The sequence below is a fragment of the Phyllobates terribilis genome, unplaced genomic scaffold (genome assembly GCF_046119375.1).
Source record: "Phyllobates terribilis strain yellow unplaced genomic scaffold, ASM4611937v1 Scaffold_5__5_contigs__length_657084704, whole genome shotgun sequence".
Taxonomy (NCBI): Eukaryota; Metazoa; Chordata; class Amphibia; order Anura; family Dendrobatidae; genus Phyllobates; species Phyllobates terribilis.
Genome location: NW_027362765.1, coordinates 137322200 through 137457996, shown reverse-complemented (window position 1 = coordinate 137457996; position 135797 = coordinate 137322200). Strand labels below are relative to the sequence as shown.

General features: G+C 46.1%; 1 protein-coding gene across 1 annotated transcript; it reads right to left on the bottom strand.

Annotated features, from left to right (window-relative positions):
- Nucleotides 1-25592: 25592 nt before the first annotated feature.
- Nucleotides 25593-114249, bottom strand: APCDD1L (APC down-regulated 1 like). The gene is made up of 4 exons (XM_073683054.1): nucleotides 113859-114249; nucleotides 30190-30364; nucleotides 29063-29594; nucleotides 25593-26489 (listed from the first exon to the last, which is right to left on the bottom strand). The coding sequence occupies exons 1-4, from the start codon at nucleotides 113893-113895 to the stop codon at nucleotides 25728-25730; spliced, it is 1506 nt and encodes a 501-aa protein (XP_073539155.1). The 5' UTR covers nucleotides 113896-114249; the 3' UTR covers nucleotides 25593-25727.
- Nucleotides 114250-135797: the final 21548 nt, after the last annotated feature.

The following is a 135797-nucleotide window of genomic DNA, read 5'->3' as shown; positions in this document are numbered from 1 at the left end:
TTTAAATGGTTTTGAGCTGCAATACCAAACACAACCTATGGGCGGCATTAGTGCGGTGTATTTTTTTGGGTTGGGGAAAACAAAAGCAAACTTTCTTCTAATCTTGGACAATTCCTCTAAATTGTCTGCTAATCCACCCACTCGCCCCTCCAGGGTCTACCTGTGTTACCATTACCTATATGTCTGCCACCTCCTTCCACTTGTGTAAAGCACATTTCCACTTAGGCTGATGAAGTTACAACTCTTGTGTAGTTCCTCCATAGGACGCAATGATCCTTGTTTTGTAGTCTCCGCTACAAGTGGTCTGTGTGTTTTTACACTTTTATCACAAGCCAGTTAGAATTGTCCATGTTCTGAGTTGAAATATTAAAAATTAAGATATTAAACTCTGTTGTCGCCCATGTGTGTTAAAAATAATGCATGAAAATTCTTATAACTGGGCATCCGCTGGAGGGAATAGGTACCAGATTATCAGAAGTTGGGTTACTTTGTTAATCGGATTTACTGTGTTATTGGATGCCGGATTGAAGGAAGTTAATTTCTTTATATAATTGCTGTTAACATTTATATCTCAAGGTGATTTATTTCTTGGCATATTCTATAGTAATGTTCACAGAATGTCATCTGTCCTTAATTATTTATCTGAACCTCAAAAAAGCAATCCTTATCCTAGGATCAGAAAGCCCAAAAGTGGTAGATACTAATCATGTACCCTATAGTGCACATCTTCCTGAGAAATTATAATTATATCACAATAATCCCAGGTTGGCTTTACGGCAGCGCAAGATCCTACCTTGGTTTTTTGACAATAGGCCTCAGGGCTTGAATTCGTCTTAAGGGCTCTTGGCGACGTCTGTGCAAATCGATCTGATATTGGACCACAATGCATGGACTGTCTGCAGCTTTCTCCACTTGAGCGTCTCAACCTCAGAAGTATATAAAACTGGCACACTATGGGTGGAAGAGGCGCAGCCAGTTCGTGCATCAGCATTCCGTACTCTAACCAATTTGCACGGACGTCTGCATGAGCCCTAAAGAGAGATTCCCATTATCTCCATTTATGGTACATCCAGTGGATCCCACCAGAGGGACCTGCATCTATTTCAAGAACTTTAGTGCTTACTGCTTTCATTGAAAAGGTGCTTGGAATTTCTATTCATGTGTATGGGCATACACCTTTCCACTGAAAATGGCCCGATGGGTCCATGTTCTTGAGATTGTGGAGAGATCTGCATCTACTTTGTCAATGGCATATTCACAGGATGTGACATAAATGTACGAAATGAAAATAAGCGCTTTAGCGTATTCTGGTTGCCCTTTATTATGTTGTCGTTCTGAATAGTCTGCATTCTCAATGGGTATTGGCTGTTCTGTCCATAGAGTGCGTTATTACACATCAGTCGTTAGGGTATGATATATGGCTAGCAGGGTGCTCCTGCCCAGAAGGTCAATGGGTTAAAGTCTAAAACTAGTTAATGATAAACTTGAGCTGCCCATCTAACCCCAGCTTTCCTTGGCTGGACCCAATAGCCATATTATATAGAATGATGGAGATAAGTGGTTTTACAACCTGGTGCCACAATCCTACCTGCCTCCAGGAAATTGTTGGAGGATCCTATTGCATCAAAGACCATCTGCTAAATCACATTTTCTGGAGCTCCTATGCTCGAAAAATGGGGCGATCGAGTAGTACTTGTTGGATGAGGAGGAGTTCCTGTCAGCCAGGTTATCCCCAGCATAATCTCAAGTGTTGTCGTGGGTTGTTTTTAGGTCCCCATAATCGATGGGTAACTCGTCCAAGATCATTAGGCTTGAAGCTCTCTCCTGACTCCTCTGAGCGCTCCTGTGTGAACAAAAGGATCAGCAGTTCGAAATCGGACACGTCAGATTATTAACTCCCCAGATAAAAGTGAAGTCAGGAAGACCCTCTTGCACACCCTCTTGCCTTGGAAAAAAATTGTAGCTGAAGCCTATGGTATGTAAGGTATATGGCCAGCTTTAGTCTGTGAAACAGGTTCGTGCTGCCAAAGATCTCGCTCCTCTTCAACATTGCAGCAGAATAGAGAATGGGGTTTTATTGCAATTTGTAAGGTACTGCAGTAAGTTGTTGGTTGCGATATGACCCGATTCACTTGCATTGTGCTGCGATGTAGAAGCAGAGCAGCGAGATCTTTGGCAGCTTGACCTATGTCCCAACTAAAATCACAATGAAGCCCTATCCTTATACTGTCAGATAAAAGCTTGTATGTTTGACAGCTGTTTCTCTCACCTTTATTGGGGGGAGTGGAGTAAGCTGCTGCAGGGTGCATTTTGTCTAGTTTATTCTCCTTTGAAAACTAAAGCTTCATGCCTAAATTTTCTTTCCCCCAACATCTGCTGTTATCAGAGTCAGGACATATCGACTAGTCTGGCCAACATTCATCTGATGTGTATGGCTGGCCAATAGTTTGCTATAAGCCATAGCAGATCTGTTAAAAAAAAAAGAAAAAATTATATTAATTTGATTAGCTGTTTAAAAATGTGAAAAAGACTTCTATATATGTTCCACTATGATACATCCTGTTCCTAAGTCCTGACAGCCAAGTGTGGTCTTCGGTAACTCTTAGGACTCATTCAGCCGTCTTTTTTTTTTTTTTCCAATCTGTGAGTAAAACTGTCCTAGTTCCATCAGTGATTTTGTTCAGGGGTTCAGCAATTTCATCAGACTTACATTGCCAATTTTGATCTGACACTCAGATCAATATCGGATGTGTTTGAGCAATTTTGTGCAGACAACTTGATCCACAAAATAAAAAAAAATTATAGTTTTTTTTTTTTGTCTGTGGCTGTTCACATGTAGGAGTTCTAGCCATGCAAAACACAGAACTCTTATCCGAAAAACGGATGTCTGAACAGGGCCTCATAGTAATCACTCAAAAATGAAAGCTCAATACTGATTGTGTACCTATGACTATGCCAGCAAACAACCGATTAAGTGTTGTGTGGTAAAAAAAAGTGAAACTGGACACTGATCTAAGAGGTTTTTGAAGAGTTTATTTTTTAATATATGACTATTAAAGGGGTTGGCTGGCCTTAGGCTACAAGACTGCAGTCACTGTGTGACTGCAAAATTGTGAATCCTCTCGACGTGCAGTGTGTGCGCTGCCAGGAGCAGCGAGCACTTGACTGCAAATATGATTTGCATACTTGCGGTCAGGTGCTGCTAGAAATGCGTGGCCTCACTTGAGTGCGATCACATTGTGTTTTTTCACTCCTTCCTTGGTCCTGTCGCGGCTTGCATCCAAACGCTCCTGAAAAATGGAATTCTGATGTATGCGCCGATGGGGCAATAGACTATAATGGTGCCGGTAGAGCGAATGTGTGCTCCGTTGTGCATCGTTTTCTGGCGTAGACGCCTACTGGAGGCGGACACTCAGATGTAACAGACTGTGTCTGGGTGTCTGTCTCCAGAATCTTCAGAAAAAAAAAAGGCTCTTCAAAACCACTTCACAAAACTAACCATCCATCCCCAAAGAAGGAGTGTTTATTAGTTATGAGCAAACATGCTCGGGGTAACGTGTTATCAGAGTATCTTGTAGTGCTTGGATAATATGTTCAAGTCCCTGCGTCTGCATGTTTTCATCTGGAGATTGCCTAATCCCCGCATCTGTAGCGACTGTCTAGCAGCCACTAATCATGCAGCCGCGGGGACTCAAGCATATTATCCGAGCACTTTCGCTCATCACTGGTGTTGACCTAAAGTGGTGTCCACTTGAAAAACTTGCAGTTTTTGCGTGCCTTAAAAAACTGTCTCCACATAGCCTAAAGTATTTGATAAAGTATCTCTCATACTATCCTTATTGAAAAAATGGCAAAGTATGGGATTGACAAGGCTACTGTTAGGTGGATTCGTAACTGGCTCAGTGATTGTATTCAAAGAGTATTAATAAATGGTTGCACGTCAATTGGAAGAGTGTTTCAAGTGGAGTACCACAAGGCTCTGTTCTGGCTCCAGTGTTGTTCAACATCTTTATAAATGATCTAGATAAGGGAACTGAAGGTAAACTAATCAAATTTGCAGACGAGGCAAAGCTAGGAGGGATAGGTAACACTAAAGCCACCGTCACACTAAGCGAGATCGCTAGTGAGATCGCTGCTAAGTCACAAGTTTTGTGACGCAACAGCGACCTTCGTAGCGATCTCGTTACGTTTGACACTTAGCAGCGACCAGGCCCCTGCTGTGAGATCGCTGGTCGTGTCCGAATGGTCTGGACATTTCTTTGATCGTTGAAGCCCCGCTGGGTAGCATGCATCGGTGTGTTTGACACCTTACCAACGACCTTGTTAACGACTCAGACACAGAAACACATAGGCGTGCATCGTTATACAGATCGTTACGGGTCGCCGCATCGTTGCTGCGTCGTTGGAAAGATCTGACTGTTTGACATCTCACCAGTGACCACATAGCGACGCAGCAACGATCCCTGACAGGTCGTATCGTTGTCGGGATCGCTGTAGCGTTTCTTAGTGTGACGGGGCCTTAAAGACAGAGAAAGGATTCAGAAGGATCTAGATAAGCTTGAACAATGGGCAGCGACTAATAGCATTATGTTCAACGGGGAGAAATGCAAGATTCTACATCTGGGCAAGAAAAATGATATCTACACAATGGGAGTAATAGAACTAAGCAACAGCACATGTGAAAAAGAATTGGGTATACTTATAGATCACAGACTGCACATGAGTCAACAGTGTTATGCAGCAGCAAACACAGTTCTGGGATGTATTAAGAGAAGCATAGTCTAGATCACGTGAAGTAATTATCCCCCTCTACTCCTCCTTGGTCAGACCTCACCTGGAGTACTGTGTCCAATTCTGGGCACCACATTTTAAAAAAGGCATAGAAAAACTGGAGCAAGTTCAGAGAAGAGCTACCAGGATGGTGAGCGGATTGCAAAGTATGTCCTACGAGGAACGGTTAAAGACTCTGGGAATGTTTAGCTTGCAAAAGCGAACGCTAAGAGGAGACTTAATAGCTGTCTAAAAATATGTGAAGACATGTCAGTGTATAGGGATCATCCTTGTTCTTATTTGCACATGGAAACATGAGAAGCAATAGAATCATAGAATGGTAGAGTTGGAAGGGACCTCCTGGGTCATCTGGTCCAACCCCCTGCTCAAAGCAGGATTCACTAGATCATCTCAGACAGATGTCTGTCCAGCCTCTGTTTGAAGACGTCCATTGAAGGGGAACTCACCACCTCTCGTGGCAGCCTGTTCCACTCATTGATCACCCTCACTGTCAAAAAGTTTTTTCTAATATCTAATCTGTGTCTCCTCCCATTTAGTTTCATCCCATTGCTTCTAGTCTTTCCTTGTGCAAATGAGAATAAAGATGATCCTTCTACAATGTGACAGCCCTTGACATATTTGTAGACAGCTATTAAGTCTCCTCTCAGTCTTCTTTTTTGCAAGCTAAACATTCCCAAATCCTGCAACCGTTCCTCATAGGACATGGTTTGCAGACCAGTCACCATTCTGGTCGCTCTTCTCTGAACTTGCTCCAGTTTGTCTATGTCTTTTTTAAAATGTGGTGCCCAAAACTGTACACAGTATTCCAGATGAGGTCTGACCAAAGAGGAGTAAAGACCGATAATGACTTCACGTGATCTAGACTGTATGCTTCTGTTAATACATCCCAGAATTGTATTTACCTTTTTTGCTGCTGCATCACACTGTTGACTCATGTTCAGTCTATGATCTATTAGTATACCTAAGTCTTTTTCACATGTACTGTTGCTTAGCTCTATTCCTCCCATTCTGTATATGCTTTTTTCATTTTTATTGCCCAGATGTAGTACTTTGCATTTTTCCCTGTTAAAAACCATTCTGTTGGTTGCTGCCCACTGCTCCAGTTTATTTAGGTCTTTTTGAATCCTCTCTCTCTCTTCTCTAGTATTAGCTATCCCTCCTAGCTTTGTGTCATCAGCAAATTTAATCAGCTTACCCTCAATTCCTTCATCTAAATCATTGATAAAGATGTTGAACAATACAGGTCCCAGGACGGAGCCCTGTGGTACCCCACTTGAGACATTCATCCAGCTGGATGTGAAACCATTTACAACCACCCTTTGAGTCCGATCACTAAGCCAGTTATGAATCCACCTAACAGTTGCCTGGTCCATTGCATACTTGGTCATTTTTTCAATAAGGATGGTGTGAGATACTTTGTCAAATGCTTTGCTGAAGTCAAGATATACTATATCTACAGCATTTCCCTGATCCACCCAGTCAGTGATTCTGTCATAGAAGGAAATTAAGTTAGTCTGACATGACTTGTTAGTTACAAACCCATGCTGACTCTGGTTAATCACTTCATTCTTATCCATGTACTTACATACATGTTGTTTAATAATTTGTTCAAAGATCTTTCCTGGTATAGAAGTCAGACTCACCGGCCTATAGTTCCCTGGGTCCACCTTCTTCCCCTTTTTGAAGATAGGAACAACATTTGCTCTTCTCCAGTCTTCTGGGACTTCTCCTGTTCTCCAAGAATTTTCAAAGATTATGGAGAGTGGTTCTAAAATTTCTTCTACGATCTCCTTCAGTACTCTGGGGTGTAATTCATCTGGACCTGGAGACTTGAACTCATTTATGTTAGCTAAATATTCCCTCACAATCTTTCGGTTTACAGATAACTTGGATTCCTCTATTCCTTTAAAAGGACAGTGAAGATCAGTTGATGTTACATTTTCTTTCTGAGAGAAAACAGATGCAAAATAGGAATTAAAAAGTTCGGCCTTCTCAACATCCTCTCTTACCATTTCTCCATTTTCATCCTGTAAAAATCCTATAGCATCTTTGACTTTTCTTTTACTTTTGACATACCCCCAAAATCCTTTTTTATTGCTTTTGACATCTCTTGCAAGCCTTAATTCATTGTCAGCTTTAGCTAACCTGATACGTGCCCTGCAGGATCTGCAGACTGCATTATAATCTTCTTTAAATATGCCTCCCTCTTTCCATTTAATAAACATTTCTTTCTTTCTTTTTAGCATGTGTTTAAGTTCTGTGTTCATCCATCCTGGTTTCCTTAAATGCTTCCCATTCTTCCTACTTTTCGGGATTGTTAACGATTGTGCTTTGAGAATCTCATTTTTAAAAATTTCCCATCCTTCCTGGACATTTTTGTCCTTAAGGACATCCAGCCATTGGATCCCTCCTATTCTCTTTCTGAGTCTCTTAAAATCTGCCTTTCTAAAATCTAACCTTGAAGTTTGAGTCTTCACATGTCTTCCTCCTCTAGTTATCCAAAATTCTATAATAGCATGATCGCTGCCTCCTAGGGTCCCAGCCACCTTTACCTCCTCAACCATTTCCTCCCTGTTTATAAGGATTAGATCCAAAGTAGCAGATCCCCTTGTTTTCTCCCCTACCTTTTGGAAGATAAAGTTGTCAGCAAGAGAGGATAAGAATTTGCTTGACCTGTTAGTTTTACTTGAGAGAGATTCCCAACAAATGTCTGGATAGTTGAAATCTCCCATGACCACTACGTCATATTTTTTGGAGAACTTGGTCATTTGATACATAAAGAGTTCATCCATATCTTCAGCTTGCCCAGGTGGCCTGTAGTAAATGCCTACAATGGTGTCCTTTCCGTTGTTCTCTCCTTGTATTCTTACCCAAACAGTTTCCACAGAACTCCCAGTCTCTGAAGCTTCAATTACTGTGCAGATATACGCTTTTCTAACATACAATGCAACACCTCCTCCTCGTTTATCAAGTCTGTTTCTTGCAAATAAGTTGTATCCTTTTAGCCTTTTATTCCAATCATGTGTATCGTCCCACCAAGTTTCAGTGATTCCAATGACATCATATTCCTTTTCCTGCGTTAGTAGTTCCAATTCTCCTTGTTTGTTGCCCATGCTTTGTGCATTTGTATAAAAACATTTTAGTTTGTGATTGGTTTGTCTTCCTCCCATATTTTTATTATTTAAATTGTTTTGTCTTTGTTCTTCTTTTCCACTTCCAGTAGCAGAGATCTCAATAGTATTTGTCAGCTGTATGGCTTTTTCTGGCCTTTTGCTTCCCTTCCCACATTGTTCTAGTTTAAAGCTCTTCTGATGAGTGTAGCAAGGCGACTTCCAAATACATGTTTTCCAGTCTTCGTAAGGTGCACCCCATCTCTAGCAAGTAGTCCATCGTATAGGTAATTCATTCCGTGATCCAGAAATCCAAATCCTTGTTGACGGCACCATCGACGTAGCCAGTTGTTCACCTGTAGAATCTTATTCCACCTCATTGTTCCATGGCCATCCACTGGGAGGATGGATGAGAAGACCACCTGCGCTCCCAATTCTTTCACTTTCTTGCCTAAGTCTTCAAAGTCACTGCAGATGGTTTCCAGGTCTTTTCTTGCGGTGTCATTTGTCCCCACATGTATTAGCAGGAATGGGTAGTGATCTGTAGGTCTGAAGAGTCTTGATATCCTGTCAGACACATCTTTAATTTTTGCTCCTGGAAGACAGCACATTTCTCTTGAGGTTATGTCTGGTCTGCAGATAGCGGCCTCTGTTCCTCTTAACAGGGAATCCCCCATGACCACCACTCTCCGTTTTTTCTTCACAACATTCTTTCTCCATCCAGGAGGATTCTGAGGGCTTACAAGGTTATTCATTGCTGGCAAAGTCTTATTTTGCTGTATTTCTTCATGGTTCTCCTGCGTGAGAGCCTGGTACTGGTTCCTGAGCAGTATGGGTGCTGACTGCCTCCTGATCCTCCTGCTTCTGTGGGTCACATGCTTCCATTCCTCTGTTTCGTCAGGTGCAGTTCGAATTTCTTCTCTTTCTGAATCATGAAGAGATAATTCTGCTCTGTCTAAGAACTCTTCACCTTCCTTAATGATTTTCAAGGTAGTTAACCTCTCTTCTAGATTTCGCAACTTTTCCTCCAACAGGGACACAAGCTTGCATTTCTGGCATGTGAAGTTTGGCTTTTCCACTGGCAAGTCTGTGAACATGTAGCAGGATATGCAGCTCACCAAATGGCTCCTGGACTCTTCCATGTTCTTATTGTTAATGTTCTGAAAACAGTGAAAAAAGCTTAAAAAAAAAAGCTTCAAAATACCGGCGCGCGGTTTACCGATGTCCTCTTTTCAGCTTCAACAGCCAAAATCCAGTGTTCTTTGAGCTCACGGAGACTCTTCACTTACCCCAAAATGCAGTGGGAATATGCAAATTATCTCCTCAGGACTCCTCCCCTGGTTTGAATGAAACCAAAATGAAACCAAATGAAAGAATGAAACCAAATGAAAGAATGAACCAAAAGAATGAAACCAAAAGGGAGATACAGATTAAATATTAGAAAAAAACTTTTTGACAATGATGGTGATCAATGAGTGGAGCAGGCTGCCAAGAGAGGTGGTGAGTAGTGATGAGCGAGCATGTTCTGTTAACCCTTTCGGCAAGCATGCTCGGGTGCTCGCCGAGTATCTTCAGCGTGCTCAGGTGTTATGTTTTAGTCACTCTGTGCTCATGGATTTGCAACTGTTTGACAGTTTTAATACATGTGAGGAATGCCTAAGAAACAAGCATTCCTCACATTATTAAAGCTGTCAAACAGTCACAAATCATGAGCACGGAGTGACTAAAACATAACACCCAAGCACGCTGAAGATACTCGGAAAACACCCAAGCATGCTTGTAAATCTCGAGTAACAAGCATGCTGGCTCATCACTAGTGGTGAGTTCTCCTTCAATGGAAGTCTTCAAGCAGAGGCTGGACAGACATCTGTCTGAGATGGTTTAGTGAATCCTGCATTCAGCAGGGGGTTGGACAAAATGACCCTAGGGGTCCCTTCCAGCTCTAACATTCTTCAATTCTATGATCACCTCAAGGCAGGGATCTTTGCTGCGTCGCTGTGTGGTCGCTGGTGAGATGTCAAACAGTCAGATCTTCGCAACGATGCAGCAATGATACGGCGACCTGTATAACCATGCAACGCAAATGCATGCCTATGTGTCTCAGTTCTGAGTCTCCAACGAGGTCGTTGGTAAGGTGTCAAACACACCGATACATGCTACCCAGCGGGACCTCAATGATCAAAAAATGGTCCAGCGATCTCACAGCAGGGGCCTGGTCGCTCCTAAGTGTCAAACGTAGCGAGATCGCTACTGAGGTCGCCGTTGCGTCACAGAACGTGTGACTCAGCAGTGATCTCTATAGCGATCTCGCTTAGTGTGACCGGGGCTTTACCGTAAGTCATCAAGGATGCAATTTCCAGCACAGCTGCAAAGAAATGTACAATGTGCAGGTAAGCAGAGCTCACTCACTGTGACACCCTCACTCCGCTCCTTATCAGCAGCTGCACCAGTCTGGCCATCACTGTTGTGATCCCAGAAAAATATTTTCATGAATCATACTAATAACTCTGTTCATATGAAGTTTGTTCATGGAATTTTTTTTTCCCTTCTGTAGCATTTTTAAAGCGCTTTTGAATGTTATTTTTTGTTTCCCATGAAGTGGGTTTTGAGGAGGTCTTAAAACGGATTTTGAAGTATAGTTATTTTCCTGAAGCGGTTTGGGCAGATTTTTTTTTTAATTGCTAGTGACTAGCTTGGAACATCTTTCACAAGGTATTTGCTTCAAAGAAGTGACATCACTTTTTTTCCTAGGTATTTCTCAAGATAAGTAAAAAAAACAAACAAACAAAAAAACACTCAAACTGCTTATATGAACAGCACAAAGGATTGACATTGAAATGTATAGGAAAAGTATTTCAGCCATTTGGAAGCTCTTCTTTAGGATTATTTTGGAGCAGAGATGCTCCCAAAAACTTTGTGTGAACCTAGTCTTAGGCTGTGTGCCCACGTAGCGTTTTTCAAGCGTATATGCTGCGGAATTTCCGCAGCGTAAACGCTTGAAAAACGCATGTATATCCGCACCCCATGGTCCCCAATGGCATTCCGCAATGTCAATGCCCATGCTGCGGATTTTTCCGCAGCGTATATGCTGCGGTCAAAAATCCGCAGCATGTTCATTAATTTTGCTGAAGCGCAGCGGAATCAATGTGCGGATGGTACCCAAGTCTGGATGAGAGGAGACTCTCATCCAGACCTGGGTACCAAAGAACCTGTAAAAAAAAGAATAAAATAAAGTTTATACTTATCTTCTGATGTTTTCCCTCCGTCGCGCTGTTGTCTGAAGGACCTGCCACGTCATTGAGTCATGTGACCCACCACATGACTCAATGACGTCACCGCAGGTCCTGCACACAACAGCGTGAGCCGCTCAAGCCTCCGGACGGGGCAGAGAATGCATCAGAAGGTGAGTATAAACTTTATTTTTTTATTTTTTACCATTCTGAACAAGTTGTCAAGCACTTTTCCAAGTGATGCTTGGAGAAGTGCTTGATAACCCGCATGCGGAAATGCATGCAAAGACGCCTCACAAACGCTTCTACCTGGCGGGAAAACCGCATGTAATATCCGCATGCGATTTTCCCGCCAGGGAGAAGCGTAAAAAATATGCTTCAGGTCCGCAACGTGGGCACATAGCCTTAGGCAACGTGCTCATGTTCAGTATTTGGTGAGTTCTTTACCTTTTGTATTTGTAGCCAAAACCAGGAGTGGAACAGTCTGAGGAAAAGTATAATAGAAACACGTCACCACTTCTGTATTTATCACCCACTCCTGGTTTTGGCTTACAAATACTGATGTAAAAAATTCAGCAATTTTTTTTTACATTTTACTGCTGTAGTAGTGATGCTACTGATCATAAGTTCCCTGTACCTAGTCTCATATCAGCCGCCGTCTTCATCTTTTATCAGCACTGATCCGGTCAGTTGTGACCTGCTGGATCACTCCAGTGTTTGCTGGGCTGAGCTGGAAGTTACTACCCAATTTATGTCTATGAGAGCCGGAAGGAGGCCAGAACAAGGATTTGATACATTAAGAGCTTTTGACCATTACCTCTGACTTGCGGAACTGGGGTGGTGCTGGGAACCGCTGAAGATGGCAGCTGGTAAGAATAAGACTAGGTGCTGGGAACTTATAGCAATGGAGTGGTGCTACTAATCTAACAAACAAAAAGTGCTGGGGTGGTGCTTTAAAGCAGGGTTCCCCAACTCCAGTCCTCAAGGCCCACCAACAGGTCATGTTTTCAGGATTTCCTTAGTATTGCACAGGTGATGGAATTATTGCCTGTGCAGGTGATGCAATTATCACCTGTGTAATACTAAGGAAATCCTGAAAACATGACCTGTTGGTGGGCCTTGAGGACTGGAGTTGGGGAACCCTGCTTTAAAGGGACTGTTTCAGCACAGAATGACTGTTCAAACTAAGTAACGCCGCTCAGTGCTTCATGACGAGACCGATTATTTGAATATACCTTCCCACCTACTTGCTTTTCCTCTATCTCCACCCCCCTCTTCTTTGATTGACAGCTCTGGCTTAATAGAGCAGCGAAGGATGGAGATAGATGGAAACCAAGCAGGTGAGAAGGAGTATGAAAAGGGAACCTATCACCAGAAAAAAACACAACCTGCAGTTATGGGGTTAATCTGCAGGTTAATAGCTTTATTAACCTGCCCAGCAACCGCGCTTAGCCGAAAGCTGTTGGGAAAAAATGTACTTTATTCCCCCTGGCAGGGTTCGGCTTCAACTTATGGAGACGACGCCGGTTCAGTGTACAGAGTGACAGGTGCAACTGTGCCTCCGGCCCTGACTGACACTCGCTCTGCATTGGGGCCGGCTGTCAGTCGGGGCCGGGGGCGCGGTTACATCTGTCGCTCTGTATACTCAGAGCAGTGACTAAACCGGTGGCGCACACTTGATTGGAAGCGAATGCTGTCAGGGGGAATAAAGTACACTTTCTCCCGACAGCATTCGGCAACATGCAGGTGCTGGACAGATTAGTAAAGCTATTAGCCTGCAGACTAATCCCATATCTGTAGGTTAGTGTTCTTTCAGGTGACAGGTTCCCTTTAAAAGATTAGCCCTGCCGTGAAGCACCGAACACCCGTACTGGTTTCAACAGTCACTCTGTGCTGACAGTCCCTTAAAGCTTTCCATAGCCATTAGGCTACAGTCAGCCGGAACCCACTGACATCGACGGATTTGGTCAACGGTCTAATGTGTATGGGGATGCCGGCCAACTGATGGTCGGAGGAGATGTTGATCGGGCATTTCTGATTTTGGACTGGTGATTGCATTTTTCTCCCGAAGATATGCCGCCAGACGACATGTCAGCCGGCACCTTTCTTAATGAGCACACCATAACACTCGGCAATGGAAGAGCTGGCTGAGGAGGCTCTCTGACGTAGCATCATTCAGCCAGCGGCAATCTAATGTATATGGGGTCTTTACATTCGTCTTCTGGGTGATTAGGAAAGGAATCACAGCGGTTTCTGCCTGCAGCTGTGGAGGTTTAGTGTTCCTAAATATTATCCACGCCGGAGTTTCCTGCATAGTGTGCTTCGGTCAGCCTTATCCTGCTGTTGTAACTCCAGGGTAGCAGAAGTAGCAGTCTTAAACAGGACTCTGCCCCTTGGGGGCATATTGTTTCCTCCGCCAAAGAGACAGTATAATGCTGTAAATACAGTTCAGAAAACCACAGAGATCCGGGTGTAACAACCGAAATGGACTCCAGAAATGTAAATCCATCTTGCACAAATTATTCTCCTTCTTTCTGTCTGAACATGCTTTTTTCTCCATTTTATATGAAATATTACCTCTGGTATTGGTATACAGCAGGGGTCCCAAACACACCGCATGCGGCCCCTCCGGCTGCTTCTTGCGGCCCGCAGGCACATAGACCCCATAACGATCGCGGCTCTCTCCAGCAGCCGCCGACATCAGCGCTGTAATGCAGAGTATTGCCATGCAGAGACCGGCTCTCTGCACAGCAATACCAGTGTCAGCCGCAGGACTATCAGAGGCCAGCAGCTGACATTGGCGTCCCAGCGCAGCGGAGTATGACGTCACTGCTATGCGCAGATGTCAGCTGCTTGCCTCTGATAGGCCGGCGGCTGACACTGGTATTGCTGTGCAGAGAGCCGGTCTCTGCGCGGCAATACACTACATTACAGCGCTGATGTCCGTGGCTGCTGGAGAGAGCCGCGATCGTTATGAGGTCTGTGCCTGCGGGCCACAGGTGCAGAAAGGACGCCGAGGGAACGGAGGACAGGTGAGACTTTTTTTTTCTTTTTTTTTTCCCCTCTGTCATGTGAAATACACCACAGGGGACCTGTGCGCAGTATGGGGGGGAGACGGGGACCCTGAGCGCAGTATGGGGGGGAGACGGGGACCCTGATCGCAGTATGGGGGGGGGAGACGGGGACCCTGATCGCAGTATGGGGGGGGGGACGGGGACCCTGATCGCAGTATGGGGGGGGAGACGGGGGCCCTGATCGCAGTATGGGGGGGGAGACGGGGGCCCTGATCGCAGTATGGGGGGGGAGACGGGGACCCTGAGCGCAGTATGGGGGGGGAGACGGGGACCCTGAGCGCAGTATGGGGGGGGGGGAGAGACGGGGACCCTGAGCGCAGTATGGGGGGGGGGGGGACCCTGAGCGCAGTATGGGGGGGGGGGACGGGGACCCTGAGCGCAGTATGGGGGGGGGGGGGAGAGACGGGGACCCTGAGCGCAGTATGGGGGGGGGGGGAGACGGGACCCTGAGCGCAGTATGGGGGGGGGGGAGGCGGGACCCTGAGCGCAGTATGGGGGGGGGGGAGGCGGGACCCTGAGCGCAGTATGGGGGGGGGAGACGGGGACCCTGAGCGCAGTATGGGGGGGGGGGGGAGGCGGGGACCCTGAGCGCAGTATGGGGGGGGGGGAGACGGGGACCCTGAGCGCAGTATGAGGGGGGGGGAGACGGGGACCCTGAGCGCAGTATGAGGGGGGGGGAGACGGGGACCCTGAGCGCAGTATGAGGGGGGGGAGACGGGGACCCTGAGCGCAGTATGCGGGGGGGGGGGACGGGGACCCTGAGCGCAGTATGGGGACGGGGACCCTGAGCGCAATATGGGGGGACGGGGACCCTGAGCGCAGTATGGGGGGGGGCGCGGCCTTGTTCGCAGTATGAGGGGGGGGACACCTGTCTGCAATATGGGGAACCTGGATGGGGGACCATGTCTGCAATATGGGGGACCATGTCTGCAATATGGGGGACCAGGATGGGGGACCATGTCTGCAATATGGGGAACCTGGATGGGGGACCATGTCTGCAATATGGAGGACCATGTCTGCAATATGGGGGACCATGTCTGCAATATGGGGGACTTGGATGGGGGACCATGTCTGCAATATGGGGGACTTGGATGGGGGACCATGTCTGCAATATGGGGGACTTGGATGGTGGACCATGTCTGCAATATGGGGGACCTGGATGGGAGACCATGTCTACAATATGGGGGACCATGTCTGCAATATGGGGTTCATGTCTGCAATATGGGGGACCTGGATGGGAGACCATGTCTGCAATATGGCGGACCTGGATGGGAGACCATGTCTGCAATATGGGGGACCTGGATGGGAGACCATGTCTGCAATATGGGGGACCTGGATGGGAGACCATGTCTGCAATATGGGGGACCTAGATGGGAGACCATGTCTGCAATATGGGGGACCTGGATGGGAGACCATGTCTGCAATATGGGGGACCTAGATGGGAGACCATGTCTGCAATATGGGGGACCTGGATGGGAGACCATGTCTGCAATATGGGGGACCATGTCTACAATATGGGGTTCTTGTCTGCAATATGGGGGACCTGGATGGGAGACCATGTCTGCAATATGGGGGACCTGGATGGGAGACCATGTCTGCAATATGGGGGACCTGGATGGGAGACCATGTCTGCAATATGGGGGACCTGGATGGGAGACCATGTCTGCAATATGGGGGACCTGGATGGGAGACCATGTCTGCAATATGGGGGACCTGGATGGGAGACCATGTCTGCAATATGGGGGACCTGGATGGGAGGCCATGTCTGCAATATGGGGGACCTGGATGGTAGACCATATCTGCAATATGGGGGGCCTGGATGAGAGACCATGTCTGCAATATGGGGGACCTGGAGGGGAGGCCATGTCTGCAATATGGGGGACCTGGAGGGGAGACCATGTCTGCAAGATGAGGACCAGTTCAAAAGGTGTATAGAAAATAAAATGGTATCACTAAAAATGTCACTTTGTCATGCAAATAATGCGGCCCCCCAAATTAAATGTTTTTCCATGTGCGGCCCATATGCCCAGCTGAGTTTGAGACCCCTGATCAAGGGTATATAATATACACAGGGGCAGACATATCATCGGTGCTCACAGGGGCCACTTCCACCGATAAAAGCACAGGGGCCCATGTGTGTATAGACTTCTCAAATGGCACCAGTCCCGTTAATTCACATCCGTGTTTAAACACTGATGTGTGAATGAGGCCTTAGGCAATAATAATAAAAAAATATATATATATATAGGCGCTAGACCACCTTCACACATCAGTGTTTAAACACGTACGTGAAATAACGGCACTGGTGCCATCCGTGTTATTCATCTGTGTCTCCGTTTTTACGATCATTGTAGTCATCAGTGTTTTTCCAGTATGGATAAAGAAATGACAAAGCTTCTCCTATACTTCACAATGTTATCCCCTTAATGACCAGGGCATTTTCCGATTTTGCCTTTTTCATTTTTTTGCTCTCCTTCTTCCCAGAGCCAAACTTATTTTGTTTTTCTGTCAATATGGCCATATGAGGGCTTATTTTTTGCGGGACGAGTTGTACTTTTGAATGGCACCATTGGTTTTACCATATCGTGTACTTTAAAACGGGAAAAAAATTCCAAGTGCGGTGAAATTGCCAAAAAAAGTGCAATTCCACGGTTGTTTTTTAGGGTTATTGTTATCATGTTCACTAAATGCTAAAACTGACCTGCCATTATTATTCTCCAGGTCATTACGAGTTCGTAGACACCAAACATGTATAGGTTCTTTTTTATTTAAGTGGTGGAAAAAAAATCCAAAGTTTGTTAACAAAAAAATGGCGCCATTTTCCGAGACCCGTAGCGTCTCTATTTTTCGAGATCTGGGGCAGAGTGAGGGCTGAGTTTTTACGCACCGAGCTGACATTTTTATTGATACTATTTTGGGGTAGATCCGATGTTTTGATCGCCCGTTATTGCATTTCATTTAAATGTTGCGGTGACCAAAAAAACGTAATTCTGGGGTTTTTAATTTTTTTCTTGTTACGCTGTTTACCGATCGGATTAATTCTTTTTTACATTGATATATCGGTCGGTTCTGAACACGGCGATACCAAATATGTGTATATTTGTTTTTTTTTTATTGTTTTATTTTGAATAGGGTGAAAAGGGGGTGACTTAAACTTTTTTTTTCACCTTTTGCATGATTCAATGTCTTCATTTGAGACTAGAAGCTGCAGTTGTCTGTTCTCCTTTACTACACACAGGCGATCATCAGATCAACTGTGCGTAGCAGAATTGCTCACTGGCTATGAGCGCCGACTGCTGCGTGGCACTCATAGCAATCTGGCAATGACAACCGCAGGGGTCTCCTGCAGACCCCGGGTTGTCATGCTAAACCATCGGCGACCCGCAATCATGTGATGGGGTCGCCGATGGGTGGAGCCAACGATGCGTTTTCGATAAGTGTGAGTTAAATCCGCTGTCAGAGATTGACTGCGGCATTTAACAAGTTAACAGCCGCGGGTGGATCGCGATTCCACCCGCGGCTGTTGCGGGCAAATGTCAGCTGTATAGATCAGCTGACATGTGCCCGGAAAGCTGCAGGCTCAGCACCAGAGCCCGCGCTAAACAGGGGGTTGTGATGTGTGTCGCACTATTACGTCAGACGTCATAAAGGGGTTAAACCCGTACAGCACACTGATGGTACACTAACTCCATCCATGAGCTATACGTGTTTATCACGGACCAATAGACTTGTATTGGCCATTGTCATCCGTGCTGCCAGAAAAAACAGACCTGTCTCCATGTGTTTTGCATGGACACCCGGTTAGGTTATAACGGGTACCGCATTTACTCTTCCGGGGTGATGCCGTGTATACACCAATTGTCTCTGTTGATACATTTTGTAATATCACAAGGTAGTTTTCTGTCCACAGCATGGATGTGCTGTCTATACCTGAGGGACTGTCGGGGCCTATTCCCTCACACATACTACCAGGACAATACTTTTCAAAAACAAGAACAACAATGTAATGAAAGAGAGTAATAATTATACTGAGGATTCATTCCAAGTCTGTGTTTTATGGTCTGGGTACATAATGCATTTTCCGGACTGGCTGCGAGTCTCCTCACCCAAACCCAACAGCTTCATATGTGCCTGAGGATGTGTAGTGTGGGGTCCGTAGATTCGCAGTCGGACTGGAAATCACAGTCCATATAGCCTTAGGGCCGTTCCCACTGCGTTCTTCACCACGTTCACTCGGGGCTTGCGTCCGAACCCCCCGCAAAACAGGATACGTGCATATGCGCCGACAGGGCCATTGACTATAATGGTGCAGATAGGACCATTGACTCTAACGTCACCATTATAGTCAATGTCACTGTCAGCGCATATGACCGAATCCTGCTTTGAATTTATTAAGCCTGTGAATTAATATTTAACAGATGGGAGAAAAGCAGCACGAGCCTATAATACTGTGTGGATGGGGCCACGGTGGGATTTGAACCCACAACCCAGCGCCGCGCCCGTCACTAAGCTCTGAGCCACCAAACCTGTAGGAAAAAATTGTGCTTCGGCCGAGACCACTTCATGTCTTGGAGTCCCTGGCAATGTCCTGCCAGCTACATATGTGGCGGGCAAGCCACATAGGCGGCAGATCGGAGAGTTCTATCTATCCTATCTATTTTCTGATAGATATCTGCCTCGCTGGCATCTTTTGGCTCGCTGGCAGATGCTTTCTTTATTACACTACCATGATCTCTGCACTGCACCCGATTATACAGGTAAAAAAAATATATATCTAAAGAGACCTGCTGGCAGTGACCCCCGCCCCTGCGGGCAAATTCTCCCGCCCCTGCTGAATATTTAGGGCAAATTCATTGAAAAGTCGTTGGTTTTGCCACCAGCTCATTTGCATAAGTCGGTGAGCAAGTGCTCTGCAGCCATGTGATAGACGGGAACATCATCCTGACAGGACAGGTCGCTGCACGAGGGACACGAGGTCACAGATTAAGGAGATGGGGCGTAACTCAGGGCTGTATTTACCCATGGGCACCTTAGAGCGGGTGCCTAGGGCGGCAGACTGCAGGGGGCGACGTCAGCATGATTGAATAAACAAAAATGTATTTTCCCCTGCTTCACCGCTGGACCGAGCGTCAGTATCGCCGATGATATTTGGTGGGGATATCTATCCATCATCTACCACATCCTATACATAATTTAGGGCTGGGGTCCCAAACACGCGGGCCGCATGCGGCCCCTCCGGCTGCTTCTTGCAAATCCCGTAACTATCACAGCTCTCTCTAGCCGCCGACATCAGCGCTGTAATGCAGAGTATTGCCACGCAGAGACCGGCTCTCTGCATAGCAATACCAGTGTCAGCCGCAGTCCTATCAGAGGCCCGCAGCGGAGTATGACGTAACTGCTATGCGCAGATGTCAGCTGCTGGCTTCTGATAGGCCGGCGGCTGACACTGGTATTGCTGTGCAGAGAGCCGGTCTCTGCGCGGCAATACACTGCATTACAGCGCTGATGTCGGTGGCTGCTGGAGAGAGCCGCGATCGTTATGAGGTCTGTACCTGCGGGCCACAGGTGCAGAAAGGACGCCGAGGAAACGGAAGACAAGTGAGAATATTTTTATTTTTTTTCCTCTGTGATGTGAAATACACCACAGGGGACCTGTGCTCAGTATGGGGGGGGCGGGGACCCTGAGCGCAGTATGGGGGGGACGGGGACCCTGAGTGCAGTATGGGGGGGGGGACGGGGGACCCTGAGAGCAGTATGGGGGGGGACGGGGGACCCTGAGTGCAGTATGGGGGGGACGGGGACCCTGAGCGCAGTATGGGGGGGACGGGGACCCTGTGCGTAGTATGGGGGGGGACAGGGTTCTTGTGCGCGGTATTGGGGAACGGGGACCCTGTGCGCAGCATGGGGCGACGCAGCCCTGTGCGCAGTATGGGGGGGCTGCCCTGTGCGCACTATGGAGGGGGCAACCTGGATGGGGGACATGTCTGCAATATGGGGGACCATGTCTGCAATATGGGGGACCTGGATGGGGGGACCATGTCTGCAATATGGGGGACCTGGACGGGGAACCATGTCTGCAATATGGGGGACCATGTCTGCAATATGGGGGACCTGGATGGGGGACCATGTCTGCAATATGGGGGACCTGGATGGGGGACCATGTCTGCAATATGGGGGACCTGGATGGGAGACCATGTCTGCAATATGGGGGACCTGGATGGGAGACCATGTCTGCAATATGGGGGACCTGGATGAGAGACCATGTCTGCAATATGGGGGACCTGGAGGAGAGACCATGCCTGCAATATGGGGGACCTGGAGGGGAGACCATGTCTGCAATATGGGGGACCTGGAGGGGAGACCATGACTGCAATATGGGGGACCTGGAGGGGAGACCATGACTGCAATATGGGGGACCTGGAGGGGAGACAATGTCTGCAATATGGGGGACCTGGCGGGGAGACCATGTCTGCAAGATGAGGACCAGTTCAAAAGATGTATAGAAAATAAAAATGGTATCACTAAAAATGTCACTTTGTCATGCAAATAATGCGGCCCCCCAAATGAAATGTTTTTCCGTGTGCGGCCCATATGCCCAGCTGAGTTTGAGACCCCTGGTATACAGTATATAAAATTATTGATGGCAGTTCCTTCTAAAGGTCTCAAGATGGCACTGTAGCCTTACGATCATTCGTGGACCAAAATGCCTTTTTGCAATCTAGAAAAAGGAATTGAGGTCGAGTTCACCTGTGACCTAATGGCCGGCTTGTAGGTGGGCTGTAGGTGACTGCTACCCTCTGTACAAGAGGCTACAGTCTACCAAAATTGAAACACTAAATAAAATTCCTTTAATCTTTCATTACTTGGGGATAATGCGTTCCAGATTATCAACCATTTTAGATTATTAGACAGTCATAAAAAAAGTATACAAAATTTATTTGACTTTTAATAGACAGGCTGTAATTAAAAAAAGCTCATACAAAATATTCCATATCACATCGTGGAGTGCTGTCATTCTGCTAAATGCTAACATGGAGGATTATTATGGAATGGTGGGCTGGAAACGAGTGTAAACTATTGGAATTTCTAAATTATTGGATTGAAAGAATTTCACACATACATGTGTATTGTATACAGTATTAATATCGGTCATTAACTCGATCTGGTTGCGGCCATAGTCCTCTTATGATGCAAATATAACCTTTTGAGTAGTTCTTAATTGTGCCTCCTTTAGCTAGGTTCACACTCATACGGCGCTCTGCGCTGAGCACTACGTCTGAGTTTTTGAGGGAATCACCTATAACTTGTAGTCTACTTTTGTGCATGTCGGCTAGGATGGAGCCTATGTAGTATGCACAGCTACTCCATCGGCTCCATTCAAGTGTTAGTCTCCGTCAGGTGTCTGTTGGGGGAGCCGTCAAAATACATTGTGGATTCTGATGGACACCCAATACAGTGCTCTGTGTAGAGCACCGTATAAATGTGCACCTAGCCTAAGTTTTGTATTAGGTTATGATGTCTCTTACTGGCAGATTCTGCCTGAAAAATCACAAAAAACGTGAACATAATGCACAGCAATGTAAATACAGCATTGCTGTGCACACGTTCAGTTTTTTGTTACTTATTTTACCCAATTCAGAGTTTGTAAACTTTGAAGCAGTTAAAAGAGGAAACATGTTCACTGTTTTGGTGGCTTGCTAGATATAGTTTATACAACCCCTGGCAAAAATTATGGAATCACCGGGCTCGGAGGATGGTCATTCAGTTGTTTAATGTTGTTAAAAAAAAGCAGATCACAGACATGGCACAAAACTAAAGTCCTTTCAAATGGCAACTTTAGGGCTTTAAGAAACACTAAAAGAAATCAAGATAAAAAATGTGGTACTCAGTAAGGGTAATTTTTTCAGACAAAGCAGAGGGAAAAAATTATGGAATCATGAAAAGCAAACACACAAAAGAACACTCCAATACATCACTAGTATTTTGTTGCACCACCTCTGGCTTTAATAACATCTTGCAGTCTCTGAGGCATGGACTTAATGAGTGACAAACAGTACTCTTCATCAATCTGGCTCCAACTTTCTCTGATTGCTGTTGCCAGATCAGCTTTGCAGGTTGGAGCCTTGTCATGGACCATTTTCTTCAACTTCCACCAAAGATTTTCAATTGGATTGAGATCCGGACTATTTGCAAGCCATGATGTTGACCTTATGTGTCTTCTTTCAAGGAATGTTTTCACAGTTTTTGCTCTATGGCAGGATGCATTATCATCTTGAAAAATGATGTCATCATCCCCAAACATCCTTTCAATTGATGGGATAAGAAAACTGTCCAAAATATCAATGTAAACTTTGGCATTTATTGAAGATGTAATGACAGCCATCTCCCCAATGCCTTTACCTGACATGCAGCCCTATACCATCAATGACTGTGGAAATTTGCATGTTCTCTTCATGCAGTCATCTTTATAAATCTCATTGGAACGGCACCAAACAAAAGTTCCAGCATCATCACCTTGCCCAATGCAGATTCACGATTCATCACTGAATATGACTTTCATCCAGTCATCCACAGTCTACGATTGCTTTTCCTTAGCCCATTGTAACCTTGTTTTTTTCTGTTTAGGTGTTAATGATGGCTTTTGTTTAGCTTTTCTGTATGTAAATCCAATTTCCTCTAGGTGGTTTCTTACAGTTCGGTCACAGACATTGACTCCAGTTTCCTCCCATTCGTTCCTCATTTGTTTTGTTGTGCATTTCCTGTTTTGGAGCCATATTGCTTTAAGTTTCCGGTCTTGATGCTTTGATGTCTTTTTTGGTCTACCAGTATGTTTGCCTTTAACAACCTTCCCATGTTGTTTGTATTTGGTCCAGATTTTAGACACAGCTGACTGTGCACAACCAACATCTTTTGCAACATTGTGTGATGATTTACCTTCTTTTAAGAGTTTGATAATCCTCTCCTTTGTTTCAATTGACATCTCTCATCTTGGAGCCATGATTCATGTCAGTCCACTTAGTACAACAGCTCTCCAAGGTGTGATCACTCCTTTTTAGATGCAGACTAACGAGCAGATCTAATTTGATGCAGGTGTTAGTTTTGGAAATGAAAATTTACAGGGTGATTCCATAATTTTTTCCTCAGAATTGAATGATTCCATAATTTTTCCCTCTGCTTGGTCTGAAAAAAAATTACCCTTACGGAGTACTACATTTTTAATCTTGATTTCTTTTAGTGTTTCTTAAAGCCCTAAAGTTGCCATTTGAAATTACTTTAGTTTTGTGCCATGTCTGTGATCTGCTTTTTGTCAACAACATTAAACACCTGAATGAACATCCTCCGAGCCCGGTGATTCCATAATTTTTGCCAGGGGTTGTATACCAGAAAAAAAAAAGACGCAGGCGGTGGAGTTGCAGGAAAAACAATGTCAAAACAATCAGCGAAGCCACTTCTTGAAAAAGACTGCCATTTCTGAAGAAAACCTTGGTGGCGTCTTAAAGACATCATGCGCATTTACTCTCATAGTTTTTTTTAGGCATTTATTCCTGTATTTAGCTTTTAATTATTTCTAAAGTCTATGACAGATATGAAAAAAAATACGTAGAACTTAAAAATGCACCAAAAGCCTGCTAAAAAAAACACCTACAAAAATCTGCAGTCTTTACCCACAATTGACTCCTATCCGACATCTGGCTGCAGTGTTTTTGTAAAAAAAAATTAATAAAAAATTATATATATATATGTGTATATATATAAAAAATAAAATGTGTTTGGAAAAAGCTGGACTCTACCCAGAAGAGCCATAATATGGTCAGTTGTGTAAACTCATACAGATGAAGACTACAATTACATGATAGTATTGGATTTGTAAGCTTTAACCAGAAGTAAGCAGAGAAAATTCTTAAGGTCACGGTCCCACTATCAGTATTCGGTCAGTATTTTTTCTCAGGAGTGGGAGCCAAAACCAGGTGAGGAACAGAGAAAAGGTATAATAGAAACAAGTCACCAATTCTGTATTTATCACCCACTCCTGGTTTTGGCTCCCACTCCTGAGAATAAATACTGATCGAATACTGACCAAATACTGATAGTGGAGCCGTGGCCTTAAAGGAGTTTTCCAGGATTAATTTACTAGTGTCCACTTGGATGATAAACCAAGCACCGTTGCATTTTTTAAACTGCTGTTTAGGTCATTTATGCCATTCACACTTTCAGTATTTGGTCAGTATTTTACCTCAGTATTTTTAAGCCAAAACCAGGAGTGGATGAAAAATTCTGATTTAGTGCACATGTTTCTATTATAGTTTTCCTCTGCTTGTTCCACTCCTGATTTTGGTTCACAAATACTGAGGTAAAATACTGACCAAATACTGAACGTGTGACTGTGGCCTCACAGGTACCTCCACCACTCTGCCGCTGAAAAGTGTTTATATATTTGTCACGTATATTCACCTTACTTGGTGCCTTCCCTTTGCCCACAACTTCCCCTGTAAGTACTGGTGTTTTGGTCCTTTGGCATCCAAGATGGCTGCCGCAGGGACATAGGGAGCAGTGGTAGGTTTGAACCATGCATTCACAGCACAGGCAAGGCAGGGGAGGCATGGTATACATTCACAACTGCCCTCCCTATGCCACTCTGGCAGCCACCTTGGATTTAGGAGGACTGGAAAGTCAGTCTCAGTATGAACGGTTAGAGGAGGCGTAGGGTGAGTGTACATGACAAATGTATAGGCCCTTTTCAGTGCCAGGGCAGAGGGCCATTTTCATGTCCCCCATAGTGAATTTTCCAGCTTTTGTGCCTTTCATCTGGCTGATGCATTGTATGGAACTGCATTACAGACGCCGTGTACAAGGCGGATGGGACGGTCTAGCCCGTCCGGTTTTAGGACTGTCACTCCATGCTGGGGTTTTTACCACATGGATCAGCACAGTGACTTACATTGGTTCTGCATACAGACAACACGCTGACTGAAATTACAGTCTGATTGTGGCCTAACTGTGAAGGAGTTTCAGATGAGGCGGCCATTTCCCCAGTCAATATAATTGCATCACTTGTGCCCGGTTTATTAATCAGAGTGGTGTATCCCTTATAGGACATTAAATAAGTGATTTGCCGCATGTATTATACCAGCAACATGATCTGTAAGTTCCTTCTCAGGATGTGCAGTGTCCTTAGAGTTAAATAAAAAAAAAATAGAAATTGCAAATGTCCTCCCCTCCCCTTCTCCTCCGCCACCACAGAGAGCGGTCTGTCCCTTCGGTTCAATGTGGACCATTATCCCCCATGAGAACCGAGACATCTGCAGACGTTTCAGAGGGAAACCTTCTCCAGTACCACGCGTTTTGAAGAAGGAGACGTATATCATCTTTTCAGCAAGTGCATTAGCTAGATAGAATACTATGTACAATATCTTTTATCATAATAAACAAAGCAGAACCTCACGACATATTTTTTTTGTTATTTTTTAGTACAAGATTGTCCCGGCTCTGAGAACCGCACCTGAGAAAACAGCTGGCGTGGATCAGTTTGGCCTTAAAATATGTAATATAATAAACATTAAAATCAGCAGAGCCCAAAACTGTGCTTGGGGTAAGGGTGCAATGTTCAGGGTAAAATCCTTAGATTGATGCCTCTTAGAAGACAACGTTGGCTCAGAAGCGCACTGGATCAGCGGGGGCTGATATGAGGTTGGCCGCTTTTTGGGTACTGATGGGCTGGAGCCATCTGTTGGCCTTTCTCCCATATACAGGAGATATTTCCCATGGTTGTCCTTTGCAATCTTAAATAGCTCATATTCTGTGTGCGGGAGCCTGATACCCAGCACGTCACAGCCCCCCGTCATTGTAATGTCTTTTTCTTCCCCTATAGCCCATGATCCCACTAGACCACAGCTTCCAATCCGGGAGGCATTCAGCATCCGTAAGATGGCCTGGCTAAAAGGTGTCACCCATACTTGGTTTACGGTAAACACCAGCTCCGTGCCACCTTTTACGTGCTTGGAGGGCACTCCTTTGGTATAGTGTCCGGCAGCGTGGAGTGAAAACGTATGCTGCTTGCAGAGGGGGTCGGCGTAGTGGTAATAAAATCCTTCCCAGGTATGGTTATCTCCATGGATGGTCAAGTAGCGGGTAAGAAACAGCACAGCAGGGCGAATCTCGCATTGGCTGCTCACCCATTTGCCTCCAAGGTGGGCTGGTGGTTCGATGACATCAGGCAGGATGGGTGGGTGGTGTTCGTCAGCATTGTATACTAGGCCGCAGACATCACATGGGTGGGCATGGTGCTGCAAAGGGAGGAGTTGTGGGGGTTAATAGAAGTGCATTGCAAAAATTAAAGATACCTGTAACGTGCACACGTTGCGTTTTTGTTGCATTTTTTCTCTGCGCAGTTTTGTCACAAAACCTGTAGGATTTCCTGATGCCAGCAAAGTGAATGGGAATCTTAAATTGTCATGCACATGTTGCTTATTGCAGATTTAAATCTGCAGCATGTCAATTCTTTCAGTGTTTTTGCTGCAGATGTCACCTTTCCTAATGAAAACGCATGTAAAAAAAGGCAAAAAAAATGTGGCAAAAGCACGCATATTTTACGCTGCATTTTTTTTCTGCAGAGAGATGCAGAATTTTTTGCACCAAATACTTAACGTGTGCACATACCCTAGTGTTCGCCATTATATTACTGCCATTTTAATTCAAATTTTATTTTTAGATGCAAAATCCATATATAATGACTCATTTTATCTATTTTTTTCTTGTTGTTTGCAAAAATTAAAGGCATTCTTAAAGGAGAATGCAACATTTCTATAATCTCCTAATTTCCAACCTTATACAGATATGAGGACTCGTGAAGGCTTTAGATTATCAGAGAACACTGAATTGTATATTCTCCAATGACTCAAATAATTGATCAAACATTGTGGCCCTTTGTTTGGGACTGAGGTATGACATGTCAGAAGATAAATAGCGGTGAAAGACTCTTTAAGAGAGTCCTTGTGTTGATGACAAATGACTTTCAAAAATATTTTGTGGGCGCTAGGGTTACCCTTTTTACACTGATAAGTGAGACTCATGCAGCTGGCATTGATCATTAGGAGGGTCTCTCGTATCTGTGCTGGAAGCTGAGGGTCATAGGTCAGCTAGGGTCGACATACATTATTTTGGCTTCTGTTGATCTGTAATTGAGGTTCTGGAGTCACTGTTTGTGTGCAGTCCCATGAAAAATGTCTGTACTGGTCCTGTACAACCATCACAATAACTTCTAGGATCTCAGGACAGAGGGGTCATTAAACAACGGTAACTCTTTACAGAACCTAATTTTTTTTTTTCCAGAAATCAATAGTACAAGTATAAGTAAGAAACTTTGTAATAAATCTTATTAAAGAAATCCGCTTCTTTCTCCTCTAGGATTGATCTTTCATTCTCAAAATTCTCAATTCGCAATTAAAATCTGCCTTCAGTGAATACAGACTTTCCTATTACTGAGATAGGAGATGGCAGTTGGTGCTTAGAAAGTTCTATGGAAAACTATAACTCATTTCACTAGAATTTGCAGCAGAATGTTTGTATCTGCCTCTAGCTCCTCCCCTCCATAGAACTTTACAGGCACCAACTGTCATTTGCTCTCTCGGTAATGGGAAAATCTGTATTCACTAAATATAGATTTTTACCCATTAATTGATAGTGAAAAATATAATCCAGGAATGGAAAGAAGCAGATTTCTCTGATAAGATGTATTACAAATTTTCCTATTTTGAAGTGTACTACTAATTCATGAAATAAAAATTAAAACCATGGTTATTCTTTAGGGCACTGGTGTCCAGATGCCATTCCAAAGAAACCACAAACTAAACCGTACTCTCTTCATGTACGTCATGTCCAGACACTCCCTAGTCCATATAGTCTATTAGGTGGACCTGGTCCCATCCAGATGCTCATCATCGCTGTCAAAATGAGCTCCTTTCACTCCTGACAATATTTGATAATGGGGACCTCAATTTGACACATTCAGAAGTTACAGCCTATATAGTATTCCAGAGCTTCATCCCCAATTCTGCACCTCCCATCATTCCATCCAGAATCTGTCTATACTGGAAAGTATGCTCAGGTTCTCTATAGTAATCTAATTTATAAGGAAAATCTGTTAGGGATGTTATTTATGATAACGTGTACACTGTTGTCAATAATAACCAGCAGAACTATGAATACAGCTCTGGAGCATAACTCAAGCTGCATCTAAAAGTGGATGTATAATATAAAAAAGGGGTGTCAGATAGTAGGACTTAAGCACCTACGAGAGGCTGCATAGGCACATTAGGATCATATCAACTTGCCTTTTAATATATCATCAATTGAGATTAAAGAAGTTAGCCACAACTTTTTATTATGCCCCCAATGTATCCCCATGGGGCCCATAAGTGTCTTTGTAATTACCTTCTGTTGCAGGTTATGCCTGTGAGCGGTGCTATCGGGGGCGCGGTGGATGCTGGGTGTGATGTGTGGGGTAACCCCACCCACAACCCAGCAGCCACCGTGGAACGCGGAAGAGAAAGACCCCCGGCTACAGCCTGGACTTGTCGTGACGTTATTGATGTCAGAGCCGGATGCAGCCGGGGATCACGTGATGCCTGTGAGCGGCCAGTGATAGCGCCGCTCACAGGCAGTAACTGCAACAGAAGGCATTTACAAAAGCACTTATAGGCCCAGGGGGGATACATTGGGGAGGGGATAATAAGTAGTGGACAACTCCTTTAATGCAACCTGTCGATTTGAGTCTGGAGCACCATGCTTTTTGGGGAGCATGTAATTTTCTTAGAGTAGATTCAAATGTTGCTGAAATTTTTGGGTAGGTGATACTCACCAGGGCACTCTGCAAGGGCTGCTGGTATCCATTAGGTCTGTAATGGATCCTCTCTGATGTCTCTGTGTGGATGTCTCCCAGGAAGAGCTTCTCCACTAGTCCTCCCCTCTCTTGGGAGATGTACTGTTTCTCAAGCCTCACCAGGCTGAGCTCATGCATGGTAAAGTTGAGTGCAGCTGTGCAGTCTCTGTCGGCCTTGGCACTGAGGAGCTCATATATTCTTCCTGGAGCCAAATTTCTCCCAGTAGATACAAATCCCACACAGGTCCTGTTCATCTGGGCTCTGATATTACTCATGGCCTCCTGCGTGTAGAATACAATCCCAACTTTATGCAAACTATAATCTGCCTCTGTAGCCCCCCTAGTTATCCACGAGGCCTGGCGAAGGCGCATTTTACCCTTGATCACAAGAGAATAAAGGGGTCTTTGGCACTGAGGGTCCGAGTAATAGAACTGGAAGGCTTTGAACAGCCGGTTGGGGTAAAAAGTGTATGATCTTGTAAGGAACTCTGGTCCTGGTCGAACTTCACATCTAATAGAGGAGATAAAAGTGTAATTAATATTATGTTAAACTTCCAGTTCTGTACTGATCAAGACTTGAAGAATGTATTGTGCTCCAGAGCTGCATTCACAATTCTGCACTATCCCCACAGTATCATTACAGGTGGAATAAACTATTGCATAGTTCTTTTAAATTAAATTGATAGACAAGCCGGTTGTCCAAAGGGTGGGGGGGACATCAACTAATAGATGAGGGTTCTTAATGGCTGGTAGACCCTCTACCAATACTGTAATACGATATAAGAAAATGTGATTTTCAAACCAGACAACCCCTAAAGGGTTATTCCCATCTCTGACTATTTCAAGAATGCGGCCTATATGGAATGGAGAGGTGGCAGCGAGAAAACTGTCAAGTGCGCCAGCGTGGAAATTTTTAGAGATCTCATACCATGGAATAGAAAGACCGTGCATGCTTGGCCACCTTTCCACTGACAGGCGTCCTTTTCTCCAGTGCTTGGACCCGCATCTATCACTCATTTATAGCATATGACATACATGTGTGAGAAGGGACAACCTCTAAGAAAATAATTTATAGGGTTTAGTCTAGCCTCATACTGTTCTCTTACCCTGTGGAAATCCAATGACCTTCTATGTTAGGCGGTAAGACAGAAGAAATACGGGCCCCGTCCTGTAGATGGCGCAGTTGGTACTGACATTCAGGCTCCCAGGTTAGTTTTCCAGGACCAGGGAACTGATCAGAAGGAACTGGCACATCCCATAGTTTATCTCCATAGACCAGGGCTGAAAATAACACAAAATAATGCGTGTTGTGTGAGGTATTGGTGAGGAAGGAAATATAATGTACAGCGGTTATTAGATGGTATAAATCGCGTGACTACTTTATATACAGTTTTAGCAGAGCTGAATTTGTTATTTTGGTCTTTGGGTTGAAATATTTGAGCTTCAGGATAAACATTTGTGCTAACATTGTGCAGTCCCATGTAAATAGTATTTGCTGCACTTCCTACACAGAAATAAGAAAAAATCATATGAGAAATGTTAAGTTGTTCAGAATATAAGCACATATTGAAGTGGACCTAACTTGTGGGCCCCCCCACCGATTCCCAGGATAAGGGTCCTGTGTACCCTATATGAATGGGACACCGATGCTCTTCAGCTCCATTTAAAGCCTATTGGACTGATGGAGATCGCAGACTACAGCCAGTTGCAGTCTCAGAGGACCCAACGGTAGGACCCCCACTAATTTAGCAATAGAGTAGACTGTGGATAGGTGATAACTTGTTATAAACAGAATACTATGTTAATCATTGTGTTGTGTGTGTATATGACACTTTCATACATGTTTAAACAAACTATAGTTTTCATCAGGGGTGTAACTATAATAGGTGCAGGGTTTGCAATCGCACCCGGACCTTGAAACCTAGGGGGCGAGGAAGGTCCCTTTGACCCATATTAAAAGACCAATACCATTAAAGACTTGCAATAATTGGGGGCACCATTGGAGTTTTTGCATTGGGCCCATGAGCTTCAAGCAACACTGTCAGGGTAGTCTGAGACGACACCGGGTAGATCACACAATATCCCACCGCTGCCACCAGTTTGTCAGGGAAGTCTGAGACAACACCGGGGAGATCACACAATATCTCACCGCTGCCGTCACTCTGTCAGGATTGAGCAGGGATTCGTGCGCACACACGATCACGATTACTCGCTACGTAGCTATCGGCAAGCAAGCAGAAAGGGTATGGCATATACACCTTCGGGTTCAAACATGTGTATACGCCCCCGTACGGTTACTGCCAGCTTCACGATAGCCCAATTATTATCATTTGCTGCCACCACCGACCCAATTTGAAATATAATACAGGCTGGGTCGGACGCCTGCTTTCTGGTAGCGTATATGGCTTCGGGAGAGGAACGATTACAGGACAAAAGAAACAGGACTATTACATTTTATATGTAATCCAAAAGGGAGGCAGTGTTTATGAAAAATGTACAAAAGGTTTTACAAAGGGGACAATACAATACATATGCAGTGACACAAAATAAACAGGATTAAAGAAGAAACTTACTATTAAGTTCGCAGAGAAGACTCAGTATAGTTGGAGGGAAATGCTCCTATTGGGACCATTCAGCGAACGTGACCCGTGTTACACATCAATATGTACTTCCAGCATGAGTGCTGATCCACCTTTGGCTGGGTCTTTTATGCTGAAGAGGGAGACCAGCCCACATGCCCCTTGTGCTGACATCATGTGGGCTACAGGTTTCATATTTTTATTAAAATCGCTAACTTCTGTGATAATTTATCACTCGTTGATTGCAGAAGCTTGCAAACAACGCCATAATTTCCATTATGAATTTGCCTTTCTTTAGAGACCACAAATGACATAGCTGCGGCCTATTATTTTGTTACTTTCGCATTACCGCTCCCCGGAGGGGCTCACAGCTACGGAAAAATAAGCATATTGCTCCTTAGCTGACCCTGCCACTAAAATTATGGGCCCCATTATTATCGAAGTATGGAACTTCACATATTCCATATTTTGCGCCAGTGCTGGCCCGGCTAAAGATTCCTGTTGAATTCTTTTGAATTCTTGGAATACAACCTTCTGACCTAGATGTAGATTTATCGCAAGCCTGTGTTAATTGGGTTTGGTAGCACTCTTTGTGCTAGCATTTGCTTCCAATGCACTTCTCATGTGTGTGCTAATTTGCATGCAGACAGATGGTGGATTGTCAGCTTTTCTCCTCTGACCAATACTATAGGGGAGGTGGGACGAAGAGGTGTTTCAGGGGGAGAAAGAATATTTTCAATATTTCTATGACCTACACCATTGATTTTCAGATTTATTTTCATAAATCATCAGTACGAGTGAAGGTAAGAACTCTTATAATATGTATTCGTAGAGAAAAAGGCTTCTTTCACGACTTACGAGCCACTTTTTGTCTCCTGCACTGGTCATTCACTCTCAAACTGCTAAAATATTTCTACTAATCTGTCTTCACTGAGCAACCAGGTTACAGTTGCTGCCTATAGAAGTCGATGGCAAGGGGAGGAAAACAGAAACAGTGAAAATTTTGTAGAAGACTAAAAAGTGCAGGATAAAAGTCATATAATGAACAGAAATAGAATTATTCCTCATGTACACACAGGACAGCTTAAAAGTCTCCTGAAAGTGCGGTGCTACACAAATTGGTATGAAGTGCCACATATTTATTACACATTGCAAGACTTTTCCACGCCTGATTCCCACAGTTGAAACACTTTCTTTAAAAAAAAGAAAAAGCCCATTGCACGTTCTTAACACACTATATAAGTAAAAATGTCTGCTTGCAGTGAGAGGATCTCTAATGTTTCTGTATAAGAGAATTATTTGCAAATACTTGAATTTGCAATATTAAAATAATTTTAGACCATCTTTTCTTAACCCCTTTACGACCTATGCTGTACCTATACATCATAGGTCGCCTCCCTCCCTTTGATGCGGGCTCTGGCGCTGAGCCCGAATCTTTTTAGGCACAGTCAACACTGCAGTCTTACCAGTGTTGACGATGTTAGATTGTGCTTGGAGACACCTTATTGACATTTCCAGAAGGAATAAGAAAGGAATGTCACAATGGAAAGTTCTACGAAAAGATTATTCTGAATTGTTATTTTATGTGGAATCTAAGTTTTTACAAAGCAAACCGATAGGTCAGGAGAGCCGATGGGTCTTCTTTAACCCCTTAACCCCCGAGGGTGGTTTGCACGTTAATGACCAGGCCAATTTTTACAATTCTGACCACTGTCACTTTATGAGGAAATTACTCTGGAACGCTTCAACGGATTCCCCTGATTCTGAGAATGTTTTTTCGTAACATATTGTACTTCATGATTTTTGTAAAATTTCTTCGATATCACTTGCGTTTATTTGTGAAAAAAGCGGAAATTTGGCGAAAATGTTGAAAATTTTGCAATTTTCAAAATTTGAATTTTTATGCCCTTAAATCAGAGAGATATGTCACACACAATACCTAATAAATAACATTTCCCACATGTCTACTTTACATCAGCACAATTTTGGAACCAAATTTTTTTTTTGTTATGGAGCTATAAGGGTTAAAAGTTGACCAACGATTTCTCATTTTTCCAACAAAATTTACAAAACCATTTTTTTAGGGACCACATCACATTTGAAGTCACTTTGAGAGGTCTTTATGACAGAAAATACCCAAAAGTGACACCATTCTAAAAACTGCACCCCTCAAGGAGCTCAAAACCACATTCAAGAACTTTATTAACCCTTCAGGTGCTTCACAGGAATTTTTGGAATGTGGAAGAAAAAAATGAACATTTAACTTTTTTCACAAAAATGTTACTTTAGACCCAATTTTTTTTATTTTCACAGGTGTAACAAGAAAAAATGGACCCCAAAATTTGTTGTGCAATTTACCCTGGGCACGCGGATACCCCATATGTGGGGAAAAAACACTGTTTGGGCGCACAGCAGGGCTCGGAAGGGAAGGAGCGCCATTTGACTTTTTGATTGTAAAATTTGCTTGAATAATTAGCGGACGCCATGTTGCGTTTGGAGAGCCCCTGATGTGCCTAAACATTGGAGCTCCCCCACAAGTGATCCCATTTTGGAAACTAGACACCCCAAGGCACCTATCTAGATGCATAGTGAGCACTTGGAACCCCCAGGTGCTTCACAAATTGATTTGTAAAAATGAAAAAGTGAAAAAAAAAACACTTTTTCATTTTTATGAATCAATTTGTGAAGCACCTGGGGGTTCCAAGTGCTCACTATGCATCTAGATAGGTGCCTTGGGGGGTCTAGTTTCCAAAATGGGGTCACTTGTGGGGGAGCTCCAATGTTTGGGCACACAGGGGCTCTCCAAACGCAACATGTAGTCCGCTAACAATTTGAGCCGATTTTCCATTTAATTTGTTAGCGGACACCATGTTGCATTTGGAGAGTCCCTGTGTGCCCAAACATTGGAGCTCCCCCACAAGTGACCCCATTTTGGAAACTATACCCCTCAAGGATTTTATTAAGGTTTATAGTGAACATTTTGAACCCAGAGGTACGACACAGAATTTGATAACATTAGGTCATCATATTGAATAAGTTGTCATTAGTCTTGAGCGCAAGTGCTCGCTACTTGAGTTTGCATCGGGTACTCAGGTATGCACCATGTACTGCGTGTGCTCGAGTGACATGCTCGAGTCCCCGCCCGGATGTTTCACGGTTATTAGACACCCAAAAAAAAACACGCGGGATCACTTGTGCATGGCAGGCAATCCCCGCAAAGTTTTTTGGGCCGTGAAGCATATGAGGCGGAGACTCGAGCATGTCACTCAAATACCCACGATACTCAATGCATACCTGAACACCCGATGCAAACTCAAGTAGCGAGCACTTGCGCTCGGCACTAGTCGCCATATCGTCATCTTTTTTTCTTACTTTTGAAAAAAATCCCAACCCCATCACAACCCTAACCCCAACCCCAGCCCTAACCGTAGCACAACCCTAACCCTAGCACAACCCTAACCTGAGAGTTTATTTTTTACGCCGTTCCTCATGCGGTATAAGTGATTAGACGACCTTATTCTTCGGGTCGGTGCAACTACAGCGATACCAGAATCATATGGGGTTTTTATGACTGACAGCTGTCACACACTAAAAGACGCATTTTTTGTAAAATCTAGTTTTGCATCGCCATATTTTGAGAGCTATAATTTTTCCAGATTTTGGCAGACAGTCATTTGACAGCTTGTTTTTTGCGGGATGAGTTGACGTTGTTATTGGTGCCATTTTCAGGCACGTGACATTTTTTGATCGCTTTCTATTCCGATTTTTGGGAGGCAGAATAAACAAAAACCAACAATTCAGGAATTGTTTTTTTTTTTTTTTATTCTGTTCCGCGTGTGGTAAAATTGATAAGGCAGCTTTATTCTTCGGGTCAGTACGTTTACAGCGGTACCACATTTATATCATTTTTCTATGTTTTGCACTTTTACATAATAAAAACAATTTTATAGAAAAAAATATTTTTTAGCATAGCTTTATTCTGAGAGCTATAACTTTTTTATTTTTTGGCTGATGGGGCAGTATGGTGGCTTCTTTTTTGCGGGACGAGATAACGTTTTCAGCGGTACCATTTTTATTTATATTTCTCTTTTTGATCGCGTGTTATTCCATTTTTTGTTTGGCGGTATGGTGATAAAGCATTGTTTTTTGCTTTGTTTTTTTTTTACCGTGTTCACTGAAGGGGTTAACTAGTGGGACAGTTTTATAGGTCAGGTTGTTCCGGACGCGGCGATACCAAATATGTGTACTTTTATTGTTTTTTTTTTTTTATAATAATATTTATTGATGGGTACATTATATTTTTATTTTTGGTGGATTATTTTTTTGATTTATTTTTTTTATATTTTTACAATTTTTTTTTTTCACTTTCTGATAGTAATAAAGTATAAAAACTTTGTCCCACTATGGGACTTTCACTTTTTTTTCTCTGATCGCCTGCATGGCACAGGAATGCAGCACCATCCCTGTGCCATGCAGGCTGTCAGCGCTGGAGAGGGAGAAGATTGTTTGGAGATGCACTGCGCATGTCCAAAAAATCTTCCTGCTGTCTGGTGACCCAGATGTTGTCATGACGACATCGGGTCGTCATGGCAACATCCTGGAAGCCACGGCAGACAGCGCTGGAAGCCGGAAGAGGAGGTGAGTATCTGCGATCACCTCCCCTTGCCACCGCAATGCTGCGATCGACTTCGATCGCAGCATCGTGGGGGTTAATGTGCTGGGAGCGGTGCGTGACCGCTCCCTGCACATAGTACCGGGTGTCAGCTGTGACAATCAGCTGACACCCGGCGGCGATCGCGCCCGCACAGCCTGTGTGCGCGCGCGATCGCCATGACGTACTAATACGGGTCTGGCTCTTAAGTCCCAGGGCACAGACGCGTATTAGTACGTCTAATGTTGTTAAGGGGTTAAAGGGTATCTATCATCAGGATCTGAGAGTAGCGTAAAGTAGAGACAGATACCCTTATTCCAGTGATGTGTCCCTTACTGGGCAGCTTAGTATAGTTTTCTCAAAATCACTGTTTTATCAGCAGGAGATTAGAGGACCAGTAAACCTGCTGCAGGTAGTCAAGCATATTCATGAGCTCTGTATAAGTGCACACGTCCAACTGATTTACAGCTTTCTGTCTATGCACAGTGTACATAGAAACCTGCCAATCAGGGGTGTGTGTGTGTGTGTGTGTGTGGGGGGGGTTATACAGAACTAAGCATTCAGAGAACTGCTGCATCTGCAAAGGAGAAAACAGGGATTTTATCAAAATAACTGCAAATAGATCAGTAAGTGACACATTGCTGGAATCAGCGTCACTGCCCTGACAGGATGCTCCTCTCAGATTGGGTAACAGAATACTTTTAAGTGCAAACGGTGGCACCTAGCAAAAGTGAGGCTCAGAAAATTGCTTCCTTATCAATTCCATTACAAAGAGTTGGTATTGAAACTGCTCCGTTGTCAATCAGGACTCTTTTGATAATAACCTTACAAGGATTTTTCATGCTGCCCCATCAGGACATTATCAGCTGCATTTTATAACTTTGCTCTAGTTATTATTGTAATAACTTCCATATTAGGTAAATGCTTTTTAAGCATTATTTTTTCTTTATCTTATAGACATTTCCATAAGGAGTGAGAATGAGATCGGTGCAATAATTCAACGTCAGACATCATCTGTAACAAGATCTGTGTTTTTATAACAATGTCCAAAACCATCCATTATTCTTCCTCATGGTCAGAGACAGTGAATCACGAGTCACGACACATCCCTCTGACCGTCCTCACTGCTCTGTATCCTGGGCAGCATATGGCAGCTACAGTTGTCTGGAGGCTGTGAGACAGGATGGCACCCTGTTAAACCACATGGAGACACCCTAATCCTTTCTGAATCTCCAGGAGTACAGCCGGTGCCTTATCACACTACAGCCAGAACATTACAAAGCAACGCAGACCTTTATTCCAACCCCACTCATAGTCTATTTTACAGTATATTCCAAGAGGGTAGTGAAATTGGCCCCAGCCTTCACATTACAATTTTATATAATTATATATAAGTATATTCACAATGTATTGGTTAAAGACTATGCTTCCAGCATACCCGACTTCCTTTAACGCCTTCTTGAGACAGCCAGTTAAAAAAAATATATAACTTGCTTTCACTGCAAGAAAACTGGGCTATGGTGAAGCATTAAACCTCAAAGTATTTTCAAAAGTTGCTGTCTTTTCCCATGATAAACTTTATTCATATTTGACTTGAAAACCCTTATCCGGAGGCTGCACCATAAATGTCTTATAGATGTATATCCCACCTCTGGGATGTCGAGATTGGGGCCCCATCTCATGCTGCTGGAAATGGAGAGGTGGTGTCATGGGTGTGTCAGAAGTGACAGACGGTCGCCCTGCAGTTGGTTGCAGGAGATCTCTACATTTGGCATTACAGACACCTTCTTAGAGGCTGTCTCTCTAAGACCCAGTGGCTACCTTCCTCTGGCTAATTAACACCCTGGCCTGGGTGTATAAATACCTGCTGACTGCTGGATGAAGGTGCCAGAGATACTCACATTACCGTTTGTGAAGGCTCGGAGCAAGTGCATTACTTCATCCTCTCTGGAGCTATGAGGACAGGTGCTCATCTGTCTGAAGTCGACTAAAAGCTAAGCTATCTTCCCTTGTTTGTTCCCCCTTGTTGTCTTTAGTGGTCAGTGGTGATCGACTAGCGCTCATTCCCCTCCCCTTCCCTAGCCAGGGCCCAATGCGAGGAAAAGACAGGAGGTTCACGTGCGGAGATTGGTGAAGAGCCAATACAGGGACGTTAGTGGAGACAGGGTGATAGTAGATCAGCCTAGGATGTCTCCACTTCCCCCTTTCCCTAGAGTCTGGGCTCCCTTTCCCTCTTCTCTTTGTGTTGCACTAAGTCTTTCCTGCACCTTGCATGACAGGTGGCCCTCATGGATGTCTGTCTATTCACTTCTATGGAAGTTCAGAATATTCTTAAACCTCTGAGACATTTATGGCATATCCTGTGAATATAGGAATACCCCTTTAAGAAGACAACGTAGGGACAGAATTTTCTGTGATACTAATTTTTCATCAATATAATTTTCCCCTTTAATAGTAGCAGCAACAATATTTGTATAACAATATGTAAATTTATTACAGGTCCAAAAATTTTACAGACTCAACTAAGTCCCTGCTCAGTTAAATGAAAACAGGAACAAATCTCTTACTTGTTCTCTATTCTGTTCTTGTCTATACTATTATTTCTTTAGCTTAAAACTTGGCTGTAAATGTCCTCTAGTGTTTAATATGATAGAGATCTCCATGCAGGAGACAACTATTTGGCGCTGTTTATGCTGTGTTATGTATTAACAAGATATCACTCACTTTTTTTAATAGTCGTCCAAAGAAAATCAAATGGAGTTCAGGTTTTTATTACTTAACCATGGCTCAACGTTCCCAGAGTTAGACTACGTGCCTTTGTGCCTATCATAAGGATTTGTTTTAAGACTATGTTTTGATCTAGTTTATTCATTTTTATAGTTTCACTATTCAGGCATAGGTTGGGGTAAATGTGGTTCCCATCGCTGTTCCACTGTCTTTGTAAAGCCCTTCAATTCACTAATATATTTCTAAAAGTAGTTTTTGGATTAAAGTAGTAATCTGATTGCTATGGGAAGCAATTACACTTTTTGGTAGGAGGCCCTACATCTTGGGCTAGATGACAACTACAGCCATGCACAGATGCATCCATAGTAAGGCATTGCATCTCACTTTATCAGTGTCTCAATGACTCTACGACACAAATAGGGATAGACGTTAGAGAATTTTGCAGTTGGACTACCAACTATAAGTCAGAGATGTCTTACATTCCACCATTACTTTCTGAAAAAGGAAGGTCTGCTTTTATTCTAGAAATGGCCCCATTCTTGTTCATGTTCTGTGTCCAGTATTGTAGATCATTCTCATTAACTTAAAGTGTAACTGTGATGAAATGCCGGCCGGTGGGTGCAGCTCTCTGGTGCCCCCTTACCTCTCAGGTGAGTCAAGGTACTGCACCTAGAGTAAGTAGTGCCAGGAAGCTGCTACCAGCGGGGGAAAACACGGTGGTGTGTTGTCCCTTACACGTCACCAATCCGTGACGCCACGATACAGGCACAACTCTCTGGCGCCCCCTTGCCTCTCAGGTCAGTCAAGGTACTGCACCTAGAGTGAGTGGTCGCCGGAGAGGCCGTCCTGTAGCCCACTGGGTATTTGAGGCCCTCTGCAGTGAGGGCGGTATATATATTTCCCTGGCTGCGCCAGTAATATATATCCACACCTCCGACCGTCACTGCCAGCCTTCCTCAAATCCCCCAGATGGTATGCTGCCACCAGTTCTCGTTTGATACAAGCCCGGTCCGTTAATAGACTTGTATCAGGTCAGGAACCAACCCAGTAGCGTTTCAGCCAAGCGTTTCCGGACCAATGGATTCGCATATGCTGAGTAAAGGATACAGCCCACGATTAATTTATGATTTAATCGATAAGAATACACTAGATTACAAAGCTATACAATTAACTATACAATGGTATTTGGCCAGAATAAGAGATATAACAATTAGAAATACAAAACACAGGAATAACAACGATAAATCAGTTACCGTTCTTGTGGTGCAAGGGAGGATTTGCGAACCCACAGGTTCAAGCTTAGTTGCAGTCGTCCAAGCCTCAGTAGCACATGGCAAAGGTGCTCCTCCCACTCAGAGACCAGGACCCGACGTTAGGAGTTGTTCACATCATCTCCTGGGTCAAAACTGAGGGGGTTTCTGGCTGTCGGCTATACTAAAGTCCTGTCACGCCCACTCTTGGTGATGTCAGTTTACTAAGCCCCCCCCCCTATCAATGCCAGTTTTGGCTCCATTTGGGAAAAGTACCCATAACTTTCCCTGGGGTGATCTCATCGTATCACCAGAGGTCTCGTCGTGATCCTACTCTTCTGGGGAAGCCATTGACTCTAACCATGCCTCCCCTGGGACCTTGTATATGGTTCTTCTAAATATCTAGCTTTCCAGGGCCCTCATGGATTTATAAGTCCCATGATTGTGTCCACGGGCACCTTCCCCACATAATACATTTTATTCGGGTTCCCTAACTTGTATCGTGTGGTTATGAATTGATAGTGTATCTGTAGCTTTTGGTGGCCATTTTCCACAAAGAAAGCACATGGTTCCTTGGGACACTGGAGAGGTTTGCAGGCTTGCACAAATGGTTTGCGTCTGGTTTCAAGTGACATCAAGGTGTTAATTACCCCCCTGGGGCCTAGCTGACTCTGTCCTGCTTGGACACAACAGAGCTGGCCCATCTATTTACCATATCAAAGAAGTTCCTTGAGACCGATCTCCAGAGGTGGGGGCGAATTGCTCTGTTTACCAGGGGCTGGAGAATTGTGACATGGTAGGAGCTGTGTGAGGGATTTTTAGAAATGACAATAGGGAATATCTTCAGGTATGACGTATCATACCTAAGATGGCGACTAACTTTCATGACAGTAACTGTCTGTCATTTTATAACTCTTTTACATGTCTAGTTTTGAATGGTTGTAGTGAGGGTGCAGAGACCCCAAATGATTGCAGAAAAAGGGGCAGGAATGAGTCTTGTGCCTCTCTGCTTTCAAATTGGGAGTATGTTACACTCTCCTTGGATAACTAAGCACATGGTGTCCGATTCATAGACTTTCTCGTAGCCCATAAACCACTTGTTCCAATGCCAAGGAAATCTAAGGCAAGCAAATCAGAAACAAATGGGTATAGTGCTTAGCCGGGTACTTCTGCCCCTTCATTTTAAAATGACCTTTCACCAAACTTTCATGTTGAACTGGACAGACAATGTAATAGTGACTGCAAAGCGGAATAAAACGTTTTTTTTTTTTTAAATTTGCCTCTCAGTTTCGGAGATATTAACAATCAAAGTATTTGACACCTAAACAGTTTTTTTTTTTTTTTTTTAAAAGCCAAGTGGCCATTACCAGAGAGATTTAACTGGGGGCGTTTACTTCTTCCACCTTCTGAGGCTGACCAATCATAAACAGGCAGCAACACATTGGGGAAAGAAGAACACACCCCACAATAGCTTGGTACAGGCTCAGTGTGAGACATGTATTGAAAAACAGTCTGCTCTCCTCACTGCAGAAGGATGACATGTGGTGGGGCACATCAGAGCATGAGTGTGATTAATAGCAGCTTTTAGGTTTCATCTCTGGCAGTCAGTATGGGGGAGGTTATGATTGGTCAGCATCAGCGAGAGGAAGAAGTACACGCCCCAGTGAAATCTTTCTGGTAATGCGCACTTGAACTTAAACAGTTAATTTATTTTAGGTGTCAAATACTTTGATTGCTAATATCTCTGAAACGGAGAATCGAAATTTAAAAAAAAAACAATCTGTTTTATTTTGCTCTGCAGCCACTATTACATCTTGTATCCAGTTCAACACGAAGCATTTGGTGGAAGGTCTTTTTTAAGGCCCCCTTACACATTAGATTGAAATTGGCCAAACCTGCTGATATTGGTAGGATTGACCAACAGTCTAAAATGCAGGAATGCCTCCCGAGCCTCAACTGATGGATGAGCCAAGCAGTCCTGTGTATGGAACAGTCAGGGGAAATGGTTGTAGGCCAAATGATTATTGATAGAGGACAGCTATCTAATGTATATGGGGGGGCTCTAGACTTTTCAAATAAGTTAACCCCTTTACAACCCAAGGTGGTTTGCACGTTAATGACCAGGCCAATTTTTACAATTCTGACCACTGTCACTTTATGAGGTAATTACTCTGGAACGCTTCAACGGATCCCCCTGATTCTGAGATAGTTTTTTCGTAACATATTGTACTTCATGATTGTGGTAAAATTTCTTCAATATCACTTGCATTTATTTGTGAAAAAAATGGAAATTTGGCAAAAATTTTGCAATTTTCAAAATTTGAATTTTTATGCCCTTAAATCAGAGAGATATGTCACACAAAATAATTAATAAATAACATTTCCCACATGTCTACTTTACATCAGCACAATTTTGGAACCAACATTTTTTTTTATTAGGGAGCTATAAGGGTTAAAAGTTGACCAGCGATTTCTCATTTTTCCAACAAAATTTACAAAACCATTTTTTTAGGGACCACATCATATTTGAAGACACTTTGAGGGGTCTTTATGACAGAAAATACCCAAAAGTGACACCATTCTAAAAACTGAACCCCTCAAGGTGCTCAAAACCACAGTCAAGAACTTTATTAACCCTTCAGGTGCTTCAATGGAAGTTTTGGAATGTGGAAGAAAAAAAATGAACATTTAACTTTTTTCACAAAAATGTTACTTTAGACCCAATTTTTTTTATTTTCGCAGGGGTAACCGGAAAAAATGGACCCCAAAATTTGTTGTGCAATTTCCCCTGGGCACGCAGATACCCCATATGTGGGGAAAAAACACTGTTTTGACGCACGGCAGGGTTCGGAAGGGAAGGAACGCCATTTGACTTTTTGAATGTAAAATTTGCTTGAATAATTAGCGGACGCCATGTTGCATTTGGGGAGCCCCTGATGTGCCTAAATAGTGGAAACCCCCCACAAGTGACACCATTTTGGAAACTAGACCCCTCAGGGAACTTATCTAGATGTGTGGTGAGCACCTTGAACCCCAGGTGCTTCACAGAAGTTTATAACATTGAGCTGTAAAAATAAAATTTTCACATTTTTCCCACAAAAATGTTTTTCAGCCCCAATTTTGCATTTTCATAAGGTTAACAGGAGAAATTGCACCATGCAGTTTGTTGTGCAATTTCTCCTGAGTAAGCAGATACCCCATATGTGGGGGAAAACCACTGTTTGGGCGCACGGCAGGGTTCGGAAGGGAAGGAACGCCATTTGACTTTTTGATTGTAAAATTTGCTTGAATAATTAGCGGACGCCATGTTGCGTTTGGAGAGCCCCTGATGTGCCTAAACAGTGGAAACCCCCCACAAGTGACCTCATTTTGGAAACTACACCCCTCAAGGATTTTATCAAGGGGTATAGTGAACATTTTGAACCCAGAGGAGCGACACAGAATTTGATAACATTAGGTTATCATATTGAATAAGTTGTCATTAGTCTTGAGCGCAAGTGCTCGCTACTTGAGTTTGCATCGGGTACTCAGGTATTCACCATGTATCAAGGGTGCTCGAGTGACATGCTCGAGTCCCCGTCCGCATGTTTCACGGTTATTAGAAACCCCCAAAAAAACATGCAGGGATCGCTCGTGCATGGCTGGAAATCCCCGCGAGTTTTTTTTGGCCGCGAAGCATATGGGGCGGAGACTCGAACATGTCACTTGAGCACCCGCGATATTCAGTGCATACCTGAGCACCCGATGCAAACTCAGGTAGCTTCGATCGCAGCATTGCGGGGATTAATGTGCCGGGAGCGGTGCGGGACCGCTCCCTGCACATAGCACCGTGTTTCAGCTGTGACAATCAGCTGACACCCGGCGACGATCGCGCCCGCACACCTGTGTGCGCGCGCGATCGCAATGACGTATTAATACGGGTCAGGCTCTTAAAGCCCAGGGCACAGACACGTATTAATAAGTCTTGGGCTTTAAAGGGGTTACAATTATAAATGTCAAAGGGAAATAGTCACTTGTTATAAGTAATGGGCATTGCCACTTTAAAAAAAGGAACCACGTGGAGTCGGGTTACAGATAAGGGTTTGGAGTTTCAGCTTTATCTGGAATTGCCCTTCACATGTTCGCTATCACTTTATTTCTGGACTTATCTGAGTCAATTCATGGCTTTGCTGATTATCCTCACATGCAGTTCCCTTGTCTTGGCTGGATAAAAAACAGATTGTGCATGTGTTTTGTTTCTGCGGTAGACGGGAAGGAGTGGGGTCACTTAGAGGGACACGAGATCTTACACTTTACAGTCACTGTCAGTAGTGACCCATGTTTCGGCACGTACCTCATAGGTTTCAGATGTACAGATGTTTCCAATGCTGGCCATTAATAAGCAGGCAGGAAGACAGACATTCAATGAATTTCAGCACAGTGTATGTCAGTCTGACACCTTGTACCCAGATATATTAATCACTGATATTTCACGTTTTAGAAACTGTGACTACAGTTTTATGTACAATACTGTGTAAAAGTTTTAGGCAGGTGTTAAAAAAATTCTGTAAAGTGAGAATACTCTAAAAAATTGAAGTGTTAATAGTTTATTTGTATCCATTAATAAAATGCAAAGTGAATGAACAAAAGAAAAGAAAAATCAAAATCACATCAACATTTGGTGTGACCGCCATTTGCCTTAAAAATCAGCATCAGTTCTTTCACATACACTTGTACACAGTTTTTGAAGGAACTCCTCAGGGAGGTTGTTCTAAACATCTTGGAGAACTAACCACCACCTCTGTATATGTAGACTTGTGTAAATCCTTCTGTCTCTTCATGTAATGCCAGACAGACTTGATGATGTTGAGGTCAGGGCTCTGTAGGGGCCATATCATAGTTTTTAATGACATTGGCTGTATTTTTGGGGTCATTGTCCAGCAGCAGAATAAAAGTGGAGCCAATTAGATGCCTCCCTCATGGTATTGCATGGTGGATACATATCTGTTTGTAATTCTCAACAGTGAGGACCCCATTAATCCTGGTCAAATCTCCAACTCCATTTGCTGAAATGCCGCCCCAGACATGGCAGAACTCTCCACCGTGCTTCACTGCTGCCTGCAGACACTCATTATTATACCTCTCTCCGGCCCTGCAACGACAAACTACCTTCTGTTACAAATATTTTATTTTTTGACACATCAGTCCAGGGGACCTGCTGCCATTTTTCTGTACACCAGTTTCTACAGTATGTTTTTGTGCATAGTTGAGTCTCTTGGCCTTATTTCCATATGGAAGGTATGGCATATGGTAGGTAATACATTCTTCCAGGAAGACCACTACTGGCCAAACTTCTCCGAATAGTACATGGGTGTAACTTGGTCCCACTGGTTGCTGTCAGTTCTGAGATGATGGCACTGCTGGATATTTTCTGATATTGAAGGAAGAAAGTATGATGTGTCTTTCATCTGCTGCACTAAGTTTCCTTGACTAAAAACTGTGTCTGCGTTTCTGAACGTTTTCTTGCTGCATCTTCAAAAGAGCTTGGACAGTTCATTTTGAATCCCCAGTCTGCTTTGAACTCTTTACCTAGAGGAAACTTGCTGATGCAGTATAACTACCTTGTGTCTTGTTGCTGTGCTCAGGCTTGCAATGATGTATGATCTTTGATATGAAACTGTTCTCCACAGCATCACCTTTGTAGCAGAATTTGGCTGTTCGTCACCCAAATTTAAGCCTCCAACACGTCTGTTTCAGTTTCAGTTAATGGCTGGGTTTCAACCTACGCATGACAATTATTATCATCATTCCCTGGTTGGTATAACTGGTTACTCATAGACCTAACTATAATCTTACAAAGTCCCTGACTTTTGTGTTTGTGTACCTAAAAGAGTAGATGCCGTTTTGAAGACAATGTGAGGTCACACCAAATATTGATGTGATTTAGATTAATCTTTTGTTCATTCACTTTGCATTCTGTTAATTGATAAAAATAAACTATTAACACTTCTATTTGTGAAAGTATTCTTACTTTGCATAATTTTTCACACTCCTGTCTAAAACTTTGCACAGTATTATACATGGAAATTAGAAAACAATATTTGCATATCTTGAATTATATTACATTCTATTGCACACTACATCATCCAACACAACTTAACCAGCGAACATTATCATAATACTTACACTGTGTGCAGAATTATTAGGCAAATGAATATTTTGGTCACATGATACTTTTTATACATGTTGTCCTACTCCAAGCTGCATAGGCTTGAGAGCCAACTACCAATTAAGTAAATCTGGTGATGTGCATCTCTGTAATGAGGAGGGGTGTTGTCTAATGACATCAACACCCTATATAAGGTGTGCTTAATTATTAGGCAACTTCCTTTCCTTTGGCAAAATGGGTCAGAAGAGAGATTTGACAGGCTCTGAAAAGTCCAAAATTGTGAGATGTCTTGCAGAGGGATGCAGAAGTCTTGAAATTTCCAAACTTTTGAAGCGTGATCACCGAACAATCAAGCTTTTTATGGCAAATAGCCAACAGGGTCGCAAGAAGCGTGTTGGCCAAAAAAGGCGCAAAATAACTGCCCATGAATTGAGGAAAATCAAGCGTGAAGCTGCCAAGATGCCATTCGCCACCAGTTTTGCCATATTTCAGAACTGCAACGTTACTGGAGTATCAAAAAGCACAAAGTGTGCAATACTCAGGGACATGGCCAAGGTAAGGAAGGCTGAAAAACGACCTCCTTTGAACAAGAAACATAAGATAAAACTTCAAGAATGGTTCAAGAAATATCTTAAGACTGATTTCTCAAAGGTTTTATGGACTGATGAAATGAGAGTGACTCTTGATGGGCCAGATGGATGGGCCAGAGGCTGGATCAGTAAAGGGCAGAGAGCTCCACTCCGACTCAGACGCCAGCAAGGTGGAGGTGGGGTACTGATATGGGCTGGTATCATCAAAGATGAACTTGTGGGACCTTTTCGGGTTGAGGATGGAGTGAAGCTCAACTCCCAGACCTACTGCCAGTTTCTGGAAGGCAAGTTCTTCAAGCAGTAGTACAGTAAGAAGTCAGTATCGTTCAAGAAAAACATGATTTTCATGCAGGACAATGCTCCACCACATGCATCCAACTACTCCACAGCGTGGCTGGCCAGTAAAGGTCTAAAAGAAGAAAAAATAATGATATGGCCCCCTTGTTCACCTGATCTGAACCCCATAGAGAACCTGTGGTCCATCATAAAATGTGAGATCTACAGGGAGGGAAAACAGTACACCTCTCGGAACAGTGTCTGGGAGGCTGTGGTGGCTGCTGCACGCAATGTTGATCGAAAACAGATCAAGCAACGGACAGAATCTATGGATGGAAGGCTGTTGAGTGTCATCATAAAGAAAGGTGGCTATATTGATCACTATTTTTTGGGGTTTTTGTTTTTGCATGTCAGAAATGTTTATTTCTAAATTTTGTGCACTGATGTTGGTTTACCTGGTGAAAATAAACAAGTGAGATGGGATTATATTTGGTTTTTATTAAGTTGCCTAATAATTCTGCACAGTAATAGTTACCTGCACAAACAGATATCCTCCTAAGATAGCCAAATCTAAAAAAAAGGCCACTCCAACTTCCAAAAATATTAAGCTTGGATATTTATGAGTCTTTTGGGTTGATGGAGAACATAGTTGTGGATCAATAATAAAAATAATCCTCTAAAATACAACTTGCCTAATAATTCTGCACACAGTGTAATACTCTACACTGTGTGCAGAATTATTAGGCAAGTGAGTATTTTGACCATATCATCATTTTTATGCAGATTTTCCTACTTCAACCTCTATAAACATGAATGTTTATTAGATGAAGCAGATAGGGTGATATGTATTTGTGTAACGATGCAGGGTGAGGCCTAAGGGTATAACACCCTCTATCCTGTACAGAATTATTAGGCAGCCTGCGTTCCTCAGGCAAAATGGACCAAAAATGAGATTTAACTGACTTTGAAAAGTCAAAAATTGTTAAGCCTTACAGAGGGAGGCAGCACTTCTGAAATTGCTAAGATATTAGGGAGAGATCACAGAACCATCAAAAGTTTTGTTGCAAATATTCAACAGGACGTAAAAAAACGTTTTGAGAAAAAAAAAGACGCACATTAGTTGCCAAAGATTTGAGAAGAATCAAACGTGAAGCGACCAGGAAGCCATTATCCTCCAGTGCAGTCATATTCCAGAACTGCAACCTCCCTGGAGTGTCCACAAGTACAAGGTGTTCAGTGCTCAGACAAGGCCGAGGTAAGGAGGCTGAAACCCGACCACCACTGACCAAGATACAGAAGGTGAAACATCTGTATATATAAAACATTTTTATGCCCAACAAGATTATAATACAATTCTATTTTACTTTATTCATAGAGCAGTACAATATGTTACAACTATTTGACATGTCCATAATTCAAACCTATCATACGGAGAGCTACGACCACCAACATGACTATAATAACTTCTATCATACTCTATAGACAGGGGTGGGATTCAAATTTTTAACAACAGGATCTGTGTTTGTGTGTAGGAAAGCCACACCCATTTTAAAGCCACACCTGTTTTGTAAAGCCACACCCATTTACACACACCTTTTCTTCAAACATATACAAGTAGGGGCGCAGTCAGACAGTTTCGAGACAGTCAGACAGTAAATACCTGTTAGCCGTTATCTCTGTTAGAGTGCGTCGGCTGTAAATCACAGGCGGCTCCTGCACATATACTGTGCACATGCTATAACTGGGATGTACACTTACGGTAGTTTGAATTAAAGGGGTTCTTTGGTTAAAAACAAGTTATCACAGATCCATGGGATCCACAAAATAGGTGATCAGTTCTTGATCGTTTGGGTCTGAACATTGGAAAACGCACCTATCAGAAGAATGGGGAAGTTTTATCCCTGACCGGACACTTTTCCACATTTTAAAATGCAGCGGCAGGTGGGACGTCTGACCGCAGCTCCATTTATTCTCTTTGTTGCTTCCAGAAAAAAACAAGAACAGCCACTGAGGGAATGAATGGATCAGTGGTCAAGTCGCACATGAACTCCAGTCTAATGGGGATAAATGCTCCACATTCTACCAAATCGGTGCAAATCCCAGTATTCAGACCCCCACTAATCAATAATTTATCACTTATCCTGTGGATAGGTGATTACTTGTTTTCCCCGGAAAATCCCTGTAAGCGTATCTTATTCCAAGTTTTAATCACTAATGGAAATAAAGAATCTTCTCCTAACTAATATCAGAGAGAACAAATGACCGCCATACAAGGGAGAAATACCGCCACACCATGATTGGACTACATATTACCACCACATAATGACCGAATAATACCACATACAAGGGAGAAATACCACCACACCGTGACCAGACCAGATATTAACAGCATATAGCGTCCAAATAATTACCCATCATTGCCCCCCCACCTCCTCCATCTTTGCTCTCTACCATCCCCATCATTGCTCTCCTCCACTTTTTCCATCATTGCTCTCCTCACCTTCTCCATCATTGCCATATCTCCCCCCACCCTCTCCATCATTGCCATGGAATATCTCCCGCCACCTCCTCCATCATCATTGCCATGCCATATCTCACCCCCACCTCCTCCATCATCATTGCCATGCCATATCTCCCCCCACCTCCTCCATCACCATTCGTCTCCCCCATCTCCATTGCTCTCCCCACCTCCTCCATCACCATTGCTGTCCCTCATCTCCCCCCCACCTCCTCCATCATCATTGCTCTCCCCACCTCCTCCATGACCATTGCTCTCCCCCATCGCCAGTGCATTAGTTAAAAAAAAACAAAAAACACTTACCTCTCTCTGCTCGTTCCCCTGCAGGCCGCAGCATCCTCGTTGCCACCAACTTTCTCCCTGACACAGGCGTGTGCGGCATGATGACGTCATCAAGCCACGCGCCTGTGTCAGGGAGGATTCCGCGCCGGGCAGGAAGCAGAGGAAGGGCTGGCTCCAGGTTTTTGTGGGCCCTGGGCGAAAAAGTCTCAGTGGGCCCCTTTAACACATACCACGATTCATGATGCACAGATACCGCAGACAAATATATATATAGTACAAAGCCAAAGATTTCACTTCTTACATTACATGAGCGATATCTATTGTAAATTCTGCAATAGCTCAGAAACCGGTGAACCCTCACAGCGCACAGTGTAGACCGGACAATATAGTCCTCCATATAGTATAGTGGCACCACTTAGTCCTCTATACAGTATTATTGGCCCCATGTATTGCTCCATACAGAATAATGGACCCCATATAACGCTCCATACAGAATACAGGCCCCCATAAAATACTCCATACAGAATACTGGTCCCCATAAAATGCTCCATACAGGATACTGGCCCCCCATATAACGCTCCATACAGGATATTGGCCCCCCATATAATGCTCCATACAGAATGCTGGCCCCCATATAACGCTCCATACAGAATACTGGCCCCCTTATAATGCTCCATGCAGGCTGTTCCCCCCCACATAATGCCCCATGCAGGCTGTCCCCCGCCCACATAATGCCCCATGCAGGCTGTCCCCTCCATATAATGCCCCATGCAAGATGTCACTTTCCCCCCATATAATGCCCCATGCAGGATGTCACCCCCCCATATAATGCCCCATGCAGGATGTCACCTCCTCTATATAATGCTCCATGCAGGATGTCACCTCCCCTATATAATTCCCCATGCAAGATGTCACCCCCCATATAATGCCCCATGCAGGATGTCAATTCCCAACCCCCATTTAATGCCCCATGCAGGATGTCACTTCCCCCCCATATAATGTCCCATGCAGGATGTCACTTTCCCCCCCATATAATGCCCCATGCAGGATGTCACTCCCCCCCCATATAATGCTGCATGCAGGATGTCACATTCCCCCCATATAATGCTCAACGCAGGATGTCATCACCCCCCATATAATGCCCCATGCAGGATGTCATAACCCCCCCATTATAATGTCCCATGCAGGATGTCATCACCCCCCTATATAATGCCCCATGCAGGATGTCATCCCTGCCCCCCATATAATGCCCCCTACATTAAAAAAAAAAATCAAATAAATACTCAGTTCACTTCTCCTCTCCTGCTGCCGCTGCTCAGCTCCGGACTCCTCAGCTGCGTCGCCAGCGTCTTCCCGCTCTGCGCTGCCTGTGACTGCTCAGGAGAGGGCGCGGTGGAAAGACATCATCGCGCCCTCTGACCTGAGACGCCACAGTGCAGCAGCCACGGAAGATACCGGAGCTGCTGCGGAAGCACGAGGAGGGGTAAGTATTGTGCCGGGGCCCTAAGCAAGCGGGAGGGTAGTCTCCCCCCCCCCCCCCGCCTGCTCAGGGCCCCAGCACTGGCCCGGGTGCTGGTGCCAGGCCTGGATGTTTGCCTTTTTCAACTATATGTGCGGCCGGATGCACATTAGTTGAAAAAGGCAAACAGCCAGGGAACCAGATCACAGTGCCGCTTCTGGCCGGTTAGTGGAACCAGCAGCAATTTGAACAATCGTTTCTCCCGAACCGGACCGAACCAGCCGAATCCCACCCCTGTCTATAGATATATGGCGCCCCTGCGGGTTCAGTCGCCACAGAGGTACTGCATCTCACCCAGAGGTGTGGTACCCCACTCTCAGGTAAGGAGGCAGTGCTACCCGGGACCCACCCACCTACATACAATACACTCCACTTCAGTAGAGAAAGGCGAGATTGCTCCTAAGGGAGAGCACAGTCCCTGGTCCCTAGCAGGAGGGTGGAACTAGGTAGAGGAGGTGGGTGGAGGAAGTAGATGAGGGGAGCACCAACAGAAGGAGTATAAGAGGGAAGGGAACCATCTAGAAGTAGTCCAGTACAGAGGAGAGAGAGTTTGGAGCAGGAGCTCTGGAGGAGCTCTGCTCAGAGGAGTGGAGAAAGGAGCAGGGCCAGTCTGAGAGGCCCGGGAGGAGAGACTGAAGAGAAGAGAGGAGTGGTGAGGAGGGCTCCAATAGGAACTGAGAGGATCCCTGGGGCACGGTGAGTGCGGATGCCACCCGTGCGCCCGAATCTACACGGACGTGGAGGGATCAGGCCGCAGAGAGGGGGCCGGCCCCTAAACTAGTGGAGAACAACCAGACTCAGCTAGATAACCGGAGGCTGCTGCATTTTCAAGGTGCTGCAGCCAACAACCACAATAAAATCGCCGAAAAGGTGGTTGCATAGGATCCAGGGGACTGCAGGTCACCCGACAAGACCCGAGGCTACTGGCTTGGGACACTGATTATGAGGCGCAGGGCAGGAGGGCGAGAGCCAGCGCAGTGAGACGACCAGGAAAGGTACATAGAACGGGGTGCCGTCCGAGTGCTCCTGAAACACCTGAGAGTTTGCTGGATCACTACCCCGGGGGACACAGGACGATGTGGGAGTTTATAATCCGGAAAGTGTAACCTGAGGAACTTAACAACTGTGAGTAAAACCTGAAGACTGCACCCCACCGTGTCCTTGAATAATTGCTGTGCCATCACCAGCCCTGCACTACACAGCACCAACAACATCTACCTCATAAAATCATCATCTACTGCCCGGGAGCTAAGCTCTGCCTGTGGAGAGCTGAATCAACTCTGCTGCGTCACTATCAGCTCGAGAAGATCTGCACCGCAGCGGCGGCTCCATATAGCCGCATACCACAGGTGGCGTCACGAACATTATCTATAAAAACTTTATTCCCCTTTCCTTTTACTTTTCCCTTTTATAATTTGCCCGCCCAGGGCCACGGACCAGGTCACTGCCACCGTGACATCCCCCAGCGTTGACCGACCCGGCTACCGAGTACTCCATGGCCCAGGGGGCGCGTCAGATACATCACTACACCTCCCTTCACGACCAAATCATGACCATACTGCCATTTTATTATTATGCATACGTAAAACACTAAAACTTTCAACCTGACCACTAAACATGATCATAATACATTTCAACATTCTACATTTCTACATGCCTCAACATGACACCTCCAGGATGCATGTTGCTCACGCTACTGTGAGCAGCCTGTGTGGCCTAAACGTTCTATCATGTCCTGCAGCATCTCCGGACTAGTCTCTCATCGACCACATCTGGGACGTCATTGGTCGGCAATCGCAAAGGAAGCTGCCAGCAGCGAATCTTGATGATTTACCCAAGTTCATTTAGTGTGGCATAAAATTCCTCAGACTTCCATTAATAACCTCATTGATAGCAGCCAAGGCATGTACAGTAAGTGTGGGGATTTCTGACGCTCACACTCAATACATCGAGATGTTTGAAAATTTTGTTTCCTTTTTTTCAACATTTGTATATCAGTAACATGTCTATCCATCATGTGGTTTCCATAACTCCACAACTTTTCCATCTTGGTGCTGCGAATTCAATGTTAAGGAGTGTATTATAATCTATACATAGAACGCTACATCATGACCATAGTATAAACTATTAAAAAAAGTAAAAAAGGTATGGTCATCGGTGATCCAAATTGCTGTGTGTTTCTGGGTATGGTGAACTTCAGGCCGGCTCTTCGGTAAGGAGCTGTAGAAAGATTTGAAGGGTCGAGCGTCCACAGGTATGATGAATTTAAAACTCACATTTTATTTGGAATAAGTTTAAACAGAAAAATATATTAAAAGCCAATAGTAGCATAGGGACACTGGGTCTACGCGTTTCGAGTCCAACAGGGATTAAGAGTCATTGTTGTACTTGAAACGCACAGACCCGATGTCCCTATGCTAATATTGCCTTAATCTATATTTTTCTTTTTAAAGTAATTCCAAATAAAATGTGAGTTTTAAATTAATTCTACTATGGATGCTGGACCTTTCCCACCTTTCTACAACAATTCTATTATACTCTATGTATAGAAGACTACAACTCCCATCAAGCCCTGACCATTGGAGATGATCAGAATACAATTCTATTGTACTCTGTGAATAGAAGGCTACATGCTCCATTGGGAATTAGGACACATATGATACGACTTATGGGGAACACATATAAATCTGCAGACAGAAGAACCTTTATTTCCCCAGCAAGTTCTACCCTTGAGTAAATCTACTTTATTGTACCTAATCCTCATGGCATTTCCTTTCTGTTGCTGGACAATGAGGTCACGGCTGCTGCAGATCTTCCGTCCTTTATGATATTGGGATCAGTTTGATAGAGAACACATGAGGCTGCCGCCCGCCATCCAGCTGAACAGTGTACCATGACTAACGGGCGCCTCATATGAATGAACTGAATCTGAACACGACATTGTGATATTTCACCACTTTACCATCAGCTGCTGCAAAACATGATAATAAACAACTGGATTGCTGCCGCACATCTTAATACACATCTCTGCTGCTGCAGAACCTCAAAATAAATGCTTCACAGCTCAGATGCTCCAGAACGTCATAAAACACATCTCTGCTGCTGCAGAACCTCATAATAAATGCCTCACAGCTCAGATGCTCCAGAACGACATAATACACACCACATCCGATGCAGAACCTCATAATACACACCTCATCTGCTGCAGAACATCATAAAACACATCTTAGCTGTTACAGAACTTCATAATGCACACATAATGAAGAACTCTATTGCAGAAAATACATCATGATGCACACCACAGCTGCTGCAAAACATCATAATACACACCTCAGCTGCTGCAAAACATCATAATACACACCTCAGCTGCTGCAAAACATCATAATACACACCAAAACCTATGCAGAACCTCATGATACATACCTCATCTGCTGCAGAACATCATAAAACACATCTTAGCTGATACAGAACTTCAGAATGCACACATCTATTGCAGAAAATACATCATGATACACACCTTAAATCAGGGATGTCAAACTCAAACACACAAAGGGCCAAAATGGAAAATTTGGACAAAGTCGCGGGCCAACCAGTATACAGTATAATGAGCCCCACATAGCTTTCCATATAGTGTAATGGGCCCCACATAGTCCTCCATACAGAATAATGACCCCACAGAGTGCTCCATACAGAATAATGGGCCCCACATAGTCCTCCATACAGAATAATGGGCCCCACATAGTCCTCCATACAGAATAATGGGCCCCACATAGTCCTCCATGCAGAATAATGGGCCCCACATAGTCCTCCATACAGAATAATTGGCCCCACATAGTCCTCCATACAGAATAATAGGCCCTACATAGTGGTGGTGGTTCTGGTGTCGTGGGCCAAATATAATCACCCTGTGGGCCAGATTTGACATGTATGTCTTATATTCTGCAGCACAACATAATACATTTCTCAACTGCTGCAGACCATCATAAAACACTCCTCAGCTGCTGCAGGACATCATAGCACCTCTAGTGCTGCAGAACCTGTGTGCCTCAGCGGCTGCCGAAGATCATTATACACATTTCAGCTGCTGCAGAACCTCTTATTACACAACTCAGCTGCAGTGGAAGAGCATAAAACACACCTTAACTGCTGCAGAACCCCATGATGCTCAACTCTGTTGCAGAACATCATGATACACACCTTAGATCCTGCTACATAACATAATACATATCTCAGCTGCTGTAGAACCTCACAATACGTACAGTACAGACCAAAAGTTTGGACACACCTCATTTAAAGATTTTTCTGTATTTTCATGACTATGAAAATTGTACATTCACACTGAAGGCATCAAAACTATATATTAACACATGTGGAATTATATACTTAACAAAAAAGTGTGAAACAACTGAAAATATGTCTTATATTCTAGGTTCTTCAAAGTAGCCACCTTTTGCTTTTATGACTGCTTTGCACACTCTTGGCATTCTCTTAATAAGCTTCAAGAGGTAGTCACCGGAAATGGTCTTCCAAAAATCTTGAAGGAGTTCCCAGAGATGCTTAGCACTTGTTGGCCCTTTTGCCTTCACTCTGCGGTCCAGCTCACCCCTAACCATCTCGATTGGGTTCAGGTCTGGTGACTGTGGAGGCGAGGTCATCTGGCGTAGCACCCCATCACTCTCCCTCTTGGTCAAATAGCCCTTATACAGCCTGGAGGTGTGTTTGGGGTCATTGTCCTGTTGAAAAATAAATGATGGTCCAACTAAACGCAAACCGGATGGAATAGCATGCCACTGCAAGATGCTATGGTAGCCATGCTGGTTCAGTATGCCCTCAATTTTGAATAAATCCCCAACAGTGTCACCAGCAAAGCACCCCCACACCATCACACCTCCTCCTCCATGCTTCACGGTGGGAACCAGGCATGTAGAGTCCATCCGTTCACCTTTTCTGCGTCGACAAAGACACGGTAGTTGGAACCAAAGAGCTCAAATTTGGACTCGTCAGACCAAAGCACAGATTTCCACTGGTCTAATGTCCATTCCTTGTGTTCTTTAGCCCAAACAAGTCTCTTCTGCTTGTTGCCTTTCCTTAGCAGTGGTTTCCTAGCAGCTATTTTACCATGAAGGTCTGCTGCACAATGTCTCTTCTTAACAGTTGTTGAAGAGATGTGTCTGCTGCTAGAATGCTGTGTGGCATTGACCTGGTCTCTAATCTGAGCTGCTGTTAACCTGCGATTTCTGAGGCTGGTGACTCGGATAAACCTATCCTCAGAAGCAGTGGTGACTCTTGGTCTTCCTTTCCTGGGGCGGTCCTCATGTGAGCCAGTTTCTTTGTAGCGCTTGATGGTTTTTGCAACTGCACTTGGGGACACATTCAAAGTTTTCCCAATTTTTCGGACTAACTGACCTTCATTTCTTAAAGCAATGATGGCCACTAGTTTTTCTTTACTTAGAATTTGTATTATGGCAAGAAAAAAGCTGCTAACAGTCTATTCAGTAGGACTATCAGCTGTGTATCCACCAGACTTCTGCACAACACAACTGATGGTCCCAACCCCATTTATAAGGCAAGAAATCCCACTTATTAAACCTGACTGGGCACACCTCTGAAGTGAAAACCATTTCCGGTGACTACCTCTTGAAGTTCATCAAGAGAATACCAAGAGTGTGCAAAGCAGTCATCAAAGCAAAAGGTGGCTACTTTGAAGAACCTAGAATATAAGACATATTTTCAGCTGTTTCACACTTTTTTGTTAAGTATATAATTCCACATGTGTTAATTCATAGTTTTGATGCCTTCAGTGTGAATGTACAATTTTCATAGTCATGAAAATACAGAAAAATCTTTAAATGAAAGCTGTGTCCAAACTTTTGGTCTGTACTGTACATCAGCTACTGCAGAACATGATGATCCACACCTAATTCAAAGATTTGCTTTGTTGCCCTAGCCCTTTGTCTATGGTGTGGAGTTATTTGCTGATCGGCATCTGGAAAACATATCCCCATTTCCGTCCCTTCTGGCTATTCCCCAGCCCAAATTTACCTCTGTTCTCAGCATTTCTACCTTTTTTGGGGGGAGCAATGCAGTAATATAGCAAGGTAAGAGTACGTCCCCACCATTGCCCTATAAGATTATTGGCAGAAAAGCATTTCAGAGCTGCTTCTATCTGTATATCCAAGTTCCTATTATGTACACTGTAGGATCACCTGTACATGCTTTAATAAAACTGTAACCTATCTCCCACCAAAGGGGTAGTCCAAGATTTAAAAAAACGGAATATACTGCCAAAAGTGCCACACCTGTCCAAAGGTTGTGTCTGGTATTGCAGCTCAGCTTCATTCACGTCAATGGAGCCTAGATGCAATACCATTACAAGCCAAGGACTAAGGTGGCGCTGTTTCTGGAAAAAAAAGTTACCATGTTGTTTTTTTTTCAACTTTGGACAACCCTTTAAATCTGTCTGCTACAGAGATAACAGGAAGAATTTAGTGGACGGATATCACATTATACATAATAATTTGTATCTATCGGCTTAGAAAGCAGTGACCCGGAGTTATTTGTAGCTATGAGACCCTCTGGGTCATGTGGTTAATAGGAATATAAAATACCAGATCATTGAGCGCAGTTCTAGCTAATGAACACAAATATAAATCTCACTTGCAGTGAACTGGCAGAAAATGAGCTCATATCCCGATGTTAAACACCATCATCCATAGGACGGGGTTATAAGATCATCGCCAGACAAAGCTTAATGTCTTCCTTCCCAGGGAATTAATCGAAAACATAACAGTGCGAAACTTACTAAAACAGCTCAGCCTGGCCCCGTGGGGCCCCAGAGGAACTCGGCCTGTTTTTATTTTCCTTTTAATTTCTGTAGATTGAACTTTTTACAAAGTTGTTCCAGCTGTGAGGGTTTCAGCCATATAAATTGGGGGCATCAGACTCGTCAATGTGTCATACATATTGGTACATAGAAGAACATAAGCTGGGCGTGGACTGGACAATTCTACTTGGGGGCACTGCTCATTAAAAGCAAATATATGGGCAACAGTATTGGAACTCTAAGGCCATGTTCACACGTTCAGTATTTGGTCAGGATTCTACATCAGTATTTGTAAGTCAAAACCAGGAGTGGGTGATAAATACAGAAGTGGTGACGTGTTTCTATTATACTTTTCCTCTGATTATTCCACTCCTGGTTTTAGCTTATAAATACTGAGGTAAAAAACTCACCAAATACTCAATGTTTGCACATAGAGTAAGGCCTCATTCAGACATCAGTGATTTTTTCATAAGAGAAAATTAGTCCAAGTTTCATCAGTTATTTGGATCAGAGTTTCACCTGAGTTTGGTCAGAGTTTTAGCAGTTTTTCACTGATGAGAAAAATAAAAAAGTTTCTTCACCTTTTACCAGTCAGTGAAAAACGGACAGCATGCCGATGGAATCCGAGTGCCATTCGTTTTTTTCACTGTCCCATAAATTGATTTTGATCTTCCACACGGATTAATATCGGCAATGTCTCTACGATCTTCCACAGACCCCTCAGTCCATGGAAAAAATTGGACATGTGAACAGCTCCATAGGCTATTATAGGTACGAGTGCTATCCGTTAAAACGCAATTAGCACTCGTACGAGAAAACTGACATCTGAATGAGTCTTAAGGCCGAATTTAGATGTCCATGAAACAAGATCTGAGAATGGACCAAGAAGTATGGACTGCCTGGTCTCCTGATCTGGACTCAGCAGTCGCCTATATGCCCAATGTATATGCGGCCAGTCTGTACATCAAGGTCTATGCTCACAGACGTCTGAATTCAGCCATCATTGAATTCAGATTTTACATTAAGTCTCATTGCCCAGATGTACATAATCCAGCCCCGCACCGTGCCGTCTGCCCTTATTAACATTTAATGATTAAAGAAAATCCCATGGGGATAATTAGTTAATCTAAGTGAGACCCTTATAGATTAGTGCATATAATATATAACTATATACTCCAACAGAGAAATATATGTCAAACAGGAGAAACAAAGCAGTATAAGATTATACACGTTTTTATTAGAGAAAATAGATTAAAAATCACATAGAAATCACATTGAAATCACATAAAAATAGACATGATAGACAGAAATGGTAATAAACATTCCGGGTACAAGCCACAGTGACCAAAAGTTTGACTGTCACATTAATAGTAAATCTAGGATAAGGAACAGAGATACCATAAATAGAAATTTATATGAAGAGTTTTTTTATAGTATAGAAATTATGCCCCAATTAATCCTAAGATCTTCATGAATAAGTAACCTTACCCATTATTAGGAAATGCTGCGCCCCAACGCACGTTTTCTCAAGGGGAAGTGAGGAGAAAGATCACCTGCAGGACCTTTATACCATGTGACCATGTCACACGGTTTCCCACTCACCAATAGGAGCAGCCGTCCGGCGCATGCGTCAATCACCGCACCCGCGGAACGCCCACCCCGGCCGTCAAGCCAATCACAGCAGGCCCAGAGTCCGAAAGACACCCGCGCCCGCCGTGACCGACATAAAGACGCCGGGGAGCGGCGCACACACGGGGGAGGAGAAAAGAGGCACGCGCACACTGCTCCCACAGTAAGTGCATAACAAAACAGATATAACATTAACATTTGTAAAAGAAAAGCTTATCTTAAAGAGGTCACTGACATGAGCGCGGTACTGTAATAGGACCTCACTCATATAACAAGTCAGGTCATGGCATTTCTTCCCTCCTAAATATTCCACCATCACCTGTGAGTGATATTATTGGAAAGTGGAAGTAATTACAACAACTCGGCCACGAAGTGGAGACCACGTAAAGTTATAGAGCGGAGTCACCGAGTGCTGAGGAGCAGAGGGCAGAAAAGTCACCAACGCTCTGCTGACTCCATAACTGCAGAGTGCAAACCTCCTCTGGTATTAACATCAGCACAAAAATTGTGCATCGGGAACTTCATAACATGTGTTTTCATGACCAAGCAGCCTTACATCACCAAGCACAATGCCAAGTGTGAGATGGAGTGGTGTATAGCAGCAGCCACTGGACTCTGGAGCAGTGATAACTAGTGTTGAGCATTCCGATACTGAAATATCGGGTATCGGCCGATATTCGCGGTATCGGAATTCCGATACTTAATTCCGATACTTTTACAATATCGAATACCGGAATCGGAAGTTCCCATAATGCCTGCGCTCTGCAGTGTCTCTGAAGGATGACAAGCTGGATGGCAGCGCTCAGCTGAGATCCAGCCTGTCATCAGAGTGCCATCCCAGCGTGAGAGAATTCTCCTGATTGTTTAAAAGCCGGCGGGCGGTAAAAAGCCGCCGGCTTTTAAACAATCACACGGCCCCATACTGCTTCCCCGCAGCCTCCCACCCCGATCCTCCACTCCCCTCGCCACCTCCAATCCCAATCGTAAGCTAGGACCGGGCGGGGAGCGCAGCACCAAGGAGCGGGGAGCGAAGGACCCGGGCGGGGAAGCCGGCAATGAAAAGACTTCACCGCCGGCTTTCCCACCGGTTATTTCAAATGAACAGCTGAGGTATCAGGTGATGCTGATCAGCTGTTCATTTGAAGTCGCCGCGGTGCCCTCAGAGGGTTCATGTGAGTTCATGCTTGACTGAATTGCATGAACTCACATGAACTTTCCCACGGTCGCACAGGTCAGCCTCACCTCCCAGACCATCAGCCCGTCATGATTAGTGTGTGCGCGGTGTCTGTGCGATGTCTGCGGGTGTGTGGGTGTCTGTGCGATGTCTGCGAGTGTGTGCGGGTGTGCGCTGTGTCTGTGCGATGTGTGCGGGTGTGTGCGTGCAAGCAGACATAGGCCGATGTGACACTACTACTTCCATCGGCCTATGTCTGTCCCCCGTCCACTCGTGCCAGCAGGATCAGCTCGATGGGAGCAGTAGTTCCCCTCAGCCTGATCCTGCTATTTAAATTGCCCTACTGTGTCCCCAATAAATTTTAAATACATGTCATTGGTGGCCAGTCGTTACCTACAATAAATTAGTTCATACATTACCTGTCCCCGCCGATCGCCACCTAAAATAAAGTAAAAAATGAAAAACTACACCTATACTCACCTAGACACCTAATTCCCCGAAGCCATCGATCTCCTGTAATAAAATATAAAATAATAAACCACAACCTTATCCTTACCCCTCCGTAGCAGTCCACGAGTGTCCCACGATGATCTCCAGTTTAGAGCAGCCACATAGAATGTGACCGCTCTGAACCGCTGCCACCGCTAGAATGATGGGGCCGTAAAGCAGCCCCGTCATTGCATAAGCGGGTTCACCGGAGTTCAGGCAGCGCTGCTCCGGTCAGCTCCTTTACGGCCCTGCTGTATCATGAGAAATTCCCACGGTACAGCAGTGCCGTAAAGGAGGTCTCCGGAGCAGCGCTGACTGAATGCACTCCGGTGACCTCAGTCAGTGGCTCCCGCTGCCGGGAGCGGACGTGTTCCCGGCAGCGTGAGCTTACAGCAGCCATGCACAGCTGTCACCATCTCCAGATGTGACAGCTGTGCATGGGAGATCAGCGCAGGAACGTGGACAGGTAACTATTTTTTTTTTTTAGTAAACTAAGAATTAAATAAAATGGTGTGTTTTATTTCAAATAAATTATTTTTTTCTGGGTGTAGTGTGTGTTTTTTCTTTTTAACACTTTGTAGGTTAGTAATGGGGGTGTCTTATAGACGCCCATCATTACTAACCTGGGCTTCATGGCAGCTGGCGCTGACATGAACCCCAGCCCTATTACCCCCTGCCACCGCACCAGGGCAGCGTGGAAGAGCGAGGCTAAGTGCCAGAGTTGGCGCATCCTATGGATGCGCCATTTCTGGGGCGGCTGACGGCTGGTGTTTCTAGCCTGGGAGGGGGCCAATATTCATGGCACCCTTCCTGGGCTATTAATATCAGCCCCCAGCTGTCTGCCTAGCCTTTGCTAGCTATTAAAATAGGGGGGACCCCACATCATTTTTTTGGGGGGGTCCCCCATTTTAATAGCTAGTAAAGGCTAGGTATTCAGCTGGGGGCTGATATTAGTAGTCTGGGAAGCTCCGTGGGTATTACCCCCTTCCCAGGCTTCAAACATCTGCCCCAGCTGTCTGCTTAACCTCCGCTAGAGACTAAAATTATGGGGGATCCCACGCCAATTTTTTTTTTAAATAAATCCTTTATTTTAACACTAAATGACATTTGAGGAGTTAATAAAGATGCAGTCCCTAAATTATTATTTATTTTTTAATCAATTTTTCCCAAAAATTTTGATGTGGGCTTTGCTATATTTTTGTATGCCAGCCAGGTACAGCATCCAGCTTCTCTGAACGCGCCATTTTCCGGGGTGGCTGCGGACTGCAAATTGCAGCGGGGGGGGCAGAAAGCTTGGGCCTCCCTGCGCTGCAGATTCCATCCTCCAGCTGCCTAGTTGTACCTGGCTGGACACACAAATAGGGAGAAGCCCCACGTATTTTTTTTTTTAAATTATTTCATGAAATTCATGAAATAATAAAGAAAAAAAGGGCTTCCCTATATTGTTGTGTCCGGCCAGGTACAAATTGGCAGCTGGTGGTTGGGGGCAGCCCGTTCCTGCCTGCTGTACCTGGCTGGACCCAAATATAGTGCGAAGCCCCACGTCAATTTTTTTTTATTATTTCAGGAAATTCATGAAATAATTAAAAAAAATTGATGTGGGGCTTCGCCCTATATTTGTGTCCAGCCAGGTACAGCAGGCAGGAACGGGCTGCGCCCAACCACCAGCTGCCTATTTGTACCTGGCCGGACACAACAATATAGGGAAGCCCTTTTTTTCTTAATTATTTCATGAATTTCATGAAATAATTAAAAAAAAAAATACGTGGAGCTTCGCCCTATTTTTGTGTCCAGCCAGGTACAACTAGGCAGCTGGGGGCTGGAATCTGCAGCGCAGGGAGACCCAAGCTTTCTGGGCCCCACCCGCTGCAAATTGCAGTCCGCAGCCGCCCCGGAAAATGGTGCGTTCATAGAAGCGCCATCTTCTGGCGCTGTACCCAACTCATCCAGGGCCCTGGTGCGGTGGCTCACTGTGTAATAAAGGGGTTAAGGCCAGCTTGGCATTATCAGCTGGCCCTAAGCCCGAAATTCATGGGGTCACGCCAATATTAGACATGACCACCATGAATTTCTAGTAAAGTATTTAAAAAAAACACAACACCCAGAATAAAGTCCTTTAATTGAAATAAAGACACAATTCTTTATTGTTCTAAATTAAACTATACTTACCATCACGCCCATTCCAGCTGAAGCCAACGATCTCCTGCAATAAAAGAAAAATAATAAACCAACATCATCCTTACCTTTCCATGGTTCCCACGACAGCTTCAGCTCCGCTACATCGAGATGACAGGCTGGACCGCAGCAGAACGCTGCCATCCAGCCTGTCATCCCGCAGACACTGAGAAGCGCAGGCATGCTTGCGCTCCTCAGTGTCTCTCTGTGACGGCATCCAGATGAGCCGAGGTCATGTCCAATGAACTCGGCTCACCTCATGCACGTCACTGACAGCGTGGGAAAATTCTCACGCTGAAGCGCTGAGTGCAGGAGAATTCTCCCACGCTGTCAGTGACGTGCATGAGGTGAGCTGAGTTCATTGGACATGACCTCACCTCATGTACGTCACTGACAGCGTGGGAAAATTCTCACACTGAAGCGCTGAGTGCAGGAGAATTCTCCCACGCTGTCAGTGACGTGCATGAGGTGAGCCGAGTTCATTGTCGGCTCATCTGGATGCCGTCACAGAGAGACACTGAGGAGCGCAAGCATGCCTGCGCTTCTCAGTGTCCACGGGATGACAGGCTGGATGGCAGCGTTCTGCTGCGGTCCAGCCTGTCATCTCGATGTAGCAGAGCTGGAGCCATCGTGGGAACCATGGAAAGGTAAGGATGATGTTGCTTTATTATTTTTCTTTTATTGCAGGAGATCGTTGGCTTCAGCTGGAATGGGCGTGATGGTAAGTATGGTTTAATTTAGAACAATAAAGAATTGTGTGTTTATTTCAATTAAAGGACTTTATTCTGGGTGTTTGTGTTTTTTTTTTAACTTTGACTATGGGGTTAGTAATGGGGGTGTCTTATAGACGCCTCTCCATTATAAGCTGACATCAACCCCAGCCCTATTACCCCACTGCCACCGCTACAGGGCAGTGGGAAGAGCGAGGCTAAGTGCCAGAATTGGCGCATCCTATGGATGCGCCATTTCTGGGGCGTCTGACGGCTGGTGTTTCTAGCCTGGGAGGGGGCCAATATTCATGGCTCCCTTCCTGGGCTATTAATATCAGCCCCCAGCTGTCTGCCTAGCCTTTGCTAGCTATTAAATTAGGGGGGACCCCACATCATTTTTTTGGGGGGGTCCCCCATTTTAATAGCTAGTAAAAGCTATGTATTCAGCTGGGGGCTGATATTAGTAGCCTGGGAAGCTCCGTGGGTATTACCCCCTTCCCAGGCTTCAAACATCTGCCCCAGCCGTCTGCTTAACCTCCGCTAGAGACTAAAATTAAGGGGAACCCCACGCCAATTTTTTTTTAAATAAATCCTTTATTTTAACATTAAATGACAAGTACAGTAATCAACACTGTCACTGTACTTCATATATATGTGACTGACATGTTTCTATCTATCTAATCTATGTATGATTCTCTATTCCTTCTATTCTAAATTGTCGGGTACCGCTGCTGAATTGCCGGCTTGCTTTCTTACAGAGACGGTGCATGAAAACACTATTATTTTTTTAAATAAATCCTTTACACTAAATGACAAGTACAGTAACCAACACTATCACTGTACTTCATATATATGTGACTGACATGTTTCTATCTATCTAATCTATGTGTGAAGCTCTATTCTGTCTGTTATAAATTGTCGGGTACCACTGCTGAATTGCCGGCCGGCTTTTTTAAAGAGACGATGCATGAAAACACTATTATTTTTTTTAATAAATCCTTTACACTAAATGACAAGTACAGTAAGCAACACTGTCACTGTACTTCATATATATGTGACTGACATGTTTCTATCTATCTAATCTATGTGTGGTGCTCTATTCTTTCTGTTGTAAATTGTCGGGTACCGGTGTATGCGCTGATGAATTGCCGGCTTTTCGCATAATACATTCTACATTATTCTTAGTTGTTTTACTTCATGTAGAATTAACCTACAAGGAAAGAAAGGGTTTATTTTCATTCCGATATTTGTGTCCCATTGACTTGCATTGGTTTCCGGTATCGGAATCGGCGATATCCGATACTTTTTGAGTATCGGTCCGATCCAATCCGATATGATATTTCCTGATATCGGAAGGTATCGCTCAACACTAGTGATAACATGTCCTGTGAAGTGATGGATCACATTTCTCTATCTGACATCTGGTGAATACCCAGAGAAAGTTACCTACCTACATTTTCCCAGCTGTAAAGTTTGGCGATGGAGGGATAATACTATGGGGATGTTTCTCAGGAGTCGAAAAGCCCCTTAGTTGCAATGAAAGAAAATCTTATAATGAGTTTACACCACCCAACTTACACCATTAAACATCTGCTGATCAGTAAATATTAACCGATCTGTGGTAGTTTAATCGCCTGGTTACACAGCCGGATGCAGACTGAACGATCTGTAATGGATATTTTATGTGCATAAGGAGCCATAGTTTTCGGCAGCACAAGTCCTATTTACGATGACGATGCTCTGCCTGGAACGATGAACTTTTGTACAAACCAATAGATAAAACCAGACAAACGAGTGCTTTCTCAATTTGTCGATTGATCAGCAGACTGTTTACACGATAAGATTATCATGAAACGAGCTACCCTAGACACGCTTGTCCACCATAATCTCACAGTGTAAATTGATCTTTAATGCTTCAGCATAGCAAGACATTTTGAATAACCATGAGGCCTCACAGCTAACTAGGAGAGGATTATCACTTGTCCATAACCTTCATCCGTAGCAAGTTAAGATAATTAGTTTTTACTAGGAATGATTGCAAACCTCCTCGGTGGACGTGCCCCAAATCAGTTGCTGTTTCTGCTGTGCCCCTGTCCTTTGCTAGGATCCCGGTGGCCTGGAGGCATTGGCTCACCCATCCAAAGTATTAGTGATAACTGTATGATTGCTGAGGCTGCGACCGATGAGTGCATCCAATTGGCCCACCACCAATGATGAGAACATATATTACGACTCACCTAGTGATGGTCGTACACGTCACTAAATCTATGGGACTGATGAAGAAAGCAGAGCTCTGTCGTCATTAATTCCATACACAATTAAAGGATCCTTATGGCACGGGGTCCTCTTACGGTATCACACAATCAACAGAGCCCAGGACAGTCCCAGGAACCTTTATTACATGCAAACCGAAAGGTCCATAAAACAATCTACCACACAGAGGATGAAATAGTCCAGGAGCACGGATACAGTCCAGTAACGGGATAAATGCCCTGGGAGAGGAGAGTCACAATCCTCCGCTTAAAGATTGATATGGCAGTACGACTCCAGATACTTCTCCGTATAGGCTCCTCCAGCAGTATTTTCCAGGGTAATCAGGGTTTCTCCTCATCTCTCTGGGGTACTGGCCTTAGCATGTCCTCCTGAGGCCCCATTCTTGTATTGAGGGATAGGCAGACACGCTGGATGGTTTTCAGGCCCCCTAGACCTTGGAATGGTGCCTCAGAGATCCAGGCAGTACAGGGAGTGATTTGAGACATTTGAGGAGCAGAGGGGTCATGAATATGACCCGCCCAGGGGGATATGGGGGAAAACTCGGTACCCAGGCCTTGACCTTCTGTGGGATGTCACGGCGGTCGACTCCCGGGCCCGTACCCTGGGGTCACTCTTAAAAAGGGGTCGTTGCTTGAAGGGATGATAAACGGTTTTGTCTCGTGACGCCACCTGTGGTTCCCGGTAATGGGTACCGGCGCTGCTGCAGACCTCTGGGGCAGATGTTAGGGCAGCTGGGTTGGTGCGGCTCTCCACAGGCAGAGCTCAGCTCCAGGGCAGTGTAGGTGCAGATGGTGATGCTGGGCGTTGTAGTGCAGGAGCGATATCGTGGTAGAAATAACTGACAGCAACAGTGGGGTGCGGTCATCTGAGTTTACTCAGTTATTTAGGTTCTTCAGGTGGCACCATACAAGTGACAGTCTCCCACATCGCGCTGTGTTTACCAGGCAGGGGTTCAGCACTCTCCCAAGTATTTCAAGAGCACTTAACGGGACCCCCTTTCTGTATGTTCCTTTCTTAGCCAACTTCCCGCGCTGGGTCTCTCCCTCCTGCCCTGCGCCCGGCCACACAAAGTCCCGATCAGGTACCTTGAGATCCCTCTGGGCAACTTAGAGTTGGTGCCCTTTTCGGCGGCTTAGGTGCGGATGTGGCAACTGCACCTTGAAAGTGCAGAAGCCTCCGGTTTTCTAGCTGAGACCTGAAGTAACTCGGCTAGTCCAGGGACCAGTTCACTTCTTGCGGCCTGATCCCTCTGACGCCTGGCAGATTCGGGCGTACGGGTGCCATCCCACACTCACCGTACCCCCTGGGATCCCTTCTGTTACTAGAGCCTTCCTCCCTGGCTCCCACTCCTCTCTCAGTCCTGGGCATGACAGGCCGAGCCCGCCTCCCGAGCAGAGCTCCTGAAGAGCCTCTGCTCCCTTCGTCCTCACACTCTCTCTCCGTTCGTTCTCGCTCTCTCTAAAAAGATGGCTTCCCTATATATATCTATATCTTCAAGTGCTCCCCTGTTCTGCGTTCTCCACCCACACTCACTACTGATTCCCCCTCTCTTTTGGTTCCCCCCTCTCCAGCCAGGGACGGGGCAGCAAAAGAAGTGCATAATGCCCTTCTAGCCGGCCTGGAGTAGTGTAGTTGTAACATAGGTACTTTAGATGCAGTGACACAGAAGCACAGAGCAGCCAATACAGGGTTAATAAACAGGGAAAGTTTATGATAACAAGATGTATCTCCACGCAGGGAGTAACAGGGGAAAATATGGGGAAATGGCAGGGATTAGTCTGTAACTGACAGTTTACAGTTTAACTAGATGTAGCAGAGTCAAACCGGTAACAAACGACAGTTTTTTTCACTTAGCTGACTTGTATCCTCTACAAGGCAGTTGCTAGCTGGTGCTGGTGACACTGTCTTCAGGCTTCCCCGCCCAAACAATACTCCGTCTTCTGGCGGCAGCGGGTGGTCTCCGGTTTTACCTGCTGAGCCCCTAGTCCATAACAGTGCACCTCACGTGCTCAGCTCCACGGACCCGGCGTCTCTTCTCCCTACAGTCAGCTTGACTCCTCCGGTCCACTGCACTCGGATCCCTTGCTCCAAGTCCTGTAGCCAGGAGCCTGGACCCTCTCGCACGGCTCTGCTCCGCAGGACCCAGCTGCGCTTTCTCGCGCAAACGTCCTCGTCTCTTCCTCTCTCTCGTCACACCAGGAGTCCCTCTGTCACCTGACCTCCCAGCTCTCTCTCTCGACACACCCCCTGCTTCCCTGTCACATGACTCCTCTGCTTGCAGTCTGTCTTCCCCCTGCAACAAGAGGTACGGCCCCAGCAGTTCTGGATCCCTTGCTCTGAATGTACTTACACCCCGGTCTTCCCCCTTACATAGTGCTGAATGTGGGTGTTAGGGTCCCGGGCAGCACTCCATCCTTACCTGAGAGAAGGAGATGCCACACCTCTGGGTGAGGTGCAGTACCTCTGTGGCGACTGAACCCTCAGGGGCTCCTCAAATGGACAGTCAGGAAATGTCAGCATGGGTTCATCAAGAGGTATGGACACATTCAGGCTGCAGATGGTAACTGGGCTAATTCAATTATCAGACCTTTGTAAGGTAATTAAGACTCTAGACAATAAGAGGAATACACAGAATGATACAGAGCAACAAGACAACATTCCTAAAAACAGTAAAAATATGGATATAGAATGATACCCCACACATCATATCACACCATCAAACTTAATATGTACATGACACCAATGATCGATTCAGACAAAACTCAGGACCCCGCTCTCATGATCAGTAGGGGTCTCAGCGATGCATCGATCACAGATCCTGTGGGTAGGATATACTTGCTAAAAACAAAAAACAAATGGCTCCTATCATCTTCTAGATTTCTTTATAGTTCTATTATTATAACTGTAGTTCATGCTCACATACATAAGCCGGCATAAAGTACTGGACGGGAGCCATTTCAATTGACGCCTAAGACTGGGGAATTATTAAGCCCATCCCTAGGATTTATGGGGAGAAGGAGCGACTTTTGATTTTCCAGCATGTTTTGCATGTAGCGTATTTTGCTTGGAGTAAATGTGTGAAGAACAATCCCAGATGACCAGATATTTATTTTAAGATGGAAGTTTTGAGCCTTGGTCCCGTGATACAGATCGGCAGCTGTATTCAGTCTCTCGAAAAGAATGAGAACTATGTTCTGAACACCGCACTGTTTATCGGGGTCCAAAATGCAGAATATTCTTGTGTATATACACAATGGGCCACATGTATAAATATACATACAAGTGAAGGTCCATTAGAAATAGGTCTATAGTGCACATTCATGACTGTCTGGGTGTATTGTACCTACATTTTTAATAAAGCTGCAGACACAGAGTTTTCAGTGAACACATGCATTATATTGGGGACCTATTGATGTCTATGAACATCATGTAAAGCTTCATTCCTCCTGTGCTGCTGCTGCAAGGGAATGACCACGTGCTGCCATGTTCCCCTACTGATTACAGCTGATCACAGAGGGTCCTGGCATTGTGTGTGACATATTGTGCTCAGTGTACAAACCCAATGTGATCCCAGAACTTCTTCTAGCCTATTGGCTGGAATTAGTCGGGCCTAGGTTCAGAACAAAATGAGGATCAGAGGAAGCGTCAGTTCCAGAGAAGGTAATCAAGATTACCGGGCATGCAATTAATTTGGTAAGAGAAATTGGTGGACAAAAAGACAGAATTTACTGTAGATACTAATGATGTCACCATATATGATGTCATACATCTCCAAAGCCATTACTTCTAGGTGTTTTCTTCAATTCCTTAAAGGGGTAGGCCACCTTTGGGAACAATTTTCTTTTTTTTTTGCTTAAATGCCTGTATTTTGGGCTAAGGATCATTTTTGCAGTTGGGTTTCATTAAAAATTTTGCACCATTTGCCTTTTATAGTCTTTGTGTTGTCTATTGCTGGCTGCAGAATGAGTTAACTGAGAATACCTCAGTTAACTCATTCTGATAGGGAGTTTGTAACTATATTATCTTTCTTTTTCTGAGTCCCTTTCAGCTGATTTATGACCAGAGACCACATCAAAGTTGGATAAAGGGTAACAAAGAGTCTGTAAAAACAAAGGATGTCAAATTTTTTATGAAAAACAACTGCAAAAATTATTTTTTAGCCCCAAAAACATGCATTTAGGTAAAAAAATCAAACATTATCCTCAAAAGTGGGCTACCTTGGGAAAACCATGCTTATTAAAGCAAAAAGGAAGCCATATTTACCCCCATAATCTGCCTGGAGACCATTGGAGTTGAAGTGCTGTAGTGGTGCTGCTGCTCCAATTGCCTCCAACAGACTATAAAAAAATGACGCCACGACCAATAGTGACCCGACTGCTGGGACCAATGATTGGCAAAGGGAGATTGCTATGATAGATCTGAAGCCTCTGTCACTCCAGCTCTATTCCCTCCCAGTGCCGCCTCCTCCTGCTTGACTGACAGTTCCTTTGCCTGTCAGTCACACAGCATAAAGACTGTCAGTCAAGCAGGAGGTGGCAGTACTGGGAATAGAGCTGGAGTGACAGAGGCTTCAGATCTACCATAGCTCTTCAGCCTCATTTGCAAATCAATTCTAACGCTGGTTTCTCAGTAATGGAGGACTAGACTGGCCATGTAAATGTATTGCTGGACTTTCCTTTGAAAGAGCTACATGCGCATATAAATAATTTGGGGGGGGGTGTAATCTGGTAAATGGATTCCCTTTAATTTTTTTTAAATCTGCCAAGTTATATGAATATGGAGGCTATGAAATGATGAGCTTGTATTAATTTTGTAATTCTATAAGGAAGGAAACAGTAAGAAAATAAGCAAGGTTACATTTACAGTGGTTTATTAAAAAATTTTTTTGGGAAAAAAGCCCGCGACACGAGTGATCACCGGCTACATTAACACCCATAATCACTCTGAATTGAGCTCCTCTGCTGAAGAAGGCTGGGTCCAGGAGCTGCAAAAGCCCTGCCATGTGGAGAACATTATGTCAAAGATGATGATACAGTGTAATGTACAGAATCGGAGCATTTCATCTTCATTTAAACATAAATATGATTATCGAAAATGTTGATGATGGATTTTCACAAGAAGCTATTTCATTTCATGTCCTGGCAATTTCAAAGATTTTGTGGTCCAGACCACATTGGCATTAGTTTGGGGAGAAAAACAGGTCACAGTTATTTTCTGGATGAAATATGGAAACGAAATTGGATTATTTTAAAGAGGAAAATGTTATTAAAACTTCATTCCGATGTCTTTGTATACGAGAAAACAGGGCCAATTTCCATCAGCATGCTGGATGCAATTTTTATTCATTTTTTGGGCTTTGAATCAGTTTTTACCATCAGCATGGCATCCAGTATAAAAGGTTTTTCTAAGCTTCTTCTACACATTAAAATGAATCTGTCACCAGGTTTTTGCTTTCCCATCTGAGAGCAGAATGACGTAGAGGCAGAGACCCTGATTCCAGAGATGTATCACTTAGTGGGCTGCTTGCGGTAATTTTGATAAAATCCCTGTTTTCTCTGCTTCAGATGTAGAAGTTCTCTGAATGCTGAGCTCTGTATAACTCCACCCACACCACTGATTGGCTGCTTTCTGTATACAGTGTGTATGGGCAGAAATCTGCCAATCAGTGGTGGGGGTGGGGTTATGCAGAGCTCATGAATAAGGAGGACTACCTGGCAGCAGGTTTACTAGTCCTCTAGTGATAATCTCCTGCTGATAAAACAGTGATTTTATCAAAACTACAGCAAGCAGCCCAGTAAGTGACACATTGCATGGGCAGAAATGTGCCAGTCAATGGTGTGGGCGGGGTTATACAGAGCTCAGCATTTAGAGAACTGCTACATCTGAAACAGAGATTTTATCAAAACGACAGCAAGCAGCCCAATAAGTGACACATTACTAGAATCAGGATTTCAGCCCTACATCATACTGCACTCAGATTAGGCGGCAAAAATCTGGTGACAGAATCAGTTTAAACAGTTAAAAAACGTACAGCACTTGGATGAAACACAGATGGCATCCATGTGCTATCAGTTTATTTTTGTCACTGACCCTTTACCTGAATGGGATGAAAACAGACACAACAGCAGTTTTACTTTTCGGTCAGTCAGTCTGCAAAAAAAGAAACCAACGGAAGTGTGAAAAGTCTTCAAAACTATGATGGGTGTTCTATTTGTGAAAAACACGGATAAATCATATATGTGAAACACGGTTGTCTGAACTAGCTTTTGTTCAAATTGGACTTCATAGCATAGGCTCTGTTCACATTGTGCTTAGTCAATACAACCTCCGAAGAACAGTACTGTGCAAACGTTTTAGGCAGGTGTGAAAAAATGCTTCAGAGAAGGATTTCAAAAGTAGAAGTGATAGTAGTTTATTTTTATCAATTAAAGAAGCACTCCTCCCATCAAAGTTTTTATCCTCCTAATATATTGCAATCATATTATATAGCACTGAGTACTTACAATTGTTTATTCTACCCAGATAATATGAGTATTAATTATACTAAACATGTGATAATCATCATCATTTTCATATGTAGGTTGAAACAGACACTAACTGAAACAGAAACAGCTGTGTAGGAGACTTAAAAGGAACTTCTCATGTCCCCAAACTCTATTAACCTGCTGATATGGGGTAAATCTGCAGGTTAATAACATTACAATGCTGCCCGGCTGCCTTATTAAAAGCGCAGCTACCAGGAGAAAATTGACTTTATTATGCTGGCTTTCAGTCAAAGGAGTGCCCAAAGTGGCTACAATCACCACTCAGTACACAGTGAGCTGTAAGCACACCCCAGCAATGTGGCTGACATCTCGCTCTGCAGAGCGTCTATGCAGAGCAAGCTGTCAATCAAAGTGCCGGGACGTGCTCACAACTGACTGTGTACCCCGCAGTGACTGTAGTCGCTCCGGACACTTCTCTATGACTGAAGGCCGGTGGCTCCCAGTCAAAATAAACTTAATTTTCTTCTGGTAACCACATTTTGAGTAAGGTAGCCGGGCAGTTATGTAACGCTATTGAAGGGTTGTCCAGCCTTAGGGTACAAGTCAGCAGTAACTCTTTGTAACTGTTGATTTGTGAATCCTCACAGTGCACACAGTGCACTCTGTCAGGAATCTCTGGTACTGGCAGTCGCGTAACTGCAAGTATGCAATTTGTATACATGCGGTCACGTGACGACTAGATGTGCATGGCCCCGCTCAATGTAAGTGAATTGAGTGAGACTGGACACGTCTAGTTGGAATGTGGCTGGAAGTATACAAGTTGCTTACTTGCATTCACATGCCCACCGGCTCCCTGCACCGGCACCGGAGAATCCTTACAGCGTGAACACTTGTACCCGGAAGCAGATCAACCCCTTAACTTGCAGATTAGCCTTGTATCTGCAGGTTAATAGCATTTGTCAACATGACAGGTTCTCTTTAAAACTGGGTGAGGAACATCTAAACTGTGCTGCCAAGGTGAGGTTGAAGAAGACAGTTTTATATCACACGTCATACACCATGGTAAGACTGAGCACAGCAACAAGACACAAGGTAGTTATACTGCATCACCAAGGTCTCTCCCAGGCAAAGATTTCAAAACAGACTGGGGTTTCAGGATGTGCTGCCCAAGCCATTTTGAATCAGCACCAAGAAATGGGCAATGATTGGCAGCTGATTGGCTGTCATTGTCAAAGTGACGTGAGCTCTGCTACCAACATCAGATATCGTGAGCAGCAGCAGAGACTCAGCGCTGGACTAGGGGAGGGTGAATAAAGCGCAGTTTGGTTTTTATAAGAAATTACTCCCAAGGACTGGGATTTTTGGAATGGGAACAATCCCTTTAAGCTATAAAAGTGTAAAATCACATAAAGAGAGAAAATGTTAGCAAAACATAGAATATCAACATAATTGGTTTTATTAGCTTGTAAAACCAGGAACAGACTTGTCCTCCGTAAATAATCTGTTTATCCTCACAACATCCTTGTGATCATGAGTGGTAGTGACTCCATAAGATTATCACTGGAGGAAATATGGATTGTACGGGTTTTCTCAGAGTTTTTTCTAGATAGAATGAGATCAATAAATGTCCATTAGTGACAGGAGGGAGTTGCAGGCACAGCTCACCTTTTAGATAAAACCTATCATGGCTTTTTCCCAGGCTGAACTAAGTGAGGAATTCCGCAGATTTCATTCACAAGTGTGAGGAGCGAAACAGATCAATCTAAATGTCAGAGCTGCTATGTTCTAGATAGAGCTTCAAAGAACTAGTGTAAGGATACCAGATCAGCCATGTAAATGTGGACATGTATGATAGACACATTCTGCACGACTCACATGCTTCACATACCTGACCTTTTTAACATTTATATGGACATTAAGGCTGTGTTCACATGCGGTCATTTGGATCTTCTGGCCACAACTGCCCTATACCTGAAGCGTCTGCTGCTTGAAATACTCGGCGGGTTCACCTAAAAGATGTCGTGAGCGCATACTCTTAAGTTATGAGCACACAGAGTCTTTTTGCCGAGTTTTCACGGCAGAAACTCAAAGAGCCTGATTCATCAAAGCCTTTACGCCAGGTTTCTGGCTTAAAAAGCTTTGTAAAGTTACAAAATTGTTGCAACTTTTGGAGGTCTCACACCAATTTTCACACAGTTCCGACAAAGTCAATGGATCTGGGGCAGGATGGGGATGTGGCCACTGTTGCTCGTCAAATTTATGACGATCGGTGGCATTTGCTACGCCACAAATCTTACTCCAGCAGGGACTGGAGTAAAATTTGTAGCAAGGCGCACACCACTTGTCAGATGCTCCTGATTCATTAAGACGCATGGGCTGCTTAATGAATAAGGAGCCTTGCAATCCCACCTCCTACCTTCATAAAGACCGGCATGAAGATCGCTGGTCTTGATGAACAGGTGCCAAAGTTTTTGAGGAGATTTGAGATTTGGAGAGTTTCCGCTCTGTTTCTGCTCCAAAAACTCCTCGAACAAACTCTGTGTGCAGAAAGCCTTTTTGCTCCAGAAAAAAAAAGTAATAATAAAAAATTCAGTGTGAACATACCCTTAGAATCCTACAGTTTCCGACATCACAATTTCAACCAATAGAACACAGAGTAAATTATTGAAGGAGTGTTCCCTTCAAATTCTATCCAAGATTTATCAGATTATGTTTATTTCTGGTTGAAACCTCAAAAACACAACTTTGAGCCAAAATGAGCAAATGTTCCGGCCAGCTGCTACTTTTTACTGAGAGACCTCTAATCTCCCTTAATGAATCTTCCATGTCGCCCATGTGATTAATTATCCACAATACACACAAGAAACAAACTGCTTTGTCAAGTTGTACTGGAGGCATGCAGAATAAATTTACAGCGTGTCCATCGCCTACGCACGGCCAAGGTGGCCATGTTAGGATTTGATCCAGTATCCCTGAGGATGCAGCCTATCAATTCCCTAAATGTGATAATAGGAAGTGTAATATCTGCAGCCAATGTATATTCTGTGTTGTTCAGCAGAATTACGTTAATAGGCTTCCACATAACTCTTCCATAATGGGTTCTGCAGGGTGTGTGAGGTTGGGTTGCACCATTGGATTGCATGTAGTTTACATGTCCCAGAAAGTTCTAACCATTATATGATATATTTTCGGTGGATCCTATAGGCATGGTGTTATTTTTGCAATAGATTTTTTTTTTAGAAAAATTCCAATGCGTATGAATGGGTTTGCGGAAACCCTACTTACAGGCAGTTGAAAATGGAGGGAAGACAGACAATATTCAGGGGGAAAAGAAGGACATGTTGAATTTTAACACCATGAACTGATCCTTTTGTTCTTAGGAGATAAGCCATCACCAAAAGTATTTAGCAGTGGCTTAAAAGGTTATTATCATTTTATAGGACAAGTGATAACTTGCAGATTAGGGGGGTCTGACTGCTTGGACACCTACTGATTCTTAGAACAGCATGCACAACACCGCATTGCTTTTCCCATGACTCACAATCCAGAAACGTCAGTGACTGGATGAAGGATGCAAGAGTCTGTCTGGATCCCAGAAACTCACTCAGCTTTTATGCACACACACTGATTACAAACAAACAGGTCACAGGTGAGGATGTTACCTTTAGTAGCCATTCAAACCCAATTGTGTCAAATTCTGTGCATGTTAGCAAGCCCAAATCACCAGGGTATGTGAACTTTTGATCAGGGTCATTTGAATGTTTTTGGCTGTCATTAAGATTTAAAAAGAGAAAACACAGTAGTTTGACAATAAATGGCTTCACTCAACCAATAACCATGAGAAAAAGTTTTTTTGTTATCATTCATATTCTCTGAAACAAGGCCAAGAAAGGAAAAATTCTGCCGGGGTATGTAAACTTTTGAGCACAACTGTATGCTGCGGGATATTAGGAAAAATTGTCAGATGCACAAGTAGCCAACTGACTGTTACATAAGGTGTATGAATAACTTTGTCAAGTCTGTGTAACATGAAGAGGCAGATTGTTAAAGAGAAAATTTGCATTGTCTGAGTCCTCAACCACAGGATGATGCTCTGAATGCAGAGCCACCAAAATATTAATATAATTTATTATTACTCTGGGTCCACTTCATTATTTGAGATTTAGTGAATTCTTACTTCTTTTTTTGTCTTTTGCTATGCACTGACATTTTTTGCACCAAACTCTTCCAAATAGAGCACGTGGTTCGTGAATTTTGCGCAAAAATAAAAAATGCCCTTATTTTGGTCTTTAATTGGTTTTGACACTTTTTAGCAGCAAAAGTTGCAAATCCTTAAAAAATAAGAAAAAAAAGGCACAAAAATGTGCCAAATTAAAATCTCATCCAGAAACCATACTACGGAGGGAGAGGACTGGAGTGACATGTGCCAAATCATGAAACATTTTGTTAAAGTTGCATTTCATGAATCTGTCTAAAACATTTGGATAAGAAAAGTTGTTGAAGAAAAATAAAAAAAAACTTAAAAAAAGATACAAAACATACAGAGAATAAGGCGCAAATATTAAAGTCACAAAAAAAGGAGAAAAGTGAAGAAACAGTGATGAATCGAGGCCCAAGTCTAAAATTCATGGAGCACTGTTCTTTCCTGTACTATCTGTAGTTCCAACCATTCTGGGCTACTTAACTTCAAAGCTCTCGATAGTCTTTCTAAATATAAAGAAAGTGGAAATCCCCTTTAAGGCTTTCTTGAAGACAAGGTAATGATTTTGATGTTAGTTCATAACGTTTTTTTTTTGCTTAGACTAAAATTGAGAATTGCAAAATCTTTATTTCTTTGTTGTGAGTCATTTGTATAGTAGACCCCCATTATAGAAGGCAACCGCTAGATTTTCAGTAGATTGTAAGCTTCTCTGATCTGATGCCCGCTGCTGTGCTAGAAGTCTTTAGACTCCCCATGGAGTTCCGAGATCCACGTCTCATCACAATATGTGGTATAATAAACAGCACATTTATAACTACATCTGGAAGCCATGTACAGTTAGGACTTCATTAAAGACCCCCCATAATTATAAGGGCCGCATGTTGTCTTGCAGCCCTGAGGTCCTGGGTTTGATCCCAACTATTTCATTCCAACATCTGCATGGAGTTTGTATGTTCTCCTCTTGTTTGCACGGGTTTCCACTGGGTTCTCTGGTTTTCCATTTTCCGAAAACACATACTAAATTACAGATGAGCGAATCAACTCATAGGACCCTGGTCACACAGTCACAGTTGTCTGTGGCCACCAGAATGGAGTCCTGTGAACCTGCTCCTACCTGCTTGCTGGCATCCCCGGCTCCTCTACTGATTAGTAATTATGGATGTCATGTCATGTGGGTGCCATTGACGCTCTACATTCAAATCAGAAGAGGTGCCAGGTATTCCCTCAGGTAAGAGGTTATTTGCAGAGATATCGTTTGGTGGCCATGGACTACTGGCGTGACCATCTGATTTTTTTACTTGCTCGACTTCTATAGTGCCACAATGTAGCAGCAGTACCGAGCGAACTTCGGTTGTGTGACAGCTTTTACGGTCTAAGTCACCTTTGAACCCTAGCCTAACGGTTTATTCCCAATATAGTAAGATATCCCCTATTCATAGAATCAAAGATAACTTAATGATCGTTGGGGGTCCGTCCCACTGCTGGGACCCCCTCAATGCTGAGAATGTGACTAAGCAGAGTCCTATCTTGAATAAAGCGGAAGAGCGACGGCTTGATGACTGCTCTATTCATTATCTATGAAAATCTGCAGGAGATAGCCAACATTGAAACAGAGCTTTGCAGACCCCCACCCATTAGTAGGGAGATGGGTAACTTACTATATTGAGAATAACCCTTTAAAGGGAACCTGCCATGTCAAAAAAACGCTATTAAACTGCAGATATGGGGGTTAACCTGCAGGTTAGACTAACCATGTTACCAATAGTGTGGAGTGTATAATACGTGTCTAACAAAAACAAACTCTTCATCCAATTAAAAAAAAAAAAACATTTTATTGATATCTATCAAAAAGAAAATTCATAAAAGGATTCCTGATCAAAACATCAGTTGCAAAGCGGTGGCACTCATATTTTGGTTGCCTTATATTAAGCCAAATAGAAAGTCAGGATTAAAAAAGCTAGGTGGGAGGGTGGGGGGGGGGGGGAGTTGGGGTGTTGGGTAAATGAACCTCAATACTTTCCCTAGATGTTTACCCTTTTTCTATTCCTACCTAACCATGGAGGTTGGCACCCTAGATAAGACACCCAAGTTATGGCGCCCCAGCTCACCGTCATCTCACCCTTGTAAACCCTGGGTAGTCCTGCATATTACAACCAGTCACAAGGAAGTAAAGGAGGCAGAGTATCCACAGTTTTGTAAATGATATGATAATACATAACCAAGATACAAATAGTAAAGTGACAAATGCCAGTAAAAGATAATTGTTCTACTATGATGTGTATATCCCCAAAAGAAACAAGGGGAGATGACTTGTACACAGTCTATATAGAAGACCTAGACCAGCAGGGACATGGCTTGATCGGAAAGTCTGTGGGATGTTCTGTTGTGGGGTTGCAATTTCTGCCCCTGGATCAAACCCTCTAAATACTAGGATCAAACCCTCTAAATCCTCTTCCAGTGCGTCTACGGGAAAATTAATCTCAAGGGACTTCACAAACTGTATAACAGAGGGCTACATGCACCTGTCTTCGCGACTATGTTGGTAAAACAAAGTGCTAGGTCAGGCGACGAGTCAGGGAACATCTGGGCGATATAAAATATAAAAGGGATACCCCACTAGCCCAACATGTAAGGGACTTCCATCAAGTTGATATAAAAAGTATCTACTTTTGGGTAATTGTGGTCGTGAGACAGAATGATCGTAAAGGCGACTGCATCAGACGAATCCTGCAAAAGGGATGCCAATTAGATTCAATGACCCCCAAGGATCTGAATGAGCAGTTGAATTTTGGGTGCTTTATTTGACTAGGGTGAGACGACAGTGAGCATGCCTTATCTACGGTGCCAACATGTAGGGATAGAAATAGGGTAACACCTAGGGAAAGTATTGAGGTTTATTTACTCTCCCACCGCCTAACTTTTCTAGTCCTCATTTTCTATGTGACTTAATATAAGACTCCAAAAATATTAGTGCCACTACTTTGCAACTGATGTTTTGATTGGGAATCCTTTATGAATTTTCTTTTTTAATAGATATTAATATGCAGGTTAATAGCGTTCTAAAGCCGTGTGGGGTGACTGAGAACCTGGCTACTGGGAGGAAATGAACTGTATTCTTCCCAGCAGCCTCCAGCTTTCAGTCATAGAGGCCCCACCGATGCAGTTTCAGTCACCGCTCAGTACATAGCGGCAGTGCATCAGTGCTGGGCCGGCTGTCAGTCAGTGCTGGGGCATGGTGCTCACTATGTGTGGCGCCCCTGAGGGTTCAGTCGCCACAGAGGTACTGCACCTCACCCAGAGGTGTGGTGTCTCCTTCTCTCAGGTAAGGAGGGAGTGCTGCCCGGAACCCCAACATCTGCATCCAACACTACACTACTCCAGGCCAGCTGGAGGGGCAAGATGCACTGTGTTTCAGCTGAGCCCTGTCCCTGACTGGAGTGGGAGGAACCAAAGGTAGGGGGAACCAGTAGTGGGTGTGGATGGAGGATGTAGAGTAGGGGAGCACCATTGTAGGAGGTATATAAAGGGAAGCCATCTTAGGGTGGCAGGTTAGTTCAGTAAGTGAGTGAGCAGTAAGGAGGGGAGCAGAGTCTCGTCAGGAGCTCTGCTCCACAATTGGGGCCTAGTGATAGAGGCCCAGGAGGGGAGCAGAGGAGAAAGGCTCCGTTCTACAGAAGGGATCCCAGGGGGTACGGTGAGTGCAGGACGGCACCCGTACGCCCCGAATCTGCCAGGTGTCAGAGGGATCAGGCCGCAAGAAGGGGACCGGCCCCTCGACCAGCCGTGTTACTCCAGGTGTCGGCTGGAAAAGCCGGAGGCTTCTGCACTTCCATGGTGCAGTCGCCACAGTCTCATCATAGTCACCGTGAGGGTCAAGTAGGTCCGGGAACTCCAGGTTGCCCAGAGGGACTTCAGAGCACCCAATCGGGACTGTGTGTGTGAGAAGCGCAGAGCAGGAGGGAGAAGACCCAGAGAAGGAAGTCGGTCTAGTTAGGAACATAAAGAAAGCGGGGGTTCCGTCAAGCGCTCCTGACACATCTGAGGAAGAGCTGAACCCCTGGTCTGGTAGACGCAGTGCGACGCGGAGGCGAACACCCGTACAGTGTACCTGAGAACCTTGAATAAGAACTGTGAGTAAAACTCGGATGACTGCACTCCCCTGCCTCTGTCAGTTATTTCCGCTGCGCCATCTCTCCTGCACCACAAGTCCCAGCACCACCCACCATCAAACTCTACACTGCCCTGAGGCCCGCTCCACCTGTGGGAAGCCGTTCCATCCTAGCTGCCCTATCAACTGCCTCAGAGGTCTGCAGCAGCGCTGGTACAAATCACCAGAAACCACAGGTGGCGTCACGATCAAACTACAAATCCCATATAAACTATCCCCTTTTTGTTGACCGGGCCAGCCACTGTGACATATCCCCCCCCCAGCATCCATAGGCCTGGACACTGAGTACCCCACTGCCCTGGTGGCGCGTCAGATGTACTGAGGGGTGACTGAAGGTTCCCTTTAAACTTCCAAGAGGTAAAAATGCTGATTAATCTCCATTCATTCCTGACAGTGAGCCAATAATGCTGTGATGTAGGCAGCTGCAACATGTGAATTACAAGTGTGACCAAGTAGTATACAGTCACAGCCAAAAGTTTTGAGACTGACACAAATTTGGGTTTTCACAATGTTTTCAACTTCAGTGTTTTTAGATTTTTAGTTAGATGTTTCTATGGTCAGTGAAGTAGAATTATCAGTATTTCATAAGTTTTTATAATTTTAGTGTCAAATACACCAAGTTTATGGAAAGACTCAATATTTATAGTGTTGTCCCTTAATTTTCAAGACTTCTGCCCTTCGCTCTGGCAGCTGAATATCAGTTTCTGGGCCAATGCCTAAATGATGACCGCCCATTCTTGTCTCATCAGTCCTTGGAGTTTATCACAATTTTTGTGTTTTGTTTGTCCACCCGCTTTTTGAGGATTGACCACAGGTTCTCAATGGGATCGAGGTCAGGGGGTTTTCCTGGCCATGGACACAAAATTTCAATGTTTTGTTTACTGAGCCCCTTAAGTTATCACTTTTGCCTTGTGACATGGTCTCCATCATGCTGGAAAAAGCAGTGTTCATTACCAAATTGTTCCTGGATCTATGGGAGAAGTTGCTCTTGTAGGATGTGTTAGATCCCTTTCTTTATTCATGACACTATTCCTAGGCAAAATTGTGAGTGAGCCCCCTCCATGGATGAAAAAAATGATTGCCCGGAGTAGAAAAGGTGAGCACTACCAAGAATCCTAGAATGGGCTGCCATCAGTTAGGATTTAGCCCTGAAGCTTATATCCAGCTGCCAGGGCGAACTGCAGAAGTCTTGAAAATTAAGGGTCAACACTGTAAATACAAGTCTTTGCCTAAATTTGATGTATTTATCAAAAAAAGTATAAAAGCTTATGAAATGCTGATAATTGTACTTCAGTAACCATAGAAATATCTGACTAAAGTATCTAAAAACACTGAAGCAGCAAACTCTGTGAAAACCAAAATTTATGTCAGTCTCAAATATTTTGGCCACAACTGTATGTAAGAGGGAAGACCGGGCGCGTAAGTACTTTCAGAACAAGGGATCCGGAACTGCCGGGGCCGTACTTCTGGTTGCAGGGGGAAGACAGACTTCCAGCACAGGAGTCAGGTGATTGGGAAGCTGGGGGCGTGTCCAGAGTGAGAGCTGGGAGGTCAGGTGACCAGAAAAATGGTGGCGCGGCTAGAGAGAGGGAGAGACGAGGACTTTTGCACGGGAAAGGGAGAGCAGAGTCCCGCTCAGGAGAGCAGTGTGAGAGAGTCCAGGCTCCTGTACTGGGAGCAAGAGCCGAGTGCAGTGGACCGAAGGAGTCAAGCCGACTAGAGGGAGAAGAGACACAGGGTCTGTGGAGCCGAGCACGTGAGGTGCCGTGTTATGGACTAGGGGCTCAGCGGGTAAAACCAGAGACCGCCCTCTGCCGCCAGAAGACAGAGCACTGTTTGGGCTGGGAAGCCTGAAGAGATCAACACCGGCATCAGCTGGCAACTGCCTTGTGGAGGAAAAGAGTCAGCTAAGTGTAAAAACTGTCGTTTACAACCGGTTCGACTCTACTATATCTAGTTAAACTGTGAACTGTCAATTAAAGACTTTTACTTGCTACTTCCCTTGTTTTCCCCCATAAATTCCCCTGTTACTCCCTGCGTGGAGATTGACCCTGTTATCATAAACTTCCCCTGTTTATTAACCCTGCATTGGCTGCTCTGTGTTTCTGTGTCGCTGAATCTAAAGTACCCGTGTTACATGTACATCCACAGTCATAAGATACAAGTCCCTCTCTACAATTCCCTGTTGTCAGTAGGAATCTTTTATTTGAATAGTTTCACATTAAATTTTTTTCAAGATTGAATCCATAGGATTGGGAATAATGTACTGTTTGCTGAGGGTCCTTACACTGAGACCCCCAGTGATCCATATAGCAAGGCTCTCCAGAGCAATTTGTGACTGGAGTGGAGATTAAGCTATTTTCAGGGTCCCATAGAGTGAAGCAGAGATCGATTTTTCAATCACTGGAAAACCCTTTACTGTACAGTTTCCACCTTCTCACTAGGATATGCTAGACATTCTGATTGGTGGGGATCTGACCTCCATGTCCTCCAGTTATCCCAAAAATTAAGGGACAGAGATCCCTTTGGCAGTTGTACTCAGGCTCGGTCTGGCCTGGCGGGGCGCCGGGAAATTTCCCGGTGGGCCCCGGGCCCCATGCAGAGGGAACTGAAGAATTTAAAAAAAAAAAAGTGGTCGTGGGCCCTTTAAGGGCGCGCACATGCACTTTCACCGACGCGATGCCCAGGACAGTAGCGGGAGGGGCCTGGGAGCAGGAGAGCAGGGGCTGCACTGCAGCGTCACACTCAGCAGACAGGGAAGCACGTCTGCTAAAAGTGACGTCACAGCGCGCCCTGCACTGCAGTCTCCCACATTAGGAGCGTGTCTGTACACTGTATGGGCTGGAGACAAGCCAAGGTACTGTAATATTTGTGTGTTTGTATGGATTTTTATGTATATGCTGCCTGCATGTGTGTGTGTACAGTGTGTGTATATGCCTGTGTGTGTGTACAGTGTGTGTGTGTATATGCGTGTGTGTGTGTACAGTGTGTGTGTATATGCCTGTGTGTGTGTATATGCCTGTGTGTGTGTGTACAGTGTGTGTGTATATGCCTGTGTGTGTACAGTGTGTGTGTATATGCCTATGTGTGTGTACAGTGTGTGTGTATATGCCTGTGTGTGTACAGGGTGTGTGTATATGCCTGTGTGTGTGTGTACAGTGTGTGTATATGCCTGTGTGTGTGTGTGTATATACCTGTGTGTGTGTGTGTACAGTGTGTATATGCCTGTGTGTACAGTGTGTGTATATGCCTGTGTGTACAGTGTGTGTATATGCCTGTGTGTGTACAGTGTGTGTATATGCCTGTGTGTGTACAGTGTGTGTATATGCCTGTGTGTACAGTGTGTGTATATGCCTGTGTGTGTATATGCCTGTGTGTGTACAGTGTGTGTATATGCCTGTGTGTGTACAGTGTGTGTATATGCCTGTGTGTGTATATACCTGTGTGTGTGTACAGTGTGTTTATATGCCTGTGTGTGTTTATATTCCTGTGTGTGTGTGTTTATATGCCTGTGTGTGTATATGCCTGTGTGTGTGTGTGTGTGTGTGTATATATGCCTGTATGTGTGTGTGTGTATATGCCTGTGTGTGTATATGCCGGTGTGTGTATATGCCTGTGTGTGTCCATTGTGTATGCCTGTGTGTGTACAGTGTGTGTATATGCCTGTGTGTGTATATACCTGTGTGTGTGTACAGTGTGTTTATATGCCTGTGTGTGTTTATATTCCTGTGTGTGTGTGTTTATATGCCTGTGTGTGTATATGCCTGTGTGTGTGTGTGTATATATGCCTGTATGTGTGTGTGTGTATATGCCGGTGTGTGTATATGCCGGTGTGTGTATATGCCTGTGTGTGTCCATTGTGTATGCCTGTGTGTGTACAGTGTGTGTATATGCCTGTGTGTGTATATACCTGTGTGTGTGTACAGTGTGTTTATATGCCTGTGTGTGTTTATATTCCTGTGTGTGTGTGTTTATATGCCTGTGTGTGTATATGCCTGTGTGTGTGTGTGTGTGTGTATATATGCCTGTATGTGTGTGTGTGTATATGCCTGTGTGTGTATATGCCGGTGTGTGTATATGCCTGTGTGTGTCCATTGTGTATGCCTGTGTGTTTATGTGTCTTCACACATACGTGTGTGTGTGCTTCCCTGCGTGTCTGCATTTTTGTGTGTGATTGTCTGAGTGTGTCTGTGCATTTCTGTGTGTGCTTGCCTGTGTGTGTACTTGTCCCCATTTCTGTGAGTATGTGTATCTGCGTGTGTATATTAGGGCTCTTTCACATGTCCTGATATTTACGGGACTGGAGATATACGTGTCCACCTGTGTGTCATCCTTAGTGACACATACTGGCGCTTGGGAATCAGTGTACAGTTAGCGCTGTTCCCAAGAGCCGGGTGCTGAGCGCTGCCCTTGTGGCACCCCAGGGGTCTGGTTTCCACAGTAATAGCAATATTACGTCTGTGAGCAGGTGAGAGGTTTCCTGGTCAGACATCCTATGCATGCCACACCTCCTGCCCAGTCCTGGGAGGGGAAGAACTTCCCCTATATAAAACTAGGGCTGAGGCAGGGTTAGAGAAGAAGGAGAAGAAGAGGAGTCCCAGACAGAGACACAGTCTGGTCTGTAGTGGAGCAGCTATAGGAAAGAAAGATCAGGAGCTCTGTGGGAGCTGTGCTAAAAGAGGTCAGGGGCTGGAAGCTGTAGAGCTCGCCCTGATTGAAGAGTTCTTACCGGACCCGGAGTCCGAGGCTGTGGGGACTAATCCTTACCCAGCAGCAGAAACCGCCCGGCAGGGGATTTCAGGTCCTCTGGCCAAGAAACCCGAAGGCACGGTCACACGCAAGGGACCAGCACCGCGACGTGGAGCGGAAGCTACCAAAAGGCCCCGAGTCACCGGCCATACGGGTGAGCACCACACGGTACACTCAGGGACGTGGGCTACTTTTACCCGCCTCTAGCAAGGTAGCCAGAAGAGTACGATTAGTTGGGGAGGCCTACAACTCCGCCTGGCCAGGGGAGATCCCATCAGCTCACGGACTGACCAGGCCCCGATCGCTAGCCAGTACTCCGGGAGGGTCTACTTTGTCACCAGTAAAGACCCAGAACTACACCGCACCGTCTCTGAGTGGTTCCTGCTACCCCCTTCAAACACGTCGGTTGCCCTGAGGCCATACCCCTCCCGTTGGGGGTTCTACCAGCTACGCTGCACGACCTTACCACCAGCCTCAGCGGTCTGCCCTGCAGCGGCGGCTTCATAGCCGCATTCAACGGGTGGCGTAGTCGAACACCGTACCATCTTCTGCTAAAGACTGCCACTCAGCTTGACTCCCTGGGCACGGACCGGGTCACCGCCACAAGACTACTACCCCTATCAGATCCGGCTCCGGGTAGGCTCCCGCGTGCGCAACGCTACTCAGCACAGGCCCAGGGGCGCGTCAACTTTGGCGTAGTCGGCAGGATCTCGTGCCCGCAACCACCGGGTACTGCGTGCCTGAAAAAGAGACTTTTAAACTTACCTGTGGTGAAGATTCCCGCCTTCCGACGCCATCTTCTACCTTCTTCCCGCCATCCGTGGAGTTTTCCCGCCGTTGGACGCCATCTCCTACCTTCTTCCCGCCATCCGTGGAGTTTTCCCGCCGTTGGACGCCATCTTCTGCCTTCTTCCCGCCATCCGTGGAGTTTTCCCGCCGTTGGACGCCATCTTGAAGACGCCGCGCGGGAAGAAGAGGGGCGTGGACTTCGAAAGCGCGCGAGAACTGGAGCTCCGCCTCACGTCCGGACGTTGCGTAAGGTCCTGGAAGGAGCCCAGCAGACGCCGACGTCACAGGAGCGCGACGGAAGGTCCTCGACCCTGACGATCCACTGCGGAGCCGCGGCCTACGGAAGAGGATCATCGCAAGGTAGGCCACGGTCCACTAGGGGGGAGGAGGATGTCGGATACGGAGGAGAGCTTCACTGCCACAGCCACCGCCAGCGCCACCGCTGCAGCGGTCATGCCTTTCACGATGCCCTATATCCCGGGGGCAGCCTGGCTACCCCAGTACTCAGGGGAGTCACATACCCTGAATGACTTTAGAGAAAAGCTGGATAGCCTCTTCCAGGTGTACCCCCTCACAGAAGAGCAAAAAGTGAGCATCCTGGTGGCCCAACTAACCGGGGCAGCCCAAAGGGAGGTAAAGTCCTGGCCACCTGGGAGGAGGACTGTAGCAGGGATATTAACCCGGCTGAAGGACACCTTTGATACCCGCACCTCAGCTGAGATTAAGCTTAGATTCTACGGGTGCAAACAGCGAGCACATGAGAATATAAGGGACTATGCACTAAACCTACAAGAGGCCCTGAGAGCCATTAAGCAGGCCGACCCTGACAGCGTGGGAAACGAGGACAGGCTGTTGACCGAACAATTTATAGAGGGACTATATTGCAATGCCCACCGAACCCAGTTGCGGGCAATGGCCTTACAGGATCCTTATCTGGACTTTGCACAGTTCAAGGACAGAGCCATCCGGGTGCTCCGAGAACCGGCACTGGGTGGCGTTGTGACCCACAGGCGCCCTACTACCGCTTACCACCAGGAGGCGGCGCCCTTGTCGGCAGGGCCTGTGGGGGCTGATGCGCAGGCTTTGAACAATGACCCGGCTCCAGACCTGCACCATCAGGTCCAAGAGCTAGCTAAAAGCGTAGCTGCGCTAACCCGAACTGTGCAGTCGTTACAGGTTTCTGCTCCAGGGAAGATCCAGCTGGCATCCGGACCGGAGGACATCCCGTGGCGTCGACCAAGGAGGACCCCACCGGCCAGAGGAAGACCCAGCGACCGGTACAACGAGGACGGACAACCCATCTGCCGCCGCTGCAATGAACCCGGACATATGGCAAGGTACTGTCCTTTAAACTGGCACAACCTGGGGTAGAGGGCCAACCCCCATGAATAAGATCACCAGGCCCATCGAACTGGCGTGACAAATATGTGGGAGGACGTCCAGTCTTGCCTGTGGTACTGGATGGCATTCCTATGAGTGCCCTACTTGACACCGGGTCACAGGTCACCACCATCCCGTACGTGCTCTTCAAGCAGTACTGGAATGACTCGGATATAACCCGCTACCCTGACGACGACTTGAGTATCATCGCCAGCAATGGTCAACCCGTGCCACAGATCGGATTCAAAGAGATGACCATTAAAATCGGTAGAGTCGAACTGGCAGCACAGGGACTGATCATTGTAGACATTGACAAGCGCGAGAGTCACCCAAAGATAACTCTAGGAACTAATGTGATTGAAAATTGTCTTGCAGAGGTGATTTTCATTTTACAGCAGGTTGCCAAGAACGCCAGCTCCGGCCAACAGCGAGTGCTCCAAAAAGAGATCCGGGCACTGATGCGGCGGCAACAGGTGGAACTCTCCGGTGGTGAGATTGGAAGCGTGAGAATGTGTGACCCTTTCCCTATTGCCATGCCCCCAAAAAGTGAAATGATGATTTGGTGCCGGGCAGCTATTGGTCTAAGAGGTAGAGACTACCAAGCAATGGTAGAACCCGTCTACTCAGACAGTAGGCCCACCATTTTGACAGCACGGGGGGTGGTTGATGTACGCCATGGGAGGGTGCCCGTTCGCATAATAAACATCGGGAAGAGAGAAGTACACCTGCCCCGGTATGCCACGCTAGCTAAATTGTTCACCATAAACCAGAATTCTGTACAGGCTGTGGAACCCTTGCCTCCATCTCAACCAGAGGAAGGTAACGGCTCTAAGAAAACAATAGAGGACTGGTGTCAGCAACTACATTTGGGTACTGACTCCACTCCCTCACACCAGAAACAGGGAGTCTATCGGGTGGTTCAAGAGTACGAGAGAGTGTTTAGTAAACACCCGTTAGACTTCGGGCGAGTAAAGGGGGTAGAACACCACATCCCCACGGGAGACCATCCTCCCATAAAGGAGAGATACCGACCCGTACCCCCTGCACACTACCAACACGCCAAGGGGATGCTTAGAGACATGAAGGAGGCTGGGGTAATCAGGGATAGCTGTAGCCCCTGGGCAGCTCCACTAGTCTTGGTTAAAAAGAAAGACAACACCATGAGAATGTGTGTAGATTACCGGAAAATCAACCGTATCACACACAAAGATGCGTACCCCTTACCAAGGATAGAGGAGTCTTTGGCTGCTTTAAAATCTGCTAACTTCTTCTCTACTTTGGATCTCACTAGCGGGTACTGGCAGGTTCCTGTAGCAGAGGCGGACCGGGAGAAGACCGCATTCACCACCCCGATGGGACTTAGCGAGTTTACCTGCATGCCGTTCGGACTCTGCAACGCACCAGGAACCTTCCAACGGTTGATGGAATGCTGTCTGGGACACCGAAACTTCGAGACGGTCCTATTATACCTGGACGATGTCATCGTCTACTCCAAGACCTACGAGGACCACCTGAAACACCTGGCAGAAGTGTTCGAAGCCCTGGCAAACTACGGCCTAAAGGTGAAACCCTCCAAGTGTCACCTCCTGAAACCAAAGGTGCAGTACCTGGGACACGTGGTGAGTGCTGACGGAGTGGCTCCCGACCCTGATAAGATCACCGCAATTAAGGAATGGCCAAGCCCCTCCAGCGTAAAGGAAGTGCGGCAGTTCCTCGGGTTGGTAGGCTACTACCGAAGATTCATTCCCGGTTTCACCAAAAAGGCAGCTCCTATGCAGGACCTCCTGATAGGCCAGTCCAGGAAGGCCAAGAACCAGAAGCCGCCCTTCAGATGGGAGAAGCTGGAAGAAGAGTCCTTCCGCCAGCTGAAGATGGCCCTCACGGGGGATGAAATCCTGGCGTACCCTGATTACAGCCAGCCCTTTATCCTCTACACCGACGCAAGTAACATCGGGCTAGGAGCCGTACTGTCCCAGATCCAGCAGGGGAAAGAACGAGTAATTGCTTACGCCAGCCGAAAACTGCGACCCACCGAAAGAAACCCTGAGAATTACAGCTCATTCAAGCTAGAGTTCCTGGCAGTGGTGTGGGCAGTCACCGAACGCTTTAAGCACTACCTCGCCTCTTCCCGGTTCACCGTGTACACGGATAACAACCCGTTGACACACCTGGACACAGCAAGACTCGGTGCCCTGGAGCAGAGATGGATGGCCCGCCTGTCCAACTTTGAGTTCACAATCAAATACCGGGCAGGACGCTCCAATACCAACGCGGATGCCTTGTCCAGAATGCCAAACCTACCGGACATGGGGGAAGATCCAGAGGAACTGGAGGAGGTTGAACTTCCCGCGTTCCACCGGCATGGGACTATCCAGTATTCCCACCGTGTAAGGAGTAAGCAATCCGCTACGTTCAACCCCTTACCTCATTACAACTGGGTGGAAACGCAAGGCAGTGACCCCGCCGTCCGACTGGTGAAGGAGATGCTGACTCAGCCAGATGCCCGCCTTGACCCAGACGCTCCGGAGGAGACCAAGCAACTGTGGGCTGAGAAGAGTCGACTGTTCCTTTACAAGGGGAAGTTGTGCCGCAGAATGGTTAACTCCCGGACGCATGAACTGATCTGGCAAGTAGTGGTGCCAAGAAGAGACGCGGCTATGGTACTGGAGGCATACCACGACGGAGCTGGGCACTTCGGGTGGAAGAAGCTGGAGTTCCTGCTGCGCGGGCGGTTCCACTGGGTAGGCATGAGGGGAACCATCGAGAGGTGGTGCAGAGACTGTGGACCGTGCCACCTAAGAAGGAAGGACCGTGCCAGCCAGAAGACTCCCTTGCAGCCCATCATCACCCGACAGCCACTGGAACTGGTAGCCCTGGACCATGTGAAACTGGCTCCAAGCAGATCTGGGTATGTCTACGCCCTCACAATCGTAGATCATTACTCCCGGTTCCTGGTGGTGGTCCCGGTCAAGGACTTAACGGCTCAAACAGCAGCTAGAGCCTTCCAGCAGCACTTCTGCCGTCCACACGGATACCCGGAGCAGGTGCTGACGGACCAGGGACCTGCCTTTGAAGCGGAAGTCTTCCAGGAGTTCTGTACTCTGTATGGCTGCCGGAAGATAAGAACAACACCCTATCATCCGCAAACCAATGGGCTCTGCGAGAAAATGAACCAGGTGGTGATTGATCTTCTGAAAACATTGCCCCTGGAGGAACGCAGTCTGTGGCCTGAGAAACTGCCTGATCTGGTGGACCTATACAACCACATCCCGGTAGGTTCTACCAACTGTACCCCGGCTTACCTAATGAGAGCAAGACCTGGTAAGCTTCCTGTTGATCTGGAGATGGGAGTCCTGACACCCGAGGACACTTCACCAGAAGCAGACTGGGACACAGAAAGGCAGCAGCAGTACCGGAAAGTACAGGAGAGCGTGGAGCGAAGTCTCTGTCAAGCTAGAGAAAGACAGGAGAAGACTTACAACCAGTATGCTCCCGCTGTTCCCCTGGTACCTGGAGAGCAGGTCTTGAAGAGGAAGAGACGCCTCCACAAGTTGGACGACCAGTGGGAGAAGGACCCGTACACCATACTGCCCTCAAGCCATGAGAACCCGAAAGTCTGCATAATCAGTAAGGACGGAGGAGAAACCACAGCCATTGTATCCCGAGATCACCTGAAGAAGTGTCCCGAACAGCTACGAAGCCCTGAAGAAGAACAAGAAGACCCTCGACCCGCAGAGGAAAGGGAAGATATGGTTAGTACTGTGCTCGGAGACTTCCCTCGGTCTTGGACTCAAGTCAATGGCGCAGTTGTGGTACCCGTCCTCACCTTCCTCCAACCAGCATCTCAAGTACCTACGGAGAAACAGGTAGAGCTGGAAGAGCAGCCGGTCCAGGAGGCAGGAGACCCCACACAAGCAGACCAGGAGGATCAACCCCCTGCTTATAGTGAGCCTGCCGTACCCCTAGTGAGCCAAAGAGCCCGTAGACAGCTGCCCAGTTTATCTTTGACAGCTCCTACACCCCGTAGCTCAGGACCAGTCAGTCAGCTCCGTAGGTCCACTAGAGCCACTAGAGGCCAGTTACCCGTACGTTGGAGGATCTAAGTGTTTAGACTGTTTATTTGTATTTACCTGTTTATTGTTGCCTGTAAATAATTGTGTATTTTTAGTTATTTTATAGGTGTCGTTTAAGGATTATCCGGAATCCTTTGTACATATGTTTGGAGCGTAACCCAGGAATGGACTAAAGACTGTTAAGGACTCGGGGTAGGGCAGACCCCTACCTGGTTACGGCTCCCGGTCTCTTGGTGAAATGGACACCTTTGTTTTCTTCAAAGACTGCACCCGGTTGCGGACACGCCGTGACCATCCTAATGTGTTTTTCTTTATTGTACTGTTTCTGTTTTTACTTGTTATGTTTTACAAAAATATGTTTAGTCCCGGAGTACTAAATTTTACTAGGGGGGAATGTGGCACCCCAGGGGTCTGGTTTCCACAGTAATAGCAATATTACGTCTGTGAGCAGGTGGGAGGTTTCCTGGTCAGACATCCTATGCATGCCACACCTCCTGCCCAGTCCTGGGAGGGGAAGAACTTCCCCTATATAAAGCTGGGGCTGAGGCAGGGTTAGAGAGAAAGAGCAGAGAACACAGACAGAGACACAGTCTGGTCTGTAGTGGAGCAGCTATAGGAAAGAAAGATCAGGAGCTCTGTGGGAGCTGTGCTAAAAGAGGTCAGGGGCTGGAAGCTGCAGAGCTCGCCCTGATTGAAGAGTTCTTACCGGACCCGGAGTCCGAGGCTGTGGGGACTAATCCTTACCCAGCAGCAGAAACCGCCCGGCAGGGGATTTCAGGTCCTCTAGCCAAGAAACCCGAAGGCACGGTCACACGCAAGGGACCAGCACCGCGACGTGGAGCGGAAGCTACCAAAAGGCCCCGAGTCACCGGCCATACGGGTGAGCACCACACGGTACACTCAGGTACGTGGGCTACTTTTACCCGCCTCTAGCAAGGTAGCCAGAAGAGTACGATTAGTTGGGGAGGCCTACAACTCCGCCTGGCCAGGGGAGATCCCATCAGCTCACGGACTGACCAGGCCCCGATCGCTAGCCAGTACTCCGGGAGGGTCTACTTTGTCACCAGTAAAGACCCAGAACTACACCGCACCGTCTCTGAGTGGTTCCTGCTACCCCCTTCAAACACGTCGGTTGCCCTGAGGCCATACCCCTCCCGTTGGGGGTTCTACCAGCTACGCTGCACGACCTTACCACCGGCCTCAGCGGTCTGCCCTGCAGCGGCGGCTTCATAGCCGCATTCAACGGGTGGCATAGTCGAACACCGTACCATCTTCTGCTAAAGACTGCCACTCAGCTTGACTCCCTGGGCACGGACCGGGTCACCGCCACGAGACTACTACCCCTATCAGATCCGGCTCCGGGTAGGCTCCCGCGTGCGCAACGCTACTCAGCACAGGCCCAGGGGCGCGTCACCCTCATCATAGATCCCTGCAGGCGCTGTGATCAGCAGCAGCGGGGTCAATGATGAGAGTAGTAGTCTACTCCCACCGTGTCCGTGTCCAACTGTAAAAATAAGAATAAAATAAAAAAATCCTTATACTCACCTCTCCTAAGTGTCCCCCGCTGTAATCCGTGCGAGCGCTCACGCCGAGGAGAATGACTTCTGCAGCGAGCTTGCTCCAGAGCTGCGCTTAGTGAATGACAGGGCACGGCTTGTTGAGCGCAGCTCCGGAGCCCACTCGCTGCAGTAGACATTCTCCTCGGCGTGAGCGCTCGCACGGATTACAGTGGGTGACACTTAGTAGAGGTTAGTATAAGGTTTTTTTTATTTTATTCTTTTTACAGTTGGACACAGCTTGTATAGACTATTACTCTCATCATTGACCCTGCTGGTACTGATCGCAGCGCCTGCAGGGATCTATGATGAGGGCAGCGCTCAGCGCTCTTCCCAAGCACCGGGTGCCAACTGTCATCAGTGTGCGGGACTTTTTGCGGTCTGGACAGCAGGTAAAAAACAGACATGCCAGCGTGTTTTGCCCACGGACACCACATGGTCTGTAGAAAGTGGAAACACACTGACATGTGCACATACGCATTCATGTGAATGGGTCTACGTGTGTCAGTGTCTCTGGTACGTGTGGAAACGGTCACCGCATGTACTGACGTGTGAAAGAGCCCTTAGTATGTGTCTGTGTGCGCTTTTGTGTGTGTAAGCGTGCTTCTGCATGTCTGTGTGCTTTTCCGAAGATTTATTATATTTGGAGAGAGATGGGAGAGAAATTTTAGGAGACAGAATGGGGAGATGTGTGAAGAAACAGTATGGTGAACTAGGGGAGGGGTGGGAATGGGTGCGGGAACAGAATGGGGAAGGGATGTATAAGACAGTATGGAGAGTGGGGGAATAGTGTGAGGAGACAGTATGGGGGGAGAAAAGTGTGAGGTGACACAGCACAGAGACTAGGTAGTGTGGGGGAAGGTATAGCGATGCGGCAGTATGGGGGAAACAGTGTGAGGGCACAGAAAGGAGGGAACAGTATGCTGAGGAGGGGGAGTGTGATGAAGGGGCACAGTATAGAGACTGGGCAGTATAGGGGGGGACACAGTGTGAGAGGACAATGTGAAGAGGGGGCCCAGTATGGTAAGGAGAGGACAGTGTGGAGAGCAGGTACCATAAGAGGGGTAGAGTGTATGTCATGTTTTGTGCAGGGAGCATTGTAAGAGTTAGGTTTATTCAGGGGCTCAGTGTAGATATTGTTATTCAGGAGCATTATAATGACACTGCTATCTTTAAGGGCATCGTGTGGGGATGATCTGCAGAAGACCGGAGAAGATGGAAGTCTGCAGAGACGATCTGTGGATGAGAAAAGTCATCATGGAGACTGGACAAGAGGGAGACGAAAAGAGAGAGAACGACTCTAATCAGAGAAGCCGTCTCAGGTAAGATACCTGGATGTAAATGTTCATTTGTGATCCTGCCTGTGTCTCATCAGTACTGTGGTTCCTGTATGGTCCGCAGTCTGATGATGACTGATAACTCCCAGTATCTCTATTGTTAGTTACATACTGGGAGTTGTAGGTTTATGCGATACAAATATATATGGGGCTGACCTGACATTACAAATGATGGTGGTTCAGATGATGTATTCATGTACTGATGAGTTTGTGCGCGTCTGCGTGTTTGTGCGCGTCTGCGTGTGTGTGCGCTTCTGCGTGTTTGTGCGCGTCTACGTATCTGGAATAATATGTGTTTTGTAAGATGCGTGTATGTGTAGCACCCTGAGGATTCGGCTGCTACAGGGGTATTGCACCTCAAGCCAGAGGTGTGGTATTCCACTCCCGGGTAAGGATGGAGTCTGGAGCTGAGCTCAGTAGGCTGCATGCACTACACACATCCCATTTCCGAGGAGCAGACCAACGGTACTCCCACTTAGAAATGTGCAGGTACGACCGAGTCTGTTCCTGGCTGGAGTGGGAGGGGGGTGGTACATCCCAGTAGTGTAGGGGCAGATAGGGGGAGCAGCCTGGGTAAAGTTAGGAGCTCATTGGGTGCTGGTCACCTGAGCTCACACATAGAGGGAGTATTTAAGGTGGGCACCATCTAAGATCAAGGTCAGTCAGTCAGCCACAGTCAGTCAGCCACAGACAGTCTGTGAGAAGTCAGAGAGACATCAGACTTTGCAGAGCAGAGGAAGAGAGCAGAGGAGAAGAGCAGCTCCAAGGCCCAGAGAGAGAGAGGAGTTTGAAAGACCCAGAGGGGGAGAAAGAAGGAACTCTGAGAACCCAAATACAAACATAGGGTGAAGAGTTGGCAACAGGGTACCGGATCCCAAACTGGTGGGGGCTACAGCATACCTCAGCCAGAGACCGGAGGCCGTGGGCAGCATCTGCCACGGCCACCCACCATATCCACCCGGAAGACAGACCACGCGTAGGGTCAGGGAACCCAGAGTCAAGGGTTACCAACAGAAGGCCCGAGGGAGCCGGACATAGGTGGATCCCTGGTGGGGAAGGCCAGAGACGAGGACAGGACAGAAAGGGAGCTCAGAACCACGCTCCAGAACTACTTGGGGGTTGGCCGAGTCCAGGACCTGGTGGACGCAGCACGGCTCGGGTGGTCACTCAAGGCCGGAGTGACCGGAACATCTGCAGTAAGTAAAGAACCCTGAACTGCACAACCCGACTCTGACTCTCATTACCATCATCCCTGCACTTCCACAACCACCATCCTCTGCACCTGACCCCCTGAGGCTATACCCCTCCCGTTGGGGGTTATACCACCTAAGCTGCACCAACACCATCAGCCTCAGCGGACCCTGCTGCAGCGGCGGCCGTAGTGACTGCAATTCAACGGGTGGCGTAGTCGACACAAAAGAACATCTAGTAACATCATAAGGACTGCCACACACTGAGCTTGACACCCTGGGCACGGACCGGGTCACAGCCACTCGGAGACTACAACCCCCATCTGATCCGGCTCCGGGTATCCCCAACAGCACTGGCCCAGGGGGCGCGTCATATGTAACTGTGCATTGTGGTGTGTAATAACATTCATATGCTTGAGGCACCTTTACTAAATCTATTAGGACTCACTCACATGTGTTAGGGAATTCCATTTGTCTTTCCACATTTAGGAACAGACAAGTGAAATTTGCTAACCTTGTCATAACCATAGGGTTGTACTTGTATGGAGCGGGTTCAGGAGCTGAGCCTGCTCCATACCAGGCAGATGTCGGCTGTGTTACATAGCCAGCGTCTGCCTGTAACAGCAGTGATCAGAGCTCGCCTTGATTGCTGCTGTTTTGATTATTTAAGTGCCCTTGTCAATCACTGACAGCAGCATTTAGCTAGCACGATGGCCGGTGCATGCAGTCACCTGCTCCCTTCTGCCCCCTGTGACGCAGTTGCAGATTGCTGATGGGTTGCCAGTAGTGCTGAGTGAGCGTGGTCGGATAAGGTGTTATCCCAGCAGGCTCGGGTGTTATCCATGTATCTTGTAGTGCTCTGCTAATATGCTCAAGTCCCTGCGGTAACATGTTTTGCGGCGGTAGACAGAAGCAACATATGCTGGGATTACCTAACAAACAGGCAATTCCTGCATGTGTTGCGTCTGTCTACCGCCGCAAAACATGTTACCGCAGGGACTCGAGCATATTAGCAGAGCACTACAAGATACCTGGATAACACCTGAGCATGCTGGGATCACACCTTATCTGACCATTCTCGCTCAGCACTAGTTACCAGGTGCTGCTGCCATGTTAGTCGTTCAATGAAGCTCAGCGTGAAGTTGGGCTCCATGGAAGTGTCACAATCCAGGTGCCGGACGTTATTGCAGCACCCTCACTTTGTAGTTCGCAGTGACTGTAATGTCTCCCTCCTTGCACCGATCCTATGACAGGAAGCGAGTGGCGGCAGGGAGAATAAAATGTAATTTTCTCTGTGTAGCCAACGCTTTTCCAATAAGCCGTCTAACCAGGCTTTAAACCCTATTTACCTGCAGATTACCCCTATATCTGCAGATAAATAGCGTTTTTCAAGGTGACAAGTTACCATTAAAGGGACTCTGGCAGTACGGAATGACTGTTCGAACAAAGTCCTGTCGCTCAGTGCTCCACAGCGCAGCCAATCATGTAACTATAGTGCATTATAGACAAGCATAACAAGTAATAAAACAGTTTATGGTGGGCTGTAGTGTGGGCCCCTAGAGTCATTTCCCCTGGTGGGCCCTAGGCACCCCAGTCCGACCCTGGTTGTACTGCACAGATTTCTGCTGGGAATTGAAACACAGCTCCATTCAAGTGAAGACGAACTGCGACCCCTTCATTTAAGGGTCAGTAGTTGGATTAGAAAGTGATTACATATTCTAGAGAATTTAGTTCAACTCTGCTGGTCATGAGTCAATTTAGAAGATGTTCAGGAGAAGAAAGATAAAAGTTTCAGACCCTGATGCCATATAAACTCTCTATTTCTGCTCCGCAGCTAGTGATGTACTACATACATAGAGGCTGTAGAAGACAAATGGTCCAAAATTTGCAATGAAACCCAACAGTAAAAACTACACACATTAAATTAAAATAAAGTGCCACCAAAGGTGTCCATACACTTTAAGCACCCTTCACACGTCTGTTTTGTATGTCTATATCCGTTTTTTAAGGACCGCAAATACAGACATACGCACACCCATTGTACTCAATGGGTGTGCGCACATGTAGGCTTTTCACACCGACCGTGTGTCCATGTGAAAAACCCACAGACAAGTCAATTTTTTTTGCGCAGCATGCACAAAAAATAACTTCCATGTGTCATCAGCATGACACATACCGGTGCCTGGGAATCAGCGGTACAGCTCGCGCTGTTCCCCGGCTGCTGAACGCAGCTCTCATCATTGTCGGCTGCTCGCACTGAGATCAGCGTGAGCAGGAGACAATGGTGGGAGTTGTATTCAGCACCTGCTGAATACATGCTGTTCAAAATGAAGAATGAAAATAAATAAATGGCGTGGGCTCCCGACAATTATTCATACCCAGCAGAGGGAAAGCCGATCTCTGGGAGCTGATATTAGAAGCCGGGGAAGGTGCCATTAGCCAAAAATGTTCCCTGGCTATTAATACCAGCCCACAGCTGTTTGATTAGCATTTACTGGCTAGATTACAAGGGGACCCCAGTAAAAAATTGAGGTAGGGTCCCCCTATAAAATCTGCCCAGCAAAGACTAAACAGACATCTGCGGGCTGATATTAATAGCCAGGGAAGGGGCCATGGATCCTGGCCCCCTGCGAGGCTAATAACATCAGCCCTCAGCGACCCCAGAAATGGCGCATCATTAAGATGCACCAAATCTGGTGCTTAGCCTTGGCTCTTCCCACTTGCCCTGGTGCAGTGGCAAGTGGGGTAATAGGGTTGGGGTTCATATCAACCTTGTATTGGCAGCTGACATGAAGCCCAGGGGTTAGTAATGGAGAGGCGTCTATAAGACGCCCCATTACTAACCCCATAGTAAAAGTTGTAAATAAACACACAGCCTGACAAAAACCCTGTATTTGAAATAAAAGTTCACAACATGTTTTACACATTTAGTTAAAAATAAAAAACACGGTTAGGCTGAGTTCACACGATGCGTATTTCATGCGTTTCCGCGGCGTTTTTGCAGTTGCGTAAACGCCGCGGAAACGCATGAAAAACGCATGGTAGAAGGGCAGCAATGTTACCCAATGGAAATCCGCATGTGCTGTGCCCATGATGCGGATTTTTCCGCAGCATGTCAATTAATTTTGCGGAAATGCGGCGTTTTCGCCGCCATTGACTTGCATTAGAACGCGCCAATTCCGCAAGACAGCATTTGTACTTGCGTTATTGGCGCGTTCTAATATGCGGATGGTACCCGGGTGTGGAGGAGAGGAGAGTCTCATCCACACCCAGGTACCATTAAAAAAGCTGTAAAAAAAGAATAAAATAAAAAATAAATGTATTCTTACCTTCTGTCGGCCCGCGCAGCGCTCCCGCTTGGTTCCCGGCACTTGCAGTGAGTTGTAGGACCTGCGGTGACGTCAGAGTCATGTGACGGGTCACGTGACGCTGACGTCGGCAGGTCTTTCAATTCAAAGTTGCCGGCAGCCGGGAACTTTGTAAAGCAGGACAGCGCGGGCCATCAGAGGTAAGTATATACACTCTCTCGGGTCACACTATATAAATCCATGCTGTTTGCATGGATTTATATAGTGTGACCTAGTTGTCAAGCACTTTCCAGGTGATGCTAAAATCGCCTGGAAAGCGCTTGTCAATCTGCATGCGGAAACGCATGTCAATCTGCATGTGGATCCGCATGTATTCTGCAGGAAAAACGCATGCACAATCTGCATGCGTTTTTTCTGCCAGGGAGATGCAGAAATGATGCAGAAATTTTCTGCTTCATTTCTGCATCGTGTGCACATACCCTTATACTCACCTAACACCTAATCCTCTGAAGCCATTGTCCAGTGTAAAAAAAACAAAAATAAAAAACAACAATATCCCTCACCTGTCCAAAGTGGAAAGAGTACATAGTGTCCCACGCCGTAATGCATTTGTGTGACATGAACGGTGCCATGATGTGAGTATGACCAAGTAAAAAACCATCAAAGAAGTGTAAGAGAGGAAAAACCACCCATACATAAATGTATCAGTCCATACATTCTATACATCCATCCATCCATACATATGTCCTTCCTTACATTATATACATACAACCTTCCATTCATTACATACATACGTCCGTCCTTACCTTATTATTATTATTTATTATTATTGCCTCATTTATTCCATGGCGCTTTACGTGTGAAAAAGTGACTGGAGTGGAGATTAAGCTGTATTTTCATATAGCAGAAACAATTATAATCATTTTAGACAATAGAAGTCGCAGATTGTACAAGAGGAGAGAGGATCCTGCCCGTGAGGGATCACAATCTACAATTACATGACATAAATGTGGCACATCACCTCTACTACAATGATTGTCTATAACAGGAGACATCATACTATGTCTCCCCTGCTGAGACAACTCTCAGAATACCGTAACAGCTGACAGGTATGCTAGAGCTTGAGTCACAGGTTCAAGATCCCTAGTTTTTCAGAACCCCACCCATGAGGGTCTTATAAGATTAACTGAGCTTCATTATATAAAGCAATCCAAACTGCAGCATGAGACGTGCTAATGCATACGTATAGAAATCTTAGGCCACGGCCCCAGTATCAGTATTCGGTCAGTATTTTTTCTCAGAAGTGGGAGCCAAAACCTGGAGTGGGTGATAAATGTGTGACACCCCAGGGGTCTGGTTGTCACAGTGATAGAGATATTACGTCTGAGAGCAGGTGGGAGGTCCTTTGGTCAGGGATCCTGTGCATGCCACACCTCCTGCCCAGCCTTGGGAGGGGAAGAACTTCCCCTGTATAAACCCGGGGCTGAGGCAGAGTTAGTGAGTCCAGGAAGAGTAGAGACAAGAGCAGCATAGGAAGCAGCAGAGTCACAAGGAGTCAGGGGCTGGCAGCTAAAGAGCTCGCCCTGACTAAGAAGATTCTTTACCGGACCCGGAGTCCGAGGCTGTGGGAAATAACTTCTACCCAGCAGCAGAATCCGCCAGGCAGGGGATTTCAGGTCCCCTGGCCCAGAAGCCCGAAGGCCCGGTCACACGCGTGGGACCAGCACTGCCATCGTGGAGCGGAAGCCATTAGAAGGCCCCGAGTCACCGGCCATACGGGTGAGCACCACACGGTACACTCAGGGACGTGGGCTACTTACATCAGCTTCTAGCAAGGTAGCCAGAAGAGTACAGTCAGCTTGGGAGGCCTACAACTACGCCTGGCCAGGGGAGATCCCATCTGCTCAAGGACTGACCAGGCCCCGTTCGCTAGCAAGTACTCCGGGAGGGTCTATCGTTGTTACCAGTAAAGACCCTGAACGCTACCATACCGTCTCTGAGTGGTTCCTGCTACCCCCATCATCCACGTCGGCTGCCCTGAGGCCATACCCCTCCCGTTGGGGGTTATACTATCACGCTGCACCATCCTTCCACCGGCCTCAGCGGTCTGCCCTGCAGCAGCAGCCCCCTGGCTGCATTCAACGGGTGGCGTAGTCATCAACCATTTTCTACCGCTAACAGACTGCCGTCCAGTTTGACTCCCTGGGCACGGACCGGGTCACCGCCACGAGACTACAACCCTAAACAGATCCGGCTCCGGGTAAGCTCCCGCGTGCGCAACGCAGCGCGACATAGGCCCAGGGGCGCGTCAACTTTGGCGTAGTCGGCAGGATCACGTGCCCGCAACCACCGGGTACTGCGTGCCTGAAAAGCAAAGACTGTTCAAACTTACCAGTGGTGAAGATTCCCGCCATCGGTGAAAGATTCCCGCCATCCGGCGCCATCTTCAGCCTTCTTCCCGCCATCGGTGAAGTTTCCCGCCATCCGGCGCCATCTTCAGCCTTCTTCCCGCCATCCGTGGAGTTTTCCCGCCATTGGACGCCATCTTGAGGACGCCGCGCGGGAAGAAGAGGGGCGTGGACTCCGAAAGCGCGCGAGAACTGAAGCCCCGCCTCACGTCCGGACGTTGCGTAAGGTCCTGGAAGGAGCCCAGCAGACGCCGACGTCACAGGAGCGCGACGGAAGGTCCTCAACCCTGACGATCCACTGCGGAGCCGCGGCCTACGGAACAGGATCATCGCAAGGTAGGCCACGGTCCACTAGGGGGGAGGAAGATGTCGGATACGGAGGAGAGCTCCACTGCCTCAACCCCCGCCAGCGCTACCGCTGTTGCAGTTATGCCCTTCACCATGCCCTATATCCCGGGAGCAGCTTGGCTACCCCAGTACTCAGGGGAGTCACATACCCTGCATGACTTTAGAGAAAAGCTGGATAGCCTCTTCCAGGTGTACCCCCTCACAGAAGAGCAAAAAGTGAGCATCCTGGTGGCCCAACTAACTGGGGCAGCCAAAAGGGAAGTAAAATCCTGGCCACCTGGGAGGAAGACTGTCGCAGGGATACTAACCCGGCTGAAGGACACCTTTGATACCCGCACCTCAGCCGAGATTAAACTTAGATTCTACGGGTGCAAGCAGCGAGCGCATGAGAGTATAAGGGACTATGCACTCAACCTACAAGAGGCCCTGAGGGCCATTAAGCAGACCGACCCTAATGGAGTGGGAAACGAGGACAGGCTGTTGACCGAACAATTTATAGAGGGTTTATATTGCAATGCCCACCGCACCCAGTTGCGGGCAATGGCCTTACAGGACCCTCATCTAGAATTTGCACAGTTCAAGGACAGAGCCATCCGGGTGCTCCGAGAACCGGCACCAGGTGGCGTTGTGACCCACAGACGCCCCACTACCACTTACTACCAGGAGGCGGCGCCCTTGTCAGCAGGGCCTGTGGGAGCTGATGCGCAGGCTTTGGACAATGACCCGGCTCCAGACCTACACCATCAGGTCCAAGAGCTAGCTAAAAGCGTTGCTGCGCTAACCCGAACTGTGCAGTCTTTACAGGTTTCCACTCCAGGGAAGATCCAGCTGGCATCCGGACCGGAGGACATCCCGTGGCATCGACCAAGGAGGACCCCACCGGCCAGAGGAAGACCCAGTGACCGATACAGCGAGGACGGACGACCCATCTGCCGCCGCTGCAATCAACCCGGACATATGGAAAGGTACTGTTCTTTAAACGGGCACAACCTGGGGTAGAGGGCCAACCCCCAGGAAAAAGATCACCAGGCCCATCGAACTGGCGCGACAGATATGTGGGAGGACGTCCAGTCTTGCCTGTGGTACTGGATGGCATTCCCATGAGTGCCCTACTGGACACCGGGTCACAGGTCACCACCATCCCGTACGTGCTCTTCAAGCAGTACTGGAATGACTCGGATATTACCCGCTACCCTGACGACGACTTGAGTATCATCGCCAGCAATGGTCAGCCCGTGCCACAGATCGGATTTAAAGAGGTGACCATCAAAATTGGTAGAGTCGAACTGGCCGCACAGGGACTGATCATTGTAGATATTGACAAACATGAGAGTCACCCAAAAATAACTCTAGGAACTAATGTAATTGAAAATTGTCTTGCAGAGGTGATTTTCCTTTTACAGCAGGTTGCCAAGAATGCCAGCTCCGGCGAGCAGCGGGTGCTCCAGAAAGAGATCCGGGCACTGATGCAACGGCAACAAGTGGAACTCTCCGGCGGTGAGATTGGTAGCGTAAGAATGTGTGACCCTTTTCCTATTGCCATGCCCCCAAAAAGTGAAATGATGATTTGGTGCCGGGCAGCTATTGGTCTGAGAGGTAGAGATTACCAGGCAATGGTAGAACCAGTTTACTCAGACAGTAGGCCCACCATTTTGACAGCACGGGGGGTGGTCAATGTACGCCATGGGAGGGTGCCCGTTCGCATAATAAATATCGGGGAGAGGGAAGTGTACCTGCCCCGGTATGCCACGCTAGCCAAATTATATACCACTAATCAAAATTCTATACAATCTGTGGAACCCTTGCCTCCATCTCACCCGGAGGAAGGTAACGGCTCTAAGAAAGACATGGAGGACTGGTGTCAGCAACTACATCTGGGTACTGACTCCACTCCCTCACACCAGAAACAAGGAGTCTATCGGGTGGTTCAAGAGTATGAGAGAGTGTTTAGTAAACACCCGTTAGACTTCGGGCGAGTCAAGGGGGTAGAACACCGCATCCCCACGGGAGATCATCCTCCCATAAAAGAGAGGTATCGACCCGTACCCCCTGCACATTACCAACACGCCAAGGGGATGCTTAGAGACATGAAGGAGGCTGGGGTAATCCGGGATAGCTGTAGCCCCTGGGCAGCCCCACTAGTTTTAGTCAAAAAGAAAGACAACACCATGAGGATGTGTGTAGATTACCGGAAAATCAACCGTATCACACACAAGGATGCGTACCCCTTACCAAGGATAGAGGAGTCATTGGCTGCTTTAAGATCTGCTAACTTCTTCTCTACCTTGGATCTCACTAGCGGGTACTGGCAGGTTCCTGTAGCAGAGGCGGACCGGGAGAAGACCGCATTCACCACCCCGATGGGACTTAGCGAGTTCACCTGCATGCCGTTCGGACTCTGCAACGCCCCAGGAACCTTCCAACGATTAATGGAGTGCTGTCTGGGCCACAGAAACTTCGAGACGGTCCTGTTGTACCTGGACGATGTCATCGTATACTCCAAAACTTATGAGGACCACCTGAAACACCTGGCGGAGGTGTTCGAAGCTCTGGCGAGTTACGGCCTAAAGGTGAAACCCTCCAAGTGTCACCTCCTGAAACCAAAGGTGCAATACCTGGGACACGTGGTGAGCGCTGACGGAGTGGCTCCCGACCCCGATAAGATCACCGCAATTAAGGGATGGCCAAGCCCCTCCAGCGTAAAAGAAGTGCGGCAGTTCCTAGGGTTGGTAGGCTACTACCGAAGGTTTATTCCCAGTTTCACCAAAAAGGCAGCACCTATGCAGGACCTCCTGATAGGCCAGTCCCGGAAGGCCAAGAACCAGAAGCCGCCCTTCAAATGGGAAAAGCTAGAAGAAGAGTCCTTCCGCCAGCTGAAGATGGCCCTCACGGGGGATGAAATCTTGGCGTAACCGGACTATAGCCAGCCCTTCATCCTCTACACCGACGCCAGTAACATCGGGCTAGGAGCCGTACTGTCCCAGATTCAGCAGGGGAGAGAACGAGTAATCTCCTATGCCAGCCGAAAACTGCGACCCACCGAAAGGAACCCCGAAAATTACAGCTCATTTAAGCTAGAGTTCCTGGCCGTGGTATGGGCAGTCACCGAGCGCTTTAGGCATTACCTCGCTTCTTCCCGGTTCACCGTATACACGGATAACAACCCGCTGACACACCTGGACACGGCAAGGCTCGGTGCCCTGGAGCAGAGGTGGATGGCCCGTCTGTCCAACTACGAGTTCACAATTAAATACCGGGCAGGGCGCTCCAATACCAACGCGGACGCCCTGTCCAGGATGCCCAACCTGCCGGACGGAGGAGAAGATCCGGAGGGACTGGAAGAAGTTGAACTCCCTGCGTTCCACCGTCATGGGACTATCCAGTATTCCCACCGGGTAAGGAGTAAGCAGGCTGCTACGTTGAACCCCTTACCTCACTACAACTGGGCGGAAACGCAAGACAGCGACCCTGCCGTCCGACTGGTGAAGGAGATGCTGACTCGCCCGGAGGCTAGCCTGGAATCAGACGCTCCAGAGGAAGCCAAACAACTATGGGCAGAGAAGAGTCGACTGTTCCTTTACAAGGGGAAGTTGTGCCGCAGAATGGTTAACTCCAGGACGCATGAGCTACTCTGGCAAGTAGTGGTGCCACGAAGAGACGCAGCCATGGTGATGGAGGCATACCACGACGGAGCTGGACACTTCGGGTGGAAAAAGCTGGAGTTCCTGCTGCGCGAGCGGTTCCACTGGGTAGGCATGAGGGGAACCATCGAGAAGTGGTGCAGAGACTGTGGCCCGTGCAATCTGAGAAGGAAGGACCGGGCCAGCCAGAAGACTCCCCTGCAGTCCATCGTCACCCGGCAACCGTTGGAACTGGTAGCCTTGGATCATGTAAAACTGACCCCCAGCAGAAGTGGCTACGTCTACGCGTTAACCATCGTGGATCATTACTCCCGGTTTCTGGTTGTCGTCCCCGTCAAGGACTTAACGGCTCGAACAGCAGCTAGAGCCTTCCAGCAGCACTTTTGCCGTCCACACGGGTACCCGGACCAAGTGCTGACAGACCAGGGACCTGCCTTTGAAGCGGAGGTCTTCCAGGAATTCTGCAATCTGTATGGCTGCCGGAAGATAAGGACGACACCCTACCATCCGCAAACTAATGGACTTTGTGAGAAAATGAACCAGGTGGTAATGGATCTTCTAAAAACGTTGCCCCTGGAAGAACGCAGTCTGTGGCCTGAGAAGTTGCCCGATCTGGTGGACCTATACAACCACATCCCGGTAGGTTCCACCAACTGTACCCCGGCTTACCTAATGAGGGCAAGACCTGGTAAGTTACCTGTTGACCTGGAAATGGGAGTCCTGACGCCCGAGGACACTTCACCAGAAACAGACTGGGACACAGAGAGGCAGCAGCAGTACCGGAAAGTACAGGAGAGCGTGGAGCGAAGTCTCTGTCAGGCTAGGGAAAGACAAGAGAAGACTTACAACCAGTATGCTCCCGCTGTTCCCCTGGTACCCGGAGAGCAGGTCTTGAAGAGGAAGAGACGGCTCCACAAGTTGGACGACCAGTGGGAGAAGGACCCGTACACCGTACTGCCCTCAAGCCACGAGAACCCGAAGGTCTGTACCATCAGTAAAGACGGAGGGGAAACCACAGCCATTGTATCCCGGGACCACCTGAAGAAGTGCCCCGAACAACTGAGGAACCCTGAGGAGGAACAGGAAGACCATCGACCCGTGGAAGAAAGGGAAGATATGGTTAGTACCGTGCTCGGGGACTTCCCTCGGTCTTGGACTCAAGTCAATGGTGCAGTTGTGGTACCCGTACTCACCTTCCTCCAACCATCATCCCAGGAACCTACGGAGCAACGGGTAGAGCTGGAAGAGCAGCCGGTCCAGGAGGCAGAAGACTCCACCCAAGCGGAACAGGAGAATCCACCCTCTGCTTATAGTGAGCCTGCCGTACCCCTAGTGAGACAAAGAGCCGGTAGACAGCTGCCCAGTTTACCCTTGACAGCTCCTACACCCTGTAGTTCAGGGCCAGACAGTCAGCTCCGTAGGTCCACTAGGGCCACTAGAGGCCAGTTACCCGCACGTTGGAGGATCTAAATGTTTAAGTTGTTTTACAATGTTTACCTGTTTATTGTTGCTTGTGTGTAATTTTGTGTTTCTAGTTGTTTTTAGGAGTCTTCGGTGGATTTACCGGGAATCCTTTGTATATAGTTGGAGCGTAACCCAGGATGGACTAGAGACTGTTAAGGACTCGGGGTAGGACAGACCCCTACCTGGTTACGTCTCCCTGTGTTGGTGAAATGGACACCTTTGCTTTTCTTCAAAGACTGCACCCGGTTGCGGACATCCGTAACCATCTTATTGTGTTTCCTTATTGTATTTTATTGTTCTTTGATATACCTTGTTATATTTTTCTAAAAAGTGTTTAGTCCCGGAGTACTAAATTTCACTAGGGGGGAGTGTGACACCCCAGGGGTCTGGTTGTCACAGTGATAGAGATATTACGTCTGAGAGCAGGTGGGAGGTCCTTTGGTCAGGGATCCTGTGCATGCCACACCTCCTGCCCAGCCTTGGGAGGGGAAGAACTTCCCCTGTATAAACCCGGGGCTGAGGCAGAGTTAGTGAGTCCAGGAAGAGTAGAGACAAGAGCAGCATAGGAAGCAGCAGAGTCACAAGGAGTCAGGGGCTGGCAGCTAAAGAGCTCGCCCTGACTAAGAAGATTCTTTACCGGACCCGGAGTCCGAGGCTGTGGGAAATAACTTCTACCCAGCAGCAGAATCCGCCAGGCAGGGGATTTCAGGTCCCCTGGCCCAGAAGCCCGAAGGCCCGGTCACACGCGTGGGACCAGCACTGCCATCGTGGAGCGGAAGCCATTAGAAGGCCCCGAGTCACCGGCCATACGGGTGAGCACCACACGGTACACTCAGGGACGTGGGCTACTTACATCAGCTTCTAGCAAGGTAGCCAGAAGAGTACAGTCAGCTTGGGAGGCCTACAACTACGCCTGGCCAGGGGAGATCCCATCTGCTCAAGGACTGACCAGGCCCCGTTCGCTAGCAAGTACTCCGGGAGGGTCTATCGTTGTTACCAGTAAAGACCCTGAACGCTACCATACCGTCTCTGAGTGGTTCCTGCTACCCCCATCATCCACGTCGGCTGCCCTGAGGCCATACCCCTCCCGTTGGGGGTTATACTATCACGCTGCACCATCCTTCCACCGGCCTCAGCGGTCTGCCCTGCAGCAGCAGCCCCCTGGCTGCATTCAACGGGTGGCGTAGTCATCAACCATTTTCTACCGCTAACAGACTGCCGTCCAGTTTGACTCCCTGGGCACGGACCGGGTCACCGCCACGAGACTACAACCCTAAACAGATCCGGCTCCGGGTAAGCTCCCGCGTGCGCAACGCAGCGCGACATAGGCCCAGGGGCGCGTCAAATGCAGAATTGGTGACTTGTTTCTATTATACCTTTTCTCTGATTGTTCTTCACCTGGTTTTGGCTCCCACTCCTGAGAAAAAATACTGACCGAATACTGACCAAATACTGATAGTGTAGCCGTGGCTTAAGAGGTAAAATTGCTGATTGATCTCCATTCATGCCAAATCCAGGTGAGGAACAATAAGAGAAAAGGTATAATAGAAAGAAGTCACCAATTCTGCATTTATCACCCACTCCTGGTTTTGGCTCCCACTCCTGAGAAAAAATACTGACCGAATACTGATAGTGGGACCGTGGTCATAAGAGTTGTAGCACAGGTGTTCAACCAGCTAATTTCGACAGGACTGGCCACTATCTTATGTATATGGTGACCCCCTGGAGTAAAAGGATCAGGATCTTAGATGTTAAATTTCGCTGCCTGATTATTTTGTCACCAGGGAAGATGAATCACTGCCAGGGGTGTCTGGCAGCGGCTTAGTTTCCTCCCTCCATTGAGAACACATGCATGATCAGCCACAGTGAGCTCTCATGCATAGGGGTGGGAGATGGGAGGAATACTTGACACCTGGCAGATCTCTAAAGCATTTGGGCACCCAAGGCTACGTTTCCACCATGAGCTTTTGACGCTGCAGAATTTCTGACCCTATTATTTAGATTAGGTTACTCGTGGTTATTTTATTGTGGTTTTTTAGTGCTGCGTCTCTTCTTGATGTGTCATGTTTTAAATAAAGCTGTTTTTTTTATGCTTCCTGATATTTGGCTTTGATAAAACTATATTGACATACTTAGGTACGGATTACATGTGTTTCTGCTGCGGAAACACACTAAAAACGCGTGTGAGTTTTTCACCTAATGTACTATGGGGAATATCCGCACAGAAAACTCAGTGTACCCACAAGAGAAATTGACATGCTGCCGGATTTGAAACACGAACCGCAGGTCAGTTTACACGGAGTAAAAAAAGAAGCACAGTGTGAATGAGATTTCTATAAATCCCATCCATTTTGATGCAACTGTAAGACGCTGCGTCAAAAATGCACCAGAAGCTCATGGTGGGAACATGGCCTTTTACTCTAGTAAGAAGACATGGCCTAGTCTGTATATCCATTATTAAATGTACATAGATAACCTGACTAGCCTCCAATGCTATCGTCCCTTATACCAGTCTCATGTCTATTATGTCCTCTGGACCATTAACTTTAAAACTTTTTACCATCAGAGAACGACAAAAAACTTTCCTTCTTGGGCAAAACTTATTGCAGCATTTCTGCATCTCCCTGGCAGAAAAAACGCATGCAGATTGTGCATGCGTTTTTCTTGCAGAATACATGCGGATCCACATGCGGATTCACATGCGTTTCCGCATGCAGATTGACAAGCGCTTTCCAGGCGATAGCATCACTTGGAAAGTGCTTGACAACTAGGTCACACTGTATAAATCCATGCAAACAGCATGGATTTATACAGTGTGAACCGTAAAAATAAAATAAAATAAAGCTATACTCACCCCCGAGGCCCCGGTGTGTGCTGCAGCGCTGCTTCCTGGCTTGTTCCTGGCTGCCAGCATATCGCGAGACAGAGCGGTGAAGGGCCTGCGGTCACATGACTGTGACGTCACCGCAGGTCCTTCAGCGATGCCGGCATGCAGAGAGAAGCCGCCGGACAGGTGAGTATAAACTTTATTTGTTATTTTATTCTTTATTTACAGGTAGAATGGTACCCAGGTCTGGATGAGAGTCTTCTCTCCTCTAGAACTGGGTACCATCCGCACAGAGAGACGCATAGAAGCCGCTTGTAGAAATGTAGAGACGCGCATTCTATGCGTCTCAATGCAAGTCAATGGCAGCCATTCCCCTGCGCTTCCGCAAAATTAAATGACATGCTGCGGATTTTTGTACGCAGCATAAACGCTGCGGAAAAATCCGCAGCATGTACATAGAACATGCGGAATCCCCTTGGGGACCATGGGGGACGGATTACCATGCGTTTCACAAGCGTTTATGCTGCGGAAATTCCGCAGCATAAACGCTTGAAAAACGCTACGTGGGCACCCAGCCTTAGCGCCTATGCAGCATTTTTTTCTGCACTCTCGAAAGTAAAAACGCTGTGTAAGGCTATGTTCACACTTTGCGGTTTTGCAGCATTTTTTTTTTAATTAATTAAAAGGTGCTTTTTACAGTTCCAGCAAAAGCTATGAGATTTCAGAAATCTCATGCACGTTTTTATTCCTGACTGAATTTGAGAACTGCAGCGTTTTTTTTTACTTCCACAGCCTGTCAATTCTTTCAGCGTTTTTGCTGATCTTTTATACCATAGAAAGCAATGAGAAAGTGCAAAAATGCTGCAAAAAGCGACCACGTGTTTTTACTGCATAAAATGAACTTCATTAAACATGTACTGTAGACAAATGACATATAATCAGCTCCAAAATCTGCATTTTGGAAGTAGCTTCTACCAAGAGAGCAGGAAAAAACTGTGCAAAAACTCAACGTGTGAACGTAGCTTTAAAATTAGATTTATTCACCAAAAATGCAGCAAAAAATTCTGAAAAAATGCAGAAAAATCTGTTTTCTGCAGGGTTCTTGCATTTTCTCACTGCTTTTGATTTAAAAAACGCTGCAATTCTCATATTCAGTCAGGAAAAAAAAAACATGTGTGCATGAGTTTTCTGAAATTTTATTGCTTTTGCTGGTAATGTAAAATGCAGCTTCTTATTTGCATTAAAAGAATGCAGCAAAAAACGCTGCGTGTGAACACAGCCTTACAGTTACCCCTTCGCCTATATTTCAGGTAACAGATCTTCTGGTTAATAATGTAGTCAATAGCATAGTCCAAATTTTTTTCTTAATATGAAAGCACTGGGTGTCAAATGGGCAGAAACTATAAGATCTCTGCGGTGACTAAGATGATCTTCCAGATAGAAAATCATCTTTAATGCAGCAAATGTGAATTGCTGTTCCTGCATTTTTCAGCATCTATAGCTTATTATATACATATTTTAAACATTTAAATCAAGAGACAAAATTAAGACAGGTTCTATACTACGTCCAACTTTTGGAGCGATTCTCCCAGTATTCATGCAATTTCTTAAAAAAAAATAAATAAATAAAAAAAAAATCACAAAAACCACATGAAAATAGATAAGAACGAGTTTTAGCACCTTTGTAGTCATATCACACAGGCCATTGTTACGTCTTTATCCAGCTTACGGTAGAGGGGGATGATAACAGATAGGAATAGCATAGCAAGAAAATTATAAAAGTGGGTTGTTGGGAATATTGTCATAAGATCGATCAATATTATGGGCCAAAATGTTCCTTTGGGGGTTTTTTTATGACTCCATGTCCCTTTTTGGAAACACTTTTCAAAGCTGTCAGAGGAAGTCGGTAAAGTCACTCTAATGCATTGGCGTACAATTTGTGGCAGTAAATACACCAGAATACATTACTCTTGGTATTGCCAACATACACATGTGGAATAGCAGAGCTGACTTTTCTATCTGGACCTAACTGGGAACAGCCAAACAAGTTCACCTCTGCTACATCTGTATTTCTTGAACAACCTTTTTTACATATTATCCTATACAGGAGGCTTTTTTTGAGGCTTGGATGAGTGGAAGTAAATACAGGTCATGTTGATAGGATTATTATAGAGCTGGTTGTATACGTCATATAAATCTGCAAAATGTGGGTGACAACTTTTCATCCTGACAGTTCCTGTACAAACATATGAAACTTTATCATCACATGCAACCATTATAGCAAATGCAGGTTTGGCACAGATTTTCGGCTGCAAATCCGCAGCATTTCCGCGCTAAAATCTTTGTTGCAATTTTCCCGCTGTGCATGGCAAAATGTAAATCTGCATAAAAAAAACCTGCAAAAATAATTGACATCCTGCAAATTTTTTTAAAAATTTATGAATGGAAAATATTTGCAATTTATGCATCAAATTTGTCAAATCTCATCTATTAACGATTTACTGCAGAATTTCCATCCGGATTTGGGGACAGATAATCCACAGCAAATGACAGTAGCAGCAAAGTCAATGAGATTTTAAGCATTTAATTCATACGCTGCCTAGAATTTCTGGACAGGAATTGACCTGCGATGCAGATTTTTAAATCAATTCTTCTTGCGGCTTTTCACGGTGGATCCCGCTTTTTTTGCAATGCGTAGATCCGTAACAAAATCCGCAACACATTACACATGGATCTTTTATGTCACATGTGGACCTACTCTTACACTTCGGATTTTCCGCACACAAATCTGCACAGAAAATCCGCACGTAATACAAAGTCTTAATCAATAGAATCGAAAAAGTCAAAATCAATAGAAAATTATATAGAAATGATATAAAAAAAAAAACACAGATTGGACATCCAAGTTCCTTATAGCGTTGGACTACAAGTCTCAGTATTCACTACCGGCCAATCAGCATTCACAATAAACCAGGCAACATCTGGTTGGGTGTTGTAGTCCTACAACATCAGGCACACATCATTGCTCGCTGCCTACCTAGAAAGCATCCCAGGGTGCAGTAACGCTGTGCCATCGCTCCGCCGCAGGAATATTCCCTCCTGGAGATTGGGGTCTTGGTAGGAATAGGAGTTTTGGAGCCAAGTGAAGTGCAAACTTTGCAGTGATGATGAGGGTCTGCGCTCCCCTGAGCTGGCCAGTGTCAGCGCTTTGTGTGTAACACAGGGGCTTGTGGTGGGGAGGAAGGCTGCGTTCCCTCAGATCACATACTAATGTGCTCATGAAGCCAGTCAGTCCACAGTGTGTTGTTAGATTTAATGGAGCTTGGCAGTTATAGGTTAAAGTGAGAAGAGGTGGAGACTGCGGGGTCCTGCAGACTATTCTTACAATCTTCATTCATAGTCTGAAGCTTTCACCCCATCCCACTCTCACCATATACTCACACATACGTCCACACTCAGCAACCCCTCACATACAGGACTCCACAAACATGAGTGATGGCTGCCAAAAGTCACTGATTGGCCACGGACGGAGGCGTAATCCCACCTGTTCACCTCTGAAGAGGGTTGTGGAGGTGGTCCGTCTGCCCCATAAAATATTCTATCCGCACTGTATCCTATAATGGATTTTAAAACATTTTCATCCTGAAATGCTCCTTTCCACTAATGGTCATTTATTTGGCCACGATAAGGTTATGTGCACATGGGAGTATTTTTCCATACATCAAATACATAGACAATTTCAGGATTGCGCATAGAAAACCCACATGCGTATAAGGCGAGCATGTGGAAAATCACGCAGAAAGCTCGTACGTTTGTTTTTGTAATTTCCACCCCTAGTTTTTTATGTCTGTGTGGCATTCATGTGACGTCCGTGTGACATACGTGTACAATCGCAGCATGCACTGCTTTCATCCGAATCTCGGATGAGACTCACACATTCAAGTCTATGGGTGCGAGTAAAAAATCGGATCCCCCACAAAACATCAGAGCAGCATCCGAGTTTTACAGATAGATCGTAAACCTAGGAAACTGTATATGATCACGTACATGTTTCAATGTAGTTGTATGAAAACAGATCGCACACGGATAGCACAAATAACGGACACATGAATGAAAATCTGATTAGAAAAAAAAGTTTTTTTAATGAAACTTTCATGCTTTTTCCTATGCTCGTCTGGAGGCGCACTAAATCTCATCCACACATTATGGGGAAAAGCCCACAAGGTAATTTGAGCTGTGAGGGTATGTGAACACCATTTTTTTGAGGCGGATTCCACCCAGAATTCAAGGTTTGGATTGGAAACCCTGAAGCCGCCGCCAAGAATGATGGCATGCTGCAGATTTCACCCTTTGCCATGCAAATAGTTAAGGTTGTACAGTGACTTGGGCCAAAAAAAAGGGTCAAATACCGCTGTACACCGCTCCTACATTACAGAATAATGCAAGTGAACAGGGTCTCAAAGGTCCAACTGGTTCTGACTGCGGAGATAACTTGCAGGTCACGATGTGACCCATTCACTTGCATTATGCTGCATTGTAGAAGCGGCATACTGCAATCTTGCCCACGTAGCCCGTATCGCAGCCAAATTTGCTTTGTAATGCCAGCATATGTATGCAGCATGTCCAAAACAAAGTCTGCAACAAATACTACACCAAAACCTAGTGAAGATTATATTTTTATACATTTTCCCTAGAATTTTTTAATTGTCCTTTTTCACAGCGTTTTATTTTTCAAACAGCTGCAGCCGCACGTTTGCTTTCAGGCGTTTTGCAGCATCATTGGGGTCAGTGATAAACATGTCCTGGTATGATTTTTTTCATGGGTTTTCTATGGGACCTTGAAACAGCCAGAACAAAATGAATATACAAAATTTTGGAAAATAAAAAACGCCATCCAAAGTTTGTTAACCCCACCCCGCCTAAAAAAAATAATACAATGCTTTAAAATAATGAAAATCAATTTCTGCATCCCATATAGTTTACATCTTTGTACATTATATGTTGTGTAGTAATGAAAACTTAGAATAGTCTGCGCTTTACTTATCTTATTTTCAAGATCTCTGTTTGCTGGTAATGAAGGGAAACATTCTCTTCATCCAAAGGCTGAGCTCGGTGCAGACCTAATACTTATCAATGCTGAGGGTTTGTAACAATTGAATCCTGAGCAGGCGAGAAAAGCAAAATACATTAGCAGCCAGGTTTGGACTGGCCCATTGGAGAACAGGGGAATCTTCTGGTGGGCCACAACCCTCATGCATGTGCAGTACTTGGCACAATATACGTGAATCACTATGTACTGACAAAGGCATCATCCTATTCATTTAACAATCTACCCAGTTCGTTGTTATATAAATTTGTGATACAAACCACTTCAATCTGAACGTCAGACTCGGAGCATATTTTTTTTCTTTGATAGAGATAATATGAGATACTAAAGGGCATTTTATTCGCTGGGGTAAAACCTCAACTCTGTGCAAGCCAATTTATGGTGTAAATTAGTGTAAATTTGTTGGGCTTCCCATTCCTGTGTCCCCTTCCTTTAAGCTCTCCTCATACTTTTTAGAACAGTGAAAAGTTGAAAATTTTTGTAAAAATATGCGTGCACCATAAGGCTTAGGTCACACAACCGTTGTTTTTCCTCATCCAAGAAAATCAGTCCAATTATGCTGATCACATTCTGATCAGAGGGTGATCTGATTTTCTCAGAGGTGGCGGGAAAAAAAAGTTGTCAGTCTGTGAAAATTGGACTGCACTCGGATGTCATCAGAATAAGGGCTGATTATTTTTCCAATCACCCATAGAGTTGAATGGCGAGTGCCATCCGATTATCGGAGGCAAATTGTGCAAGCTGTGATTTTTTTTCTTCGGACCGAGTTGGTCAGAGCACAGCCCCACAGAATAACATGGGGACGAGTGTATCCACCAAATGACGACGGCGGAGAGCACTCATCCGATTTTTTTTTTTAGCCTAACTTTAATTTTTTTATACTCCAGTTTCTTGATGTAGGACAACTTTTTTTTTATCAATGTATTAGTTAAAGGAGTCTTTGTCAGTCCCATATAAGTGAACGGATCGGAGGTTGAGCACCATAGCTCTATTTAAGAAAAGGGACTTTGGGATCATTGGTAATTCTTGTGGCCAGAAGCCAATTATCACCTATCCTGTGATTAGGCAGTAAATCTATTTAGTAGGAAACCCCTTCAAGTTTCATTTAAAGTGGATGATACCTATAAATGACGGCACCTTATGGAAAAAATTGCATAGGACAATAAGTAAAGAAAAACCCATAGTAGTAATATGGAAAATAAGGGTGATTATTACTGCTCGAAACTACTGCACCCTATCCCTTATTTAGTTAATACAGTTGTTTGTCATGGACTTATTAAAAGGGTTCTCTGATCGGGACAATGCCTTTGTGTTAGAATGATCCCTCAAAATTAAACTCCTAGTTTGGTGTCCCACCTATAGGGATTCCCCAGAGACCAGCCGTAATCTGTGGGAGAACATATTAGGTCAATACTTTGTATCACAGCTCAGGATATTATATTATTATATTGATTATTACCACTATTTAGCTCCCTCTAGTGGCTGCTAAGCAGAAATGCAGGGTTGACAGCATAGCAGTCAGAGGTCGAAACAGCCTGAGATGAACTCCCCATATTGTCATGATTAATTACGGTGTTGACCAGTCATGTGTCATAACTGTGAATAAACGTGTTAGCTCGTACATCCAGGAATTTCTGAGGGTTTTTTTTCTATCATAGTCCATATGCTATACTGATTTTTCCCAGTTTGCAACTGTTTCTAATTACTAATGATGGTCTGTTTGGTTATAATCCATCCATCAGTCCTAGGTTTGTTTCAGCATGTCTCATCCATAGGCCATGGCCTGGCAGCTAGTGCAATGCACAGATTACGGGGAATGTTTTCTATTGATCGCCTAAATAATATAGTATAGAATAAAATTAGGATATTTGCCCGTATTCATGCAGAGATGTGATAAGAATTGGGCAAGACGAACGCCTACAATGCCTGAATCTAGAATAAGTACGAGGCCAAAGCAAATAATTCATACGTCGGATATTATTTTCAGAAACAGCTCCACTTTTGTATATTTGTACAACCCCTGGCAAAAATTATGGCAACTTTAGGGCTTTAAGAAACACTAAAAGAAATCAAGATTAAAAATGTGGTACTCAGTAAGGGTAATTTTTTTCAGACCAAGCAGAGGGAAAAGATTATGGAATCACTCAATTCTGAGGAAAAAATTATGGAATCCTGAAAAACAAACACACAAAAGAACACTCCAATACATCACTAGTATTTTGTTGCGCCACCTCTGGCTTTAATAACAGCTTGCAGTCTCTGAGGCATGGACTTAATGAGTGACAAACAGTACTCTTCATCAATCTGGCTCCAACTTTCTCTGATTGTTGTTGCCAGATCAGCTTTGCAGGTTGGAGCCTTGTCTTAGACCATTTTCTTCAACTTCCACCAAATATTTTCAATTGGATTGAGATCCGGACTATTTGCAGGCCATGACATTGACCTTATGTGTCTTCTTTCAAGGAATGTTTTCACAGTTTCTGCTCTATGGCAGGATGCATTATCATCTTGAAAAATGATGTCATCATCCCCAAACATCCTTTCAATTGATGGGATAAGAAAACTGTCCAAAATATCAATGTAAACTTGGGCATTTATTGAAGATGTAATGACAGCCATCTCCCCAGTGCCTTTACCTGACATGCAGCCCCATATCATCAATGACTGTGGAAATTTGCATGTTCTCTTCATGCAGTCATCTTTATAAATCTCATTGGAACGGCACCAAACAAAAGTTCCAGCATCATCACCTTGCCCAATGCAGATTCACGATTCATCACTGAATATGACTTTCATCCAGTCATCCACAGTCCACGATTGCTTTTCCTTAGCTCATTGTAACCTTGTTTTTTTCTGTTAAGGTGTTAATGATGGCTTATGTTTAGCTTTTCTGTATGTAAATCCCATTTCCTTTAGGCGGTTTCTTACAGTTTGGTCACAGACATTGACTCCAGTTTCCTACCATTCGTTCCTCATTTGTTTTGTGGAGCATTTCCTGTTTTGGAGACATATTGCTTTAAGTTTCCGGTCTTGACGCTTTGATGTCTTTCTTGGTCTACCAGTATGTTCGCCTTTAACAACCTTCCCATGTTGTTTGTATTTGGTCCAGATTTTAGACACAGCTGACTGTGAACATCCAACAGCTTTTGCAACATTGCGTGATGATTTACCTTCTTTTAAGAGTTTTATAATCCTCTCCTTTGTTTCAATTGACATCTCTCGTGTTGAAGCCATGATTCATGTCAGTCCACTTGGTGCAACAGCTCTCCAAGGTGTGATCACTCCTTTTTAGATGCAGACTAACAAGCAGATCTAATTTGATGCAGGTGTTAGCTTTGGAAATGTAAATTTACAGGTTGATTCCATAATTTTTTCCTCAGAATTGAGTGATTCCATAATTTTTTTCCCTCTGCTTGGTCTGAAAAAAAATACCCTTACGGAGTACCACATTTTTAATCTTGATTTCTTTTAGTGTTTCTTAAAGCCCTAAAGTTGCCATTTGAAATTACTTCAGTTTTGTGCCATGTCTGTGATCTGCTTTTTTTCAACAACATTAAAAGACTGAATGAACATCCTCTGAGCCCGGTAATTCCATAATTTTTGCCAGTTGTTGTAGATAGGCTACGTCATTAACAATACCTGTCATTTTGCCATAAATATATATATTTTACCTGGTCTAAATGCCGCTGTTCTCCTGAATTCGGCGTTGTTTTCCTTTTGTTCCTGTGCCTCTCTGTTCCTGAGTTATGACCTCCTCTTTCTTGCATATAAATATAGTCTTGTTAGCCAAGTGGGTTTGGTCCTCCAGGAGAGACACACAAATAAGAGTTGAGAACAACGCCCACTTGGCTAAAAAGATTACATTTACACACAGAGAAGAGGGGGCCATATCTCAGGAATGGAGAGGCTCAGGAACAAATGAAAAACAAGGCCGGATTCAGGAGAAGAGTGGCATTTATATCCGATAAAAATGTACTTATTAACAGGTCCCTTTCAATCGCTTTCTCTTGGGTTAAGGATTGTTGTCGACCATCATTTCCGATCCTTGCACAGTGTAAACATGGCCAGCGATCAGCCGACAAATGAGCAAACAGGGACGTGTGATAGGAGGGAGAATGACCGCATGAACCATCGTTTATAAAGAACTCATCTCCCGGTTATTGCCTATAGTCAGTAGTTAAAAGGAGACCTTTACACAGATACAGTCCATGGACAACCCCTGAAAGGCAGGATTCATACAATGCTTTACCTTGTCTTTGCACTGGTTTTATTGGCGTTTTTAACATATATACAGTATACATTTTTTTTTGCAATGTTACAGTAAAATTGGCAGGTGTACTATAATGCTCAGCAGTGTCTCTCTAGCAGCTCATGTGAATTGGACACAGCTTATAGATAGTATTGGTGCTGTTTCTGGAAAGAAGCAGCTGTTGCCCCATACAATCTCTAATAAAATGATAAACGGGAAACTGTCAGCACACTTTTACATATGGAAGTATAATTTTGTCTGTGTCCTATAATTAAAATTATACTTTTTTTTTTTTAAGATATCTGACGTGCCAGTCATGAGAAATCTAGTGTAGAAGCCATATGCAAATCAGGCTGGAAGCGCTCTAGGGGCGTGGCAGTGCAGTTGGTCTGCTGCTTCCAGATACATTGACATGCCCCCAATGCACCTCTATATGGCTTCTACACTCAATTTCTCATGACTTGCACATCAGATCTCTACAAAAGAGGTCTCATACTGGTAGACAAACACCAAAACAGCCATAACATTACTACAAATGTTAACGGGTTCCCTTTAATAGCCCTGAAAAGTGTCAGCTTTACCAATAATGTGCTAATCATGGAGGTCTGATTGCTCAGCAGTTGTAGATGGGACATGCTGCAATCTCATGCCCAGGTTCGATATCAACATGTTTAGATTTCTTGATGTGGGCATGCTGGGCCATATAGTTCTGCAATAAATGGACAATGTACCCGATTCATCATTCCTGTTTCTCCACTTTTCTGCAGTCATTTTCTCCTTTTCAGTGGCTTTAGTATTTGCACCTTATAAGTTTTGCACTTTTTAAGTTATCTTTCTTTTTTAATTCTTTTTTTTTTTTTTCCTTCGACAATTTTGCTTATCCAGAAGTTTTTAGACAGATTCATCAAAACGTGACTTTTACCAAATGTCACATTGTTTTTCATGCATCTCACTCTGATTCCTGCCTGGAGATAAGTTTATTTCAGATATTACAATTTGGCGCATTTTTTTTTTTTTTTGCAACTTTTTCAAGAATTTGCAACTTTTGGTACTAAAAAGTCACAGAAACTGTTTACAAAGAAAATGAAGAGCATTTTTTTTTTTTTTTTTGCACCAAAGTGTGAACATTTTGTAGAATTTGATGCTAAAAAAGCCGAGTGTGAATACAGCCAGAAAAAAAAAGAAGAAAAGTGACTTCAAGAAATCCTAAATGATTAATTGAGAGGATGGTGGTATACATTGAAATTTAAATGGTTAATAGTCCCAGTAAGAAGATGAGTTGTGGAAATGTCTGTGATCAATCTTCCCGTCCTTGGTCGTGTTTAATGTCATGCACATATTTGGAGACCCTCGTTTCATCTTAATAGACTCTCAGTGACAATAGGTCAGTGGTCGAATGGCAACTAGACAGTTGCTGATGGGACCTCCTGGCGAGCGCTGAATAGACGCGTCACGGTCGTTTTGACAGGTATCAATCACACAGCTGAAACCGTCAGGTGATAAGAGTCTTATTTTGGATTCCTGCAGGACCTTTTCTAACCTGCATGCACTTATCTCACAGGGTCTTATTGTCTACTAGCCCCCCAGTCGGCCCCCAGATAGAAGACAAGCCCTGTCAGACTTTCTGTTGACTGTTTAATCTTCATTCCTGACAGGTTTCGGTCAGTCAGATGAAGGCTTGGTTAGAGAATGGCACCTACCAGCTGTCACCAGGAGCATTCATATCGCCTGCAGGTTCAATGGCAGAAGAAAAAGCTGAAAAAGTTGCCTGGTTGCTCTATATGTCCTCGCACAGAATAACAATTTTCTGGGTGGGGAACATCAGGAAGACCACTTACACACATGTGGCTCAGGTTAGACATGTCTACTCATTTCTTTTATTGAAAAATTTCTTTAAATTCTAAGTCCCTATTCAGACGTCAGTTTTTTTGCATACGAGTTTTCTCAGTGTTTTTCATGTTCAGGATCAAAGATGTAAGATTTCTCCTTGTGGAGAGTGACAAGCCAGGCTTGGCATGCCAGTAGAACACTTACATATTATAGTCTATGGGGCTGTTCACATGTCCATGTATTTTTGCAGATAAAGAGGACCGCACAAAATCACGGAGACATGTCCAAATTTGATCTCACTTGGCTTTTGACACATGGTTTTTATACCTTGAGAAAGGTGCTGTTCCGGCGCAAAAACGCGTTGGTATTAATAAAAACGGATTTGGGATCCCAAGGCTCTTCAGTCCCGCAGAGCCGCCCTCCTAAACGTGACAGCTTCCACGGTTGCCAAATATGGTGCTAGGCACAGATTAAACTTGCCAATGCAAGACTATAGGTTCATGAAAAAAATTGGACAGCACTCGGAAGTCATCCATGTGCTGTCCGTTTTTCACTGTCTGTTTGATAGGAGAAGCTTGAGAAACCTCCATCAGTTATTTTGGCATGCTTGAAAAACTGATGAAGCTCTGATGGTAAAAGCGGAAACATCGACCAAACTCTGACAATTTTTTTGCATATGAGAAAAATCACTGACGTCTGAGTGAACCCTATGAGTCCCGTTAATGTCACGAAATAACTAAATAATTGCATATTTCATAGGATCAGAAACAGAAGACTGAGCAGTGAGTACCAATAATGGGGCTCCTAATGGTCATATAGAAGATATTTTATATTCGTTGAGGTGAGCTTTCTTCGTGGATTTTTTTTTTTTTGAACAATACATTTTTATTGGAAGCTTTAGGTACATCACATGACGAAAAACATAAATGCAAACATATAATGGAAGGAACTATAGGGGGGATGAACACATGGAGAGGTGAGGGAGGGGAGATGGAAAGGGGGCCTAAGAAAGGAGACCAACCAAGTCTCTTAGTTGAAAGAACTTCATGGTGAATCAGAGGTGGTAGATGCCTTTAAGCGAAGTGGCAGAGTGTCAAAAGGGGGTATGGTTGTTACATTCTGACCAGGGCAGCCAAACTTTCTCTAATCTGTAAACTTTGTCTGTAAGTATGGCTGATGTTTTTCATGAATTATATACCAGGAAAGACTTCTTTTGACTTGAGCTAGATCTAGTCCTGATTTTTTCCATGATGAGGCTATGGTTTGTTTAGTTGTCAGAAATCTAAACGAGATTAGGGCTTTAGTGTGTTTGGGGATATTGGGAATTTGTTTATTAAGCAGAGCTTCCCAGGAGTCTTTTTTCAGTTTAAGATCAGTAACTGAAAGAATGAGGACTTAAACTCTGATCCAAAGCCTGCGAACTATGGGGCATAACCACCATATGTGGTACATGTCGCCAATGGATTTACAGCCTCTAAAGCAATTGGAAGAGTAGTTGGGGACTTGCTTTGGCTACCGTCGCTGGAGTCACATACCATCTTGTTAATAATTTGTAATTTGTTTCCAACATCAAAGTGTTTAGTATTCGACTGGTGTAGGAGGACCAAATTTCGGTCCATTCCGAGTCAGGTAACATGGTTCCAATGTCAGTTTCCCAGCACGAGATGTAGGTTAAACTGCGTCTATGCATAGCGTAATTTATGTGGGCGTATAGATGTGAGATGGTATCTGAGGCGTGTGGGTTTTGATGGCATCTTTGCTCGAAAGGTGTGAACGTGTAAAGTGGGGTGGAGTTCCTCAGTAGTGTGGAAATAAAATGTTTGAGCTGTAGATATCTGAATATTTCCCTAAGGTAAAGGTTATATTTCTCCTGGAGGACTGGGAATGGAATGATACCGTTTATGTTCACTAGATGGTGGAATCTAGTGATTCCAGCTGCGATCCATGAACGAAAATTCAGAAAGGACTCAGTACTTGGGGCTAATTGTAAATTACTCCATAAGGGGGCTACAGGTAGAAAAGGAGAAATTAGACTTGCGGAGTATTTTAGAGAGCGCCAGATTTTAAGCATTTGTGGACATTTTTCATCCTCATGGATACTTTTTGTATTCTTTTTTTCAATAATTCACAGCACTTGGAATTTTTTTCCCATTTCTAAGTACATTATATGGTAAAATGAATGATGTCATTCAAAACCACAACCCTATATGGGTGGCTCCCATTTTGCTAGAATCATGCCTTCCTTTTATTACATGGATGGACTGCCATTCATCCAAATTACCAGCATATAATGCAACATCTCCCCAGAATAGATACCTGATTGACATGGATCATAAAGTAACCAGCTAATAATTCTGGCTATTGCAGATGGGACCGCTTTTAAGTTTTTTTTTTCCATTTTACCATGAACTGAATAAGGTAGCACGTATTACCGACACGGGGGTACTGTGCCATAATACTAAGCCTCCGCAGGGCACTGTATTCTCCCTTTGTGTCAAGACTAGTGTTGAGCGATACCTTCCGATATCGGGAAATATCGGATCGGATTGGATCGGACCGATACCGAAAAAGTATCGGATATCGCCGATTCCGATACCGGAAACCAATGCAAGTCAATGGGACATAAATTTCGGAATTAAAATAAACCCTTTCTTTCCTTGTAGGTTATTTCTACATGAAGGAAAACAACTAAGAATAATGTAGAATGTATTGGGGGAGGTGGGGGAGACAATAAAGGCATAGAGGTTTAGCCCAGTCAAATGGAATAGCAGGAATTACTATTTTTTTATTATGTTCTGAGTTACGGAAATATTAACTATGTTAAGTATTTTTATATTTTGTCAGATATTTATGTTTCACTACTTCCATGCTCTTCACCTTCTTTTTTACTTCTCCCACACTTTCTCCTTCATCATCCTCAGCATCTTTTTCATCCACTTCTTCTTCACCTTCTTCTTCTTCACCTTCTTCGTATTATTCTTTTTGTTACATTCTTCATATTCTACTTCTTCATCTTCTTCATATTCTTCTTCTTCATCATATTCTTATTTGTGACAGGCATTCCTGTAGTTGTTATCTATAAAAGGTTGGACATTACACCTTTCGTTCTGCCCGTCACAAAAGATTTACAACAGGATTTGTCCGCGTTCAGTTTGGCCTGCAGCAGCAGGTCTTTTCCAGGGGCACCACGAGGAGGAACGGACTCACCCCCATACACTGCTTAGTCATCTTCTGCTTATAATTTAGATATTATCTTTTGCTCTGATTTTTAGTCTTATGCTTAATGTTCTTCCGCTTTTTGTTCTGCAGCTTCTTGTATTTCTGCTTCTTGGTTTTCTGTCTCTTGTTCTTCTGTATCTTGGTGCTTGTCTTCTCTTCTTTGTCTTCTTGGTCAACTTCTTCAGGGTCATCTTCTTGGTCTTCTTCGGGGTGGTCTTCAGGGTCGTCGTCTTCGGGGGTCATCGTCTTCGGGGTCCTCGTCTTCTTCGGGTTGGTCTTCTGGGTCCTCGTCATCGGGGTCCTCGTCTTCTTCGGAGTGGTCTTCAGGGTCCTCGTCTTCTTCGGGGTGGTCTTCAGGGTCCTCGTCTTCTTCGGGGTGGTCTTCAGGGTCCTCGTCTTCAGGGTCATTGTCTTCGGGGTCCTCGTCTTCTTAGGGTTGGTCTTCAGGGTCCTCGTCTTCAGGGTCCTTGTCAGGGAGATCCAGAGTGATTACCAAGAACCATTTCAAAAAGCTTGAACTTGGAAATGTAGCAGAAGGTACAAGAAAGCTGAGGAACTACCGAGGACCAGCTGACGGTACTGGAACCCGGATGGGTAGCAGAAGGTACAAGAGCCAATGGAACTACCGAGGACCAGCTGATGTTACTGGAACTCGGTTACTAAGCAGGAGGTACCTGTGCCAGAAAGCACTACCAAGGACCAGCAGACGTTGGTGGAACTTGGATACCGAGAAGGAGGCACCTAATCCAAAGGCACTGCCGAGAACCAGCTGACGGTACTGGAACCCGGATGGGTAGCAGAAGGTACCCATGTAAAAAAAAGTTCAAGGCCGCGAGCCGGCCGCAGTTACCAAAACCCACAGTCCTACAGGGGGTGCTTGTCCTATTGGCACTATGGAACCAGCCTTCATTGCCAGATCCCGCAGCCCACATAGGAGTCACCTAAACTGCAGGCACCATAGAGTCGGCTAACCCGACCGCAACACGACAGGACAACGCATTGGAGGCAAAGTGACGTTGACACTACCCGGAAACAGCTGGCGTGCTGGAACCAGGCTGGGCAGGAGGGAGTACCCGTGCCAAAGACACTGCCGAGAACCAGCTGACGGTACTGGAACCCGGATGGGTAGCAGAAGATACAAGAGCAAATGGAACTACCGAGGACCAGCTGACGGTACTGGAACCCGGATGGGTAGCAGAAGGTACAAGAGCCAATGGAACTACCGAGGACCAGCTGATGTTACTGGAACTCGGTTACTAAGCAGGAGGTACCTGTGCCAGAAAGCACTACCAAGGACCAGCAGACGTTGGTGGAACTTGGATACCGAGAAGGAGGCACCTAATCCAAAGGCACTGCCGAGAACCAGCTGACGGTACTGGAACCCGGATGGGTAGCAGAAGGTACCCATGTAAAAAAAAGTTCAAGGCCGCGAGCCGGCCGCAGTTACCAAAACCCACAGTCCTACAGGGGATGCTTGTCCTATTGGCACTATGGAACCAGCCTTCATTGCCAGATCCCGCAGCCCACATAAGAGTCACCTAAACTGCAGGCACCATAGAGTCGGCTAACCCGACCGCAACACGACAGGACAACGCATTGGAGGCAAAGTGACGTTGACACTACCCGGAAACAGCTGGCGTGCTGGAACCAGGCTGGGCAGGAGGGAGTACCCGTGCCAAAGACACTGCCGAGAACCAGCTGACGGTACTGGAACCCGGATGGGTAGCAGAAGATACAAGAGCAAATGGAACTACCGAGGACCAGCTGACGGTACTGGAACCCGGATGGGTAGCAGAAGGTACAAGAGCCAATGGAACTACCGAGGACCAGCTGATGTTACTGGAACTCGGTTACTAAGCAGGAGGTACCTGTGCCAGAAAGCACTACCAAGGACCAGCAGACGTTGGTGGAACTTGGATACCGAGAAGGAGGCACCTAATCCAAAGGCACTGCCGAGAACCAGCTGACGGTACTGGAACCCGGATGGGTAGCAGAAGGTACCCATGTAAAAAAAAGTTCAAGGCCGCGAGCCGGCCGCAGTTACCAAAACCCACAGTCCTACAGGGGGTGCTTGTCCTATTGGCACTATGGAACCAGCCTTCATTGCCAGATCCCGCAGCCCACATAGGAGTCACCTAAACTGCAGGCACCATAGAGTCGGCTAACCCGACCGCAACACGACAGGACAACGCATTGGAGGCAAAGTGACGTTGACACTACCCGGAAACAGCTGGCGTGCTGGAACCAGGCTGGGCAGGAGGGAGTACCCGTGCCAAAGACACTGCCGAGAACCAGCTGACGGTACTGGAACCCGGATGGGTAGCAGAAGATACAAGAGCAAATGGAACTACCGAGGACCAGCTGACGGTACTGGAACCCGGATGGGTAGCAGAAGGTACAAGAGCCAATGGAACTGCCGAGAACCAGCTGGCGGTGCTGGAGCCCAGGGTAAATACTAAAAACAGAGGAGCCAGAGGTGTATTTGGAGGAGGTTTTAAATCCGTAGTACAGTGGATGTGGACAAAGCAGGAGAATTTGCCGGACACACAGCTGGGGATCAGCTGACGTTACTGAACCCCAATAACACTGGAGCAAGCGTTGACTGTGCAGACGGCACTTCTGAGCAGCAACTAGCGGTATTGGAGCCCAGGGTAAATACTAAAAACGGAGGAGCCAGAGGTGTAATTGGAGCAAGTTTTAAATAAGTAGCACAGTGAATATGGACAGAGCAGGAGAAATTGCCGTGAACACAGCAGGGGAACAGCTGACGTTACCGAACCCCAATAACACCGCAGCAAGTGTTGACTGTGCAGACGGCACTTCCGAGCGCCAACTGGCGGTGCTGGAGCCCAGGGATAAGAATGAAAACAGAGGAGCCAGAGGTGTAATTGGAGCAACTTTAAAATGTGTAGTACAGTGGATGTGGACAAAGCAGGAGAAATTGCCGTCCGTACAGCAGGGGAACAGCTGACGTTACCGAACCCCAATAACACGGCAGCAAGTGTTGACTGTGCAGACAGCACTTCCGAGCGCCAACTGGCGGTGCTGGAGCCCAGGGATAAGAATAAAAATAGAGAGGAGCCAGAGGTGTAATTGGAGCAAGTTTTAAATAAGTAGCACAGTGAATATGGACAGAGCAGGAGAAATTGCCGTGAACACAGCAGGGGAACAGCTGACGTTACCGAACCCCAATAACACGGCAGCAAGTGTTGACTGTGCAGACGGCACTTCCGAGCGCCAACTGGCGGTGCTGGAGCCCAGGGATAAGAATAAAAATAGAGAGGAGCCAGAGGTGTAATTGGAGCAAGTTTTAAATAAGTAGCACAGTGAATATGGACAGAGCAGGAGAAATTGCCGTGAACACAGCAGGGGAACAGCTGACGTTACCGAACCCCAATAACACCGCAGCAAGTGTTGACTGTGCAGACGGCACTTCCGAGCGCCAACTGGCGGTGCTGGAGCCCAGGGATAAGAATGAAAACAGAGGAGCCAGAGGTGTAATTGGAGCAACTTTAAAATGTGTAGTACAGTGGATGTGGACAAAGCAGGAGAAATTGCCGTCCGCACAGCAGGGGAACAGCTGACGTTACTGAACCCCAATAACATGGTAGCAAGTGTTGACTGTGCAGACGGCACTTCCGAGCGCCAACTGGCGGTGTTGGAGCTCAGGGATAATACTGAAAACAGAGGAGCCAGAGGTGTAATTGGAGCAACTTTAAAATCTGTAGTAGTGAGAATGTGGACAGAGCAGGAGAAATTGCCGTCCGCACAGCAGGGGAACAGCTGACGTTACTGAACCCCAATAACACGGCAGCAAGTGTTGACTGTGCAGACGGCACTTCCGAGCGCCAACTGGCGGTGTTGGAGCTCAGGGATAATACTGAAAACAGAGGAGCCAGAGGTGTAATTGGAGCAACTTTAAAATCTGTAGTAGTGAGAATGTGGACAGAGCAGGAGAAATTGCCGTCCGCACAGCAGGGGAACAGCTGACGTTACTGAACCCCAATAACATGGTAGCAAGTGTTGACTGTGCAGACGGCACTTCCGAGCGCCAACTGGGGGTGTTGGAGCTCAGGGATAATACTGAAAACAGAGGAGCCAGAGGTGTAATTGGAGCAACTTTAAAATCTGTAGTAGTGAGAATGTGGACAGAGCAGGAGAAATTGCCGTCCGCACAGCAGGGGAACAGCTGACGTTACTGAACCCCAATAACATGGTAGCAAGTGTTGACTGTGCAGACGGCACTTCCGAGCGCCAACTGGCGGTGTTGGAGCTCAGGGATAATACTGAAAACAGAGGAGCCAGAGGTGTAATTGGAGCAACTTTAAAATCTGTAGTAGTGAGAATGTGGACAGAGCAGGAGAAATTGCCGTCCGCACAGCAGGGGAACAGCTGACGTTACTGAACCCCAATAACATGGTAGCAAGTGTTGACTGTGCAGACGGCACTTCCGAGCGCCAACTGGCGGTGTTGGAGCTCAGGGATTACAGTTCAGGTGGTAGAAACATGAACAGAACAGGAGACCTGGATACTGTTGCCAACCAATTATTTATTCTGGAAGAGGACTGGCAAATTCATGAGAGATCCAGGCCTTGTTCATTTTGAGAAAAGTAAGCCGGTCAACGTTATCGGAGGATAGTCGCATGCGACGGTCTGTTAGTACACCACCTGCGGCACTAAAGACGCGTTCCGATAATACACTAGCAGCAGGGCAAGCTAGCACCTCTGTAACGGGTCCGGGAGGCGGACTGTAACGGGTCCGGGAGGCGGAACCTCTGAGCTACTATACAAGGGGGCGGCCCTTGTAAGGGAGCGGGTGGCAGTCTCTGGGTGAACGGACAGGGAGTTACGGCAAGTGATCAGGGCAGTCTCTGGGTAAGGGGTAGGTACGACCTGTGATGGCAGAGCCTCCGGGTAGGCTAGCAGGCAGGTGGTAGATGTGTGCTCCCAGGTGAGCAAGCGAGAGTCTCTGGAATAGCTGATGGTCACCGCACGTGACAACGGGACCTCCGGGCTGGCAAGCAGGCAGGTAACGGAGATGCGCTCCCAGGTGAGCGGGCAAGAGTCTCTGAGATAGCTGGTGGTCACAGCACGTGACAACGGAGCCTCCGGGCTGGCAAGCAGGCAGATAACGGAGAAGCGCTCCCAGGTGAGCGGGCAAGCTGGTCCATAGACAGACTGACCGGAGTAGTAAGGCAGACCGTCGGACCTCAGGCAAGCAGGCAGGTAGCTGACATGCGCTCCCAGGTGAGCGGGCAGGCTGGTCCTTAGACAGACTGACAGGAGAAGTAAGGCAGACCGTCGGACCTCAGACTGGCAGACAGGTAACAAGTATTCAGGCAGGAATCAGGCAGGTAACTGGCAGGTACTGGCAGGTAACTAGCAGGAAACTGGCAGGTAACTGGCAACGGGACCTGAGGGCTGAAGCACAGGTGAGACACAGGTGCAAACAACATTGCTCGGGCACCTCCATTTTGGAGGAGGTGCCTTTTATATGATGAAGTCCTCCGGCCATTGGCCGGGGACTCTTTAGGGCGGCGCGCGCGGCCCCTTTAAGAGGAGGGGAGCGCGCGCGCGCGCGCCCTAAGCACAGGGGCCGGGAAGGAGCGCGCGCCGAGAGCAGAGCAGGAGGAGGACGCCGGGACGGAGCGCGCGCTGACAGCAGAGCGGGGAGAGGACGCCGGGCAGGAGCACGCGCTGACAGCAGAGCGGGGAGAGGACGCCGGGCAGGAGCACGCGCTGACAGCAGAGCGGGGAGAGGACGCCGGGCACGGAGCAGAGCGGTGAGGGGAGCAGCGTCCCTGCCTAGCAGAGGGCAGGGACGCCAGCGCTACAGTACCCCCCCCTTTAGGCCCCCCCTTTTTTAGGCCAGACAGAAATTTAGCTAGGATGAGAGGGGCATGGATGTTCTCCCGGGGCTCCCACGTTCTCTCCTCAGGACCAAACCCCCTCCAATCTACCAGAAAAAAGGTCTTTCCTCTTACCCTTTTGCTGGCAAGAATGTTCTCTACCTCAAACTTGTCCTCAGCAGAAACCAGAGCAGGAGGCGTACCTGTAGACTTAGAAAAAGAGTTAAGTACCACAGGTTTGAGGAGAGATACATGGAAGGAGTTAGGGATCCGTAAGTTGGCCGGGAGTTTCAATTTATAGGCTACCGGGTTGATCTGACCGATGACCACCAGTGGGCCGATGAACCGAGACCCTAACTTATAGGAAGGGATCTTGAGTCGGACATATTTGGACGAGAGCCAGACTTTATCCCCAGGACGGAATTGAGGAGGGTCCATCGCTAAATGCTGCCAGGGGGCAGCAGGTACTGGCAGAGGAAGAAGGCGGTCGGCCGACAGGTGTCTCGGAACTTTGTTGCGGGCGCAGGACACACAGGCAGAAACAAAGTCCACAACATCCTTGTGCAGGTTAGGCCACCAGTAGTGTCGGGTAATAAGCTGGAGGGTCTTTTTCCGACCGGCGTGGTCAGCTAGTTTAGACGAATGACCCCAGTGTAGGATTCTCTCCCGATCAGGTACCGATACGAACGTCTTACCAGGAGGGAGACAATTTAGACTCACGGGAGCCACCTGCATTACTCTGGCGGGATCGATGGGGCAGTCACATGGTCTATGAGGTGGTGATGTCTCTGCCTCCTCCTTAACAAAGACATCAGTACTAGACCAATAAGGAATCGGAAGTCCAGGTAGATTAGCTGGGATAGGAGAGGGACGGACGGAATGGACGGGAACCAGGCAGGTTTTATGACAGGCCTGTCCCCAGTGAAGGACTTCTCCGGTTTGCCAGTCAAGCACGGGTGCATGTCTCTGGAGCCAAGGCAGACCTAGCAAGAGGGCGTGAGGGAGACCAGGCAGAACGTGAAAGGAGATACTCTCTGAATGCAGCATTCCCACCTGCAGAGTAATGGATTCGGTGATGAATTGGATGGGGCGAGGTAAGAGGCCCCCATCCACGGCAACAACAGACAAGGGTACAGCCAGAGGTTTGGTGGGGATGCGGAATTTCTCCACCAGGGACTGTGAAATAAGATTTCCGGCTGCTCCAGAGTCAAGTTGGGCAAGTTCGGAATAACGATTCTCCCCGCAGATGATTGAGACTGACAACAGCAGGGATGGAGAGGATTTATTTTTGTCTAGATCGACCCCTCTGAGTGAACCTAGATACAGGCGTTCTCCCGACCTCTCCGGGCAGGCACGGATCAGATGCTCCTTACTGCCACAGTAGAAGCAGCTCCCCTCGGCACGGCGGAAATCCTGACGGGATTTGACCATCTTGGTCTGGTCGACCTGCATAGGCTCAGGAGAGTGTACCTGTGGAGAAACGGAAGGAATGACGGGTTCCTGGAAAGTAGGAGCTAGACGTGGAATCCTTCTCTCACGGGTGACCTCTTTGGCACGCTCCTGGAACCGTAGGTCAATCCGGGTGGCAAGGGTTATTAGATCATCGAGAGTGGTAGGAATGTCCCGACCAGCAAGTTCATCTTTAATACGGCCGGACAGACCCTCCCAGAAGACGGATACCAGGGCTTCGTTATCCCAGGCCAGCTCCGAGGCAAGGGTACGGAACCGTATGGCATATTGGCCCACGGTGAGGCTTCCCTGACGGAGGCGAAGCAGAGAAGATGCGGATGAGGTCCTCCGTCCGGGTTCGTCGAAGGCTTTCCGGAAAGCCATGAGAAAGGCAGGCAAGTCGGACACCAGGGGATCTCCTCTCTCCCATAGAGGATTTAGCCAGGCCAGGGCCTCCCCGGTGAGATGGGACATGATAAAGGCAATTTTGGCTCGGTCGGAGTTAAACTGGTGGGATAATAGTTCAAAATGCAGGGTGCACTGATTTATGAAGCCCCGAGCCAGGACGGAGTCGCCTCCGAAGCGAGGAGGTGCAGAGAGCCGGGGTCCGGAAAAGGATACCATGGTACTGGCGGAGGTTGTTGGTGGATCAGACAGAGTGTTCAGGCGAGTATTAACATTCCGCAGGTGACCCAGGATGGTCTCCTGTTGGGACCTCTGACGGGACAGTTCAAGACAGAGGTCCGAGAGCGAGGGAGCTTGGGTGCCACCGGGTTCCATGGCCCGAGCAAACTGTAACGGGTCCGGGAGGCGGACTGTAACGGGTCCGGGAGGCGGAACCTCTGAGCTACTATACAAGGGGGCGGCCCTTGTAAGGGAGCGGGTGGCAGTCTCTGGGTGAACGGACAGGGAGTTACGGCAAGTGATCAGGGCAGTCTCTGGGTAAGGGGTAGGTACGACCTGTGATGGCAGAGCCTCCGGGTAGGCTAGCAGGCAGGTGGTAGATGTGTGCTCCCAGGTGAGCAAGCGAGAGTCTCTGGAATAGCTGATGGTCACCGCACGTGACAACGGGACCTCCGGGCTGGCAAGCAGGCAGGTAACGGAGATGCGCTCCCAGGTGAGCGGGCAAGAGTCTCTGAGATAGCTGGTGGTCACAGCACGTGACAACGGAGCCTACGGGCTGGCAAGCAGGCAGATAACGGAGAAGCGCTCCCAGGTGAGCGGGCAAGCTGGTCCATAGACAGACTGACCGGAGTAGTAAGGCAGACCGTCGGACCTCAGGCAAGCAGGCAGGTAGCTGACATGCGCTCCCAGGTGAGCGGGCAGGCTGGTCCTTAGACAGACTGACAGGAGAAGTAAGGCAGACCGTCGGACCTCAGACTGGCAGACAGGTAACAAGTATTCAGGCAGGAATCAGGCAGGTAACTGGCAGGTACTGGCAGGTAACTAGCAGGAAACTGGCAGGTAACTGGCAACGGGACCTGAGGGCTGAAGCACAGGTGAGACACAGGTGCAAACAACATTGCTCGGGCACCTCCATTTTGGAGGAGGTGCCTTTTATATGATGAAGTCCTCCGGCCATTGGCCGGGGACTCTTTAGGGCGGCGCGCGCGGCCCCTTTAAGAGGAGGGGAGCGCGCGCGCGCGCGCCCTAAGCACAGGGGCCGGGAAGGAGCGCGCGCCGAGAGCAGAGCAGGAGGAGGACGCCGGGACGGAGCGCGCGCTGACAGCAGAGCGGGGAGAGGACGCCGGGCAGGAGCACGCGCTGACAGCAGAGCGGGGAGAGGACGCCGGGCAGGAGCACGCGCTGACAGCAGAGCGGGGAGAGGACGCCGGGCACGGAGCAGAGCGGTGAGGGGAGCAGCGTCCCTGCCTAGCAGAGGGCAGGGACGCCAGCGCTACAACCTCCAGTGCATACTGACTAAGCTCTGGCCATGTATCCAGCTTACAGACCCAAAACTTGAAGGGAGAAGAGCCGTCTGGGAGTACACTAAGAGGGCAAGACATGTAGTCTGTCACCATCTGACGGAAACGTTGCCTCCTGCTGACTGGAGCCGTCTGTGATGGTGTAGACATTTGTGGCGGCGGGGACACAAAACTTTGCCACATTTCGGCCATACTGGTCTTGCCTTGTGCTGAGGCGCTGCTTCTGCTCCCTCTTTGTGCAGAGCTTCCTCCACTGCCTCGACGCACTGAGCTGCTTTGTAAAGCACTAGCAGCACTGCTCTCGGTTGGAATGGAGAACATGATGGAATGCACCAGTGCGTCTTGGTACTCCCGCATTTTACGCTCCCGGTTCAACGGTGTTATGAGGCTTTGTAAGTTGTCCCGGTAGCGAGGATCTAGGAGGGTGGACACCCAATAATCAGCCGTGTTGAGAATGTGGGCGATGCGGCGGTCATTTCTCAGGCACTGCAGCATGAAATCAACCATGTGCTGCAGACTGCCAACTGGCCAAGAAACGCTGTCCCCTGCTTGAGGCGTGATCTCTGCCTGCTCTGCATCACCCCACCCTCGCTCTAGATACTGACTACTAGAGCATTGTGTACCTCCCTCCTCTGGACAGATGTCTTCCTCATCCATTGACTCCTCCTCATCCTCCTCACAAAGTGTCCCCTGCCTAGGCCTTTGTGAGGAACCACGTTGCGCAGACTGTAGAGAAGCAGATGGCATTTGTGACTCCTCATCCTCCACCTCTTCCAAAACCTCGTCCCTTAGTGCTTGCAGTGTTTTTTCAAGCAGGCAGATAAGGGGGATAGTCATGCTGACTAGTGCATCATCTGCACTCGCCATCCGCGTGGAATAATCGAAGGCACGCAAAACGTGGCAAATGTCCTTCATAGAGGCCCACTCAGTGGTGGTGAAGTGTGAACGGCGCGCACTGCGACTTGTTTGCGCCTGCTGCAGCTGGTACTCCATTACTGCTGCCTGCTGCTCACACAACCTCTCCAACATATGTAACGTTGAATTCCACCTGGTGGGTAGGTCACATATGATGCGATGTTCCGGAAGACATAATCGGCGCTGCAGAGCTGCAATGCGTGATCTTGCATTGCTGGAACGCCGCAAGTGAGCGCACTTTATGCGGACCTTGTGAAGCAGTGCATCAAGATCCGGATAGTCCCTCAAAAAACTCTGCACGACCAAGTTGAGCACATGTGCCAGACATGGGATGTGAGTGAGGTTGCCTAGGCCCAGAGCTGCCACCAGATTTCGGCCATTGTCACACACTACCATGCCTGGCTGGAGATTCGCTGGCACAAACCACACGTCA

What these genes read in the sequence shown, in the direction of transcription:
- APCDD1L (XM_073683054.1), bottom strand. Translation starts at nt 113,895, where the DNA reads ATGGCACAGCGTTACTGCACCCTGGGATGCTTTCTAG. An exon ending in GGTCATTGGATTTCCACAGG is followed by an intron (nt 29,595 to 30,189) that starts GTAAGAGAACAG and finishes CTCCTCTATTAG; the next exon opens with ATGTGAAGTTCGACCAGGAC. An exon ending in AGCCCTTGCAGAGTGCCCTG is followed by an intron (nt 26,490 to 29,062) that starts GTGAGTATCACC and finishes CTCCCTTTGCAG; the next exon opens with CACCATGCCCACCCATGTGA.